Source organism: Xyrauchen texanus, chromosome 16, assembly GCF_025860055.1.
Source record: "Xyrauchen texanus isolate HMW12.3.18 chromosome 16, RBS_HiC_50CHRs, whole genome shotgun sequence".
Lineage (NCBI taxonomy): Eukaryota > Metazoa > Chordata > Actinopteri > Cypriniformes > Catostomidae > Xyrauchen > Xyrauchen texanus.
The window spans coordinates 4226903-4371081 of record NC_068291.1 but is presented as its reverse complement, the minus strand read 5'-3'; the positions used below and the strand labels follow the sequence as shown (position 1 = coordinate 4371081).

The 144179-nt window shown below is 39.1% G+C and overlaps 3 protein-coding genes across 9 annotated transcripts; 1 reads left to right on the top strand and 2 right to left on the bottom strand.

The window, feature by feature from the left end:
- Window positions 1-27671: 27671 nt before the first annotated feature.
- paplna (papilin a, proteoglycan-like sulfated glycoprotein) lies at window positions 27672-101364 on the bottom strand. Of its 3 annotated transcripts, none has more exons than XM_052145124.1 (29): window positions 101049-101364; window positions 87726-87763; window positions 87532-87618; window positions 85413-85516; window positions 82328-82388; window positions 82044-82146; window positions 81671-81801; window positions 71227-71350; window positions 71032-71112; window positions 70333-70505; window positions 70114-70237; window positions 66522-66648; window positions 66185-66256; window positions 63612-63816; window positions 58324-58500; window positions 56803-56953; window positions 56399-56482; window positions 55727-55871; window positions 55472-55559; window positions 51887-52007; window positions 51205-51529; window positions 46439-46597; window positions 43154-43281; window positions 42789-42867; window positions 42549-42689; window positions 32543-32670; window positions 32335-32443; window positions 32066-32241; window positions 27672-29352 (listed from the first exon to the last, which is right to left on the bottom strand). In XM_052145124.1, exons 3-29 carry the CDS (start codon window positions 87580-87582, stop codon window positions 29195-29197), a joined length of 3525 nt encoding a protein of 1174 aa, XP_052001084.1. In that variant the 5' UTR covers window positions 87583-87618; window positions 87726-87763; window positions 101049-101364; the 3' UTR covers window positions 27672-29194. The 3 variants fall into 3 exon arrangements, with proteins under 3 accessions (XP_052001084.1, XP_052001085.1, XP_052001086.1); XM_052145125.1 differs by having other exon boundaries at window positions 81671-81798; XM_052145126.1 differs by lacking the exon at window positions 66185-66256.
- A 2665-nt stretch (window positions 101365-104029) lies between these two features.
- On the bottom strand, window positions 104030-129670 carry psen1 (presenilin 1). 5 transcript variants are annotated; one of them, XR_007972202.1, is made up of 12 exons: window positions 129605-129670; window positions 128880-128965; window positions 124486-124757; window positions 122325-122466; window positions 122164-122231; window positions 119354-119574; window positions 119106-119204; window positions 118893-118979; window positions 117237-117410; window positions 109447-109565; window positions 108144-109340; window positions 104030-105313 (listed from the first exon to the last, which is right to left on the bottom strand). XR_007972202.1 is itself a non-coding variant. In XM_052145076.1 (11 exons), the coding sequence occupies exons 2-11, from the start codon at window positions 128913-128915 to the stop codon at window positions 109185-109187; spliced, it is 1374 nt and encodes a 457-aa protein (XP_052001036.1). In that variant the 5' UTR covers window positions 128916-128965; window positions 129605-129670; the 3' UTR covers window positions 106004-109184. The 5 variants fall into 5 exon arrangements, 2 of the variants coding, with proteins under 2 accessions (XP_052001036.1, XP_052001037.1); XR_007972200.1 differs by lacking the exon at window positions 104030-105313 and adding an exon at window positions 106004-106845; XR_007972201.1 differs by lacking the exon at window positions 104030-105313 and adding an exon at window positions 106004-106833.
- A 3773-nt stretch (window positions 129671-133443) lies between these two features.
- Window positions 133444-140139, top strand: adi1 (acireductone dioxygenase 1). Its single transcript, XM_052145081.1, has 5 exons — window positions 133444-133597; window positions 133794-133913; window positions 134027-134206; window positions 134999-135091; window positions 140026-140139. Exons 1-5 carry the CDS (start codon window positions 133472-133474, stop codon window positions 140122-140124), a joined length of 618 nt encoding a protein of 205 aa, XP_052001041.1. The 5' UTR covers window positions 133444-133471; the 3' UTR covers window positions 140125-140139.
- Window positions 140140-144179: the final 4040 nt, after the last annotated feature.

Genomic DNA, 144179 nt, shown 5'->3' with positions numbered 1-144179 from the left:
TTGACCAGGTAACATAATCAATTCATCAATTCCAATTAGACATTGATAAGTCAAAGTTAGACATTTTATCAAAACATAAGATATACGAATTGCAATCACCTGAAATAAACTACAAACAGTAAACTGTTTGGGATTGTCTGATTACAGAGAGCCCTGAGCAATGTGTCGCCTCTCCTTAAATACCCAGATAATTCAACATGCTTACCAAATGGTGGTGTCTGTCATTATAATTAGATTTTGGTCCCCTGTTGAGGGGGTTCCTGTAGATTAACATACAGGAGGTATGGAGGATCTGGGGGAGGGCACACCTTTAAGGGGCACACCAAATTTCACATATTTTATAACTTCTTTTAGCTTTTCATTATGGCTGGGAGGATGAGACCAGTTTACCAGGTGCACTGAGAGACTTTAAATGATACCAAACATGTTATAGTTACTTTTTGTACACACTTCACATTGCATAGGTTTTTAGTGAGCTTTAAGTGAGGAGGAGGAGTAAGATGAAGATACTTTAGAAGGGAGGTGTTAGCTGCACAGTATGTTGCATCTCGGATGTTGCTGTTACATCTGCGAGAGAGAGTTCAGATGTTAATTCTCATGAGAGCCTTTTGTTTTCTCGAGGAGTAGCCCAGACTCACTGGCACCCGCCTTACAAGGGCTACACACAACAACAACAAAAAATGATCTACCTACTGAAATTTGTCTGTTAAAAAGTCACCAGAATCCAGAGTATGCGTGTCAAAGCAAATTTTATATTGATTAGCAGAAGTAAATCAAAAACACCAATGAACTATTACAGAAACTCAACAAAATGGCAAAAAGAGTTACCAAAACACCTGGGGCCTGTACCATGATGGTAGCTGAACAAACTCGGGGTTACAGGATTGGTTTTGAGTCGACAAAACCAAACCGATGCAATCAGGCTTTATTGGTACCATGACGCAGCTCATCAACTTTCTCTGTCAACTCAGGCTTTGATCCTTAAGCTATGATTACTCCACACGCGCTTGCACATAAAAGAGTGACGTCGACACTGAACAACCAATCGCGTTCGATATGGATAGAGCGGGAGCTATATATTTTTCCGCGCAGGAGCAAGAGATTATTATTCAGAAATATGAAGAATATAGGAGTGTTTTTCAAGCACGCAGTAACACTGTATCTGCTGCCAAAGCAAGAGAACAATCTTGGAGGAAGATTGCTGATTGCGTTAATGCGTAGGCTAAGTTAAACAATTAATGTAAATTTATGTAGGATAATCATATTAAAAATTTATTAAATGCTAAAATTAAAATGTGTATTCGTGCTGATATATACATGCATACATAAGTGTGTGTGTGTGTGTGTGTGTAGATGTATGTAAAGTGTGAATGTATAGGCTATTACATCCTAAGAAAGATTGATATTCATTGATTTTTAGATGCAACCCCAACTCCAAACGTTCTTGGCAGCAGATCAAAACAAAATATAAAAATATAATTCAAAGTGGTGAGTATTTACCAAAACCTTTTATTACTTTTGTGAACATTTAATCACAAACACTTGTTTGCAGCAAACAGAAAAAGTGTGACATAAGGAAAACTGGGGGAGGGCCACCTCCTCCAGAATACACTGTGGCGGAGGAGTTGGCACTGAGTAACAACAAGGGGCGGCCGATTATGGATGGGATTGCAAGTGCTGTACAGTCTGACCCTGGTGCTGGCTCCTCTAAGCAAGTGACACTGGGTATGTGTGTGCAATGCATTACTAATGTTTTAAAAAAAGTTAAATATGGCTGACTCTATGTTCTGCACAGTAGAGGGAAATACAGTGTCCCTGTTGAAGCCAGCACACATGCACACAGTCTCCTGCACAGAGGTCAGTACACCAGACAGAACACAATGAACATAACCTGCTTTATAACAATTTTGATTTAAATTGGCCTTCAATTTATAGGGTGAACCAAATGATGAAGACACTCTGTCTGTGTCTTCAGAGACAGTTGCTGAGGTGAATGCACTGGGCTTTTTATTATAGCACACATTTGAATGTCATAATTCACTGGCTCTTACACATCTCTTTTATTGTAGGATTTTTCACAACCTGCCCCAGAAACTGAAGCCTCTACCTCAATGGGCTTCAGAAGGAATGTGAACAAGGTAATGCTTTAAACCCTTAATTACAGTCAGTCCTATGTTTGTAGAAAGTCATGCCACTTTTTGTGATTTGATCAACCTCCAGAAAACGTGTAAAGATTGTTTGTGGTGGAATTGTTTCAGGTGGAAACAGACTCAGTCAGGGCCCTTTACAAAAGAACTAGACTAGAACTAGACTGTTCACTAAAGGAGCTGGACTGTGAGCTGAGGAGGCTCCAAATTAAAAAAATTAAATTGGAGATCAAACAGATCTCAGTATGTGAACTTTTTTTTTTTTTTTAACCAAGTTACCCTGTATGAACACTATGAATGTTTATTAATGTCATTTTTCTTTCTCTCTTTCCTCCCTAGCCACATGACCAATAAAACAGTTTGAGACCTATCAGCAGTGTCAGTGTGCTTTTATTAAGTAAATTATTGTGTTGTGATTGCATCTCTGACAGCTGCGCCAGCTGGGTGGTCAATTGTGATGGGGTCAATTTCATCAGGGAGAAGCTGGTTTTGTGGTGGTACTCGCTCCTTTCTGATAGTGGCTATATTGTGCAGAATGGCACATGCAGCCACTATCTGTGATGCCCGCTCTGGTGACACTCTTAAACGCCTAAGGCAGTTGAAACGTGCCTTTAGGATGCCAAAGGTCATCTCGATCTTGACCCTGGTTTTACTGAGGGCCACATCGAAGCGGTTTTGTGGCCCTGTCTGAGGGTCAGGATAGGGGGTTAGCAAAAACCTCTGGCATGCATAACCTCGACCTCCTACCAACAGGCCATCAAAAAGCCCTGTCATAGAACAGAAAAGGGAAAAATTGTGTAAGCTTTTCAAATTAAAACTTTAAAGTGTACTGTACCAATTTTAACTTGCCTTCCTCAAAGCGCTGACACAAAATAGACTCACGGAAAATTCGTGAGTCATGCACTGAGCCAGGCCATTTGGCATCCAAACTTGTGATCATGCATTCATGATCACAAGTCATCTGCAGATGAAATGTACAGTAAATAATTGTCCTATCTGTTAGTTACTTATTTAAAGATTGATCTCAATGCAAATAAAAATAACTTCACATTTTTCAAATACCTGAACATTAAGGCTGTGAAAGGACTTTCTGTTCACATAATCTGCCTCATGTTCTCCTAGAGCTGTGGAGATTGCAACATGTGTGCAGTCTATTGCTCCTATGACTCTAGGGAATCCTATCATAGGAATTAAAAATATATATTTAAAATCATTCTTAACAGCTACTGTAGACTATTGCATTATATATTTCTAAGTATGAAATGTGCTTTTTGCAGAAGAAAAAAACGAACATGAAAGCTTAAATTTGTTCATATGATGTCACCCAATCAAGATATCTTACCGGCAATTTTATAAAATCCCTCTTTTATGGACATGGTCGATAAATGTCCAGGGAACACAATGAAGCTATTTATGTACCCCTGCAGAGCGAGGACCACCTTGCGTAATGGTCCGACAGACCGTGTTTTTCCCTAGATTCTCTGCATCACCGACCGCGATACAAGTATGTACCACTTGCCAAAAACGCATAGCGCAATACATACCGCTTATGGTACAGTAAGGGCATGGCTTCGACGAGTCACATTTGTTATGTGCGGCTCAAGAAGTTCACAAAGATAAGACATTCCTTCCGCGGAAAATCTGTATCTTTCATACAAGTAAGTATCGGGAAAGTCAAATGGATTTTGTCTGTCCCTAAAAACTCTTTCTCTACGAAGTGCTCGTCTAACAATTTGCGCGGAGATGTCCACAGGATTTGGGAGAAAAGGTGAAGCCATTGCAGCAGAGAACAGACGCTGGGAATTAGTTGCGTCACCTATATGTTTCTTTGCTCACAGCTGATTGGTCAAAGTTCAGTCTGAGATCTTGAATCCAGAACATAACCTGCCCCGGAGCAGGTTAGCCGTGCAGCGTAAGATACCATGGCAACGAACACCGATTAAAGCCGAGCTACTTTCATAGTACCTAAAACCCAGGGTTGGCGGAAGCTAAACCGGCTTCATGGTACAGGCCCCTGAAATGTGGTATCATAAGATAATAAAAAGAACAAATTAAAGCATACAAGAATCAGAATCAGAATTAGAATCAGCTTTATTGCCAAGTATGCTTACACATACAAGGAATTTGTCTAGGTGACAGGAGCTTCCAGTCAACAACAATACAAACAATACCAAAAACAGCAGCAAGACATAGGTAATTAAAAACAAAAAAGAACACAAAATAAATAATTATACATATACGTACATACACTCACCTTCATACATACACACAGGTAGTGCAAATCTAATACAATCTGTTATATAAAGACTCATAAAAAGCTAATTGGAAACCCATTCTCAGAAAGACACAATATATTGCAGTTTTCAAGTGTAACTAATAAATGTTAAAGATACACAATTCCACATGAAAATCTAAACTTTCATTAAAGCATGACTTATCTGACAAAGTCCAGTGATGAATGAATGAGATAGGCCCAGTCTGATGGAGTGAAAAGTTGTGATCCAAGAAAACCCACAATGACAACTACAATCCCAAATGGTGAGTGAGAAAATTTCAAAATCCCCCTTCATCCATATCAGTCTCTTTGTTTCAAAGAACTCCCTTTCTTATTCCTTTGTGCATTTTCTACAAACTCCAAACAGAGAGCATATTAATACTCGTTCAACAATATGTCAGAACATCAAATCAAGAATCTGAAAATAAATTCACTTAACTTACATACAGTTGAGCAGTGGTAGCAAAAGACAAATTAAATAAAATTTTAACTAATTTAACCAACTCTCTCTCCTTCCTGGCAACCATGTGCACTACAAACACACCTCTCCTCTCTTCTTCTTCTTCTGTTGTTTATATGCCGGTTGGCAACCAACTAGAAGGTGCATTTCCGCCACGTACTGGACTGGAGTATGGAGCACAACTTGGTTGAGGAAAAAATAAATAAATAATCAAATAAATAAAACCTTCAGTTAAGTCATATTTACCAATCCTGTAACATTCAAAAAATCTAAATAATTCCCTATGAATTCTATAATCTGTTTCTTCTCCTAACATATCTTTGAGAGAATAATTACTACCCTTTCTTTTAGTGCTTGGAATAATTGCAATATTTCTCTATTGTATGCTGTACATTCTAGCAATACATGTTTCACTGTTTCTGGGTGTCCACACTTTTCACATTCACCCATTTCGTGTTTCCCTATTGTATATAAACTTTCATTAAGTGTTGTATGACCAATTTGTAATCTAGTTATTGTCACATCCTTTTTCCTGTTATAAATGTTTCTTCTTTCCACCCCTACTGTCACGATTCCCTTGTTGTCTGCCCTGGGTTTCACTTGTCTAAAACTACACTTCCCATGATCCCCGGCCCTCATCACTGCCAGCCCTGTGTCATTGTGCTCACCTGATTGTCATTTGTCATCATCATGTCTCCAGTGTATATAGACCCTGTTTGTTCTCCATTCCCTTGTCGATCGTTGATGTTTGTGCATGTTATGGTAGTCTCTGTGTTTAAATCCTGCCCGTATTCTCCGTTGATGGTTTTTCATGTTGTGTTTTCCTCTCGTGGTTGTTTTGTTTGTTCCTGGTGTTTTATTTTAGTTATCCTGTTCACCCTTTTGTTCATCTCATTAAAGAACTGCACATAGATCCTCACTCCTCGTCTGCCGCCTCCTGCCAAATCGTTACAGAATGATCGACCGCAATGGATCTAGCGGTTCTTCAGGCAAGGAAGCCGCCCTGTGGAGGATCGAGACTTCCTGGACCTGGCGAGTGCCACCGACTTCCCTGACTCCTCCCTGGTGGTGTTCTTCCGGGCCGGCCTGGCCGGTTCGCTCAAGGAGCGGTTGCCACCGGCGACGCGCGCCTGAACGCTCCGCGATTTTGTGGAGGAGACGCTGCTGGCATGTGGCTAGCCATTCACTGTGGGTGTAGTGGAGGAGGATCCTGCCTCTCCTCCCACAGTGGTGACCCTCCAGTCGTCCATGGCTCGTCCTGTTTCGCCTGCTCCACCTGCCAGCAAGCCAACCTCCACGCCTGCCTTGGGCAACGAGCCAGTGCTGCCAACTTCGTCCACCCGGAGGAGGAGGAGGAGAAGAAAGGCCTCTGCTCTCCAGCCTCCGCCTACCACGGCCAACCAGCCAATGCCTGCAGCCTCGAACGTCAGTGAGCCAGCGACTGCAGTCTTGAACATCAGTGAGCCAGCGCCTGTAGCCTCGACCGTCCCAGAGCCAGCGCCAGTGGCCTCGACCGTCCCAGAGCCAGCGCCAGTGGCCTCGACCGTCCCAGAGCCAGCACCTGTAGCCACGACCGTCCAAGAGCCAGCGCCTCCCGAGCCTCCCAGGGCTCCACCTCTCAAGTCTCTCGAGTCTTCCAGGGCTCCTCCTCCCGAGCCTCCCAGGGCTCCACCTCTCAAGTCTCCCGAGCCTCCCAGGGCTCCGCCTCCCGAGCCTCCCAGGGCTCCGCCTCCCGAGCCTCCCAGGGCTCCGCCTCCCGAGCCTCCCAGGGCTCCGCCTCTCAAGTCTCCCGAGTCTTCCAGTGCTCCTCCTCCCTCGGCTCCGCCTCCAGAGCCTTCCAGGTTTTCGCCTCTAGAGCCTCCTACGGCGCCACCTCCCTCGGCTCTGCCTCCAGAGCCTTCCAGGTCTTTGCCTCTAGAGCCTCCTATGGCGCCACCTCCCTCGGCCCCACCTCCAGAGCCTTCCAGGTCTTCGCCTCTAGAGCCTCCTACGGCGCTACCTCCCTCGGCTCCGCCTCCAGAACCTTCCAGGTCCCCGCCTCCAGAGCCACCCGACCCTTCCTCGGCTCCGCCTACCTCGGCTCCGCCCTCGGAGTTCCCCATGGCTGTGGTCCTGAGGCCGCCTCCCAGGCCTCCTGAACCTGTCTTTGCTCTGTGGCCAGCTCCCAGGCCACCTGATCCAGTCCTCTTGTGGCCACCTTGGACTGCCTGTCTGCCCCCTGTGCCTCCTTGGACTGCCTGTCTGCTCCCTGTGCCCCCTTGGTCCGCCTTCTTGCCCCCTGTGCCCCCTTGGACTGCCTGTCTGCCCCTGTGCCTCCTTGGACTGCCTGTCTGCTCTCTGTGCCCCCTTGGACTGCCTGTCTTGTGCCCCTTTGGACTGTCTGTTTGCCCCTTGTGCTCCCTTGGTCTGTCTGTTTGCCCCTTGTCCCCTCTTTGGCCTGCCTGCCCCCCCCACCCTCACTCCTTGGACGATTTTCTTTTTCACCTCCAGAGCCTCCTACGACTCCGCCTCCAGAACCTTCCAGGTCCCCGCCTCCAGAGCCACCCGACCCTTCCTCGGCTCCGCCTACCTCGTCTCCGCCCTCGGAGTTCCCCATGGCTGTGGTCCTGAGGCCGCCTCCCAGGCCTCCTGAACCTGTCTTTGCTCTGTGGCCAGCTCCCACAGAGCAAAGGGTATTCCCTTTTTGTTTTTGAGGAGCGTCTGGAAGAGGGGGGGTTATGTTACTATTCGCTTGTTGTCTGCCCTGGGTTTCACTTGTCTTTGTCTAAAACTACACTTCTCATGATCCCCGGCCCTCATCACTGCCAGCCCTGTGTCATTGTGCTCACCTGATTGTCGTTTGTCATCATGTCTCCAGTGTATATAAACCCTGTTTGTTCTCCATTCCCTTGTCGATTGTTGATGTTTGTGCATGTTATGGTAGTCTCTGTGTTTAAATCCTGCCCGTATTCTCCGTTGATGGTTTTATGTTGTGTTTTCCCCTCGTGGTTGTTTTGTTTGTTCCTGGTGTTGTTTTATTTTAGTTATCCTGTTCACCCTTTTGTTCATCTCATTAAAGAACTGCACATAGATCCTCGTCTGCCTCCTTCTGCCAAACCGTTACACCTACATTTCCTTGAATACTATACATATGCCTTCCTCTTACTTCATTATCCCATATTTAGGGCCCAAGCCTTGAAAAGGCAAGGCGCTATTGTTTTCGTTAGGATTATTAGGGCCCAAGCCTTGAAAAGGCAAGGCCCTATTGTTTTCGTTAGGATGACTATGATTATTATTTTTTTTACGACTATTGGGGCACTTTTGGGGCTCTTAACGTGCTCGAAAACTCTTGAAACTTTGCACACGGGTCAGAACCCGCGGCCATTAGGGCCGGGCTGAAGCTGGTACCGGGGCGTGGCAGGGGGGCTCGACGGCGCCCCCTGGAACGGGGTCCGAAAACTTGGTCCATAAATCAAACACGCTTGCATGTAATAATATGAAACTCGGTACACATATAGATCTCATCGTTTCATATATCCTTCATACTTTTACTTTTTACCTCAGCCCAACAGGAAATCGTCTATTTAGGGTTGTTTGGAAAAGGCATGCAATGGAATTTGAAATACTCCTCCTAGAGAATTCCACCAATCGCCACTGAAACTCGGTCAGCATGAAGTCAAGACATTGAGGATGAAAACTTGCCGGCGGATTTTTGATATCTCGAACGGTTTGGCCGTGGCGAGGAAACGAAATGATGGCGTAAAAGAGAAACAGGAAGTGTGTTATAACTTCTGCATACATTAATTGATCTCGATGAAACTTCAGCAGTTTGTTCGCTGTAAGAGCCCGATCGCATGGATGTGACTATTGTGAGTCAAAGTTATAGCGCCACCAACTGGCAGAAGGAAGTGTGTCACTTTCAAAATGCTTTGAAATCACCCTCTTATTTTTACCCGATTTACTTAAAACTTTTGGTGTGTAATGTAAACACACGGCAGATGTAGACATGTGAAAGGATTATTGATATCTTGGATACTGTTGCAGCGGCAATGCTTCAAACTCGAATATTCTTTTTTGATGCTTTTTAGACTCTTAGCATACTTGAAATTGCATGAAACTCGACAGACACATCACATTTATTAGCCAGTAGACATGTGCAAAGTTTCAGAAACGGGCGTGGTGCAGGGGCTCAGTAGCGCCACCTTTTGACAAAAGTGAGGGGGTTGGTTTTATACTTTAACCCACAGTCACAAAACTCAGTAATTATATTGTTCTCATCGAGCCGGACAACTTTCTAATTTACAGTCATTAGCTCAGACCAACAGAAAGTCAGATATTTTGGTTTGAATGTGGATTTTTGGAGAATTTTCTCTGCCTCTCTCACTGACCCTACGTCTCTCTGTGTCTGGGGGAGGGGCTGATTTTGCTGATGAGTGAAATGCTTTTATTTTTGTTTTTCAAGGTTTTGGGGCCCTTAACGTGCTCAAAAACTCTTGAAACTTTGCACACGGGTCGGAACCCGCGGCCATCAGGGCCGGGCCGAAGATGGTACCCGAGCGTGGCAGGGGGCTCGACAGCGCCCCTGGAATGGGATTCAAACACTTGTCCGTGATATCAAACATGCTTGCATGTAATAATATGAAACTCGGTACACTTGTAGATCACATCGGGCCGAACAACTTTCGTGCTCTAAGTTTTACGCCAGCCCAACAGGAAGTCGGCTATTATGGGTTGTTTGGAAACACATGCTCTGGAATTATATATATTTCTCCTAGAGAATGAATCCAATCGCCACCAAACTCGGTCGGCATGAAGTCAAGACATTGAGGATGCTACATTCTGGACGGATTTTTGATATCTCGAACGGTTTGGCCGTGGCGAGGAAATTGATTTAGGACTAAAAAAGGACACATGAAGTGTGTTATAACTTAGTTAGTTCTATCTACAGTTAGAAAACTCAGCGTGTATATTGTTCTCGTCGAGCTGAACAACTTTCTAATTTACAGTCATTAGCTCCGACCAACAGAATGTCAGATATTGTGGTTTGAATGTGGATTTCTCTGAATTTTTCGCTCTCTGACAGACAGACCTGCGATTCTGTGTGTGTGTGTGTGTGTGTGTGTGTGTGTGTGTGGGGAGGGAGGGAGGGAGGGAGGGAGGGAGAGGGTTTTCTGTTGGGTGAGATTTGCATTAAGATATTGTTTTTCAAGGTTTCCGGGACTTTTGGGGCCCTTAACGTGCTCAAAAACTCTTGAAACTTTGCACACGGGTCAGAACCCGCGGCCATCGGGGCCGGGCTGAAGCTGGTACCGGGCGTGGCAGGGGTTCGACAGCGCCCTTGAACGGGGTCTGAAAACTTGGTCCATATATCAAACATGCTTGCATGTAATAATATGAAACTTGGAACACTTCTAGATCTCATCGGGCCGAACAACTTTCGTGCTCTAAGTTTTACGCCAGCCCAACAGGAAGTCGGCTATTATAGGTTGTTTGGAAACACATGCTCTGGAATTATATATATTCCTCCTAGAGAATTAATCCAATCGCCACCAAACTCGGTCAGCATGAAGTCAAGACATTGAGGATGCTACATTGCGGATGGATTTTTGATATCTCCAACGTTTTGGCCGTGGCGAGGAAATTAATTTATGAATAAAAAGGACAGCATAATAATGGGAGCATAAAAGCAATCCATACGACTCCATTGGTATAATTCATAATTCCCACAGTGTACTTGCTTGTTATATTAGCTACTACAAAATATATAAATACATTTACTATCTTAACTTTAATGATCTACTTAACATAATGATAAATAATCGTAAAATATGATATCGTATGCTATGTATTGTGAATACACCCATGTTAAACATAAAAATGTACTTCCATTGCATATCATAGGAACACATAAGCGTAAATTATAATTACATTAATAAACCTGTACAAAGACCTCCAGATAAATACTGGCCTTCTGGATTAACACATTTAAGTGCTGCAAAAGATATTGGCCTATGACATCCTATGACATTAAAAATTATTCTACATTTGAATTACCTCATAGATGTGACTATTGTGGTTCACGGTCATAGGCCCTGTCCCAAATGGCACACTTCATATGAATTTTCAGTCTTGTGTACTTATTTCATGTGTCCATTAACTCCATGAGACCGTAGGGTGTCTCATTTTTCATTTTAGGTATCAGAAGGGTGCTCACGCATACTTTGTGGTTGATATGTGCCCTCCATGCGCACTTTTGCAGAGCCCACACTGATGCAAGGTCTACAGCACACATCTTCTCGACAGTCAAAGCGAGGTTACGTTATTGCCCATCGTGCACAGCAACCCTAAAGGCACGGGGGTGGCGGTGCCACCGGCTTGGGCCCGCCATCGCTGCTTGCAGCTATATTTATTATTATTATTATTATTATTATTATTATTTTTTTTATTTTTTTTACGACTATTGGGGCACTTTTGGGGCTCTTAACGTGCTCAAAAACTCTTGAAACTTTGCACACGGGTCAGAACCCACGGCCATTAGGGCCGGGCTGAAGCTGGTACCCGGGTGTGGCAGGGGGGCTCGACAGCGCCCCCTGGAACAGGGTCCGAAAACTTGGTCCATAAATCAAACATGCTTGCATGTAATAATATGAAACTTGGTACACATATAGATCTCATCATTTCATATATCCTTCATACTTTTACTTTTTACCTCAGGCCAACTGGAAATCGTCTATTTAGGGTTTTTTGGAAAACGCATACAATGGAATGTGAAATACTCCTGCTAGAGAATTCCACCAATCACCACGAAACTCGGTCAGCATGAAGTCAAGACATTGAGGATGAAAAATTGGTCAGCGGATTTTTGATATCTCGAACGGTTTGGCCATGGCGAGGAAACCAAATGATGGCACGAAAAGAGAAACAGGAAGTGTGTTATAACTTCTGCATACATTAATTGATCTCGATGAAACTTCAGCAGTGTGTTTGCTGTAAGAGGCCGATCGCATGGATGTGACTATTGTGAGTCAAAGTTATAGCGCCACCAACTGGCAGAAGGAAGTGTGTCACTTTCAAAATGCTTTGAAATCACCCTCTTATTTTTACCCGATTTACTTAAAACTTTATGTGTATAATGTAAACACACGGCAGATGTAGACGTGTGAAAGGATTATTGATATCTTAAAAACTGTTGTCGTGGCAACGCTTCAAACTTGAATATTCTTTTTTGATGCTTTTGAGACTCTTAGCATACTTGAAATTGCATGAAACTCAACAGACACATCACATTTATTAGCCAGTAGACATGTGCAAAGTTTCAGAAACGGGCGTGGTGCAGGGGCTCAGTAGCGCCACCTTTTGACAAAAGTGGGGGATTGCTTTACACTTTGACCCACAGTCACAAAACTCAGTAATTATATTGTTCTCATCGAGCCGGACAACTTTCTAATTTACAGTCATTAGCTCAGACCAACAGAAAGTCAGCTATTTTGGTTTGAATGTGGATGTTTTGGAGAATTTTCTCTCCCTCTCTCACTGACCCTACGTCTCTCTGTGTCTGTGGGGAGGGTGCTGATTTTGCTGAAGAGTGAAAATGCTTTTATTTTTGTTTTTCAAGGTTTTGGGGCCCTTAACGTGCTCGAAAACTCTTGAAACTTTGCACACGGGTCGGAACTCGTGGCCATCAGGGTTGGACCGAAGATGGTACCCGGGCGTGGCAGGGGGGCTCGACAGCGCCCCCTGGAATGGGATTCGAACACTTGTCCATATATCAAACATGCTTGCATGTAATGATATGAAACTCGGTACACTTGTAGATCTCATCGGGCCGAACAACTTTCGTGCTCTAAGTTTTACGCCAGCCCAACAGGAAGTCGGCTATTATGGGTTGTTTGGAAACACATGCTCTGGAATTATATATATTCCTCCTAGAGAATGAATCCAATCGCCACCAAACTCGGTCGGCATGAAATCAAGACATTAAGGATGCTACATTCCGGACGGATTTTTGATATCTCGAACGGTTTGGCCGTAGCGAGGAAATTGATTTAGGACTAAAAATGGACACATGAAGTGTGTTATAACTTAGTTAGTTCTATCTGCAGTTACAAAACTCGGCGTGTATATTGTTCTCATCAAACCGAACAACTTTCTAATTTACAGTCATTAGCTCCGACCAACAGAAAGTCAGATATTGTGGTTTGAATGTGGATTTCTTTACATTTTTCTCTCTCTGAGTGACCCCTCCCGTTCAGTGTTTTTTCTCTCTGTGTCTCTCTGACAGACAGAATGGCCCTGCCAAATTTTTTGTGTGTGTGTGTGGGGGAGGGAGGGAGGGGGGTTCTCTGTTGGGTGAGATTTGCTTTTTGATTGTTTGATTGTTTTTCAAGGTTTCTGGGACTTTTGGGGCCCTTAACGTGCTCGAAAACTCTTGAAACTTTGCACAAGGGTCAGAACCCGCGGCCATCAGGGCCGGGCTGAAGCTGGTACCCGGGTGTGGCAGGGGGGCTCGACAGCGACACCTGGAATGGGATTCGAACACTTGTCCATATATCAAACATGCTTGCATGTAATAATATGAAACTTGGAACACTTCTAGATCTCATCGAGCCGAACAACTTTCGTGCTCTAAGTTTTACGCCAGCCCAACAGGAAGTCGGCTATTATGGGTTGTTTGGAAACACATGCTCTGAATTTATATATATTCCTCATAGAGAATTAATCCAATCGCCACCAAACTCGGTCAGCATGAAGTCAAGACATTGAGGATGCTACATTGCGGACGGATGTTTGATATCTCGAATGTTTTGGCCGTGGCGAGGAAAAGAATTTATGACTAAAAAAGGACACAAAGTGTGTTATAACTTAGTTAGTTCAATCTATAGTTACAAAACTCGGCGTGTATATTGTTCTCGTCGAGCCGAACAACTTTCTAATTTACAGTCATTAGCTCCGACCAACAGACAGTCAGATATTGTGGTTTGAATGTGGAACACATAGCAAATGAACTTTGAAGCTCCAAAAAGCACATAAAGGTAGCATTAAAGCAAGGAAGTGTGTTATAACTTCTGCATACATTAACTGATCTCGATGAAACTTCAGCAGTGTGTCACATGGATGTGACTATTGTGAGTCAAAGTTATAGCGCCACTAACTGGCAGAAGGAAGTGTGTCACTTTCAAAAAGCTTTGAAATCACCTTCTTATGTCTCAAGTGAACAAACAGACCAACAGAAAGTCAGATATTTTGGTTTGAATGTGGAACACATTGCAAATGAACTTTGAAGCTCCAAAAGCACATAAAGGCAGCATAAAAGCAAGGAAGTGTGTTATAACTTCTGCATACATTAACTGATCTCGATGAAACTTCAGCAGTGCGTAAATTATAATTACATTAATAAACCTGTTCAGAGACCTCCAGATAAATACTGGCCTTCTGGATTAACACGTTTAAGTGCTGCAAAAGATATTGACCTATGACATCAAAAATTATTCTACATTTGAATTACCTCATAGATGTGACTATTGTGGTTCACGGTCATAGGCCCTGTCCCAAATGGCACACTTCATATGAATTTTCAGTGTTGTGTACTTATTTCGTGTGTCCATTAACTCCATGAGACCGGGTGTCTCATTTTTCATTTTAGGTATCGGAAGGGTGCTCACGCATACTTTGTGGTTGATATGTGCCCTCGATGCGCACTTTTGCAGAACCCACGCTGATGCGAGCTCTACAGCACACGTCTTCTCGACGGTCAAAGCGAGGTTACGTTATTGCCCATCGTGCACAGCGACCCTAAAGGCACGGGGGTAGCGGTGCCAGCAGCGACCCTAAAGGCACGGGGGTGGCGGTGCCACCGGCTTGGGCCCGCCATCGCTGCTTGCAGCTATATTCTTTTTTACTTCTGTTAAAATCAGTCCCTTAGTTTCCGCTTTACTCATCTTTACCCTGATATTAATATCAGGATCCTTCAATGCCTCCTTGGCCAGTTTATCTGCTTCCTCGTTCCCATTTACTTCAACATGCGCTGGAACCCACAAAAAACTAACCCTAACTCCCAATTGCTTAATATTATATAAACTCTGTAGAATTTCATATAAAATATCTGGTCTTACTGAGGATACTCCACTCGCTAATCTTACTAGTGCCGATTGTGAATCTGTACAGATCACATAACTTACAGGCTATTTATCTTCCACCCACTGTAATGCCAGGGACAAAGCTATAAATTCTGTCGTAAATACAGATATATGATCAGTCACTCTTTCAGCCATTTTAACTTTGTGCTGAGGAATATATACTGCTGCTGCTGTTCTTTTGATCCATCTGTATATATTTGAGTCATGTTGTTATATGCTTGATTAATGTATTGATGAACAATAATTTTCAATGGCATATTTTGTTCCTTATTATGTACCTCTTTATGTAAATATAGGTCTGTTTCTGGCATTGGGTATAACCATGGGGCTACAGTTGGAATTATCACAGAAGGAGCTACTACTATCTAATTCAGCCCCATTTCCTGTGACCTTATTGACTATCCAAAAAAAAACATATTCTTCCATATTCATATTCCCAACAGTTTTCCAGTACCGTTTTAACTAGATGACTTTCTTCTTGCCCTTTTAAATTGATCCAGTATCTCATTCTTTACTTTCTCCTACAAATTTCTAGAGGTATTTCCCCATCTCCACTTGAACTGATGACACTGGAGATGCTCTAAATGCTCCGCAACTTATTCTTAGAGCTTAAGTCTGAACTACTTCTATATTTTTAAGCCTTGTTGCAGATGCAGAACAATATATCAAACTCCCATAATCTATTGCAGATCTAATCAGTGCATTGTAAATTCTTCTTAGAGATTGTCTATTAGTGCCCCGCTCAGCACCAGCCAAGCACCTCATTACATTTATTCCTTTTTTGCATTGGTCTACTAATATTTGAATATGTACACCAAATGTCAATTTTGAGTCCATCCACATACCTAAAAATCTTATTACTGCTACTTGTTCCAGCTCCATACTCACTCACTTTGTGAAACAAATGACTTGCGTTTTCATTACTGAGAACCGAAAACCACACATATTTATATGTATTTATACTCTCAACCTTGTTTACTGCCCTCTGCTGGCTCTTCACTACATGTCTCATTTCTTCCCCTCTTCTAATGCACCATCATCTGCGTACAATGGTCTACCTACTCCCACGTCTATTTGTGAATAAATATCCTTAATCATTATATTAAACAATATTGGACTGCATACGCTACCTTGGGGAGTTCTATTTTCTATAGAATATACTTGTGAATATGAAGTCCAAACTCTTTATATATGGTCCTATAAAATAAAAAAATCTTTCATCCAATCATACATCTTTCCTGAAATTCCCATTTTATCAAGTTTCATTAACAAACCTTCCTTCCACAACATATCGTATGCCTTATACAAAAATATACTCCAACTATTACCTCTTTATTCATTTGAGCCTTTCTTATTGCCGTCTCCAAACTAATAACCAAATCCATTGCATTTCTCCCCTTCCTGAAAGCACTCTGGTATAGGCAAGGCAAGTTTATTTATATAGCACATTTCATACACAATGGTAATTCAAAGTGCTTTACATAGAAGAGATTAAAATAAGAATAATAAAAAAATAAAAAAAATAAGAATTTTTATAGGGAAAATAACCCTTTTTCCTCAATAAAATACATCATTCAATTAGCCGCTTGTCCCTCCCCTAGCTTGCTCAAAGACCGTGTTAATTTACAAACTGAACTAGACCTAATTACGACTACTGAGGCAGAGCAACTTCTATTACGTTCACGTTACACATATTTTGAGCATGGTGACAAAGCAAGCCGGCTCCTTGCCCACCAGCTGCGACGCCAGGCTGCCTCACGTATGATTCTTCAAATTAAAGATTCCTCGGGCACACTGCATACTGACCCAAATATCATTAATTCAGTATTTAGCTCTTTTTATTCATCGTTGTATAAGTCAGAATCCTCATCTGATGTCTCTGAAATGGGTGCTTTTTTAGAAAGCCTCGACTTTCCTACTGTAAGCCCTCATGCTACCAGTGATCTTGATCTGCCGTTAACAATGATTGAAATTAGTGTTGCCATAAAAAATATGCAAAATTACAAGGCTCCGGGCCCAGATGGATTCCCAGTGGAATTTTTTAAAAAGTTTCAATCCAGATTGGCCCCGATACTGCTTTCTGTATACGAGGAATCTCTACAGGTCGGCTCTCTCCCTCTTACTTTAAGGCAAGCCTCCATAAGTCTGCTGTTAAAGAAAGACAAGGATCCCGACGTTTGTGGCTCTTACAAACCCCTGTCTTTACTAAACGTTGATGCTAAAATCCTTGCTAAGGCGCTGGCTAGTCGTTTGGAAAAACTTCTCCCGGCTTTGATTTCAGAAGAGCAAACTGGCTTTATAAAGGGCCGTCAGTTATTTTACAATGTCCGCACCCTTTTAAATATAATATACGCAAAAAATTCCACTATAACCCCTGAGGTAGTTATCTCACTTGATGCCGAAAAGGCATTCGACAGAGTCGAATGGGATTTCTTACTCGCCATACTAAAAAAATTTGGATTGGGTGATACATTTATTTCATGGATACGCCTTCTCTATACATCCCCACTAGCTAGCATCTCCACCAACGGTATTCAATCTGTTTTTTTTCCTTTATCCCGAGGCACCAGACAGGGTTGTCCTCTATCCCCTTTACTCTTTGCACTTGTCATAGAGCCTCTGTCTATATATCTGAGATCCTGTTCCAGTTTTTCTGGTATATCACGTTTTGGAATGGAATTTAAACTTTCCCTTTACGCGGACGATTTGTTGTTATATGTTTCCGACCCCAGCCGCTCTATACCAGTAATTTTATCCTTTATTCAGAAATTTGGCTCATATTCAGGTTACAAGATTAATGTATCCAAAAGCGAATGCTATCCTGTCAATGCTCTAGCGTGTCAACTGAGTCAGTCCGATATCCCCTTCAAACTGAGCCCCTTAGGTTTTAAGTATTTAGGAGTAAACGTAACCAGAAAGCTTACCTCTCTTTTTTCTACCAATATCTCCCCTTTAATGTCTAAAATTAAGTCTGATAATTTTGAAAATTGAATTCAAAGATGGAGGGGCTTGCCCTTGTCGCTTATAGGTAGGATCAACACAGTAAAAATGAACATCTTACCCAAGTTTTTGTTTTTATTTCAATGTCTCCCCCTATTCTTACCCAAGCACTTTTTTAAAACACTTGATCAGGATATATCTAGCTTTTTATGGTGTGAGAAGACATCCAGAGTAAGTAAAGCAATTCTTCAGAGAAGTAAACTGAACGCCGGACTCTCTCTCCCTAATATCCAACTATACTACTGGGCGGCACATGTTCATAAAATATCGTTTTGGTCAAAATCTGTACATCCTCCATGGTGCCAGTTAGAGCTACAATCATGCGGTTCACCCTCTCTGTCTGCTTTGCTCACCTCTTCTATCCCTACCAACATCGCTGGCTTTACAGATAACCCAGTAGTAAATTCCACTCTTAAAATATGGTTCCAACTTAAAAGGTTTCTTAAATGCACTTCTCCATCTATCTCAGCCCCTTTACTAAAAAAACATTTATTTCAGCCTGCACTGTCTGATCCCGCATTTTCCATATGGTATGAAAAAGGCCTGAAAACTTTTAAAGATTTCTATAAAGATGGTATTTTCCGTAGTTTTGCAGATTTATCAAGTGTGTTTCAACTCCCCCCGTCTCACCTCTTCCGTTATTTCCAAATCAGACACTGTGCCAAATCCTTGTTCCCAACCTTTCCCTCATTACCCTCACCTCAATTGTGGGAAGAGTTTCTCTCTCCGGACCCCCCTCAGAAATCTTTCATTTCAGATATTTATAACAAACTCCTGAATCATGACACCGCATTCACCACTAAAATTAGGGCTGCATGGGAGGGTGAACTTGGGTTGGAATTGCGCGACTCTTGGTGGGATGTTGCACTCAACAAAATTCACTCCAGCTCAACCTGTGCCCGTTTAACTTTGATACAGTTCAAAGTCTTATATAGGATTCATTTCTCCAAGGCACGCCTGTCACACATTTTTCCCGCTGTCACCGACAGTTGTGACAAATGCCATATCTCTCCCTGCAATCTGACTCATATGTTTTTTTCTTGTCCGTTAGTTTTCTCCTTCTGGCAAAGATACATTGACACTATTTCTGAGGTATTTAGGATGAATGTAACTATCTCTCCCCATATTGCCATATTCGGTTGCCCAGAGGATTACAATAGATTCACGTTGAAACAATTAGACATCCTTGCTTTCACATCTCTATTGGCGAGACGACAGCTTCTTCTCCGCTGGAAATTTACAAACGGCCCTTCCAGCGCCCAATGGCTAAGTGATGTTATGTTCTTTTTGAAAATAGAAAAGATTAAATATTCTTTGAGAGGTGCTTCCAGCGAGTTTTATAGTAAATGGCAGCCCTTTTTGTCCTTTTTTAAGTCTCTCTCTTCACTACCTTCTGATTGATGGATCACTATAAATTAATTAATTAATTTATTTTTCTTTATTTATTATTTTTTTTTTATTATTATTGGTTTTATTTATTTATTTTCTACTTGTGTACATTTGTAATAATTTGAATGTTTCAATGTATAACTTGTTTGTCTTGCACACCTGTTGGTTTTTCAACTGTATGTTAAAAAGATAAGAAAAACAGCTAAATATGGCTTTATTTCCTATGTCATTTCTACCTTGCAGTTATGTATTTTTTCATTGTGCCATGGCTTGCAGTAAAAATATAAAAAAAAAAAAATAAATAAAATACATCATTTGCATTTACATTTATGCATTTGGCAGACGCTTTTATCCAAAGCGACTTACAGTGCACTTATTACAGGGACAATCCCCCCAGAGCAACCTGTTTCTCATGTTTCCACACAGACGGTAATTTCCCTTTTCCCCATATTTTATTAAACAAACCCAGTATTGTCTTTACTGATGTAACTGCTAATTTATCCTTATTTATTAATACTTGTATACTGCTATATCCCTGAATCCCACTCATCTTCCTAATCATCCCCCATATTTCATTAATTCAATGTCTTCTCCAATGCTTTTACAAAATTCCCTCCAATATTTCCTCTTTGCTATTCTTATTACACACCTTACTATTGCTTGTGCCCCCTTATAGTCAACATAGTTAAAGATTCTTCTTACTTTCCTAAGAACTTTATTTATTTTTGACTCTACCTCACTACATTCTTCATTCCACCAAGGAACCACTTTTTTCCTTTTTCCTACTTTTTGCCAATTACTACTTCTGCTGCTCTCCATATCACTTCACTTACTTTTGTATTAAATTCATCTACATCCTCCATTTTATCCAAAAACCCTTCCATGTTATTTTTACAAATCTCCTTATATTTATCCAAATTAGCCTTTTTAAACTTCCATCTCTCCATTCTCTCTACCTTCCTATATATTTAAACTATCACTACCTCTTGTTCCTTATTTACTTCTATGATTCTGTATCCAATACCTTGTTTTTTGAAAGTTGCTACGCCACCACCATTTCCACCTTGCCTATCTCTACGTACTGCGATATATCCATGTAATGTATCATTTAAGCATGATTTAATCCATGATTCTTGAACACATGTGATATCTGGTCATCTTTCTTGTTTTAATATAAATCTCTTAAATACCTGTCCATTAGCGATCAAGCTTCTTGCATTCCTTTGCAATATTGTTAAAACCATTAAGAACCACCACATGTTGCCTGAGTGTTTCATACCTGTACCTTTAATTTTTCATTTATCATCTCCACATTAATTCCCTCTACATCCAAATACTTTTCCGCTGATTTAATTATGAATTTAATTCTCTACGTCTGACTTCCTGTTTGTGCAGAGCAATTCACCACCTTCGCCATAAATGCAATGAATGACACTTTATCAACCTCCAGTGAATTCTTCTTCTGAGGTGATACTCTTCCATTTTTTTTATTCGTTGTAACATCTGGACCAATCAGACACAACAGATATCTCAAGACTGTAGCAAGCAGAGGCCCACGCAGGCTCCATTTATGTCTGACCCCCCTCTGATCTTTATCAGCAAAGGAATACAGAAAGCGTGATTCACTCCTTTCCCCCATAGGAAATGGACACAAAGCCCTGAACAACAGACCTTTCTTCATTAAATTATAGACAAACTGTCTATAATTTCACGTGTATATCCCCAGGACATTGTGTATAGGATCATTACTGTCTTTTAAAGTGTTTATGTACTGTATACTGTTTAATGCATGACTTATGAAAGGACTACCAGCTAATGTAAAATTATTTAGTATCATGGTTACCATCAATATACCCCGCATTCAAATTCTTATATTGTTTATAAAAATTATATCAAATTTAGGAAATTATAAAGCACTATTGTATATTTATATTATACCATCATGTTTTATATTACATTATATTACTTTTTTAAATGTATTTTTTATATCACTGCAGGGCATATTCCTTTTTTTTTTCCCCACTGCTGTCCTGTATTTCTCCACATTAATTCATCTGCGTTTCTAACTTATTTATCTTTATCTACATCTAATATACAAATATATAAGTCTCTGTATCTCATTTTCCACCTGTTTTTCGATTGCTGTAATTGTTAATAGCATTATTGTTGTCATCATCATATTTTATATTTTATTATTATTATAACTTTTTCTCTAATTACCCTCCTTTGTTTTATTTATTTAGTTTATTTGTATTTATTTATTTTTTCCCTTCTTACTTTTGGAAGAGAGAGAAAAAAAAAATCACAAGACCACATTGTCAACAGATCTGTCGACCAATAACAGGCTGGCTGAGATAAGATACCTGGCTGAAACACATAAATCACCATTGGTGGATCCCCCAGAATAATATCCAAGCACCTAAGGCAGAGATGCGACCAGGTCATACACCAGTGTTCTGAAATGGCCTGCCATGGTGCCAGGATTCAAAGACAAAGACATAGACAAATAATAAAATATTATCTGCATAAAGCAAAAGCTTATGCGCCACACCTTCCTCCGCCACCCCTGTAAAATCATCCTCCTTTCTTATATAGCTGCTAATGATTCCAGGGCAAGACAGAACAATAATGGGGAAAGAGAGCAATCCTGCCGGGTGCCCCCATCCAGAGTGAAATAATCTGAAATGAATCCATTAATTTGTACCTCTGCTACCGGGTGTCTATAAAGTAACTTAATCCAACCAATAAAAGTATTCCTGAACCAGTACATTTCCAAAATCTTAAAAAGATAATCCCATTCCACCATATCAAACACCTTTTCGGCATCAAGTAAGATGGCAGCGAGCTGAGTCCGATTATTCACTACTGACCACATGATACTGATGAAACGCCTAATGTTATCAGAAGAGCTATAATCCTGAATAAACCCCACCTGATCTTTATGTTTAAGAGATGTCATAACTTTACTTAATTGGTTAGCCAAATTTATTTATTTTAATGTCTAGCTGGATCGGGGAAATTGGATGGTAACTCTTACACTCGCTTAGGTCTTTGTCCTTTGTCAGACTGATCAGTGGTTGCATCATGGTTGGCGGAAGCTTTCAATTCTTTAATGATTCCTTATAAACTTCCAGCAAATTGGAGCCAATTCTGTAGAATAATCTAAAAATCTCTGCCGCAAAGCCATCTGGCCCTGGAGACTTAATTATCTCGCCAAGCTCCTCCAAGGTTATCTCAGAATCAAGAGATTTATTTTGCTCAGCCATCAGTCAAGGAGGTTCTAATGGTTTCACCAAGTTTGTAATATCCTTATCAGTAGATTCTTTAAAAGCATTATTAATAACAATGGCTGAGGTAAATATTTCACCACCAGCAGATTTCACTGAGGGAATTGTAGAAAAAGACTCTCTCTGTTTTATATATCTAGCCAGAAGTTTTCCTGCCTAGTCCCCCGACTCAAAGTATGACTGTCTTGCCCTGAATAGCCAAAACTCCACCTTTCATGACAAAATAGTATTATAGCTGTATTTTAATTGCGTCAATTCTCTGATGCCATCAGACAACATTCAGCACTTCAGCTCTACCTCAGTATGTTTAATATTCCCTTCCAACTCCACGAGTTCTTGTGCTTTGTATTTTTTTGTGAATGAGGCATACTCTATGATCCGGCCCCTAAGAACCACTTTAAGTGCCTCCCAAGCCACGCCCACAGTGGTTACTGAGGACCAGTTGGTCTCCATATATTCATTGATTTCAGCCTTTAACTTTTGTTGCAATCAGGATTTTGCCAAAGGGATACATTACCAACTATATGATTTCCTTTTCTCCGTATGTGGCAACACCTCTAAACACACCAGGGCATGATCTGAGACTAAAATGAGCAATCAACAACTGATGAAATGAGGGACTAAGATATAAAAAAATATATAGTCCCTACCAGATGGGTTCAAATGTCTGCAAATATCTGTACAAACAAGATTTTTACACATTACCTACCTCTCTTGGCTCTCAACGAAGGCAGTCACATTTTCTCTCCCTGCTTTGCTCCTCTCGTCACGTCTAGTCTACTTGTCTTGTACTCTGAGAGACTTTCTCAGCACTGCTCTCCAAACTAAGACATCATGGATTTGAAGAACTGGTCTCTCAATGCAATTGACACCATCTTCTCGACGAGAAGCTTGGGTTCAGGGGAACCTGACTGCCCTGCTGGAACGTTCGCAGCTGGCTACACGATGGATGCGTGGGAGAGGTGGCGGGTCGTGTGTCTGGCGGCTCTTTCCGTGGAGGACGTTGAAGATATCTACCTATTTGGTACCATGATAACAGGTCTTCTGCTGATTGGATTAGGCATTGCCCTGGTTTATCGAGGAATTAAGAAGACGGAGACAGCTGTCCAAAGCCTCACAAGGCTGCCCGTCATGATTGAAGCAGTGGGCAGAGCTGTCTGCACTCAGACTGGGTCTATGAACCAAAATACGGATAACATCATGGAGAAGCTCACAGCTTTGCAAAGGCAAATGGATCGTTTCAGAGACCAAAATGGACCAGGAGAATAGCCGTGTAAATTAGAATGCGGCTACTCACCTCAAGACCAAACAATCCCAATCTTATCTGTTTCGGCTGCCCTCAACAAGCACTGGCCTTGGCCAAGGCCGCTGTTGGAACAAAAACTCCCCCGGAAGAGCACTGCAGTGAGCCACTCTTGCGTTCCTTCCCCGACTCTCCAGACACCTGGTGATTGTTGACTATGTCTGGGACCTGATCAAGGTTGTCTCCATGGAAACTTGCTGTGTATCGCTATGACAATCCTGCGGACTGAGGCACCTAGATTAAGATGCTGGCATAGCGACTCTCCAGGCCTACACACACGAACTCTTACATATATATACAGATATACAATCATCCGCCCAGTACCCTATCCCTCGCCTTTGCCGCTTTGTACCCCCAGTCTGACAGGCGGGTTTGTGACCAGCACCGAGAATGGCCGCAGGACCGGATGGCTGCTTGTCTGTGCTGGGCTACCTCCACCCCCTAATCCCCACCCCTGTTGCAAGTCTTGTTCATGTTGTAGAGTGTACTGATTATGTGCTAATGTTGCTGAGGTGTTTTTTTCCTGTTCCCACACTGTACTCCTTAAGGAGCATAGTCTGGGTGCTGCCTTTTTCTCCTCACCTCTCCTCATGTCATGCTGTATTTCTTTTAATTCCCTGTCTTCCTGTCCTGTCTACCCCCTTGTCATATGTATGTTTGTATGGACAGGTCGATGGCCAAATTCACTGGTACTTGTGACTATGTGACAATAAAGGACTACTACTACTACTACTACTACATCATGTGAAGCGTAAATGTTGCTCTAGGGGGCTTGCACACTCCTGCTTCACTTTGATCAAGGGCTGAGTCCATCAAAAGATTAAAGTCTCCTCCCAATATTATATCATGAGGGGTGCCTGCAACTTGCAACATCCCTTTAAGATTTATAAAAGCCTTGATCATCAACGTTAGGTGCATGAATATTAGCTAAAATAAGACTTCCCCCTGAATTTCTGCTAAAACAATAATGACTCTTCCTAATTTATCTTTAATCTGTTTGAGACATTTTAAGTGTAGATGCTTACTTATCAGTGTAATGACTCCCCTGCTCTTGAGCCAACACTAAAGAAAACATGTCCACCCCATATCTTCCCACATTGTTCAGCTTCCTGCAGGGAAAGATGTGTTTCTTGAAGGAACACTATATAAAATGTCTTGTGCTTAAGAAGAGAAATAACCTTCCTTCTTTTTATGGGTGCCCCAACCAATTAAAATTCCACATGTAGTGAGACATTTCACTTACATTAACGTTTGACATGTTGACAAATTAGAAAAAAATAGATTGTGTCAAAAACTAAATTATAAAGACCACATTCCAACATTAGTGCAACAATCAAACCCCAAATGTCCTCCAGAACCAAACAATCAGACAAAAGAAAAACATGCGCATTAACCCTGCGCACAACATTGCCAACTGGCATCCATCCCTCTAAACTCAAACAGTCCATGTACGCCTACTAGAGCCCCTGTGACAAATTTGCTGTCGGATTGCTTAAGTCCGGTTTTCTATACAAATTTTGTGAGACAGAATTACACAACAAAAGATAATCTATAAAACAAACTCCAGCCAGTAGGTGTAATAAACACAAAGAATGTGTAGATCCATCCACATAACTGTCCCAAAGGTGCGTTACTCCACAAAACAAAACTCCAGCCACTAGGTGGAACCAGCAGAAAAAAGGCGCTCAGTTTCCTTGGACATTCAAAGAAATGTTCAGTGAATCGGCCCATTCGGCTGCTATATAAGTGCAACAAATGACCTAATCACTCCAATGTCTTGCAAGAAATACTCCACAAAACAAACTCCTGCCAATAGGAGGCATAAGGACAAAGGACATGCAGATTCAACCACAAAACTGTCCCGAAGGAGTGTTACTTCACAAAACAAACTCCAGCCGCTAGGTGGAACCAGCACAAATTGAAACAAAAAAGGTGCTCAGTTTCCTCAAACAATGAAGTGAATGTTCAGTGTCCGCTCTGCTGCAATGTGAGTACCACAAAATAACTTAAATCAGTCCATTGTCTTTATGAAGGACATCGCTTGCTGGGGACATGCATGATGAATGTTTTACGGCCATCCTTAGCATCTATACTCAAATTGGCTGGGAACATCATTGCAAAATCGACCTTCCTTTGATGCAAGTTTCTTGCATTCCTTGAATCGATCACGTTTATCTCTTGTCGAATTCGCAAAGTCTGGGAACAATAAAATGCTGTGGTTCTTCCAAAAAAGCTTTCCTTTACTTCTCACCTCACACACACACACACACACACACACACACACACACACACATCTTTATTGGATGACCTCAGAAATTTGGCCAGAATTGATCGAGGCCTGTCTCCCTCAGCTTATCGTGGAGCCGGATTAGCAGATAATTCCCTCTCTGATGACTCCATATAATCAATCTGTTTCTCGACATACCCCACTCTTGCAATCACCTCAGTGAATTTTGTGATCGATTGAATTATAACAGCAAGATCCTCAGTCAGCAATGACCTTCATCAGCATTGCTGACATGTTCAAAATTCAACACAATATTAATCTGCCGGTAGACTGTGACTATCCACTTTTCTACAGCAATCGTTAAGCTGCATTCATGAATCACTTCAGAGTGTCAACATCATCGTCCAGCACAGTTTTGAACTCCACAGGAAAAGCGGAGTGGTAGTTAAGACTTGGATTCAGTGATAAATAAAATGTACCTTACTTAGGCTGAAAATATTCATTTCTAGAGTCCCAACTGGGCTTGATTTTTTACAATAAATAATAGCGTTAAGAGGTCCTATCTCCATAATTTTATCACTGACAGGGAAGTACTGTTGTAAAGTGTACGCCAGTGTGATGACTCCGGGCGGACACATTACTGCCCTCCTAAGTGTTTATACTTATTTATGCTGTATAAAAGGTAAATGCGTTAATCATGACTAAGAAAAATTAAAGTGTTAAACTTTTTAAAGTAATCACGTAAAATCACTGCATTAATTCTGACACCTCCGATTATAATATATATAATACATTATAATATACCGTATATAATACTAATATATAAAAATCAGACAATTATAATATTCATTGCGCTTCTTTAGCTCAGTTCACACAGCTAATGCAACATTAAGGCTCTGTGTTATTGCCCAAAAAGGTCAGGGGTTCAAGTCCAAACACTGCCAAGATGCCACTTTTGGGGCCTTGACCCTATCTGCTACAGGGGCACCGTATCATGGCTGACCCTGCACTCTGACCCCAGCTAAGCTGGGATATGTGTAATAATGATGTAATAATAAAGGCTTTCTTCTTCTATTTGAAAGGTAATAGGCTTTTTTACCTGTAAAAAAGCATATCCCGCGAATATGACATGCGTCATATATTGTCTCCCATTCATTCTGTGCTCCGTCTTGGGTTAAATAGTCTCTGATAATATGCAGTATGTGAACTTTTCACCTAGAGACGTAAATTTCAAATGGCCTAAAACATGAAAAAGTTTCCTCTAAAAGTTGCATGTTATTAGTAGTCCTGTCAGTTGATAAAAAATGTTAATCATGATTAATCAAATTACTTTTTGTAGTTAATTGCTATTAAATGCAGATTCTTAAAATGTTGACATTTTATACCATATTTACTTCTTATCCTGTCAAAATGCATTTATTTCCATATTATGAAGGAAAACAAAACTGAATATAACATTTAATGCTTTATTAACATTTTCCAAACAAAGCCTTCCACAGTATAAAGATAGAAATGCACTAAAATAGCTCCAATTCAAGAAACATAAAACGTCTAAGTTGGAGTTTGACTAATTGAAAGAACTTGTCTCCCCACAGGTTGTGTATTCATTGCAATGGGAAATAACTTAAATTTTCATCCCCCACAATATTAATCTTCTGGTAGACTGTGGCTATCTGCTTTCCTATGCATTCATTATTTGCATAAGATCATCAATGCCAGCATCAAACGCCACTTTGAACTCCATGCTTGAAGTCGAAAATGTCTAATTCTGTGCTTCGGTAATAGTTAAGACTTGGTATGCTTCTGTGGTCATTAAAATGCACCTTACATAGGTCCTATCTGGGCTTGTTTTGTACATCAAATAGCATTAAGAGATCATTTCTCAATCATTGAATCACTGACTGGGAAGCACTGTTTGTTCCAAAGTTTCCGCCCTCCAAAAAAAGTGTGTATACTGGTTTATGTGCTGAATCAATGGAAATGTGTTAATCGCGATTAAGAAAAATTAAGTTAAACTTTAATTAATCACGTGTTAACATGTTAATTCTGACAGCTCTAATTGTTAGTTTGGTTTAAACGTACTTATAAGGGGCTGCAGTTGTATCCCCTAATAACTTCAGAGCAATGGAGAGAGACTGATAAAGGAATAACTAACATTTTGGTTTTACAGTGTCAGACCGGTTGTCATATATATAAACAGTGATTTATTCTTATTCAACATTAACACCATTTATATACTTGACTCATATTGTGTAACAAATCTATATCACTCTCACAATAATCAATAAAACCATCTACACTAGAAATGCCTGATGTGCCTTCAGTTGACGGACACCTCATTTCTATTTTTACTATGCTGCTCAGCTACTTCATTTATTATTTTCAAAAAAATTATAGGATTTACATAAATTATATTTGTGAATTTATTTGCTGTGGACTCATTAAATAAGTTCTGACTGTTACAACAAAGAAAGCTAGTGATGTTTCTGGCCTTCTAATGTAAATCATGTTTTGTTTTTAACCATATGCAGTTGTAGATGTTCTAATGCACCATACATTTTTATTTCAATTGATTTCCAATGAAAATAACGAAGCAGCTTAAACACTTCCAGTGCAGACAACTTCTGTTGCAACGCAACACATCATCAGTCGCTTCCAGTGTAGACACTAAACACTACAATTTACATAGAGATACAGTATAATACATTACGATAAATAAACTAGGATAAGAATGAGCCTATAGTACTAAAAAACAATGAAATATCACTTTGTATACATTGGCTCTTAGCTGTCTGAATTAAGTTCTATCTGGTTAAGGTCAGTTTCATCTGGTCTTCATGGTTGTGAAGTGATGGAGTAGATGCAGCTGGTGATGTTGATTTCCAATCTGTTGTGAATCCTGAGACAAAACTCTGTAAACAGGTGGATAAACGGGAGTCTGAATCAACCACTGAAGCTGCTGGATTCACTGCATGGGACCTATCTGATTTGTCATGGCCTGTCTTTATCCATGGCATATCTAGCACAGCTGGCACAGCAGAAACTGGAGTAATACTGGTTGGAGCACAGGCGGGCATACACAATCAGCTTACAGTTTGCCAGTTCAGGCTGATCCACACAACCAGTTGATATCTGACTCCCACTGAAATCTAGAGAAAGAGTTTCACACAAAATTATTGAACTTTGAAGTTTACTGAAATTTAAAGGAATATTACAGGTTAAATAAAATGTAAGCTCCTGTGTTGATTACCAAAGAAAATAATTCATGCCCCAAGTGTAGAAACAAACAAAAATGTGTTTTCAGTAATGCGCTTCAAATATAGCACGCAAGTAGGCATCAAATAAAAGTTTAAAATATGCAATCGTTTCGAAAGTATAACCATAACACTTGGACAATACGTGTCTATTTCAGCTCTGTAGGTCCTTACAATACAAGTGAACGGGTGCCAACATTTTTATGTTCCAAAAAGCACACAAAAGTAGCATAAAAGTAAGCCATTTAACTCCAGTGGTTAAATCCATATCTTCAGAAGTGATGATAGGCTTGAGTAAGAAACAGATCAATATTTAAAGTTGAAGTCAGAAGTTTACATACACATTAGCCAAATATATTTAAATCAGTTTTTCACAATTCCTGATATTTAGAAAACATTTCCGGTCTTTGGTCAGTTACAATCACTATTTCTATTCGGCGAGAAATGTTTATCAAATTATTTTAAGAATGTGAAATGTCAGAATAATAGTAGAGAGAGTGATTTATTTCAGCTTTTATTTCTTTCATCACATTCCATGTGGGTCAGAAGTTTACATACACTTTGTTAGTATTTAGTAGCATTGCCTTAAAATTGTTTAACTTGGGTCAAACATTTTGGGTATCTACATAATTTTCCTTCCTCATGATTCCATCTATTTTTGAAGTGCATCATTCCCTCCTGCAGCAAAGCACCCCCACAACATGATGCTGCCACTCCCATGATTTACAGTTGGGATTGTGTTCTTTGGCTTGCAAGCCTCGCCCATTTTCCTCCAAACATAGCAATGGTCATTATGGGCATTTTGTTTCATCAGACCAGTGGACATTTCTCATAAAAGTAAGATCTTTGTCCCCATGTGCATTTGCAAACTGTAGTCTTTTTTATGGCAATTTTGGAGCAGTGGCTTCTTCCTTGCTCAGCAGCATTTCAGGTTATGTCGATATGGGACTTGTTTTACTGTGGATATAGATACTTGTCTACCTGTTTCCTCCAATATCTTCACAAGGTCCTTTGCTGTTGTTCTGGGATTAATTTGCACTTTTCTCACCAAACTACATTCATCATATGTTCATACAGAATGCATCTCCTTCCCAAGCGGTATAGTGGCTGCGTGGTCCAATATACTTAGGTATACTTGTTTGTACAGATAAACATAGGACCTACAGGCATTTGGAAATTGCTCCCAAAGATGAACCAGACATGTGGAGGTCCACATTTGTTTTTGAGGTCTTGGCTGATTTCTTTTATTTACCCATGATGTCAAGGATAGAGGCACTGAGTTTGAAGGTAGGCCTTAAAATACATCCACAGGTAGACCTCCAATCCAGTACACCTCCTATCAGAAGCTAATTGGCAAATTGTCTAAAGGCTTGACATCATTTTCTGGAATTTTCCAAGCTGCTTAAAGACACAGTTAACTTTGTGTATGTAAACTTCTGACCCACGGAAATTGTGATAGTCAATTAAAAGTGAAACAATCTGTCTGTAAACAATTGTTGGAAAAATTACTCATGTCATGCACAAAAAACGACTTGCCAAAACTATAGTTTGCTAATGTGAAATATGTGAAGTGGTTAAAAAAATTTGATTTAATGACTTCAACCTAAGTGCATGTAAACTTTTGACTTCAACTGTAAGTACATTTCTGCTAGAAATTCTTCTCCCAGCCCAGTAATGGGCGTTTGCATGAAGAATGTGAATCACCAAAAACACAAGAAGAAAAATATGAAAGTGTAAGTTAAAGTGGAGATTGACTGAGCAGGGAGTTAGGTTTAAAAATGTATTATAGTAAAATATTGATCAGTTTCTCACCCACAACCATCGGTCTTCAATGTCTTCTGAAGACATTGAATTAACCACTGGAGTCATATGGATTACTTTTATGCTGACCTATGTGATTCTTGGAACTTCAAAATGTTGGCACCAATTCACTAGCATTGAATGGACCAAAAGAGCTGAGAAATTCTTAAAAAATGTGTGTTCTGCTGAAGAAATACACATCTGGTAAGGCAAAAGTATAAGTAAATGGTGATGGATTGTGGTTAGTAAATGGTTTTTGGGTGAACTATTCCTTTAAAAAGTGTTAAAATTGAACGAGGCAGTCCATTAAAATAAACGTTTAAATACAGAGTTGTAATATTGGATATGACTTTACATAGATATGGTTAGTAAGAAAAATGTAACAGTAAAGTCAGTAAAAACAGTAAAGCAATATTAACACAAGGGGTTAGTCAAGCCCATTAGATGAGTCATATTCGAATTGGACTTGTCGTGACATCATCGACGTCATCCACAGCAACAATATTTAAAATCACTAACTAGCGCCAACCAGTACCCTTTTAAATGATTATGCATAGCATTAGTATTTGTATTATTTTCGAAGGCCACTTAATATTAACCTCCAAATATTGGAGGTTAATGTAGCATTTGTGTCATCTGTATCAAAGTACATTTGAGCAACTTTGCTCTTTCAGTGCTCAGATGACTGCTAAGTTAGTTTGAGGAAAAAAAGAAAAATGGAGAAATTATTATGGTTTCTCTAAAAATGTGGCAAACTTGCACAACAGCAGCTTGTTTTTAACATCTTATTCTGCTTGCTCTCACAAACCTTGTTGAGGGGACTTGGCCAGTCGTACTTCAGCCGCTGCACTGACAGAGTATGTGCCAGTGTAAGCATTGCATGTGTAGGTCCCTTCATCCATCAGCTGGACATTATTTAGTATGAGCGTACCATCTGCCGACACATGCACATGAAGTCTGTCTGGTCTCACTGGCACACCGTTCCTGTCCAGAGAGGTGTAGCAAGACTAGATGATCTATAGATGCTTCTCAACTTTCACTCTTGTACAAACTATAAACAGTGTTCATTGAACTGACCTTGACCAGCCAATATTAACATTGTCTCCAGACACTACACAAGGCAGCTGAGCAGTGCCTCCCAGAGGCACATGGACATCTGTGGGGGCTTTACTGATCCTTAGGTCCCCTAGAGGATCAGGGAAAGATTACACACACAGACCTGAAAAAGTGAGTATATTGTATATATATTATGCAAAAACTCAAAAAGATAGATAGCTAAACACACCAAACACTCTGAGCTGGATTTGACGTTCTTCAAGCTGCTGGCTGTCGGTGACTGTGCAGGTATAAATGCCTGAATCATCTGACGTCAGATGGTTGATCATCAACGTGCCATCTGAGTGTTGAGAATGCCTACAAATGAGACAATTCGGGTGGGTGGTAAATCTTACATCATGATGATATGAGATATTTTACATCACGGTGATTGGACAATATGTGATCTGCACATATTGTGGTATAGAATTTTCTGGAAATTCAAATCCAAAAATATTTTTTATACCATGGTCTGTTCGAATATTCAATTCTAATTGGCTGTAATGCATGTGTTAAAACTGTTTAAAGGGGTCATGACATGTGGAATCAAATTTTCCTTGATCTTTTGGAATATAAGAGGTCATTGTACTATAAAAACCATACTGTAAGTTTCAGAACAGAAAAGTTCCTCCTTAAATAATAACATTTATTTAAAAGCAAGCTACAAAAACAGCTTGTTTGTTTTGAGTAACATGTGATTTACATTTACATTTAAGGGTGTGATTTACACCCTGAGCCTCTACCACTGAGCCACCACTGCCCCAAATGTCCATGCAATGCCCCCATGTGATGTCACAAATGCCCCCATGTGATGTCACAAGGACCAAATACATCTGCATATAACTTGCCTTTTCAGTTTATGTTTTTGTACATAAACCTGCACTGCTTTGAACTTTATCATACATCTTGCGATGTCAAGTTATTTTGTAAACACGCACAACATGGATGTCTTTGATCGTTTTGATGCGTTTCCGGTGAAGTGCGCTGCATTCTGCTGCTGCCAGTGACTAGGAGAAACACATGCCATTCTGTGTGTAAACAAACCAGGAAAAATTTGAGATGTCGCTCTGGGGGCCTATTACAGAAAACTTACTATCAAAGTCTTAAGATCTAACTTCATTTAGGATTCATATCTTATCTTACAAAATCATATCTTATCTCTAGTTAGGAAATCCTAAACCGCCCCATCGAGTTCGGTAATCAACTCTTATGTCTGTTACCAAGCAACCAATGATGTGCAAAAGGCTACGTGTCGTTGAAGTAAACATTAGATAGAAGTAAACGGAGAAACAAAATCGAAGCGTTTTTAATTTCAATGCTGCAGAAATAAAAGTTTAATAACTGCATTGTCATATTTTGTGAGTCTGTAATTATTTATAAGTGTTTTGTTGTCAAAGCGCACGCAGCACATCATCTGAGTCTTCCAAAAGTGTTTCCACCAACATACATCACCGCTCTTCATTTTGTAACACAAATCTAACACCATTCTTGGACAGTGTTAGCTGTAGCTGTGATACACAATATTGTAATGTTACCATTGGTTTTCAAATAAGTTTTCAGTTAGGATGCCAGTGGGGTTGTCCAACAGGATACTTTTTAAAGATTTTTTGCAAGTTAGGATGCTTCTGTAATACTCTTTTCCTGTCTGTAGTTAAGATAAGATAATGCACTTAGGAAATTTTATTCTGAAATAGCTTTTGTCCTTAATGAGATCCTAACTGAAATTTCCATGGTTACCAAGTAGATAAGATCCTAAGTAGGATCTATCTGTAATATGCCCCCTGGTGAACATCAGCATTCTGCTTTGGCATTCAGTTGAAGCACCCAAAATCACTGTTACAATATGATGCAAAGGATCTGTTATTGAAAGATGGGACAGTTCAAATTGGACAACTGGAAAAAATCATAAGTAACCAGTTCTATTCAGGAATGTTTTTTAAATGTCATGACTGTTTGATAGTTTATGCTTGATACATTCAGATGAAATGTGTACATTATGTGTTAACACTGAAATATGTTGGGTGGAGTTTGTTCATTTTCTTTGGACTGAGTTTCAAACATGGATGTATTGGAAGGGCAGCATGATGTTAATCAATCACAACAGTGGGCTTTTACAATAAAGTCTTAAAGGGCCAGACAGCTTAAAACCATTTTAGGTGTTTAAGACAAAGAGCCAGAGACAAGGTGGAAAATTATTATATATGACTGTTTTGGTGCAAAATACTTTACTAACATTATAAGTGGACCTCAGGTAAGATAATAAATTGTATAAAAAAAGAGATATGTCATGACACCTTTAATGCACATGTAGTTCCAGTCAGTTTAATCACCGTTCTATATTAATGCGCCTAGCCACCTAATCTTCGAGCATTTAATGGCTCTGTTCCAATTACCTCAGAACACAAGTCTGATGAGTCTCAGAGTCAGGATTAACAGTCACATCACAAAACATCATCAAGTCATGCACTGCCATCATTTAATCATCTGTCCAACCTGGAGAAAATTAGAAATGCAACTGCACTTTCCCCTCAAACACACCCATAGGGCTTGAAAGGAAAGTATGGTTAGACACTTAGCTATGTTTTGTACAGAGGAGGAAAGAAAGAAACCAGGACCTATCAAATCCATCTTTCACTGTCCAGCAAGACGCGGCAAATCCATTTGAACTGTAATATTATAAATATCATCTAATATTGCTGCCATGTGCCGCTTACAACCGCTATGCTGACAGAAGTGCTGAATGAAGACAGCCTTTTGCGGTTTAGTAATGTTCTTAGCAGTGCCAACCCTTCTAAATGATGTGGCTATTATTATTTCTGGATTGTGCATTAAAATTCTCTCTAAAAAAAAAACTCATGTCCATTTTTCCAATAATTTGTACAAATTTATTTAATTCACATAAATGTGAAATCGCACTATTTTATTTCTGTGTGTGTTTTAGAATGGGCATAACTCCAGATCTGATGACCTGAGATAAAGTTAGCCATTATTTATACATACACTAGCGGCCAAAAATTTGGAATAAATGTACAGATTTTTATTCACCAAAAAGGCATTCAACTGATCACAAAATATAGTCAGGAAATTACTGATGTAAAAAACAGCACCATCACTGTTTGAAAAAGTAATGTTTGATCAAATCAAGACAGGCCCCATTTCCTGCAGCCATCACTCCAACACCTTATCCTCGAATAATCACGCTAAATTGCTCATGTGGTACTAGAAAATCACTTACCATTATATCAAACACAGTTGAAAGATATTTGGTTCATTAAATGAAGCTTAACATTGTCTTTGTGTTTGTTTTTGAGTTGCAACAGTATGCAATAGACTGGCATCTCTTAAGGTCAATATTAGGTCAAAAATGGCAAAAAAGAAACAGCTTTCTCTAGAAACTCATCAGTCAATCATTGTTTTGAGGAATGAAGGCTATACAGCTTGAAATTGCCAAAAAACTGAAGATTTCATACAAAGGTGTACACTACAGTCTTCAAAGACAAAGTACAGAAAGAGATGTGGAAGACCAGATGTACACCTAAACAAGAGGATAAGTACATCAGAGTCTCTAGTTTGAGAAATAGACGCCTCACATGTCCTCCGCTGACAGCTTCATTGAATTCTACCCGCTCAACACCAGTTTCATGTACAACAGTAAAGAGAAGACTCAGGGGTGCAGGCCTTATGGGAAGAATTGCAAAGAAAAAGCCACTTTTGAAACAGAAAACCAAAAAGAAAATGTTACAGTGGGCAAAGAAACACAGACATTGGACAACAGATAATTGGAAAAGAATGTTATGAGCTTTTGTGGGATCAGCTAGACCGTAAGGTGTGTGAGAAGTGCCAGACAAGACAGTCACATCTATGGCAAGTGCTACAGGAAGTGTGGTGTGAAATGTCACCTGAGTATTTGAACAAACTGACAGCTAGAATGCCAAGGATCTGCAAAGCTGTCATTGCTGCACATGGAGGATTTTTTGATGAGAACACTTTGAAGTAGTTTAAATTTTTTTGAAATTGTAATAATATTTTTTCACATTATTAATCTCCTGACTATAATCAGACTATAATGTAGTTAATGTAATCAGTTGAATGCCATATTGGTGAATAAAAGTACCAATTTCTTTCCATAAGAGCAAAATCTGTACATTATTCTAAACATTTGGCCTCCAGTGTATATATATATATATATATAAAAATGCGGGATAATCCATGGCACTTCACCTCCACGTTGTGCATTAAAATCGGTTAAATCATGCCTATTTTATGATATTCAGTGAATTAAATACTACTAACTCATTTAATTATTTTCTTTATTTATTAAAACTTGATGAAAACCAATAGATAAGATTATTCATATATGTCTGGCATTAGCACAAATAGAGCTTCACATTATGCAAGACATCTGTTTTTACTTTTTTTTTTTATAGCTGTAGTATTTAACAGGTATGTAAACTCATGAGTGGTGTCCCCGATGTATAATTTCTGTAGATTTTATTTTTTTTTAAGCTTTTTGTTGTATTTAAAGCTTAAAGTAACCCTTTCACAAGTAATGAGGAACATTTAAGCAAACAATTTTGGCAAATTAGCATCAGAAAAGATGACTTATGCTGAAAGTTGAGTATTTGCATCCCAGATTTAAAACATTTTGATTGGATAATGTTGAACGTGGCGGCTAGTGGTGCATCTGCATGCTTCAAAGTTAAATTACTTTAACATAATCAACAAAGCTGACTAAACTAGAAGCATCCATCTGCAACCGTAGTCTCTTCTTGGTGTCAGATTTTCCCGCCACCAAAAGGAGCCCACACCTGAGTATTAGCCATGGAATATTCCTTCTACACTCATTTCCTGTGTGCCACTGTATTTAAACCATGTCTATTTCACTGTCACATTGTGAATTATTGCCAGTTTACCCTGCCTTACTGAGCATTTTTCCATTGCCATTGTTTATTGATTCATGCTATGACCACTGCCTGTTTTTTCTGGATTTACTGCTTTTTGGATTACCCTTTGTTTTGTTTGCCTGGTTTGACTGTCTGTTAGTTTATTGGATTTATCTGCCTGCTGATTTGGATTGTTTGCTTGTGTTCTATTAATAAACTTCCTGCACATGGATCCTAAACACAGTCTCCACGACCTGTTCGTTACAGCAAGTGAATAGACACCAATTTTTGATGGTCCATATACCTCCATAAGATGTTATATACATCTTGGATGGCCTAAAGGGGAGTAAAATATCAGCAAAGTTTTATTTTTGGGTGCACTATTCCTTTAAATACATTTTATCTAAAAATAATCGCTTCCGTTAAGCAGCGGTATGCGCGTTCACGAGAGGGCTGAGGTCACGCGGCATCTTGTGTGACTTTGTTCCACGACACAACTGGAAGAGCAGCACTGTTTAGTAGGAGAAATGCTGCTTTACAGACCAAACGCTGTAAACAAACTGAAGCAAATTTAAACAAAGATGTCAGAAGATTTTCATTTAAGAGGAAATACAAGTTTTTGCATGTCATATTTATTTGAACCGGAGTACTCTGACCAGGAGGACAGGGAGATGGAGGAGGCTGGACCAACAAGCCTCATAGAGATAGAGAGCTCAGGAGACATGATGGTGCACATGTATGCAATACCAACAGAGGTAGAGAGCGTCTGCTGCAATGAATGGAATGTTGCCATGCCATTGCTAGAAAGACCTCATGACCTCAGCCCTCTCGTGAATGCGCATACTGCTGCTTACCGGATGCAATGATTTCTAAGAATGAATGAATGTTACATTTATATAGCGCTTTTCTGACACTACACTCAAAGCACTTTACACAGAGAGCAGGGGACTCTCCTCAACCACCACCAGTGTGGCGGTGATGGCAGCCATAGTGCACCTGTACGCTCACCACACACCAGCTATTGGTGGAGAGGAGAGAGTTGAGTGATAAAGCCAATTAATGGATGGGGATTATAAGGAAGCCATGATTGATAAGGCCAATGGGGGAATTTGGATTTTTAATAACCACAGTGAGTCAGGAACTCGGTTTAATGTCTCATCCGAAGGACGGTGCCTTTTTACAGTGTATGTATGTATTAGGGCTGCACGATTTGGGGAAAATGTCATATTGCGATTATTGAGGCTAATATTGCGATATGCGATTGCAATTTTGATATAATAAACAAATGGTAACATGAGTCAACTTGCTTGGTTATCAAGGAAAATGCACAAATAGATTACTGATAATGCTGAAATGTGTATTTCTCAACTCAAAACATACAAACTAGCAACAACAACAACTATAAATGCAGTTTAATTTATATTTTTACTAAATTAAATAATAATATCTTTGCATTACTGCAAACTTGTTATTTTCTCAATATTACACCTAAATAAAATTGAATAAATAAGAACATACAAATTTTCATGAAAATAAGATTGTCCAAACAAACAGGGACATTTAATCAGGATGTAACATGTACTTTCTATAAACTCTTTTGAAAAGGAAACTGGATATAAAAGCGTGGTTCACTCAAACCACTAAAACTGTTGTTGTAGAATTCAATGAAGCTGTCAGCGGAGGACATGTGAGGTGTCTATTTCTCAAACTAGGGTCTCTGATGTACTTATCCTCTTGTTTAGTTGTACATCTGGTCTTCCACATCTCTTTCTGTACTTGTTAGAGCCAGTTGTCCTTTTTTTTAAATGACCAACTGGTATTTCCAAATCCACTTTCTAAAAAGTTCTACTTCTCGCTGGTACCTCTTGTCCAATGTGTGGATCGTTTTCTGAAATCCCACTTTGCTAATGGTGCATCATGTCTCTTTATATCTCTGTGAAGACTTGTCATATGGCGTGATACTCGCAAACACACATATGTAATTTTGCTTTGTTTACTGGGCTTTTTAATGTAGTTTTAGTCAATGAAAACTGTTGACATTTTAGTCATATTTTAGTAACATTTATTCATATCGATTTTTTAGCCACTGAACACTGTAAACATTTCAGCCATAAGAGTATTATTGATAAGCATTTGCCAATCTTGTCTATCCAAAACCAATATATATATATATATATTTCATTGACTATATATACACACACACACACACACACACACACACACACATACATACACATACATATACACACACACACACACACACACACACACACACACACACACGCACACACGCACACACGCACACACGCACACACTTTATTGTTGTTGTCATTTTAGTGTTATTGTTCACATAAGATTGATCTTATCATGATGATCTCATCAATGATGCTACATGTTGCAAGCTGCAGACAGCGGGGGTGGGAGACGAGCTTATCCGTGTTAGAGTGCGCATCACCCGGCAGAACTTTGAATCTCTCCCGGTCTCGATTCCCGCTCAGATTATGTCTGTTTTCTGCGACTGGTTGAAGCGGCTCTGACCGCACTGAGAATGACAGTTTTGGAGTTTGTGTTTATTTACATGGTACGCTCCCGTATAATATTAACTTTAATTAAGGATGAAATAAAGATATATCGCCAAGCTATGATCTGTGTTATTTTTTCTGGCCACCAGTTCAGTGTCGGTCTGCTTGGCATCCATTTTCACCTGATTTCCACGCTGCACATGAACTCACACGTCATGACCACACGTGCCACTCCCTTAACTGAGACTGACTGGTCATCTTTATTAGCGGTGTAGAAAATGGGCAAACAGCTCTCAGAGAGAATGGGCTGTCACTTCCACACATGCACTTATTTATTTAAAATAATTACAGCATTTTGCCGTCATATAATCGCACAGGCTGACATCGCGATTGCGATATGATTTATCGTGCAGCACTAGTATGTATGAATCTGTATATATGTGTGTATATATATATATATACACATATACACACATACATACACACACACACACACACACCACAATTAGTTCCGGTCCTCGAATCTGATTGGACGGGAGACGTTCCATGAGCACTGATGGTGTGACATCATCAGCACTCTGACACTTCACTGTGTGTGTATCACTCCGCATTCATGCTGTTGTAAACTAAAGTGTACCTGTTAGGAGTTACTGTCTTTATTTTTGAAATTACATATGTTAGCCAGCAGGTGGTGGCAAAAGATCATTTTTGTGTGTAATATGAGCCAGTTGATGACGTAAAGTGAATCCGTTAGTCATTGTTTACATAGAACTGCAATCCATGATCGCTCGTATTACTAATACATTACCAAAACTAGGAAATAGCTTTAAACGGACAACTTCAGGATTAAGGCTCATACTGAGAGACACAACAGACTGATTTATTACAGAACTCAAGTGCTTACCTTTTATCAGAGTTTCCACATTGGATGCATACTGTTTAAAATAGCGGAGGACATCGCTGTTTCTATATTGAATGACTCTAGTGGACCGGCTACTGCGAAATAGAGAGGAATACCCCCTCTTGGACGTCTATTTTCCACTGTTAAAGCTGACAGCATCTCTGATGGGGTGTGGCAACAGGTGACTCTCACTCACACACACATCCTTGTTTATTACATAACTTGTTAGAAACAGCACAAGCCATGATACTATTTCTGAAGTGAACATTTTGAATTACTAACGAAGTCTTGGACACATCATTTGTTTTGAACCAGCAACGGCAGATTCTGATTCGTCGCATAAGTAATTCCATGCACAAATGTGTTTTCATGACCATACTCGGTTTTTCCTATTTTTTTTAAATGTACTTGTATATAAGCAATATCACACTTGCAATAGTACTATATGGCCCTAAATCAGCACTGCTTTAATTACCAACAGCGCTCGTGCCTGTGGCCGAATTACAGCAGTACTGATGTAGGGCCATATCACACTCTTGCTCGTATGATATTGCTTATTTATATATATATATATACTACTGACCAGGCTCAGCCCTGCTTAACTTCAGTAGGCAACCAGTCTTGAGCTACAGGGTGATATGGCTGCTAGAAATAATCAGTTAATTATATTTAAAAAGTGATCGTATCACATTAATTTAACCACTGGAGTCATATGGATGAAATTAATGCTGATTGTCTGTGCTTTTTGGAACATCAAAAATTGTGTTACCATCCACATCCTTTATAATAACCTACTGATCTGAGATTTATTTCTTTTTGTGTGTGTTCTGCTGATGAAAGAAGTCATATACAACTGGGATGGCATGAGGGTGAGTAAATGATGAGAGGATTTTTGTCATTTATGGGTGAACTATTACTTTAATCTGCTTTATACAAAACATAAACATAATATTACAACTTACATCTGCACAGACAATGAAGCAAATGAACAGATGAACAAACTAAATTACGAGCCAATCAGAATGCATAACTTGCATTGTAAATACGCTGTTTCTGTAAACGCATATTAAACAGACCTCCGAGTGAAGAAAGAAAGATTTTTAGCAAAACAGTCTGTTGGTGTGACACCTTGAAGTTGTATGGAGGCAAGTGAAATGTCGGCTTTAAAACATGGAAAAGTCTCTGAAGCGTGAAGAATTACCAACACTTATAGTAACGAATACTTCTGTATACTCGGTATGCAATTTTTTCAGGAGCTCAGATTTTCAGGGCAGTTATTTCATGTTTGAAACATGTTCAAATAATTAAATGTCCATACTTAATTTTTTTAATGTTTAAATTTCTTTTCAAGTTTAGACTATTACATCTTTGTTTTTACATTATTGTGTCATACCTACAGAAGTTAAGACACAGTCTTAGTATTTGGAATAGGTCACACAGACACAGAATATTATGACAGCAGCAAACAATAAAAAAAAATATTTCTGGCTCAATGGCCAGTCAGCAGTAGAAGTGGGATGTTGTTTAAGTGACTTTAATATAATTTGTTTATAATTTTTTTTTTGTCATATTGCACATTGTCAACTACAAGGTTATTTTTGTCAACTAAAATTATATGCCATTTTTGTCAGAGTATCATTTACTAAAATCAAATGAACATGACGCATATTGACTAAATTTAATCAAAAGTCAAACATTATGACTCAAATAAAACATTTAGTAAAAAATTAACTGCGCACTTCTGAATCATTGAGTGAGTCTCATTGTGACAAATGAGACACCCTACTGTCTTGTGGACTTAATAGATGCAAGAAAATCCATGAGACTGCAAGTTCAGATAATATGCATAATTTGGGACAGGGCCATAGTCACAAAAATGGACAAAAGTACCTGAGAGTGTTGAGTGGCTGTCCAGCTTTGCTCCAATGAATGGTGACTGCATGCATTGCTGAGGCTGGCAGCACTGTACACTGCAGTTTGGCAGTCTGACCAGCTCGAGCCTCAACCAATGATGAATAGTCAATGGTGAACCTGACACAAGCAACAGCAAAATTAAGTAATGTGAGTACAAGTGAGAATATATGCTGCATGTTTGTACCAACAGAGTGCATGTATAATTTTGTCTTATACCTTGTAGAAGAATGTGACGTGTATGATTGCGAAGAATCCGCCTCTACTATTCCTGCGCCATTCTCATGTGCTCTTTTATCTATAAGTGAAAATAAATGATTAATTAGGTTGCAGTGCAAAAATCACTACCATGATGCTTGGCATTGTGGGAAGTTGCCAGGACGATTTTTGCATTTTTGTAGTTGCGTTCCATGCAAGTTGCCACATGGGGCGCTTTAGTGGACATTACTGTAACAGTTTGAAGACAATTGCAAGTCAATACACTTTCAGCAACTTACCTGATATGAGCAATAATAATAGCAAGGACCACTAATAAAGTATAAATAGCAAGCAGGAAAAAACAGAGTGGATAGCACTTACAGTACCTGAGACAGACAGGTAGATATAGCGGTGGTCTCTCTCACGGTCTTTTGTAGCCACACACAGAAGCCACCCAGAGTCCTGAAGTGTGATGGGACCCACCAACAGAGAGCCATCCACCTGCTGCTGGTGCCTGAATTATAAATTCCTCATTACAAAATGAAAGGGATCATTCATTTAGGAATAGTTCACCCAAAAATTATTATTTAGGCTACTCTACCTCATGTCATTCCAAAGCTGTTTGATATTCGCTTATTTAAAACTACACACTGATAAGCCAAAACATTCAGACCACCTGCCTAATATGCTGTTGATCCTCCGCATGCCGCCAAAACAGCGCTGACCCACAGAGGCATGTACTCTACAAGGCCCCTGAGGGTGACATGTGGTATCTGTCAAAAGACATTAGCAGCAGATCTTTCAAGTCCTGCCAGTTGAGAGGTTGAGCCACCGTGCATCAGACTTGTTGGTTCAGCACATTATCCTGCTGAAAGATGGCCATCAGGCCATTGCCATAAAGGGGTGTGCCTGGTCTACAATGATGTTTAGGTAAGTGGCACGTGTCAAATTGATGTCCACATGAATGGCTGGACCCAGGGTTTCCCAGCAGAACATTGCCCAGAGCATCACACTCCCTCCAGCGGCTTGTTGTCTTCCCACAGTGCATCCTGGTGCCATCACTCATCAGGTAAATGGTGCACATGTACGCAGCCGTCCACATGATGTGAAAGAAAACGAGACTCATAGGACCAGGCGACCTTCTTCCACTGCTCCAAGGTCCAGTTCTGATGCTCGTGTTCCCATTGTAGCAGGGCTCAAAATTTTCTTTTTTTTACTTGGTAGCACTGGTGCACCAAGGTTCAACAAGAGCACCAGCAAAAATGTAGGATCACCCACCAAAAATGAAGGCGCACCACAACTACAATTTATATATATATATATATATATATATATATATATATATATATATATATATATATATATATATATATATTAACAGATTTCTTTTATATCCACATTCTGCCATCACGCCAATGATATTGGCACATGGCTTGTCATTTGCGTATATCATGTTGATCTCAACGGCATTCATTTTCATGAGCTGCAACATGGGTTTAAATTTAGTGAAGGTGAGCTCTTCTTTAGCAATGGTGTAGGTGGTGTTAAATTCCACATTCAGCTCTGCCAATTGAGTGGAACGTCTGGCAGCATCCTGACGATTAAAAGCTCCAACAATCGAACCTGAATTCTTTGCCACACACTTGTCCCGGCATTTCTTGTGCTTGGCACTCTCCCCATGTTTAATCAAGCTCTCGTGCTTAAAATGTGTGGATTCAGTGGCAAACGCAGTGTTACCTGCAACCTCTGTTCCACAGGCTTTACAGTGAATGCAGTGCATTGAGCCATTTTCATAGCGGAGCCACTCAAAGTGTTTCAGCCACTCTCTCCGAAAACAGTATGCCTTCTTTTCAGCTGGTGGATTCGCATTCATCACATGATCGCCATCACCAACTCCAGGAGTTATATTATCTGTAACTGTAGGCACAAAAGCTCCCAAATATATTTTGAGGTTGCACTGATTCAATTTCTGGAGCATATGAAACCAAAATGGTTGCAATTTCGAGCTTTGCGTTGTAGGCACTTTCGATGGTGGACCAGGGTAATCATGGGCACTTTGACCAGTCTGCGACTACGCAGCCCCATACACAGCAGGGTGCGATGCACTGTGTGTTGTATCACATTCCTCCTGTCACCATAATTTAAAATTTTCTGTGACTTAAGACACCGTAGACCTTCTACCGGTTTGTACCAGACAGGATATCCTTTGTTGCCCTCACGCATCGATAAGCCTTAGGTGCCCAACACCCTGTCGCCAGTTTGTGGTTTGTCTCTCCTCAAACCACTGTCGGTAGGTACTCACCACTGCTGATCAGGAGCACCCCACAAGCCTTGCTGTTTCAGAGATGCTTGGACCCAGTTGTCTGGCCATAACGATTTGGCCCTTGCAAAGTCACTTTGGTCTTTACTCCTGCCCATTTCTTCTGCATTCAACACGTCGACTACGAGAACTGATTGTTCATTTACCATCTAATCCAACCAGATCTTGACATGTGGCCTTGTTAGGAGATGATCAACATTTCTCACTTCACCTGCTCATCAGTGTATAAGAAATTTTTTGCCTAAAGCCTGAACTTCTCTTTTCCATTCACCAAAGTAAATAGGGACTGGGGCTGTCAAGCTCCAAAAAGGACAAAAAAGTAACATAAAAGCAGTCAAAATGACTTTCCATATAATATTCCAAGTCTCTTAAAGTCATACAAATGCTTAGTGTGAGAAAAAAAAATATATAAATTATTATTTGCTAAAAATCTTCCTGTCTTATATAGCTATTAAATGTGCTCAATGCTTCCAGCCATTCAAGCCTGGTACGTTTAAGACACATATGAGAGTCAATGAAGTTTCTACAATTTCATTAACTACTTCTTTTACTAGGGTGTCCAGTGTGTTTCACTTCTGGTTCTAAGCAAACAAAGAAGTTCTTTGAAAAGAAGAGTGTATTTTAAACATGCCAAATTTAAATGGCCAAAAGTCCTTGTTTCAGAAAACGTGGAATATAGTGCAACAGACTTCTTCCTTTTGAGCTTGAAAGCCCCAGATCCCATTCACTTTTGTTGTATGAAAAAGAACAGCCTGGACATTCTGCAAATGATCTTATTTTGTGTTCCAAATAAGAAAGAAAATCATAATGATTGGAATGACATGAGGGTGTATAGATTAGAAAATCATTTTCCTTTTTGGGCAAACTACTCCTCTAACATTTAACATATAAAATAATAAAAGAGAAAGGCAAATGGTAAGAATGTAAGTGGATTGCATTAATTTATCACTTTGTGATTTATTGTGATGTGAATATTATATTTTAAAGCTGAAGTATGTAACTTTTTCTGTGTTCAAATACTTTCTCCTATCCCAGCTTAAAATGCAGAGACAACTACAAGTAAGCCATCCGTACGTTAATTTTCTTGAAAAGTATAAACACTGTGACTGTATGGTGCTATAAAATTCCCTTATGACCAGTCTAAAGAGAGACAATAACACTGACAAATGGAGTGAGTTGGGGGCGGGACCATCTCTTGCTTTGACCAACGGCAGAAGGGGGATTCGGAAAGCTGTTTTGAAAAAGTTTATTTTTGCAATTCTCTTCGGTAGAGCAAAAATTACATTCTTCAGCTTTAATATGCATCAAGATTGTAGAAGAGTGTAGGATAGAAAATGCAACAGGCACTCACCTGGCAGGGTCAACAGGAACACCATCTCGTCTCCACTCCACAACCACAGTGGAGGAGGGTGGTGGGGTGACTCGACAAGGCAACACTACTCTCTGTCCAACCAGCCCCTCCACTGTGGAGGGGTTCGACTTGTCTATACTCACACCTAGAGCTGTCCAACTGAAGCAAGGGAGGATACATAGCAAGATGATAGAAATGTAGAGAAACAGTGAAAGAAGAAGAAATATGGCCAAGATGTAAAAAAATGGGGGTCAGGACAGACATACAAAAGAAAGAAAGAAATAAAGAAAGAGAATGAGGGAAAGAAAGAGAGAATGAAAGAAAGAAAGAGAATGAGGGAAAGAAAGAGAATGAGGGAGAGAAAGAAAGAAAAAGAGAATGAGGGAGAGAAAGAAAACAGAGATCACTTTATGCTATACTACTGGGAACAGCAAAGCATGTTCTGCAGTCACCACAGCAAGCATAAAGATCAGCCTTAACCTGGCTACAGCTGAAATATAGGAACCAAAAAGAACAACACCAGCCCAACATGCTGTCAATTAAATCTATAAAGACCAAAGAAAGAGGCTGCAGAATTCAATCAGTACACAATTCTGGAAGAGCCTAAGGAATATCATACAGACAGTTTCCTGGATAATCCTAAATCTTAACTAATTTTACAGTAACTGTTTCCGTCATGGTGAAAGAGTCTAACCATCACTGCCAAATCTGCTTGATGTTCTAACACTGTTTCCTGACTGTTTCCTAACCAGGTGCAACAAGTATCAAAAACACAATTATTTTTGTCCTCACTGAGAGAAATGCTGCACGAAGAGATAAAAATCAAAGCCAATTTGAATCTATTTTATATTTAATATACAGCTATGCCAAGCAGGATTTTGGACCTCTCTGAGATGATTTCTTAAGCAATGATTTATATATAGAAACTACTTAAATAATTAACTTTTTCACACCAAAACAATTTTTTCACTTAAGAAGACATGGATTTAACCAGCAGAGTCATATGTGTGATGTTTATGCTGACTGTCTGTTCTTTTTGAAGCTTAAAAAGGTCGGATCAACTTTCTGCACAAACACGCCTCCTTTGTCTCATTATAGTGTCAGATCACAGTGGTCTGCTGCATTCTTCACTATACAGCGATCAGAATCTGCTTGCAAGATTGAAATTGCGCATACATATTGAGTTCAGTAATGATTTTGTGGACGCATTTGCGACGTTGCCTGAATTCCTTTAACGAATCAGGTGCTAAACCAGCACAGGCAAATAATTGCCGCTTGTTTTACTGGGTGCACTATAGTTAATTCCCCCCTTTATAGTGATGGGGGTTTTTTTACGTTAGCGGTGAACCCATTTGGAAATCACCCTTACAAAAACCGAGAGTTCATGGCAAATTTGTCACTGATTTGTTTAACATGCAATTGAGCTTTGCAGCAAACTTGCAGCAAATTGTCCATGGTGTCCAAATGTTTGCTACTGGTAAAGAGCTGAAAACGTCTGGCCCACATTTATAGCAAATCACAAACTAATTTGCATGTGAAACGTGTAAACATTACTGTGCTTTTTAAGTAGCTTTTCTGCCTTCGGATGCTAGCGAAAGTTCTATTTGAAGTCGTTGAATACGATCTTGACAGTTCACGAGCAACTGCATAAACATTTGCCAAAAAAATTAAAACATCAATAGCATTATGGACCATGTGCAATAGGATACAAATAAGACACACCCTGCCATATTTTAAAACTAGAAGCCTACAATTCCGGCTAAGCCATTTAAAGGTATCCCAGAGTATAATGCCATTTTGCTGCTGATGTGTGAATGGTAGCAAAAGGGATAAAACACAGAAAGCCGTTGCATGAGTGAATAGCAGTTGTGGTACATTTACCACAAAAGGCATTCTGACCGTTTTACTCGCTATTGACAACAAAATTCCTGTTTGTAGTTTAGGTGTGAATTTCAAATGGATATTTTGCGCTCCGGAGGACCACTGCAGAAAGGGAATGCTACTTGTAGGGTCATTCCAAAAAAAGTAAGCAACTATATCACATCACAAAGGGTCCCTACACAAGGCTGTTAGCAAAGTGTACAGACGATGGTCACTTCTATGGGTTTTTTTATGATCATGTGATGCTTGGTGGTGTTTCCACAACAAAACATTTCTTAACTTTATTAAATAAATGAATAAAGACCATACAGGGGCTTTTAAAAACCTCATTTGCCAACGTCCTTTGTCATCATATTTTTGTCTGGAATGACCTTGGGTTAAAAATTGTGAATTATTACTAGACGCTTCATTGTGTCTACCTAGTTAGGTGACTGTTAGTATCATGACAGCGGCAAATTATAAAAATGCTTCTACTAGCTAAATGGCAGTAAAGAGTAAAACATTTATTTGTTTAAAACATAAAGGACATTATAAAGTGACGTGTTCTATAATATTCATATATTTTTAACGTATTTCTTTTGTGTGCTTGTATCATCCTACACCTACAGGTGAAACTCGAAAAATTAGAATATCGTGCAAAAGTTCATTAATTTCAGTAATTCAACTTAAAAGGTGAAACTAATATATTATATAGACTCATTACAAGCAAAGTAAGATATTTCAAGCCTTTATTTGATATAATTTTGGTGATTATGGCTTACAGCTTATGAAAACCCCAAATTCAGAATCTCAGAAAATTAGAATATTACATGACATCAATAAAAAAAAGGATTTTAAATACAGAAATGTCGGCCCTCTGAAAAGTATAATCATGCATATGTACTCAGTACTTGGTTTGGGCCCCTTTTGCCTCAATGCGGCGTGGCATGGATGCTATCAGCCTGTGGCACTGCTGAGGTGTTATGGAAGACCAAGATGCTTCAATAGCAGCCTTCAGCTCTTCTGCATTGTTTGGTCTCATGTCTCTCATCTTTCTCTTGGCAATGCCCCATAGATTCTCTATGGGGTTCAGGTCAGGCGAGTTTGCTGGCCAATCAAGCACAGTAATACCATGGTCATTGAACCAGGTTTTGGTACTTTTGGCAGTGTGGGCTGGTGCCAAGTCCTGCTGGAAAATGAAGTCAGCATCTCCATAAAGCTTGTCTGCTGAAGGAAGCATGAAGTGCTCTAAAATGTCCCGGTAGACGGCTGAGTTGACTCTGGACTTAATAAAGCACAGTGGACCAACACCAGCCGATGACATGGCTCCCCAAACCAACACAGACTGTGGAAACTTCACACTGGATTTCAAGCATCTTGGATTGTGTGCCTCTCCATTCTTCCTCCAGACTCTGGGACCTTGGTTTCCAAATGACATGCAAAATTTGCTCTCATCAGAAAAGAGGACTTTGGACCACTGAGTAACAGACCAGTTCTTTTTTTCTTTAGCCCAGGTAAGACGTTTGACATTTGAAGCCCATGTCCAGGACCCGTCTGTGTGTGGTGGCTCTTGATGCAGTAACTCCAGCCTCAGTCCACTCCTTGTGAAGCTCCCCACACATTTGAATGGCCTTTTCCTGACAATCCTCTCCAGGCTACGGTCATCCCTGCTGCTTGTGCACCTTTTTCTTCCACACTTTTCCCTTCCACTTAACTTTCTATTAATGTGCTTTGATACAGCACTTTGAGAACATCCAACTTCTATTGCAATTACCTTTTGAGGCTTTCCCTCCTTGTGGAGGGTGTCAATGATGGTTTTCTGCACAACTGTCAGGTCAGCAGTCTTCCCCATGATTGTGAATTCAACTGAACCAGACTGAGAGACCATTTAAAGGCTCAGGAACCCTTTGCAGGTGTTTAGCTGATTAGAGTGTGACACTTTGAGCCTACAATACTGAACCTTTTCACAATATTCTAATTTTCTGAGATTCTGAATTTGGGGTTTTCATAAGCTGTAAGCCATAATCATCAAAATTATATCAAATAAAGGCTTGAAATATCTTACTTTGCTTGTATTGAGTCTATATAATATATTAGTTTCACCTTTTAAGTTGAATTACTGAAATTAATGAACTTTTGCACGATATTCTAATTTTTCGAGTTTCACCTGTACTTTATAAGCGCAGGACAGGGGAGAGAAACACAGACAGTCAGAGATGATTAGGACATGACAGCAGATTTCTTTATTAGTCACACTGGAATAAAATCATGTTCCACACACAGACCTGAGAAAGGGAGGTGTAAACTAATTCACTAACTACAACACAAAGCAACAGGGAAGGATGTAAAAAAATATATGTGTCAGGGGAAGTAAACCAGTCCCAAAAGCACAGCAAAGTCCAAGAGGACCTCAATGAGGGGCGTTAACTTCTGCAGGAAGAGTGTGTGAGTGTATGCTGATGCACTAGATTAGTATGATTAAGAAGCATGAGGCAACACTGTAGTAGTACATTGAAGTTACAAGTTACATTAAACTGCATTGAAATTGTCAGACAAATGTATTTTTGAAAATGTTAGCACCTACTTGTCTAATATCTATTGTGTCTTTGTGTCTTACGAGTTTGTGTACATATGTTAAATTCTGTCAGTGAAGCATTACTCACTATCACTTTGTGCACATATAAAGCATATGCATTTAACACATGTTACTAAGCTGTCTCAGCATGCCAGGGTATGTGCACGTCCTGATGACTTAGTTGACCCGGTGTAAGTCTCTGTGCATAACCTGTAGGCTCCTCTCTTGGCTCCTCAGCAGGGCGTACAGCAGAAAATAGCTTGTAGTGGTTTGGGCCTAGGAGAGGAGAGGAGCGGAGCGGAGCGATCCAAGCCTGGGTGGAGACTCTTACCTGGCGGCAGGGCTGCTGTTCTGCACGGCGCTGGGGGCCGGACGATAAGCTGTGGCCCTGGAGTTGAGGTGAACGCGTCTGGGGGAATGACGTCCACCATGGTGCAAAGACAAGGCATGCGCCTGGTCTCGTTGCTGGCTCAACTCTGAGCTCAGGCACATCCGCTGGCACTCCTCCTCCGATGCGAAGTTGTTGCTGTTACCATGGCAGCCACCATGCCAGAAGTGTATGCAGCGGGAAGCAGAACGGTCAAAGTAGTAACGAGAGGTCCACTGATCACATGGCCCAACCGTAAAAGGTAGGTCACAGGACAGGGAACGCTGTGCTGAGGGGTTGAAGGTAAGAGATACAATATGCAATCCATTCTAGACAGATTTAGGAACTTTCCTCAAACATTATACTACAGTACTCAGTACTGACACAGTACAGTACTGAGCTCAAACCATCAATGGAACCCAATCCACTATTGAAATAATCAAAATTATGCTAATTATGACACATTGTGAAAACACTTCACAATGCTGTGCAGCAACACACTCCAAAAATCATACGTTGGGGACCCATTCAAAAAACTAAACTAAACAAAAACGCATAAAAACATTATTCTTCAGTGAGTTTAACAACTACATTAAAAATCTGAAACAAAATGGGAGATTATAGTTTTATCTATGTTGAGACTTACTATTGCTGGGGGGGTTGGAGCAGCTCTCCCCGTGAGTACCACCGGCAGCAGTCACACCATCAAAGCAGCAACCATAGGTGGATGATTGGCAGTCTGTGGGTGCAGATGGTATGGTATCTGACTTTGTAGAAAAAATAAGAGAAAAAATGAAAAAAGAGAGAGACAGTAGGACATATCTGTCATACTTAGCACAAACTCAGTCAGACCATAGAGGAGACTGAATTAACTTATTATTAATTATTAATTTGGGTATTATTTCGCAAAACACAGAACTAAATATCAGCACAAAGTCTCAAAAATGAGGTCTTGCGACCAGGGTCACAAAGGTACCTCTCTGTTTAAAAAATAAAATGGCTTCCAAACAAAGAAGCAAAAACCAGAAGACAATAACATGTCCTAATGGACAGTACCAGTGAACAGACCCCACCCCTACACAACATTTGACTCAAACTCTGGACTGTGTAATTCGGACCACTTGAAATTATACAAGAAGGGGTTGGGGGAGAACCCATGAGACACAATCTGTAGGCCACCAGATTAACTGATCTGATGATCTTGCCTTGAAGGGTCCAAAATAATGTCATTGTAACTTTGTCTAATCTTATTGGGTAGGTTCTTAGTTGGCAGCCAAAACACCAGGGCTAGACAGCGTCTCATGTTGACCTGCTTGCCATACTGTCGAGTTCACATAATGAGCATCTGGCAAGCTCTTTTGCAAAGATGCCTAAAAGACCGGATACACTTCAAGCAAATTTGAAGAACAAATGGGTGAAACATAATTTTGAATAAAATCTGGCCAAATAGAAGGTGTGTTAAGTTTTTTTGGTGGTTTGAAACCAAAGACAAGAAAATGATGTACCAGCTTCAAAACACCTTCATTTGACCTTACCTAAATTGAGAGTTCTGACAAACTTGTCACAAATTCGTCCCTTTTTTTTTTTTTTTTGGCAAATGTTTGCTGAAAGCTCAACACTACTGGTAAAGAGCTGTAAAAATTCTGGCAAACAATTGCGGTGAATCTGTGCTAAACTGCATGTGAAAATAATGAGTGGGAAATTTGCTGCAAGTTCGTCAGAAATCTAGATTTTATTTAAGGGCTGCCATTGTTCCACCTACTTTGAGGCCAACAGCTATTTCCATTTATGTTCTTCAGTCAACATGAACACACCAGCATGCAGAATTACCAAGCTGGTGCAAACTTACATAAATCTGTATGATCTTAGAGGCATTTTCCAAGACATTGTTGTGTGATTTTTTATTTTTTTTAACTAGTCTACAAAAGGAACCAAATCTATTCACATACTTTTAAGTGCATATTCACCCTGTTGTTTGATATGCCGCTTCATACAGGTTCTGTCTGCAGCCAAATGTCATTCAGAAAAATGTCTCTAATCATCATTCTTTTGTCTGTTATCTGCTCATTTACACCTGTCTGACACCCTGTTGTACACCCATCTTTGCAGTAGTAATACGGTCATAATAAAATACAATAACATAGGGTTGATTGGCTGCACACAGCATGTTGTGCATTAGCGTCATGAATGCAGAATATAAACATGGCAAATTATATATTGTATACCGAATATATATTACTTTAAATCATACTTTAAAACTTGAACATGAACATCTGTGCCTCTTGAACATTTTGCCAACCGAATGCTCCCCTTTGAGCTTTTTTCAACACCCCTCTTTGTATGGCACCCCTATGCATTGCGTGTGCTATACAGCACTTATCTGCATAACTGAGTTAGTGAATAAGGTGCATGTTTTTACACTGGAATACCACACACAAAAGTGGTGAAATTTCCTCCTGAGTATCTTTAAGGTTGACGGACGTGCCGATGTGTCCTACTGGATTTTTTCATCATTACAGTGGAATCAACTTAAAATACTCCATCATTTTGGGGCATACAGATAAGTGTAAGACAGCATTAGAGACTGTAAAGGGTCTACTTTTATTTGTGTACACTCACAATAACAACAAAATCTTGTGCTTTTGTAAAATAAAGAAAATAAAAAGGGTGCGCTTTCAGCTGTCTCTGTGTTCATAAGCATATTTCTGAAACACGTCACAAAAATGAACTGAAACTCCACGAATACTTATCACACAAACATGAAACATATGTCCAAAGAAAGCTTAAAATGTCTACTTTTAAATAAACCTATTCAAATTTAAAAATCAAATATTCTCCTGCAGTGTAATTGGTATGAAACAAAGTGATGTACAGTTTCTACTGGCTCAGCTAATTATCCATAATGTGATCACACCCACCAGCAGAGCGCGCCATTCATATGGTAATGTGCTGAGACGATCAATGCAAATGGTCCACGCCCCCGACAGAGTCTTAAAAACCACAAGTCCATCCGCTTTTCTGCGCATTTGGAAGATTGCAGGATACACAAGTGAGAAACCTTCTGGATAGTGACGAAAAGTTACAATTTTCCTCAGAAGAAGAGCAGGACTCCGGTGAACATTTGCATTTTGAAGAGAGACTTGATCCAGCAGGGGATACAATTTTGGACGAGTAAGTCATTTAGTTTTCATTAGTTGACATGCTATTTTATATAAACATCTACATATTTTACTAGTGGGACTGTTTCCAGACTTGCCAGCCAGGATTCAGAATATTGAAATTTGAAATAGGTCCTAATAGGCAAGTTTTAGTTACATTTAAATGTTGTTTCGGCTAAAGCAGGTATTTCAATTGTATACTGTATGATATAAATATGATATGTAATATGATATAAAAATAATATGAATGTTTAGATTATATTTTATCTAGTGTTTATAATGCCTCATTTTCTTCAACAAAGCTTGTGCTTGCAAATATGTGTTCACGTTAAATGAGTAAAATGCACTTTAAATATGCCCATATTAGAAAATCAGCATATTATAATGATTTCTGAAGGATCATGTGACACTGAAGACTGCATTAATGTTGCTGAAAATTCAGCTTTGATCACAAATTGCATTTTACAATATATGCAAATAGAAAACTGTTCTTTTAAATTTTTTTTGGGGGGTGTCTTTGTCTCCTCAGGTGTGAATTACAATCAATATTCATGATAGTTCCTTTCTAACAGTAAATGTGTCTTACAAAAGTAACATTTCTATATTGTTTTATATGAATGAGTGATCAGGATGGTTTTCACATCATTTTGTAGCAAAAACTCTAGGCTACCCGATCCAGTTCCAAAAGGTTTGTGGACAAATGTTTAGTGTGTTATATGGCCTTATTTCAATGACTTTTTTCAAAAACCATGCATAAATGTTATTTTCTCAAAAATACAAACATGTACACACATGTTGCTCACATATTATTGTAGCCCAGTTTGTGCTGAATACAGTGTTATCAGACTTTAGCCATTAATATGTTTTTAAGCAACTGAAAAAAGCACAAATGTCAAGGTATGTCAAAACTTCTCCAGGGCCCAAAATACCCTCAGACCCCAGAGGGTTAATTGCCACTGACCTGGCAAACGCGACTAGTTCTTCTGCACAATGCTTGTAAAAAAAAAAAATCCCTGTTGTGGATGTTTATATCCTCTGTAAAATGACAGGAAAAAGGCAAATAGGAAACTCACTTTTGGAGACCGGTGTAGCCAGGACTCTGGACAGCCCTCCTTGTTGGGGCCCTGGGCTATGGTCACATCATCGCTACAACAGCCATACCTGACAGAAGTGTTTGCATACATTACTTATTCATTTCAGTTAAAAACACTGCACAATATTTCTTTAATTACTGAGGTTTAGTACCTTTCTCCAAATATTGTTAAAGACTCGGATTACATTATAGGACATTTTTGTTTTACTAGATAGACGAATAGGACCATGTGTACCTGCTCCATGTGCAGGATGGTAGGCCTGGGTCTTGGGGACAGCCTTGGCCCTGTGGTCCACTGGCTTGGGTACTTCCATCAGGACAGCAGCCGTACCGAGTCTGGCTACAGTGAGTGGTAAGAGTTGTGCTCTGGCGATTGTTGTCTGCATTGTTTTGAGGAGTTGCAGTTGTGTTGGATAATACAAAATATACACCTTATTACATTTTTCTTGCAGATAGATACCGAAGCCTCTTTACACAACAGACTCTCTCATAAAATTATATACTAGTTTATTCGCACAACACACATGCAACTAGGTACCCATAAAAAAATTAAATTTTAATCCATTAGATTATTCTATAGACCCTTTCAATGAGACTCTTACTATTCTGAGAATGGTGACATGAAGGGTGTAGTGGTGGTGATAGAAGGTAAAATTGTGGACATCGCAATTAAGGGTGTTTTCACACTAGACTCGAGTCTACTTGATGTCAAAGGATAATTTCAGATAATTATGAAATTCCATGCTATTCCAGACTAGTTTATGCTGATTAGGTGCTGGTCTAGCTTGGTAGTCGATAAAGGTTGTCTTGGTGGTTAAACTAGTGAAGATTACAATTTGGGATCAGAACAAAAGTGTGTAAGGATGGATAGATGAACTGATGAAAGGTTAACTGTCTTGAAACAAACCTAGAGAGGGATCCTCAAGGATGTAAGGCTTGAAGCCCTGAATGGTGTTGTCATGTCCTGTTGGATCCTGCATGCTTGGCATCTCTGTTCATACCATTACAAAAGAGAGAGAAACTTTAATAAACTGCATCATATCCATCTGAACACTTCAGAGTTCTGTACATCTCTAAGTGTGTGGGACATCAAACGCTCAAGAAATAAGTACACGTTTTTTTTAGATGGAGGTTATGGCCCCGTTTGTGCCCCCTTTGTGTGGCGCACCTATGCAATACATTCATTGCATATTTGGTTTGCGCCTCTAATGATTGTTAGAAAATGTACAAAAGCTGAATCTGAAGAGAATATAATGGGCTAAAACTTAAGTGTGTTGAGGCATATGTGATATGTGGCAAGGTGTTGTGTACCCTGAGGCCTGTAACAAGGCTGGGTGTTGCAGCTTTCCACAGTAGGGGGTTTGGGGGAGGACTGGCACTCTTCAACCCTGTACAGGTTTCTCTTTCTGTCTGAACAGATCACCTGCCGTTCCCGTAGCCCCGAGCCACAACTCTTAGAGCACTTGAGAAAGAGGGTGGAAGGGTAAGTACATAACATATACACATACACACACATATACACTCACCTAAAGGATTATTAGGAACACCATACTAATACTGTGTTTGACCCCCTTTCGCCTTCAGAACTGCCTTAATTCTACGTGGCATTGATTCAACAAGGTGCTGAAAGCATTCTTTAGAAATGTTGGCCCATATTGATAGGATAGCATCTTGCAGTTGATGGAGATTTATGGGATGCACATCCAGGGCACGAAGCTCCCGTTCCACCACGTCCCAAAGATGCTCTATTGGGTTGAGATCTGGTGACTGTGGGGGCCATTTTACTACAGCGAACTCATTGTCATGTTCAAGAAACCAATTTGAAATGATTCGAGCTTTGTGACATGGTGCATTATCCTGCTGGAAGTAGCCATCAGAGGATGGGTACATGGTGGCCATAAAGGGATGGACATGGTCAGAAACAATGCTCAGGTAGGCCGTGGCATTTAAACGATGCCCAATTGGCACTAAGGGGCCTAAAGTGTGCCAAGAAAACAACCCCCACACCATTACACCACCACCACCAGCCTGCACAGTGGTAACAAGGCATGATGGATCCATGTTCTCATTCTGTTTATGCCAAATTCTGACTCTACCATCTGAATGTCTCAACAGAAATCGAGACTCATCAGACCAGGCAACATTTTTCCAGTCTTCAACTGTCCAATTTTGGTGAGCTCTTGCAAATTGTAGCCTCTTTTTCCTATTTGTAGTGGAGATGAGTGGTACCCGGTGGGGTCTTCTGCTGTTGTAGCCCATCCGCCTCAAGGTTGTGCGTGTTGTGGCTTCACAAATGCTTTGCTGCATACCTCGGTTGTAACGAGTGGTTATTTCAGGCAAAGTTGCTCTTCTATCAGCTTGAATCAGTCGGCCCATTCTCCTCTGACCTCTAGCATCAACAAGGCATTTTCGCCCACAGGACTGCCGCATACTGGATGTTTTTCCTTTTCACACCATTCTTTGTAAACCCTAGAAATGGTTGTGCGTGAAAATCCCAGTAACTGAGCAGATTGTGAAATACTCAGACCGGCCCGTCTGGCACCAACAACCATGCCACGCTCAAAATTGCTTAAATCACCTTTCTTTCCCATTCTGACATTCAGTTTGGAGTTCAGGAGATTCTCTTGACCAGGACCACACCCCTAAATGCATTGAAGCAATTGCCATGTGATTGGTTGATTAGATAATTGCATTAATGAGAAATTGAACAGGTGTTCCTAATAATCCTTTAGGTGAGTGTATGTATATATATATATATATATATATATATATAAACACTCAAGAGGCAGGGTTCATACATATGGTATAAATGGTGTGTGACTGAATCCTTACCAGGCCCCAGTCTCCTATATTCCAGCCAATGGGGCTTCTGCAGGCGGGCATCTCACAGGCCTGTGTTCTGGGGGGCCTAGGCTGGTTCCAACACATATAGTCCTCAAGAGGAGCTACATCTGAACCCACACACACCACATCTCGTGTCTGCTGCCCAGAGCCGCACGTCACAGAGCACTGCACGTGCCACAACATGCAAACATTAACATGTTTGGATTCTCGCAAGAACCCACTGCAATATGTAAGAAACTAGAATTCAGCATTTGGTGAAGAAAAGAGAGTGGTGCAAGCTCATGTAAAACTCGCCACCACAAAGCAAGGTTGTTGCCAGGGCATTGTTATACAATTGCTAAGGTGTTTTGAGTAGTTGTTTGCGTTCTGGGTTGTTGCAGGGTCATTGCTAGGTGTTTGCTGGAGTGCTCTGGGTGGTTGCTTACTGGCCAAAATCAAAAGAGCCTACTCATAGTCCATATCAGGTCCTTTCTTCAAAGCATGTATATGGGATTTTTTTTGTGTGTTTTGTGATTGCTTCGAAAAGTTATGAGTTTTCATTCAAGTCTGTAGCACAAATGGTGTTATGCCTCTACGTTTAATACTAAGCAAGCTCAGCTAATTATAAAGCATTACAGTGCAAGAGTGTTTTCAGCCATTTTGGTTACAGAAGAATTTCCCCATTCATTTCTTTCAATAGGGATTTCATAAACTCCTTAAAAAAATTATTCTAAGCATTGATCCAAACCAACCAGGTCCATGGTGAATCACATCTTTGAATAAACTTTGATTTAACCTGTTCAACCTGTCTCATGTGAAGTGCGCTCACATGAGACGCACTTCATATTGCCGAAGCACTTGCAGATGCACACGCAGACACATACTTTATTTTTTAAGTTTATTCTTTATCTCAATATGGCTCCAAAAAAGCAAAACATGCAGCAAAAGAGAGTTTTTATTGGTGCTAAGGCTGTTTTAGAGCAACTGGATTATTATTATATAATATATACAGTGAGGAAAATAAGTATTTGAACACCCTGCTATTTTGCAAGTTCTCCCACTTGGAAATCATGGAGGGGTCTGAAATTGTCATCGTAGGTGCATGTCCACTGTGAGAGACATAATCTAAAAAAAAAAATCCAGAAATCACAATGTATGATTTTTTAACTATTTATTTGTATGATACAGCTGCAAATAAGTATTTGAACACCTGTCTATCAGCTAGAATTCTGACCCTCAAAGACCTGTTAGTCTGCCTTTAAAATGTTCACCTCCACTCCATTTATTATCCTAAATTAGATGCACCTGTTTGAGGTCGTTAGCTGCATAAAGACACCTGTCCACCCCATACAATCAGTAAGAATCCAACTACTAACATGGCCAAGACCAAAGAGCTGTCCAAAGACACTAGAGACAAAATTGTACACCTCCACAAGGCTGGAAAGGGCTACGGGGAAATTGCCAAGCAGCTTGGTGAAAAAAGGTCCACTGTTGGAGCAATCATTAGAAAATGGAAGAAGCTAAACATGACTGTCAATCTCCCTCGGACTGGGGCTCCATGCAAGATCTCACCTCGTGGGGTCTCAATGATCCTAAGAAAGGTGAGAAATCAGCCCAGAACTACACGGGAGGAGCTGGTCAATGACCTGAAAAGAGCTGGGACCACCGTTTCCAAGGTTACTGTTGGTAATACACTAAGACGTCATGGTTTGAAATCATGCATGGCACGGAAGGTTCCCCTGCTTAAACCAGCACATGTCAAGGCCCGTCTTAAGTTTGCCAATGACCATTTGGATGATCCAGAGGAGTCATGGGAGAAAGTCATGTGGTCAGATGAGACCAAAATATAACTTTTTGGTCATAATTCCACTAACCGTGTTTGGAGGAAGAAGAATGATGAGTACCATCCCAAGAACACCATCCCTACTGTGAAGCATGGGGGTGGTAGCATCATGCTTTGGGGGTGTTTTTCTGCACATGGGACAGGGCTGACTGCACTGTATTAAGGAGAGGATGACCGGGGCCATGTATTGCGAGATTTTGGGGAACAACCTCCTTCCCTCAGTAAGAGCATTGAAGATGGGTCGAGGCTGGGTCTTCCAACATGACAATGACCCGAAGCACACAGCCAGGATAACCGAGGAGTGGCTCTGTAAGAAGCATATCAAGGTTCTGGCGTGGCCTAGCCAGTCTCCAGACCTAAACCCAATAGAGAATCTTTGGAGGGAGCTCAAACTCCGTGTTTCTCAGCGACAGCCCAGAAACCTGACTGATCTAGAGAAGATCTGTGTGGAGGAGTGGGCCAAAATCCCTCCTGCAGTGTGTGCAAACCTGGTGAAAAACTACAGGAAACGTTTGACCTCTGTAATTGCAAACAAAGGCTACTGTACCAAATATTAACATTGATTTTCTCAGGTGTTCAAATACTTATTTGCAGCTGTATCATACAAACAAATAGTTAAAAAATCATACATTGTGATTTCTGGATTTTTTTTTTTTAGATTATGTCTCTCACAGTGGACATGCACCTACGATGACAATTTCAGACCCCTCCATGATTTCTAAGTGGGAGAACTTGCAAAATAGCAGGGTGTTCAAATACTTATTTTCCTCACTGTACATTGCAAACACTTATTATAGTTTGTGTTTGCAATTTATATTTCTGTTTATTGTCTTTTACATTCAATATTTGCTTGTTCTAAAGAAAAGTTTACATGTTTGCACATGTATTTTGTATTAATGTTACAATATATTACTGTTTTAAATTTTATTTTAGTTTATACATGTGTTATGATATTATCAATAACAAAAATACATCTGGAGTATTTTCATGTCTCAGGTCTCATTTTCATCTATCCCATTACTAATATTTTGTGTGTCTTTGAAAAGAAGATAAGAATACCTGTTTGGGAATACTTGTAAGTGCTGTTGTCATGTATATCAAATAGTAAAAGTTAGATGTTTGGTGTAATATTCTTTGTAATAACTTGTTATTGCATTTTGGATAACCCGGGACCTTGGAGACACTAAATGGCCTCCCTTTGGTTTCATAGTAAGACCTTTTGAATGGCAAATGATAGAGAACATTTTAAATTATTTTAGTGTTTGCTGTCATCTAGTGGAATCAAACAAAACTTGCCATACATAGAAAGAGCATACAGGGCTTGTGTTATGCACTTTCAAAAATATAAATCAAAGAAAAAAAACTAAAAGGCTATTTTTGTGTTTATAATAGTTTATTAAAAAATAATTAAGTTTCCTTTAAAATGAGACCAAATTTGTACATTTACTTCACTGTATGTGGGTAAGAGGAGCCTTCAGATTTGGGTATGTTAGTTTCAGGCAGAATTCCCCCCAAAAAACCCTAAGAGTTGAACAGGTTAAAGCATAAAATTATATTAAAATCTGACAAAAAGACAAGGGTACAAGACTGTGTACACTAAATGTCTTTAATGAGGGAATAAACTACAATCCCATGAAGCATTGGGAATAATGCAATCATATTAAAAACCATACATAAATAAAACTATTGATTATAAGTTTAGAAACAATGGATTTTGATTCAATTGCAAAATGCAGAGATATTTGCAACAAAACACGTAGTTTCAGAGTGTAAGGAGACCAGTTCAACTGCGTCATTCACATTGTGCGTCATGTGAGAGGGCGGTCACTGCTCTTTTGGTGGGCTTTGTTAGAATTCTCTGATTAATTTCCCTTCAAGATCATGGGTAGTGTAGTTCTTCACCAGAAATTCCGCTACTTCTTAACAAGATTTTTTTTAACTTTTTTTTTTAATAGAGCTGAAATAACATGGACTGATTGCTTCAACAAAAGCATATACCATTGGCCATCTGAGCTCACAGTATGTATGCCTTTAAAAGTGTATATGTTATCATTAAAAATCAATTACCCTATGAAGAATAAATGAGATTTTTTTACTTCCGGAACCAGAATGTTGAACTCTATTTGAAAAGCTAGGAACATCCTGTAAGTGATATTTTCTATTTTGTGATTTCACAAAAAAGTTGCGCTACTTTTGTGCATGGTATTTCAGTTCAAAAACCTGCATTTTATTCACTAACCACCTTCTAACTTAAGTGCTGAAATTTTGCAGCATCTTCAGTATTAAAATGAAAATTTATGTAATTTCTGCGGCACTAGCGCCACCAAACAGAATTGTTAAAAAAACATTGTCTGTCGTTGATCGAACAAACAGATAGCCCCACCCCAAACTCACGGCATTGGTCGAGTAAATGTTATTGTTGCTCTTGAAATGGGTCACTCAAAACAAACTCAAATTTTCACAGCACCACAGAGAGAGGCATACTGTTTACAGTTTTCAAGAAAATGAACCTGTGAATGGATTACTTATACACAATTTTCAAGGACATTTCCAGGACATTTTGTGCCAAACGGTTGTTATATTTCCACCGGTTTTGACCGTTGAAGCAAAAACACACCAGAGGTTATGATGTATATTGTGGTTATTAGATGTTCCATATTGGAGATATTTTTGTCAAATGAAGTGCTACACAAAAGAACATAAACATTATTAGAGATTGCTTTATTACATAATTATTATTAAATTATCGTAAACATTACAGTTTGTGTAATGAGAAACCTGTTATCGCTGTCTCTGCATATTAAGATGGGACAGGAGAAAGTATTAACACTGAAAAAGTAACATACTTCAGCTTTAAGTCATTGTCATTACTTTCCATGCAAACACACCTCCTTTGTATGTTAATTAGCCTTATAATAGATTACGCTGCTTTCACGAAAATTGCCTGGCGCAATTGATATTGTGTTATCCTTTTTATTTTATAGAGATGTTATTGTACTTTCTATTGATCATATCAGCAGTAATTCATCAAATAATGATCAAATGATTGAGAAGAGCTTTATAACCTGGCACATATACATGGCACAATGTAGTCAAGCGCACTTTCGGCATGTTAAAGAGATGATCACGTGTTTGGATCACTGTGTGTCAGATCATGGTGGTCTGCTGCATCCTTCGCTATACAGCGCTCTGAATCTGCCCGCAAGATCGAAATCGTGCATGCATATGGCATTCAGAAGCAATTTTGTGGGTGTGTTTGAGTCATTGCCTGATCTGCATAATTCCTTAAGTGAATCAGATGCTAAACTAGCACATTCAAATAACTGACACTTTTCCTGGGCGCAAGTCATTCTTCGTGAATTCCCCCCTTTGTATTTACATATAACATAATCTGACATATCTGTATTACATACACATCTGAATTACATAATTATATTACATATAGTTTATTTACCTGTTTCCAGCTGGAAATTCTGTATTGAGCACATTTCTGCATGTTACACGTCTGCTGGCTGAGAGGTCTGGGAGCGTAAGCGGCACACTGCGAGTCCTCAACCACTCGAGATCCCACTGAGTCGTGGGACATACACTCCACTCTCCTCACCTGAGAGCCCCCACCGCAAGTCACTGGACACGGGTTCCACTTGTCAGTCACCCAACTGATACCACCAGAGAGCAAGAACAACAAGAGTGAGTTACAGATTTAGTGGTTTTATTTAGCTAAACTCCATCCCTTGCCATTCAATAAAGTGCTCGGTCCCACAGTGCCCAACAAACCCAAAGAAACAGCTTTGGGTCATTCATGGATTAAAGGAATATAGTGGGTTATAAAACAATTAAAGGTCTATCAACCGCATCTGTGGTATGATGTCAATTACTACAGACAATATTTTTGACACGTTCATCAGTTTATTAAAGAACAAACAAAAGAACATTTATAGTAAGTGGATTTAAAAGCAGAAATTTTAAGATTGTATTTTTGTTAACCCTCCGATGGTATTTCAAAAACGGTTTAGATGTGTAACACTTAAAAAAAAAAAAAAGGAGTGTGTGTGTGTGTGTGTGTATTCTGCATTGTGAGTGTGTTATCATCTCAACCCTTCATTTCTAAGTGTGTATGTTTAGCATTGTGGCTGATTTATTGGTTTTATTTGAAAATGTCAAAAACAACAACTTTGTGTTAAAGTCTCACCAGTTCATTCTTGCATGTGTGTAAGTGTGTGTGTGTGTGTATATATATTTTGCACTGAAGATGTTTTTTGTATTGTGGCTGATTTATTGATTGTATTTGACAGACTAAAAATTGAACATTAATTTTCAATGGTTGGTCAATTTTGACCACAAATACCAAATACCAAATGTTCAGATGGCAAATGGAGGAAAAGGCACCAAGTCTTGTACTGCTCAGATAAAAGAAACCATTATTATAATATTTTATTCAAATGTATTTCGGTCAAAAATGAATGAAAACCATAGGAGGGTTGAACACATGAATTCTTAGGCAAAATGTGTAATTTTGAGCGGTTAAGTTGTCTTAATCCTTTTAGCAATAGGGCTGCTTTTCTAGGCAGATGAACTTATCGTTATGCATTAACAATGGACAGATGTTTAAGTTCAATTTAACCCAAAATATTCCTTTTAAGTGAAAAGTCAAAAGCCGTTTTATTAGTTAACAAATACATACATGTACACGACTGTACATGATTTAGCATAGAAAGATTTCAGAATTTTGGAAAATGAGAAGGACAAAATAAGTGCTTAATAAAAACACTTAGCTTGTCAAAGCCAAGCAAGTTTTGTCAAATCCAGAAGCCTCAAGAGTCATAAAGATATGTCACGAGGGCACAAAAGAATTCGGTCTCTCCCACTACAAAAAGGAAAACCACATGTTCTCTGCCAGGTTGATCTGCTCAGGGATCATGAGAACTTCAGGCGTCTGTACATAAACATCTGAAGGAAATGCCCAGGGTGATTCCATCATGACAAGTTAATGGCTTTTGATTTTAATCACCCAAATCCTGGTTTCTGTTTCACACACAAATGTATACGAGACCACCTGAATCCAGTTAACAAAGCATACACCCAGACTGTGGATCTATCTACAACACATGTGTAATACACACAATATGTCAAAAATCTATAGATAAAAACATATAGATCTATAGTGCTCACAAAACAGACACTTAAACAGCCAATTTCCTACTTACAACTCCGACAACAGCTCAGCTTAGAGACACAGGATGAATGTCTTGCTAAAAGGAGGATACGTGGTATATTTATTGAGGTGAAACTATTGCCGTGTCTATAAAACACAGAGATCCTACTCAGATTTACAAGGGAGACAAGGCTCTCACAAGACTCTAACAAAGAAAGCGTCACACTAAACATGTAGAGCAGACTGAACTCAAAAAATTGACTTTCTAGTTCTCATTTCAAAAAGTGTAGCTGACTTATAACACAAATATATTTGTGCTGTGTTGTACAGGACAAGTTTTAATATAGTTTGGGGTAATGCTCACAAGGAAAGGGATGGTAACAGTTGAGGCCAAAGTATACTTCGGTTGTCTGCATTGCTGATCGCTTCACGCACAGTATGCATGACACAAATTTCATCATAAGCACAGCCAGTGCGGATTGTCCTCGTGCGGCACATATTTTTAGAGACGTGGTAAGTGTCTCGTCTGTGCACATTGTGGCTGCATGCTGTTGACTGTACTAAAACAGTATCAAAAAACAGTTGTAGTGTGCATGCATCCAATATGTTTGTATACGCCCATGGTCAAAGTTTAGACTTTGAAAGGCAATGTGGTCAACTGGGCACGATCCAATCCGGCCTGCAGAAAAATGAAGTACACCCAGGCCATTACACCAACACAAAAAAAAATATTTTAAAAATCTCATAATCTGGTCCAGAGTTTCTGACCCGAGCATATGAAACACTGTAGATTCTTGAGAGATTGCAGAGACTGGACATGTGTGAGTTTGAGGTCATGCGTTGCAGTACATCAGCCTCTCGGGGGCTGTTACCTGTATACTTGCACATTGACTCGTGGTGGTTCCATTGGCCTCCACAACATCGGCTCGTACACATACGCCATCCTTACAGAACAGGAACAGTACAGCCAAAGCTGTGAGACCCAATGGATCTCCACAAGTCAGAAAGCAACCGCAAACTTTTGACACATTCGGAACAATATGAACAGGTCAAATAGCTACTGAAATTCAATACAAAATTTAGAGCGAAATCTCACCTGGTAAAGCATCAATGGAACAAATTTAACCAAGCCATTAGTTTCGGCTATTAACTGAATATCAAGTGTTGATATGTTTGTTTATGCTGTGTTGAAATTGTGAAATATCCTACCTGCGGGTTTGTGGGCATTGATGTTCATTGCATGTGCGGTTACTGAGGGGTCGAGGAAGAGAGGCACACAGGTAATCAGGGTAGGCTTCGTTATCAATGGTACAGAAGACCAGACGGGACTGGTAACCTAAAATATGTGGAATACAATTTCTGAACCCACACTACACATGTTTTGTCAGGAATATTTTTCAGGTAAACTTTGCTTCATATGATAATATCTAAATGAACTGGCCTTACTCAAGTGAAAAATATTGTTTAATAGGACTGAAACCTGATAAAATTAGGTTACATAAGCAAAAGTAATTAGATCAAGAAAAAAAATCCTTAAGGTAACAATTGCATGTAGCCTTTTTACAGTGAACAGAAATGGTTATTCAATGTCATATCAACCGAATTGCAAAAACATCCCTGGCAAAAAAAAAGTAAATATTTTTATGTAAATAAATAAAAGGAACATTTCTATTTTCAACATTATTTGTAATTCAGACATTTGTTCAGGATTACATGGCACATACCATGTAACCCACATTTGGTTTAAATTAAAAGTTTACAACTTATGCATGGAGCCTGTGGAGCGGAGGGGGGCGGGGCCGGTCGGAATATCGCGCGCCCGGTCCCCAATCAGCCTGATGAGGCGCGCGAGGGATAAAGGCGGCCGGTGACGATGGTTCGAGAGAGAGAGAATTACGGACATGTCCGTCATGTGTGTTTGTTTATGTGTTTTTGAGTTTAAGTTTCTCATTAAAATATAATTTATGTTGACAAGCCGGTTCTCGCCTCCTCCTTGCCCATCCTTCAACTGTGTTACATAGCCACACTGAGAGCCCCATATCTCTGGAATTTAACCACATAGGGTTCAAATGAAATATTAAATATGAAAACACCAAAAGATAAGTTTGTTTTGAACCAGAATCTAAAAGGATATTAAAATATCTTTGATTCACCTGTATGTATAAGGTGTGATATATTTAACACACCTTTGATCCCATTTTTTAACCACTGGCAAATAAAGCAACAAAGAGGGCTGAAGTCAACTGCTTTAATAATAAATATATCGATCACTCTGTAAAAATAAAATAAATGAGGCTGCCCCCTTTCTAAGATGATTGTTTTGACCTGTATTTTTTCAATTAAATCATTGGGGAAAATTGTCATTTTGACCCACCTCTACAAAATAATGGATTATTCAGTAAATATTGTTCCATGGCATTTCATATTTTGCCTACCTCTCTAGGGCTGGGGAGGGGGACGAGAGGAGGGAAAACCGAAGCAAAAAAAAAAAAGAGGTGAAGGAAAGGGCAAGGCAGAGCGACAGTGACCGTACTGATTCCCAGACATGCCGTAGCCTGGTCCTCGATCACTCCTCCACCCTCTGGTGGACGACAGCCGCTCCTCCCCGGGGAGACCGGAGCCAGTCCTCCGACCCCTGGTGGATGGAATGTCCCTCTGCGTTTTGGTGGCCAGTAGGGAACTCCTCCGCCCCTGGCAGCGGGCGGCTCTACCGCTCCAGGTGGCCGGCAGCGACCCCCTCTTCCACTCGCGGACAACGGACGTTCCTCCGCATCCAGGCGGCTAGCAGCAACACCTCCGTCCTCCGGCGGATGGCCGCGGCTGCTCTTCGGATGGATGGCAGTGGTGAGAACTCCATGACAGCATATCCCTCCGCCTTCCCGGGTTTCGGAACCAATGTCACAAGGTTACAATTGGAAAGGAGAGGTGGGAACCAGCTGAACGGTCAAAATAATATTTAATCAAAAAGACACAAAAATAAATACACACACTGCAGCTGCGTGTGGCTCTCTCTCTCCGAACTGCTAGATTCCCCTCTCCTTGGCTGATTAGCCCGATTGAGGGCCGGGCATGCATAGTCATGGCCTGGCCCTGCCCTCCTCCTCGACACAGAATATAAATACACACACTGTGAAGCTCTCTCTCTCTCTCCCCCAAACAGCCGCATTCTGCTGCACTCATCCCTCTCCTCGGCTGATTAACCCGATTGGGGGCCAGGCATGCGTAATCATGGCCCGGCCCTGCTCTTCTCACATCCCTCCTCATTCCTGGGTTTCGGCACCAATGTAACATGGTTAAAATGGGACAGGAGGAGGCAGGAACCGGCTGAACAATCAAAGTATTATTTTAATAGGAACTTAAACAAAACACAGAATAAAAACTCACACACTGCAACTGCATGTGACGCTCTCTCTCTCTCGAACTGCCGCATTCTGCTGCACTTATCCCACTCTGCAATTCCCCAATCTAATTTTCAGATTTATGATGTGTGCAAGACGTTATAATCCTGCTCACATCACATCCTCACTGGGGTGGGAAGTGGAAGCCCATGAAGACAGCTTTCATGTTGGCTGTTTCTTCCAAGAGTCGCTGAGAATCATGACTTGACCTTTATTAAGGGCTTTGAGGTGATACATAAATACAACTGCACAGTTCAGATGATCTGATCAGTTCTTTATTATGGTGGTGCCCATCAAGATGAAGGTCATCCCTCTAGCATTCAAGAAGACTCAGCAACCTTTACCTTGACAAGTCACATGCAATCCCATCAGAGTTCTTTCTTCTTAATGAACTGTCTTGACTGCACATATGTTCTGTGAACACCTGGACGAAGTGGCCACTTTGTACCTTTGAAAATTTAGCAATGCCTCACCTTAAGCTGTGAGCTCTATGGCTTAGATAAGTTCTGTTTCATAAATTCATGATTTTGTTAGTTTTGATCATCTGCATTAAATATGGAATTTGGTGGTCAGTAAGAATGAAGCAGAATGCTGGTGATGTAACCATGGCTTGTTGAATTCCGGTTGACCATTAGAATTCACTGTTGATTTTTGTAATGTTGGAATAAGACATTCCAAAGCTGGCTGCAGAGTAACAGTGGCTTAGGGTTTTTTTTTTTTTTTTGAATTTCAATTTTAAATGATACTTTTTTTCTGTCTCCAGATGGTTACACCACTGTGGCAGCGGGGGCGTGGTCAAGCGCCCGTCCGGAAGAGAAAAGCGGTAAGGGCGCCTACACCTGAGCTAAATTATTTCTAACATCTGTGTCTAATTTCAGTGAGTACGGGGAGAGCGGCATAAAAGGCAGCCAGAGGGCCTCCAGAGGGAGGAAGAGAAAGTCTGGCGCTAGAAGCGTGCTGTGTGCTTCAGTGGCATATCTGTTTATAGTGTCAATCAAAATATATATTAAAAAGCCTCACCTTGAGCCTGGCCTCACGTGTCATCCTTGGGCCAAATACTGTCACAACCACAAATTGAAGTTCATCATAGTAGAGGTGTATTCAAGTAATTGTTTCATGTGAATTGTATTTTATAATATTAACTTTATATATTTTTAAATAACCAGAACAAGCATCATGTTGTTGCCCACTTAAATTTCCCTCAGCCCAGTCTATGTGTTAATGTAACTGTTGGTATATGCTACTCACTTACATGGCTGGTGCTGCAATCATCCCCTAGCGTTAAACAGTCTTTGGCAATCATTGGGTATTCATAAAGCCAAGGTCACATAAGTAACCATTCGACTTTGTCTAAGCCTGACACGTTTAGTAAAGGCAAAGTGCCTTAGGGCATAGTCACTGACCTGATCCACAAGCTTTACTGCATGCAGACCAGGAACCATAGCTCCAGTAGTAGCCTTCTGTAGAGGGTCCATTAGACAGGTAATACTCATACTCCACCCCCTCGTTGGGCTCTTGAGTGATTAGCTAAAGAGAAACAGAAACAGTGATGGCAGCCTGTCAGGAATACTAAGTATATTCAAATCAAATAAGGACAACACACGTATGAAATTTGCTCTTACTTCTATCACTAGGGGCTCGGTGGTAGGGCCACGTCCAGTGATTACTTCTGGGGTCTTTTCCCCCTCTGTTCCCCTCTGGTAATATAGCATAGTGCCGGCAATAGGTGTAGCACGAGAGAAATCAATCACCCAGTGTCCATTAAGGTAGTATTCACCACGCAGGTTTTTGATTGCTGTTAGAAGCAATATGCAATAATAAAAAAGTTAACAATTAGGTGACAATGGTTTAAAAATCACAGTCATAGAAATCGACATAAAACAGAGAAAAGAAAATACACAATGCCAAACCTGTGAATGAGATTGAGATTATACACTCAAGCTTTAGGTGAAGACCCAGTCCATCTCAGAGATTGGCTTGTTTACTTAAGTCTGGATTACATTACATGAATTTACTTTATTACATGCATTATTTTGCATCTGGGAACACAGAGTAGCAGCAATAACAAAAACAGCCAGTTCCTGTATCCATGTTTGTTTACATCTGTCGTGCGGCTCTTACAACTGGAGGCTGTGTGCTTCTGCATGAGTTTGTGACTGTATCAAATTGACTTGAAAGTCAGGTAGTGTGTGACTTATTTCAGTTTATGTCTGTAACAATTTTCAAGTCAATAAGTGTATGATGCCAAATAATTTGAAATCCAGCCTTAAATTTGAAAGCGGTTTTCTAAACTGGGGTGTACTTTGCTTCCATACACTCACCAAGGTAATTGCGTGTGGCTAGTGTCTCCCTGACACTGATTGTTGTAGCCCCAACAGGGATAATGAACATTTGATTGTAACCTGTAAGTAGGGGACAAAACATCTTTGTTGACACAAGGAAGACCCAAGCAGGCATGTTTACTCACAGGGACCATAAATCTAACATTCAGGGCTGTTGGAGCTGTGGAGTGTTACCTTTGGGCAGGTTGTGCATCGAGAAATTGTTTTTGACTAAATTGCACGTCTGTCCATTTCCTCCACACTGTAGGCAAGGGTCCTCCTCTTGGGGTGACTCTAGAATATTATCACACCCAAGACGCTGTAAGCAGACAAATGACAGAGACAGCGGTATATTTCTCAGAACACACCTCTCACAGTGAAGGTCCAAAAAAAGTTGACACGGTTTTGTTGCTGCACTATTTAACAAAGATAACATTGTTAGAATTCCACACCCATTAGCAGAGCTGGACTGGTAATCTGGCATACCGGGCATTTTCCCGGTGGGCCAACGCACTTTGAGGCCAATCAGGAATGGAGTAGTCATTGGGAGAACCGAGCGGGCCGGTGGGTTGGCCACGAAAAGAGCCAAAAGGGCTGCGATAATCTAAAATGAGCCGCCGCATTATGCAGAAAATGACTCAGAAACAAACCTTTTGGGCCAGTTGCTATGTAAAATCCCGGGCCAATATCTCTTCCCAGTCCAGCCCTGCCCATTAGATTCTTTAGATCCATAGAGAAATCTCCTGCAGGGAAGATCCAACCCCCCCACCCCAATCCATGTTTTACAGTTTAATCGATTTTATCATCAAAATATTGTTTAATCAAATTAATCTAAAACTAAAACATTAATCAAATAGCAATAGTAAAATGTATTTTCAACATACCATTGTTTTTTATTTAATTTATTTTTAAAAAAATTAATAAAAGAGCTGCACAACAGAGCTTCATGTTATAAATGAAAATATTGATGTAAACTTCTATTTAGAACAACACTTTTGCTTAAATATAATAAAAATGATTATTGTTATTACAGTAAATACTACATTTTACTATACAGCAGTGAATTTCTTTTATTCTCAGCAAAAAAGAAACTTTTTCAGGACACTGAATTTTAAAGATCATTTTGGAATAATTATATAAAAATAATCTTTATTGTAAAGGGTTTAAACAATGTTTTCCATGCTTGTTCAATGAACCATAAACAATTAATGAACATGCACCTGTGGATGGTCGTTAAAACACTAACAGCTTACAGACGGTAGGCAATTAAAGTCACAGTTATTAAAACTTAAGACACTAAAGAGACCTTTCTACTGACTATGAAAAACACCAAAAGAAAGATTCTCAGGATCTCTGCTCATCTGCGTGAACGTGCCTTATGCATGCTGCATGGAGGCATGAGGACTGCAGAAGTGGCCGGGGCAATAAATTACAATGTCCATACTGTGAGATGCCTAAGACAGCGCTACAGTGAGACAAGAATGATAGCTGACTGTCCTCGCAGTGGCAGACCACGTGTAACAATGCCTGCACAGGTTCGGTACATCCGAATACGATCACCTGCGGGACAGGTAAAGGATGGCACAATCCCTACATCAGTGCTCAGACTGTCCGCTATAGGCTGAGAGAGGCTGGACTGAGGGCTTGTAGGCCTGTTATAAGGCAGGTCCTTACCAGACATCACTTGAAACAATGTCGCCTATGGGCACAAACCCACCTTAGCTGGACCAGACAGGACTCGCAAAAAGTGCTCTTCACTGACAAGCCACGGTTTTGACTCACCAGTGGTGATAGTCAGACTTGCGTTTATCGTAGAAAGAATGACTGTTACACCGAGGCCTGTACTCTGGAGCGGGACCGATTTGGAGGGAAGGGTCCATTATGGTCTGGGGTGGTGTGTCACAGCATCATCGGACTGAGCTTGTTGTCATTGTAGGCAATCTCAATGCTGTGCATTACAGGGAAGACATCCTCCTCCCTCATGTGGTACCCTTCCTGTAGTCTCATCCTGACATGATCCTCCCAGCCATACTGCTCGTTCTGTGCATGATTGAATGTCAGTGTTCTGCCATGGTCAGCGAAGAGCCCTGGACTGTTACGTTTGACCCCTGCTTTGTTCAGGGACACATTATTCCATTTTTGTTAGTCACATGTCTGTGAAACTTGTGCAGTTTATGTCTTAGTTGTTGAATCTTTTAATGTTTATACAAATATTTATACGTTAAATTTTGCAATTTTTTGTTTTGATCAGTCTGTATTTTCAGCTTAAGCAGCTTCACATACTTCATGTGTGTGCTGAAAAACACAGCACAGGCAGACTGTACTTATTTAATTCAATAATGAATTATTCAGTAAATATTGTTCCATGGCATTTAAAATTTTGCCTACCTCTTTAGGGCTGGGGAGGGGGACGAGAGGAGGGCAAAAAAAAAAAAAGAGGAAAGGGCAAGACAAAGCGACAGTGACAGTACTGATTCCCAGACATGTCGTCGCCTGGTTTAATGTTTAATGATAACAACTGGACATATAATTTATTTTGTTTAATTGTCAATTTCAGTGTTACATGAGAACCGGCACCCCCTCATAAGCATATGAGCATTTGAAAGCAGTCAGACAGCAATACAGTCTTGTGTCAGTCAGACAGCATGCAGGGAACAAATTGAGTCTGTACTCTGTACTACCGATACTGCTGAAACACTGGCATTGTTACATATTTTTTATTTTAGTATTGACTTGGTAAAGAAGTACCGGTTGTTTTGACATCACTTCCTGTAGCACTTGCCATAGATGTGTCTGTCTTGTCAGGCACTTCTCACACACCTTACAAACTGATCCCACAAAAGCTCAATGGGGTTAAGATCCATAACACTCTTTTCCAATGATCTGTTGTCCAATGTCTGTGTTTCTTTGCCCACTCAAACCTTTTCATTTAATTTTTCTGTATCAAAAGTGGCCTTTTCTTTGCAATTCTTCCCATAAGAGTCTTCTCTTTACTGTTGTACATGAAACTGGTGTTGAGCAGGTAGAATTCAATGAAGCTGTCAGCGGAGGACATGTGAGGCGTCTATTTCTCAAACTAGAGTCTCTGATGCATTTATCCTCTTGTTTAGTTGTACATCTGGCCTTCCACATCTCTTTCTGTACTTGTTAGAGCCAGTTGTCCTTTGTCTTTGAAGACTGTACTGTACAACTTTGTATGAAATCTTCATTTTTTTGGTGATTTCAAGCATTGAAATCATAGCCTTCAATCCTCAAAACAATGATTAACTGATGAGTTTCTAGAGAAAGCAGTTTCGTTTTTACCTAATATTGACCTTAAGACATGCCAGTCTACTACATACTTTTACAACTCAAACACAAAGACAATGTTAAGCTTCATTTAACAAACCAAAAATCTTTCAACTTTGTTTGATATAATGGAAAGTGACTTTCTAGTACTAAATTAGCAATTTAGCATGATTACTCAAGGATAAGGTTTTGGAGTGATGGATGCTGGATCCATTTACATTGTGATCAGTTGAATGCCACTTTGGTGAATTAAAGTACCAATTTCCATCTAAAACAGCAAAATCTGTACATTCCAAACTTTTGGCCATCAGTGTATATATCCATTCATACAGTTGAAGTCAGAAGTTTACATACACCTTAGCCAAATACATTTAAACTAAAATTTTCACAAGTCCTGACAGTTAATCATAAAACATTCCCTATCTTAGGTCAGTTAGGATCACTACTTTACTTTAAGAATGTGAAATGTCAGGATAATAGTAGAGAGAATGATTTATTTCAGCTTTTATCTCTTTCATCACGTTCCCAGTGGGTCAGAAGTTTACATACATTTTGTCAGTATTTGTTAGAATTACCTTTAAATTGTTTAACTTGGGTCAAACATTTTGGGTAGACTTCCACAAGCTTCTCACAATAAGTTGCTGGAATTTTGGCCCAATCTTCCAGACAGAAATGGTGTAACTGAGTCAGGTTTGTAGGCCTCCTTGCTTGCACACACTTTTTCAGTTCACCTTTGCTTGTTTGTCAATCTATCCCATTTCATTTAAGCTCCTAAACAGGATTTGTTTGACATGTCACACATTCTGGCTCCATTTCACGAGCATACTTGCTCAGAAACCTTTCAAGTTCATTATGCTGCTTCATTCTAGTCAGTTCCGTGTGCTGGTAGAGGCAGCTTTTCAAGAGTGGCGTGAGACCGTGCACCCCTACATACAGACGCACGTTCAATTTCTACATGGTTCGATCTTTAATTCATAGAAATCACAAAATAGTCTACTGTATGGAAATCACATGCTCATCCATTTCTGAGATCAATATGCAGTAGCAATTTTGTCAAAGCTGTATACCCTTAAGAATGTACTTAAACATACATTTACTTTTAGTAATATTAAAAATATATACTATTTTTAGGATAGTTTAGAATGTTTAAATACAAGATGTCGCCTTACCTTGGGAAAGAAGAAGATAAACTTGCCCCAGCGGTCATCTGATTTTTATAAGATGTATAAAATATATTATAAAAAAAAAAAATGTGATTTGTCATTTAAATGTAAAATACTAAATCAAATAACTATTTTCACAATTAAGTTAAATAATGAACAGACAAATTATATAACCGAATCCCAGTCAAAGAGATTCATCTGAGAGAATACCACAATGAAATACCATACAGGCCAATGAATATATGCATATTTAGACACTCATACTTTTAATTGAATGGATGTTATAACAGCAAATCACACAATTTTAAGGTTTGCCACCTACGGAGTTTACCAACTCCTGCATTCAAGACAAAATGTTTTATTAAATTGCATCTTGTCACATTTAAGTGTTTTGTTCATGTTTTGTTCATGTCTTTTATTTTGAAAGTTTATTCCCGTTTCATTGTCATGCCATGTTATCGGTTCCCTCATGTGATCCTCTCTTGTTTCATGTGTTTTGTCCATGTTGGTTTTGTGTTCATGAGTCTTGTTATCTTGTTAGCAGTTATGTTATGTCATTGGTTCATGTTTCATTGTCTTATTATTAGTTCAGTCTTGTGATTAGTTGTCTTGTTTGCTTGTTACCCATGTCTGTGTATTTAGCCCTGATGTTTGTCATTGTTCTTGGTCAGGTATTGTTTGGTGTAAAGTCTTATGTTTGTTTTGTATTCATATTTATGGATTTCACTCTTCATGTAAACAAACACTGCACTTGGGTTCTTCACATCATCATCGTTTGCCTGTTATTACCAGCATACGTTACAGAATACCTGACCGACTATGAACCCAGCAGTTCAGCTCCACAGCCTATGTCAGGGGAATAATCCCCTGGAGGAATATGTAGAGGACTTCTGGGCTCTGGCCTGCAGGGTGGACTTTAATGATATTGCCCTCAATGAATTTTTCCATTTTGGGCTGAATGAGCCAGTCTCTTCCTTGATGCCTGACGGTCGAATTACCCTCAATCTCGCTCAGTTAATTGATTTAGCCCTACAATTGAGCAGATCTTTCACTGCAGGAGTGGCTAAGGAGGAACTATGCACTCCTACAGTGACTACAATATCAGAGCCATTCGCTATCATGGCCGACGGTCCCACGTCATGGTCGCCGAGCCAGAGTGCCACATTATGTCGCAGAGCTTGCGCCACCTTCTGCCCTGGATTTTGAGTCTACTACCTCGGCCTGCTCCATGCCATGTCACGGCCACGCCTCGGCCTGCTCCATGCCATGTCACAGCCACGCCTCGGCCTGTTCCTTGCCATGTCACAGGCCCTCTTCTGCTCCACAGTCCATGCCCATGCCTGCCTCTGCTGCACAAACCAGTGCCTACACCTGCAATGGCCAACGAGCCAGTGCCCACACCTGCCACGGCTAACGAGCCAGCACCCAAGCCTGCCACGGCCAACAAGATAGCACCCACGCCTGCCATGGCCAACGAGCCAGCGTTGCAAGTCTCGTCCGTCCCAGAGCCAGCGTTGCAAGCCCAAGTGGCCTTGTTATGCCATGCTGCCATTCCTACCTCATCATGCCATGTTACCACGTCTACCACGTCAAGTGGTCTGCCATGTCAATGGACCCTGCCTTGGTACTCCAAGCATCTGGCTCCACCCTGCGTCTTTGGCTACTATCTGGGTTCCCAGTTCTCCAGTTTCACCCCTTGAGCCTCTCATAGTTCCACCTTCCATGGCTCCGCCCCTCAAGCTTCTCATGGCTCCAACTTCCACTGGTTCACACCCTGTTCACCAGGCCACACCCCACACCCTGTCTTGCCAGGCCACACCACAAGGAAACCTTCACCCCTACACACTGAACGTGGGTTCTTCACATCATCAAAGTCACTGCCAGCATACATTACACATCTACTACCAACTGTAAATATTCACACTCCACACAAACCCCCCAAAAAAAAATGTTATTGTTATTTACACATCTCAGTAGGCTACTTATATTAATAATTATTTTAGTAACTCAATATTAGGCTACAGCAAGCAAATATGTACTATTTATATGTATTATGAACAGTGTATGAGCAGTTAGGAAAAGTAAATTTTCAATCATAAAAATAATCAGATTCTTAGATTCTAAAGAGTTAGAATTTTTGTCCAGTACATTGTGCTGTTCTGAAACAGCTCAAGTAGTCTGGGCATTATGGTTATCACGCAGGAAAGCATTCAAGAGTTATAAGCCAAAATATAAAATTTTCTATCACCTGACCAGTAGGGGGCAGTGTGCCAAAATGCAGCAGGTTACCTCAGGGCCTAAAGGTGATGACACATTCAAAGTTTCATCCCAAGTCTTCAAAGCTTAGCGGAGATACCGCCTCAAGATACATTTTGCGGGTTCTTTGTTGAATACGTTGAAGCACCATTAGAAAACGGTATGTTTTATCAAAATTCTGTGAATAACTTTTTATAGTGTGTGTCTCTAGATGATACAGCCCAATTTTCATGCAAATCGGACAAACGGAATAGGACAAGTTCGAAAAAGTTCTTTTTTCAGAAAATTGTAAATAGCGGAAAAATTTTCATGACCGAAATTACGTCATAGGGTGCAATCGAATCATCTTGAGTCAAGAAATCTGAGAAAAAAAGAATTTCTAGGATTCACAGTTCAAAAGTTATTTACATAAGCGCAGTGGTGGACAGTAATGAAGTAAATGTAATTCGTTACTGTACTTAAGTAGCTTTTTTGCATATCTGTACTTTACTGAAGTATTTAAATTTGGGGAGACTTTAACTCCACTACATTTCAAAGTCAAAATATCTTACTTTTTACTCTACTACATTTTCAAAATCAGTCATCCTTTTTATTTATGAGTGGATAAAAACGTAACTGGTTAAACGAGCCACCAATCACAGTACAGCGCGCGCTTGTTTTGAACTTGCCTTGGCGGCATCTACTAAGCGCGAACCAGGGGTGCGTTTCCCAAAAGCATCGTTAGCCAACTATGGTCGCAAGTTCCGTCGTTATCATCATAGTTCAACGAGTCTGTGTTTTCCGAAACCATCGTTCCAACGAACATTCGCAAACAGCATCGCAGAGTTGTGTGGTTGGAACGACAGCTCTCGACCTGTGGTTAGAAGCAGAGTTTATTGTTATTATAACATGTGGGCTTAATAAATTATTATCTTGAGCCAAATAGGCAAGATGCCATTCAGTACAATCAGTATCTTTTATTTAGAAGACATACAAATGTCCTTTATGTCTTTTAGTTTGTCAATAGATTTAAAGCACCGTTTTTGAAGAGTGCGCATTTGTGAACATGCTCTAGTGCGTAAGAACGAGCCTATGATTGAATCTGGAAATAAAGCAAATAACTGAGCAAAATATGAGATAGTCCTCAGATGACATGTCCGTAATTTATAGCAAAACATCTAGCATTAATTCGATCGCAAACAGATTCATTAAAAGTAGTTTTTACTCCACCACATGTGTGACATCATTAACCAACGTGGTTGAACAACCAATTTGCGACAATACGGTTTCGGGAAACAGTCGTGACTAGCAAGTTGATTTCTTCAACAGTGCATCGTACTACGGTAGTGGAGCAGCAAATTACGTCGTTGTACGGGAAACGCACCCCAGAGCCGTTAAATATGAGAGTTGCGAACATAGACGGTTGCGACAGTGATCTCGCCGCCGCGCGGTCACGTGATTCGTGTAGCTCTCAATAGTTCCAAACAAATTGCGTTGCCAATGAGTTTAAGCGGGGCAGAGAGCAGCAGCTATTATTGCAGCAATTATCGGTAAATATTGACGCATAAATGTACATTGCTTATTATGTTGACGCTAAAATGACTTGCATATAATAGCATTTTTTTTCTGGGGAGTAGCAGAAACACTGCATTAATACGTTTCCATAACATATATATATATATATATATATATATATATAAAATGGCGTTGTGCAGGTTTATGTGAATGTATAATAACATTAGGATGTTAATAATCATGACCATAGACACTTGAGAAAAATACAGTAAATACTGTAAATGTATTATACCTTATGGGAACAGTCCCCTTCCCTCCAAAATTAAACACACAAAAAATGTATTCAATTCAAAAAAAAAAAATATTATATTATATTATATATATATATATATATACACACACACATACACACACACATCTGACTAATTAATGTCATTTTATTAATAGATTGGTGTGCCAAGAGTGACATTAGTCTTCATGTAGACTGAGTTAAGCAAGAGTCTTGTGACAAATTATAATAGGACATTATGGCCATAAAAAATCATAGTACTTGGATACTTAAGTACATTTGAAGGCAAATACTTTTGTACTTTTTACTCAAGTGAATGTTTAAAGGCAGCACTTCTACTTTTACTTGAGTAATATACTCAAGGTAAAATCTTTACTTTAACTCAAGTACATGGTATGTGTACTTCGTCCACCACTGCATAAGCGTGTGTGGAAGTTTGGGCAGTTGGTGGCACTAGAGGGTTTGAGGTAGAGATACCAAATTTGCTGTGGTTTTTATAACTTTCCCACAAGCGGTTCTATGGGCTGCCATAGAATGAAGAGCAGAATAATAATAATAATAAGATAACAAAAACAATAGGGGTCTTTCACACCTTTGGGGCTTGACCCCTAATTATAGGTAGTAAGCACTCTTTGCTAACACAACAAAATAATAATAAAAAAACAGAACCGCTTGGACCAACATGTGCTGTTAAAAATGGTCCTGCACCAATATAATCCAGTTGAATTAAAGTTTTGGAGATTACGATAAAATCCAGTGAAGAGAGTCTTCTTCAAAATCTCAAGGAATGATAATGATTTTATTTTCAGTCATCTCTATGCTGAATCGTTTAGAGTTAGATTGGATGCTTATTGATTTAAATGTGAATGGATGCAATTAAAAAAGGAATGTTACAAATGCGAAAATTTCAAAAAGTGGAAAAACCTTGGTAACTTTTGTGTACTGTCTGCAAACTGAACTGCATCGACGTGCCCAGTGTTTGACACCTGTGCCATTGCCAACGTCCAGTGTGCGACCGCCTTAAGCTTTGTACAGCCTTACATACGCTCCTCCTATGATTGCCTTCATTGCCCTCATGCATTGATGAGCCTTGGGCACCCTGTTGCCGGTTTGTCCCTCCTCGGACCACTGTGGTTAGGTACTCACCACTGCTGCCCGGGAACACCCCACAAGCCTTGCCGTTTCAGAGATGCACTGACCCAGTCATCTGGCCATAACAATTTGGCCCTTGTCAAAGTCGCTCAGGTCTTTACTCCTGCATTCAATATGTTCAAAGAGAGAGGGCTCGCGAGGACCCGGATGAGCACCATTGAATCGATTATTCCAGGCTGCCGTGTTATAAGAGAACTGATTGTTTGCTTACATCTTATCTACCCAGACTTTGACATGTGGCCTTGTTAGATGATCAACATGATCTGCTTTACCAGTGAGTGGTCATGAAGCGCGCGCACACACGCGCACACGCACGCCACACGCACACGTTGCGTTTCCATGTTTTATGGGGACTTTCCATAGACATAATGGTTTTTATACTGTACAAACTTTATATTCTATCCCCTAAACCTAACCCTCACAGAAAACTTTCTGCATTTTTACATTTTCAAAAAACATATTTTAGTATGATTTATAAGCTGTTTTCCTCATGGGGACCGACAAAATGTCCCCACAAGGTAAAAAATTTCGGGTTTTACTATCCTTATGGGGACATTTGGTCCCCACAAAGTGATAAATACACGCACACACGCGCACACACGCACACGGAGAGAAAGCCATCGTGCTGCATATGTTGCATACCCTGTTTTAGAATCACAGAGTTCCGCTGCCCATTTTCTTCACTTTGAACACTGGTAGAAAAAATATTTTAATGCAACTTATATATGCTCCTGAGTAGACCCACCCAAAATAAGCATAACAATTAGGATGATGGATTGAACACACTTCTAGCACATCATTTACTGAGCCAAGCCAGGCAAGAAATCACTTTTTGTAAAATCCTAAGAGCGCATGGTATTTTGGCACGATGATGATGACAATACCAATTACATTTTTAACTATATCACATTTATAAAATAATTATGAGATTTATTCTGCACTCACACAATGTACAAAATAAATAAATGATAACGAAGAATCAGAGAGCATTGCTAACCTTACAGTGCCCCTCTACACAGATGTCCTTTCTTCCAGGGTGGCAAGGTGTGCCGTCCACCACAGCAGATTGATGGCGATAGTAGAAATTCTCTCCCCTGGGAATACAGTTGAGCTCACAGGGGTTCTCTGCTGTGGAAAAGAGAGACTAAACCTAATATCACCATAATATCATACCCCGAAAAATGTGCAGCAACATTTACTCACTTTAAAAACACAAAGTATTTAAGGGCATATTTGAAGCATATTGTACATAAATAAACTTCATCTTTAGATATTTGAAATAAGATATTAGAGTTCATATCACATTTATAGTAGTTGTGTACCTCACTATCAAATCTAATCAGAATATTAACATTCCTGTTTGTACACACCACTATAGTATGGCAGCCATTTGTAGCGTTTCCCCTGAAAATCAGTGCCATCAAACTGAGAGCACTGCTCTTCTCTGAAGTCTCTGGAACCCTCAGGACAGTCCTGAAATGTTGAAATGGATATTAATACATCATAATGTATGGTTATTCTTAATTAAATATCTAAATGAAAACTGTGAGGAAAATAAGGATGGCACTAATTGATATTCAGCAGGCAGGAAAACTTCAATTTTATTGCTACCAGACACATGGGTCATTGAGTAGAAATGTAATTCAGTGTTTACCTGAATATTACACAAGCGATAGGAGTTATCTGGACCCACACAGCTGTGACCTCCATCAGTCCTATAGAGAGAAGAGATCTGACATGAAGACAGGGTACCCCCCACAATAATCAAAACAAGCAAGTACCCCCCCACCAATATTTATACCATGATCAATGAAAACATGGGTAAATGCTTCACGTTGCAACTCTTCAGAGACACATCACAAAACTCAAGAGACGTTCCAACAAGTTCAGTACTTCTTTAAATGTCAACTTGTCTGCTTCAACAGGGCGTCATCCTGTTTGACTCCATACATCAATTAAACTATAAATGAATAGATGCAGCTGCTCAGAGTTGCGAGCATTTCTAAACATCAAGTCAGCATATGACAGACATGCAGTGATTTTACAAGAACACAGTCGGGTGTGGTATCTGATTCGTTCACCTGGCCAGATAAAAAGCCACAACATTACACAGGTACAAACACACCTGTGCAGTAGCTGGAAGACAAATGTCTGGACAACATTAGTCTCAGGAACAGCATCTAGTCATGAGCTCAAATTTTTTTAATGTTTGTGAGTCATATCGCTTTCAAAATGACAATTTGTGGGAAACTCAGACATGCATGCACACATTTTCATTCCACAAAGCATACAGAGTCCATACTAGGTTTGCCAGCCATCCAAGATTTTCTAGAATCATCTAGAACTAATGTATGAAATTAAAATAAAATTGATATATAAATATAAATGAAAATTCTCTCATAATTTCTCAACCTCATGCCATTCCAGATGACTTTCTTCTGCTGAACACAAACAAAGATTTTTAGAAGAATATCTCAGCTCTGTAGGTCCATTCTATGCAAGTGAATGGTGACCAGACATTTGAAGTGCTTTTGAAGTGATAAAGTCAGCATAAAAGTAATCCACAAGACTCCAGTGGTTTAATTAAGGTCTTCTGAAGCAATCCTGTTACTTGAGTGTGAACAGACCAAAATGTATCTCCTTTTTCCACAGTAGATCTTGACCACAGTCTCCTTGGCAATCATCATTTCAAGCTCGATTGCACCTCCTATAGTGCCATCTAATGCTCTGCGCATGCATCAAGCACTAGGAAGTGTAATTGAGCTTGAAATCATTGTGTCAAGAGACAGCAATGGCATGATGTACAGTGTAAAAGGAGATATATTTTAGTCTGTTCTCAACTAAAATCAACTGGATCGCACAAAAAGTGATCCATTCAATTAAGACATTAATGTCATTGCTGGAGACAGGATGGATTACTTTTATGCTGACTATCTGCTTTTTGGACCTACAAATATCTAAATCACCATCCTCTTCCATTCTAAGGGCCTGTTGAGCCTAGATCTTTTCCTACAAATCTTCAAAAGTGTTTTGCAGAATAAAAAAAGTCATATACATCTCTCCGACTGCTCCGATGCAGCCCACGAAGACTTTAAAAATACAATAGAATTAGGCACGCTATGGAGAAATTATCTGAAATTCATATTCTGGGCACTGGATGTCACTATCACATGCAGTCGCTATTCACAGCGCATCATCTCCTCTATGCGTTCTGTGTCGTTTCACACACTCAAATTATTGTGCTGATAAAATAATTTATACCAAATAAAAAAATGTTACTAGTCCTCTCAGACTTTTGGACCCTCACTGTATGACAGATTAGGTACTGGTAAGAACAATGTTTGAATTGTCCTATTTGTTAGCAGTTTCTGTAATGGCAAGGATTGTATTAGACCAAGACAGTGCAATTCCACAAAATTTAGGCAAGGGAGCCAATTAAAAGAGTAGTGTTAGGACAGTCGAGTTGACAGACAGTGTCTCATTTTGAAAGTGCTGTTCTCGGAGTAAAATGCAAGATGAAACATGCAGGCAAATTCCAACGCCCAGATTTATAGCTAAAGCTTTCAATGTCCTGGTGCTTCTTTTCCCAAGCCAAGTCCCTATCACTCAAATATACACTTACAAAATGTACCACGTTCCACTGAAAGTGCATACTTGACCTTGCATACTTGAGTCAGCTTGTGTGTCAAAGGAAATGATGCATATTACTTCTATAAGAGGAACAGATGATAAAGTATTGTCGAGGGATTACTTTGTTAAAAACCTGCTGTACAGACATGGTTAACATGAAGCTTTGTCAAAAAAGCTAGTAGAGAGTTGTGGGCTTTTCCTCATACTGCATAATCATACAGCTGCCTTGATTTACCTTCTCTAGGTTCACTGCTCAATTTATCATCTTTTCAACTGGCTTTTCTCAATTTACTTACAGCAGAATAAACCCATGCTTTCCCGAGACATTTAAACAGAGTCAGGTGTGTTTGCTGCTCGCAGCACTATTCTTGTAAATCAAAGCCATGTACATCAACTCTGCTTGTCTTAAGTCTTATGAGTATAATGTCTCTCCATTTAACGCGTTTGCTTTTTTACATATTTAACCGTTTCTCTCAGACAATGAAACAAAACACAGTGTGTGGAAAGTTTCTGTATGCAGACGCACAAGGTGCATACTGTAAATATTTAATGAGGTAAGCACTGAGGCAGCTTATGATTCATTGTCTGTTTCTAAACAACTTGCACTGTTCTATCATAGAATGCCTGCACATTCTTACATCAATTATGCTTAATAAGATTACAATGTGTGTGGTCATATGAATGCACTGAACTGCTTTTCTTTATCAGTGTAAGGTCATAAACAAAGCAAGAATAAACCAATCGACATGGGTAGATTTTTGCCCATTACGCCACTGTTGCATTACATGTAATCTTACTGGCTTGTCCAATGTGTAGTGCGCATGCCTGTTTATGGTTTAACATCAAAAGCTAAGAATAACATGATTATTTCAAATGTTTTCAAAATCTGTAAATACAGATTTCATTGTCTGGTTTTTAAAATAAGCTGATTTTTGGGAGTAATCAGTGTAATGGTGTGCATGCAAATTGCACACATTACAATGTATACCTTTAGAACGGCAAATCAGGGTTAGCACTGATTAGTATAAAAACAATTTTTGAAATTTAAAAGAGGGGTAAGCATCGTGTGAAAGCCAGGATAGGCAACCAAGCCAGTGTTTATCACTTACCGTTGGGTTACACATCGCCTCGTCCTCATGGTAACCCCACCGCCACAGGTGCGACTGCACTCTCCATACGGACTCCATTCGTCCCAGTAATCACCACTGGGTTGCTATAAAAGCAATTAGTAAGTTAGCAAATTCTCTGCTTTAGTCAAAAATCAGATGTAATTGCTGTTTTAGTAGTCTATTGATATACATTTGAAGACAAAATTATTACCTATGAAATTTCAATTCTTTTTCAAATACTTCCCAAGTGATATTTAACAGAGCAAGGGGATTTTAGCACAGAATTTCTTATTATATTTTTCCTCTGGAGAAAGCTTTATTTATTTTAATTTTCCTGGAATAAAATAATTATTTAATAAAAATGTAAAAACTGCTAAAGTCAATATTATTAGCCCCCTTAAGAAATGATCTGTTTGATTGGCTACGAACCAACCACTGTTATCCAATGACTTGCCTAATTAACCGAATTAATCCCCCCAAGCCTTTAAATTGCACTTCAAACTGAGGATTAGTAACTTGCAAAACAACTAGTGAAGTAATATAAAACTGTCATCATGGCAAAGACAAAATAAATTTGTTTAGACTTGAGAAAAAGAATAGTTAATACTCAAAGTAGGAGAAGGATATACACGTTTATCAAAGCATTTTCAGGTGTCAAGATGTGCCGTGAGAAGTATTATCAAGAAGTTTGATCAAGAAGTTTGAAGAGACCCACACAGTGGAGAATAAGACTGGCAGGAAGCAAAAGATTTCAAAAACCTTGGAAAGAAAACTAGTGAGAGAGATTTCTAAAGACCCAAGAACAACTGCTAAGACACTAGTGAATGATTTGGCAAAGTCTGGGATTGATGTCTCAACGAAGAGCCCTGCACAGGACTGCGAGGTTGCAGACCAAGAAAAACTCCACTTCTAAAGAAGAGACACCTTCAAGCTAGACTGAAGTTTTCCAAGGACAACCTAGAGAAAAATTATGAATACTGGAAACGTGTCCTTTGGTCAGTTGAGACAAAACTAGAGCTCTTTGGTCATAGAGATGATGCCTGTGGGGATGTTTCAGTGCGTCTTAAACAGGGAATCTCATCAGGGTCGAAGGAATCATGAAAAAGGAAGTCTTTGAGAAGATTTTGAAAGACAACCTCAGGCAATCTGCAACAAAACTTGGTTTGGGTCGATATTTCGTCCTCCAGCATGATAACGACCCAAAGCATACCTCACTTGTGGTGAAGATCTACCTCCAAATGAGCAAAGTGAAAGTCCTTGACTGTCCTGCACAAAGCCCAGACTTGAATCCCATAGAAAATCTGTGGGCCACACTGAAGACTAGAGTCCATGCCAGGAGACCAACAAATCTGGAGGAGCTTGAGAGATTTGCTAAGGAGGAATGGGCTGCGACTCCTCAGGAGAAATGCCTAAAACTTGTTGAGACCTACAACAAATGACTAAAGGCTGTTCTCAAGCAAAAGTCATTTTGACCTGTAGTTTTTTTATTCTACATGCTTAATCTCAGTAACCACCCTCTTATTGGACACTTCCACTCATAGATAAAAAGAATCATGGCTGAGTGTGAATAGTGTATTTCAACAATGGCATTGATAACTTCAAAGTTTTGTGTTTGAACGATGCTGCATCCATATCCCTGTGTTTCAGTGTAAGTTCAAGACAACATGCATAAAAATGTGCACCTTTGAAGACTTCACATTGATTCTTAATTTGTGATATGCACATTATTTAAAGATAACTTAATTCAGTTTGATGGAAAATGTCATACAATTGAATGTCTGAATTTAAAAATAGAATGCATTTTTAAGTGTATAAGTAGATGTCATATAATATAATTTATTATGTCTGCTTTTGTTCCTCTGCAAAAATGTTTATAGGTATTGCCAAACAATGTTCCTGAGACAATGCAGCATCCCAAACTGAGCCTTTAGAAATAAATACGGAAGAAGACAAGAATTATTCTCTCTCATCTTGTGCCAGGACATTATTATGACCCACAGACATATGTCTCTATCTGTGTTTTCAGGCTTGTAGCTCTATACTACCTCAAAAGTTGGTGAAAGTGCACTATGTTGGCTGGCGGTTCATCTGTTATGTTGTATTGCGGTATTTCACTCACCATAAAAACAGAGGCCAAAAACACTTGCAGACAGACCACAACCAACAGCATCCTGATTTTCAAAGAGAATTTGACCTGGATACAGCACTGTATGTACAACACATAACAGACATACTTAATATTGAACACAGGTGCTGTACAATGTACATCTGGAATCTTATGTGTCCACAAGACATGTGGAAAATATACGGTACCTGTTTTGTTAAGATTTCACCCTGTCACACCCAACGTCCTGGAAAAGACAAACATGTATGTTATTTTTTTCCCCTGAAGCCCTGCATGCTTAAACACACATCAGCTCAACTCAAAAATATTCATTATGGAAAACTATGGGAGTGCCTGTCAGAATTCTCATTTAAAGTTAATTATCTAATTGAGATTGAACATTTGCACTCATCATTATGTCAAGCTATGAAGGCCTGTTTGTTTTCAGTGATGCTGTTATCAAGCCAAGAGTGGGGAACGGTCCCCTAGAATGGCCAATCCCCTTCCTTGACAAACTATCAAACATCTCATGTGAACAAGCAGGAAGTCAGACGTGTGCCAAGGGAATGTAGTGAGCAGCAGGCACCAAACTGCTGGTTTGAGTGCCATTCAGAATTTAATTTAGAATATCTTTTTGATTCCAATCAATTCCTAAAATTTAAGTTTACTTGAAATGAGGTAGCAGGATGCAGACCTGCAATTCGAATTTAAAGTAGAATTAAAATAGAATTACATTTAAATAAAGTTATATAACTGCTGTAGTTTTTAAGAAAACATTTTAAGTACATTTATTTAATACATGCAATACCGGTATGTATTTTCAGACGCATTATATTATATTTAGGGGTCCAAAGGAGCTGTACCAGTGCTTGAAGTGATCCGTAAGTGCAAGTAACAATGACAAAATGACATCACAGTACCGGCAGCAACTCTTGCAGCTCTTCAATAATGATGGTACGGTCACCAAAATGTAGAAATGCTCATGGGCGCACCACCTTCGATGGATGGAGAAACCGTAAAGAGCTGACAGTTTAAAATGTTTAATGCTATAATTTTTCTTAAAAGTGACTAAAACGTACCAGTCTCCACATAAGATTCTGAACTTTTATTCAGCTCAATATGAGTGATGAACACTTGTTGGAAGAGCGGAACATTTGCACTGTGTCCGGATTCATTACACTGACACACACCATACACACAACTGCGATTCTGTGTCAATAGCCATGTTTCGATCAACGTTTTTTTTATGTGCATTTTGGGATATCGCATAAAAACTGCTGGATGGAAATCCTAATGTGTGAATAAATCTCCAAAATGCACATAAAGCTCACAAACATGAGACAAAGTTCTTTAGAGTGTTTTGTCTGCACCAGTATTTTATTATTAAAGCACTTACAGTGGCTACAATTTCTCCGGAAGTGACGATTCCACCCTTTGAACACCCATGGATGGAAACGCAGCTTTAGTCACACATTGTTTTTGCGATAATATGGTTTGGATGAAAACATAGCTAATGAACAAGTGATGGAGAAAGGACCTTATTTATTTGTACAAAACAAACCCAGATGGGAAGTATGATTGCATGTACAGTGTCAGCACTAAAATCAAAACAGATGTTATCTGCAAGTCATGTGGAGTTCAAAGTGTGGATTCACGATTGCTGTAGCAAAGTGAATAGTAACTATAAATATTGTGGAGGAATAGGGTTTAAGAGATTTGAATGCCCATTGCAATGAAAATGCAAACTACGGGGACTAGTTATTTCAAATTAGTTAACCTTCCACTTAAGCCCTAGTTACTTCCTTTTTGACACGAACACTCAGCATCTGTGTACAGTGAAACAAAACTAACCCAGATGGGACAAGTGATTAGCCGCAATTACACGACCTGAAAATTCCAGATAATTCCTGGCTTTCCAGACAATTTGGCTGAAGTACGATTACATGTGCAGTGCCAGCGCTTAAAGCAAATAGACGCTCTGCAAGTCATGTGGAGTTCCTGATGTTCCAGCAAAACAATACGATCTCTGCAAGCGCTATTCATATGGAGTTCAAAGTGGCAAATCAAGTAAATGCAGCTTCACGATTGCTGTAGCAAAGTGTTTAGCTACTATTAATATTGTGGAGGAATAGGGTTAAAGAGATTTAATGCCAATTGCAATGAAACGCAAACTAAGGGGATTAGTTATTTTAGTTAGTTAACCTTCTGCTTAAGCCCTAGGTATACTTTCATTTTGACATGCCTGTCAAAATGGTTCTCTCTCTCTCTCTCTCTCTCTCTCTAACTGCCGCATCTCACTGCAATTATCCCTATCCTCAGCTGATTAGCCTGATTCGCCCTCCTCCTAGTCACATACATTCAAATATTTATGAATATTTCTAAAGTTTGATTCAATAGATTTAAATGTTGATTAACTATTCAACTACTAATCTGTAAAGAATTACCAATATGATTTTAATGGAAAATGGAAGTAAAATTGTCATCAATATATTACATTTATTAGTGGTATAAGGAGATAAGTCAGGACTGATGTTGTTTGGTGCTGCCTGTAAGGTTAAAAAAAAAATTATAACTTGAAAAGGTACATCAGAGAAGGTGTCCTTTGTCATTGTGATGAGGAGGAGGGAATAGCCAGGCATCCATTTTTACGGCCCGGCCATGCTCTCCTCCTCATCATTCATGCATCAAGACTCTTTTGTTTATGATTGTTATTTTTAATGCCTGCTTGTGTACATGCATGTTCTAATGTGATACATTAACAGTTACACATAAAAAAACTGAGCACCGACTGTGCCGCTAAACAGTTTCACTTAAGGGCACGACTGCTCCTAAACAAAAACGTTAGCATGGATCCCTGTATGTATATACAGTGGCAAGAAAATGTATGTGAACCTGACATTAGCCAGTCTTCTGCATTAATTGGTCATAAAATGTGATCTCATCTTTATCAAATTCACAAGTATAGGCAAACACAATATGCTTAAGCTAACAACACAAACAATTATAACCTTTCATGTCTTTATTGAACACACCCCATTAAACATTTACAGCGCTGTGGAAAAAGAAAGTGAACCCTTGGATTTAATAACTGGTCAATCCTCCTTCGGCAGTAATGACCTCAACCAAGCGTTTCCAGTAGCTGCTGATTAGACCAGCACAACATTCAGAAGGAATTTTGGACCATTCTTTCTTACAGAACTGCTTCAGCTCAGCCATATTCTTAGAATGTCTGGTGTGAATGGCTCTCGAGGCTATTCAACAGCATCTCTATTAGATTAAGGTCTGGGCTCTGACTTTTTTTTTTTTAAGCCATTCTGTAGTGGATTTACTTTTATGTTTGGGGTCATTGTCCTGCTGTTTCAGCTGGTGCACAGCCACCCTGACATTATTCTGTAGGATATTTTGATAAACTTGTGAATTAATTTTTTTCCCTCAATGATGTTAAAATATTGGCCCCGAAAGCAGTAAATCAGCCCCAAATCATGATGCTCCTTCCACTGTTCTTCATTGTTGGGATTATGTTTTCATGTTGGTATGTGGTGCACTTTTTCCACCATACATAGTTTGGGAAGAACACCCCACACATTCAACCTTAGTTTCATCAGTCCACAAAACATTATCCCAGTAGCGTTGTGGAGTGTCAAGGTGGTCTTTGGCAAACTTCAGGCACGCAGCAATGTTTTTGCCATGGACAACATGCCGGTTTAATATTTTCCATATAGTAGACTCATGAACAGAGATGTTACCAGTTCCAATTATTCCTTCAAGTCTTTAGCTGTTACTCTAGGATTCTTTTTTGATCTGATTGCTCATTCTGCGATGTGCCCTTTGTCATCTTGGCTGGATGGCCACTTCTAGGGAGAGTACCCACAGTATTAAATCATCTCCATTTATAGACAATTTTTCTAACTGTTGAATATCTAAACTCTTTGGGATAATTTTGTAATCCTTTCCAGATTCATGCAAAGTAACATTTCTTGATTGTAGTTCTTCTGAGATCTAATTTTTGCGAGGCATGGTCCCATTAGCACATGCTTGTTGTGAATAGCAAACTCAAAGTTTTAGTGCTTTTTATAAGTCAGAGTAGCTCTAACCTACACCACCAATCTCATAAATTAATTGGATGCTAGGTTTACCAACTCCTGACTCTTATTAGCTTTTATTATCCTCATTAGCCTAAGGGTTCACACACTTTTTCCAACCTGCACGGTGAATGACTAAATGATATATTCAATATGTACTAGAAGACTACACTAATTTGTGTGTTATTAGTTAAAACAGATTGTGTTTGTTCATCCATCCATCCATCGTCAACCGCTTATCCTGTGTACAGGGTCGCGGGGGTGTTTGTTCATAATTGTAATTAAATTTACTTGAAGTTCAAACCAAATTAAGGTTTTTATGGATGTGTTAATTGTCAATATGAATAATGTAATAATAACTAGATAGGTACATTTCCTGAAGAAAATGTGAGTGGTGCTTGCCGTGGTAAAACTCGTCAAACAGCATGTTGTAACTTGTAAAGAAAAGAAATTATGGTCATAAATAAATCAGCCCAGAAGTCTGTACGATTTTCTGGTGCAGAAATATGTGATTTTTTACTCGGTTGCTAGGGTAAGCCCATGTGGTTGCTATGCAGTTACCAAGGTAATACAATACATGGCTCCTTTCCATCCTGAGTGAAATAAGTCAACCCGGAAGTCTGTAGTGTTTTCTGGTGCAGAGATATGTGATTTGTTACTCGGTTGCTAGGGTAACCCCATGTGGTTGCTAGGCAGTTACCATATTGATACTAATGAAGTGTCCTTGCCATCCTGGTTGAAATAAATCAACCTGGAAGTCTGTACTGTTTTCTGGTGCCGAGATATGTGTTTTGTTTCTCGGTTGCTAGGGTAACCCCATCTGGTTGCTAGGCAGTTACCATAGTGATACTAATGAGGTGTCCTTGCCATCCTGAGTGAAAAAAGTCAACCCGGAAGTCTCTAGTAATTTCTGTTGCAAAGATATGTGATTTGTTACTCGGTTGCTAGGGTAACCCCATCTGGTTGCTAGGCAGTTACCATAGTGATACTAATCAAGTGTCCTTGCCATCCTGAGTGAAATAAGTCAACCCGGAAGTCTCTACTATTTTCTGGTCCAGAGATATGTGATTTGATACTCGGTTGCTAGGGTAACCCAATGTGGTTGCTAGGCAGTTACCATAGTGATACTTATCAAGTCTCCTTGACATCCTGATTGAAATAAATCAACCCAGAAGTCTCTATGATTTTCTGGTGCATAGATATGTGATTTGTTACTCGGTTGCTAGGGTAACCCCATCTGGTTGCTAGGCAGTTACCATAGTGATACTAATGAAGTGTCCTTGCCATCCTGATTGAAATAAGTCAATCCGGAAGTCTGTAAGTTTTTCTGATGCAGAGATATGTGATTTGTTACTCGGTTGCTAGGGTAACCCCATCTGGTTGCTAGGCAGTTACCATAGTGATACTAAAGAAGTGTCCTTGCCATCCTGATTGAAATAAGTCAATCCGGAAGTCTCTACGTTTTTCTGATGCAGAGATATGTGATTTGTTACTCGGTTGCTAAGGTAACCCCATGTGGTTGCTAGGCAGTTACCATAGTGATACTTATCAAGTCTTCTTGACATCCTGATTGAAATAAACCAACCCAGAAGTCTCTACGATTTTGTGGTCCAGAGATATGTGATTTGTTACTCGGTTGCTAGGGTAACCCAATGTGGTTGCTAGGCAGTTACCATAGTGATATTTATCAAGTCTCCTTGACATCCTGATTGAAATAAATCAACCCAGAAGTCTCTAGGATTATCTGGTGCAGAGATATGTGATTTGTTACTTGGTTGCTAGGGTAACCACATCTGGTTGCTAGGCAGTTACCATAGTGATACTAATGAAGTCTCTTTGCCATCCTGATTGAAATAAGTCAATCCGGAAGTCTGTACGTTTTTCTGATGCAGAGATATGTGATTTGTTACTCGGTTGCTAAGGTAACCCCATGTGGTTGCTAGGCAGTTACCATAGTGATACTTATCAAGTCTCCTTGCCATCCTGATTGAAATAAATGAACCCAGAAGTCTCTCTGATTTTCTGGTGCAGAGATATAGTTATTGCTAAACGGTTGCTAGGGTACTCTGTTTAGTTGTTAGGGAGTGGCTTGACAGCTGCCAATCATGAAACTCCAAAGGCTGCTTGTCATTATGAATGATATAAACCAACTCCCATGCCTCTGTGACATTCAGAATGGAAGATATCCCTCTATGGATTTTGGTTGTTAAGGTGCTCGACAATGGTTGCTAGGGAGGGGCTAGGAAGTGTTGAAGTGATGCATGATTGGCTGTTTGCTGTCCCGAGTCAAACGAGACCACCCTTGTGTTTCTATGACACTTCTATCCGGAGATGTCCCTTTGATCTTTTTCAATAGAAGTCTATGGGACTTGTTGCTAAGGTGCTCTTAATGGTTGCTAGGGCGTGGCTTGATAGCTTCACAATGATCCAGAGAGACTGATTGGTTGTCTGAGTAAAATGAGCCCACCCCCTCGTCTCTATGACACTGTGATCCAGAGCTATGTTCAATACAAATCCCTATGCCTTTTCATTTCATGGGCCGTCCTACACCATTATAAGTCAATTGGGGCATTTTTGGGCAGCTCCTGCCCCCAGGGGTGCAACTTTTACCCCATATTGAGGTATGCTCTTACAGAGCCTGCCAGCCTCTTCAAATGTGGCAAATCACACGTTTCTACGAAATCCTCGCTTGGAGCTGTGACGCGTCAAAGTTTGTCTCAATGTTAAGTCTATGGGATTTTTCGTCCGCTTTTTTGCCCCTGGGGCAAATACCGTACTCCGATCGCTTATAAAAGTCATAGCACATGTGTCCTCAATAGGCCGTTCGATTTGACACCTCATTCGTGGGTCTACGCCAAACGGTGCGGGACGAGTTAGGTGCCGAAGTTTTGTTAAGAGATATAAAAATAAAAATAAAATTAAAAACTAGATAGGTACATTTCCTGAAGAAAATGTGAGTGGTGCTTGCCGTGGCAAAACTCGTCAAATAGCCTGCTTGAAAAGAACAGAAATTGTGGTCATAAATAAATCAACCCAGAAGTCTGTATAATTTTCTGGTGCAGAAATATGTGATTTGTTACTAGGTTGCTAGGGTAAGCCCATGTGGTTGCTATGCAGTTAGCAAGGTAATACAATACATGGCTCCTTTCCATCCTGAGTGAAATAATTCAACCCAAAAATCTGTACTGTTTTCTGGTGCAGAGATATGTGATTTGTTACTCGGTTGCTAGGGTAACCCCATGTGGTTGCTAGGCAGTTACCATAGTGATACTTATCAAGTCTCCTTGCTATCCAGAGTAAAATCAGTCAACCAGGAAGTCTCTACGATGTTGTGATCCAGAGATATGTGATTTGTTATTTGGTTGCTAGGGTAACCCCTCCTTGTTGCTAGGCAGTTACCATAGTGATACTTATCAAGTCTCCTTGCCATCCTGAGTGAAATAAACCAACCCAGAAGTCTCTACGTTTTTCTGATGCAGAGATATGTGATTTGTTACTCGGTTGCTAGGGTAAGCCCATCTGGTTGCTAGGCAGTTACCATAGTGATACTAATCAAGTGTCCTTGCCATCCTGATTGAAATAAGTCAACCCGGAAGTCTCTACGTTTTCTGATGCAGAGATATGTGATTTGTTACTCGGTTGCTAGGGTAACCCCATCTGGTTGCTAGGCAGTTACCACAGTGATACTAATCAAGTGTCCTTGCCATCCTGATTGAAATAAGTCAACCCGGAAGTCTCTATGTTTTTCTGATGCAGAGATATGTGATTTGTTACTCGGTTGCTAGGGTAACCCCATCTGGTTGCTAGGCAGTTACCATAGTGATACTAATCAAGTCTCCTTGCCATCCTGATTGAAATAAGTCAACCCGGAAGTCTCTACGTTTTTCTGATGCAGAGATATGTGATTTGTTACTCGGTTGCTAGGGTAACCCCATCTGGTTGCTAGGCAGTTACCATAGTGATACTAATCAAGTCTCCTTGCCATCCTGATTGAAATAAGTCAACCCGGAAGTCTCTACGTTTTTCTGATGCAGAGATATGTGATTTGTTACTCGGTTGCTAGGGTAACCCCATCTGGTTGCTAGGCAGTTACCATAGTGATACTAATCAAGTCTCCTTGCCATCCTGATTGAAATAAATCAACCCGGAAGTCTGTACTCTTTTCTGGTGCCGAGATATGTGATTTGTTTCTCGGTTGCTAGGGTAACCCCATCTGGTTGCTAGGCAGTTACCATAGTGATAGTAATCAAGTGTCCTTGCCATCCTGATTGAAATAAATCAACCCGGAAGTCTGTACTCTTTTCTGGTGCCGAGATATGTGATTTGTTTCTCGGTTGCTAGGGTAACCCCATCTGGTTGCTAGGCAGTTAACATAGTGATACTTATCAAGTCTCCTTGCCATCCTGATTGAAATAAGTCAACCCGGAAGTCTCTATGTTTTTGTGATGCAGAGATATGTGATTTGTTACTCGGTTGCTAGGGTAAGCCCATCTGGTTGCTAGGCAGATACCATAGTGATACTAATCAAGTGTCCTTGCCATCCTGATTGAAATAAGTCAACCCGGAAGTCTCTACGTTTTTCTGATGCAGAGATATGTGATTTGTTACTCGGTTGCTAGGGTAAGCTCATCTGGTTGCTAGGCAGTTACCATAGTGATACTAATGAAGTGTCCTTGCCATCCTGATTGAAATAAGTCAACCCGGAAGTCTCTATGTTTTTGTGATGCAGAGATATGTGATTTGTTACTCGGTTGCTAGGGTAAGCCCATCTGGTTGCTAGGCAGTTACCATAGTGATACTAATGAAGTGTCCTTTCCATCCTGATTGAAATAAGTCAACCCGGAAGTCTCTACGCTTTTCTGATGCAGAGATATGTGATTTGTTACTCGGTTGCTAGGGTAACCCCATCTGGTTGCTAGGCAGTTACCATAGTGATACTAATCAAGTCTCCTTGCCATCCTGATTGAAATAAATCAACCCAGAAGTCTCTCTGATTTTGTGGTGCAGAGATATAGTTACTGCTAAACGGTTGCTAGGGTACTCTGTTTAGTTGCTAGGGAGTGGCTTGGCAGCTGCCAATCATGAATCTCCAAAGGCTGCTTGTCAGTATGAATGATATAAACCAACTCCCATGCCTCTGTGACATTCAGAATGGAAGATATCCCTCTATGGATTTTGGTTGTTAAGGTGCTCGACAATGGTTGCTAGGGAGGGGCTAGGAAGTGTTGATTTGATGCATGATTGGCTGTTTGCTGTCCCGAGTCAAACGAGACCACCCTTGTGTTTCTATGACACTTCTATCCGGAGATATCCCTTTGATCTGTTTCAATAGAAGTCTATGGGACTTGTTGCTAAGGTGCTCTTAATGGTTGCTAGGGCGTGGCTTGATAGCTTCACAATGATCCTGAGAGACTGATTGGTCGTCTGAGTAAAATGAGCCCACCCCTGGTCTCTATGACACTGTGATCCAGAGCTATGTTCAATACAAATCCCTATGCCTTTTCATTTCATGGGCCGTCCTACACCATTATAAGTCAATTGGGGCATTTTTGGGCAGCTCCTGCCCCCAGGGTGCAACTTTTACCCCATATTGAGGTATGCTCTTACAGAGCCTGCCAGCCTCTTCAAATGTGGCAAATCACACGTTTCTGTGAAATCCTCGCTCGGAGCTGTGACGCCTCAAAGTTTGTCACAATGTTAAGTCTATGGGATTTTTCGGCCGCTTTTTGCCCCTGGGGCAAATACCGTACTCCGATCGCTTATAAAAGTCATAGCACACGTGTCCTCAATAGGCCGTTCGATTTGACACCTCATTTGTGGGTCTACGCCAAACGGTGCGGGACGAGTTAGGTGCCGAAGTTTTGTACGGAGATAGAATAATAATAAAAAGAAAAATAAAAATAAAAATAAGTATGTGAGATTACAATAGTGATGCTTTGCAAGCACCACTAACTAGATGGGTACATTTCCTGAAGAAAATGTGAGTGGTGCTTGCCGTGGCAAAACTCGTCAAACAGCATGTTGTAACTTGAAAAGTAAAAAAATTATGGTCATAAATAAATCAGCCCAGAAGTCTGTACGATTTTCTGGTGCAGAAATATGTGATTTTTTACTCGGTTGCTAGGGTAAGCCCATGTGGTTGCTATGCAGTTACCAAGGTAATACAATACATGGCTAGTTTCCATCCTGAGTGAAATAAGTCAACCCGGAAGTCTGTAGTGTTTTCTGGTGCAGAGATATGTGATTTGTTACTCGTTTGCTAGGGTAACCCCATCTGGTTGCTAGGCAGTTACCATATTGATAGTAATGAAGTGTCCTTGCCATCCTGGTTGAAATAAATCAACCCGGAAGTCTGTACTGTTTTCTGGTGCCGAGATATGTGATTTGTTACTCGGTTGCTAGGGTAACCCCATGTGGTTGCTAGGCAGTAATCATAGTGATAGTAATCAAGTGTCCTTGCCATCCTGATTGAAATAAGTGAACCCGGAAGTCTCTACGTTTTTCTGATGCAGAGATATGTGATTTGTTACTCGGTTGCTAGGGTAACCCCATCTGGTTGCTAGGCAGTTACCATAGTGATAGTAATGAAGTGTCCTTGCCATCCTGAGTGAAATAAATCAACCCGGAAGTCAGTACTATTTTCTGGTGCAGAGATATGTGATTTGTTACTCGGTTGCTAGGGTAACCCCATCTGGTTGCTAGGCAGTAATCATAGTGATAGTAATCAAGTGTCCTTGCCATCCTGATTGAAATAAGTCAACCCGGAAGTCTCTACGCTTTTCTGATGCAGAGATATGTGATTTGTTACTCGGTTGCTAGGGTAACCCCATCTGGTTGCTAGGCAGTTACCTTAGTGATACTAATGAAGTGTCCTTGCCATCCTGATTGAAATAAATCAACCCAGAAGTTTCTCTGATTTTCTGGTGCAGAGATATAGTTACTGCTAAAGGGTTGCTAGGGTACTCTGTTTAGTTGCTAGGGAGTGGCTTGGCAGCTGCCAATCATTAATCTCCAACGGCTGCTTGTCAGTATGAATGATATAAACCAACTCCCATGCCTCTGTGACATTCAGAATGGAAGATATCCTCTATGGATTTTGGTTGCTAAGGTGCTCGACAATGGTTGCTAGGGAGGGGCTAGGAAGTGTTGAGGTGATTCATGATTGGCTGTTTGCTGCCCCGAGTGAAACGAGACCACCCTTGTGTTTCTATGAAACTTCTATCCGGAGATATCCCTTTGATGTCTTTCATTAGAAGTGTATGGGACTTGTTGCTAAGGTGCTCTAAATTGTTGCTAGGGCGTGGCTTGATAGATTCAAAATGATCCTGAGATACTGATTGGTCGTCTGAGTAAAATGAGCCCGCCCCATTGTCTCTATGACACTGTGATCCAGAGCTATGTTGAATACAAATCCCAATGCCATTTCATTTCATGGGCCGTCCTACACCATTGTAAGTCAATTGGGGCATTTTTGGGCAGCTCCTGCCCCCAGGGGTGCAACTTTTACCCCATTTTGAGGTATGCTCTTACAGAGCCTGCCAGCCTCTTCAAATGTGGCAAATCACACGTTTCTGCGAAATCCTCGCTCGGAGCTGTGACGCGTCAAAGTTTGTCGCAATGTTAAGTCTATGGGATTTTTCGGCCGCTTTTTTGCCCCTGGGGCAATTACCGTACTCCGATCGCTTATAAAAGTCATAGCACACGTGTCCTCAATAGGTCGCTCGATTTGACACCTCATTCGTGGGTCTACGCCAAACGGTGCGGGACGAGTTAGGTGCCGAAGTTTTGTACGGAGATAGAATAATAAAAAGTATAAAAATAAAAATAAGTATGTGAGATTACAATAGTGATGCTTTGCAAGCACCACTAATAATAAGTATGTGAGATTACAATAGTGATGCTTTGCAAGCACCACTAATAATATACATTACATTTCTTTAATTTGCAATTTAGTTCATTCTTTCCCGTCATTCCAATTCAACATACAATGGGGTGTGGCCAATTCAATTACAACTTCAACTCATATATTTAAAGGGAATGAATACTTTATGTTGTCCAACCTTTGTGGACTGATTTGACCATTCATTAATGCATCATCTTAAAGGGATAGTGCACCCAAAAATGTAAATTCTCTTATTATTTACACACCGTCATGCCATCCCAGATGTGTGACTTTCTTCTGCTCAACACAAAGATTTTTTTAAGAAATCTTTATATATAGATCTGTTTCTCACCTATCGCTTCTGAAGACATGGATTAATCCACTTGATCCAAATGGATTACTTTTATGCTGCCTTTATGTACATTTTTGAGCTTCAAAGTTTTGAACCCTGTTGACTTCCATTGAACAGACCTACAGAGCTGAGTTATTCTTCTTAAATGTTTGTTAGTGTTCAGCAAAAGAAAGAAAGTGATACCCTCATGCCATCCCAGATGTGTAAGTAAATGATGAGAATTTTCATTTTTGGGTGAACCATCCCTTTAAGGCTTATTTTCAGTGTCTGCATATATACTTTTGTTTTGAGGAAAAGAACAGTGACAATGCTTCAGTATTGGGTGCCTGGTTCATCAGGCAACACTCCCAGAATATATGTACAAACCCCCAAACAGCCCGAAATAGCTATTAAAGTTATTTTTTTTTTTTTAAAGGTAATGGGGCTGCCAGTCTGAGCATGCTGCCACCTGCCGAGGCAGTCCACTGCTTTAGCTGTGCTTTTCTGAAGCCTAGGTGTAGGTTCAGATTTTGTTAAGCCAACATATCTAAAATACTGTACTTTTCATATAGTTCATAGGTTGTCAGAGGCATGAGATGAGACTTTACATGTCGATGGCATACAGCTAAAATATTAAACCAAAAGGAATTTTAACTCTGACAACCAAAGACTTGCTAAAACGTCTCACCAGTATCAACATCTATATGGAGGCAGTTGTACGAGTTCATATTAAGAGACTAAATGGATTTAAAAATCAAGCTGATAGCCACATGACTGTTAAAATGAACTAGTAAAGGAAAATAGGTGATTACAATTCTGAAGGGGGAAAAAAATAAAAAATGTTATTGACAAATGTAACTTATGTTATTGGTATCAACTACCCAAACACAGACATTTTACCAAATTGATGAATGAAATCAGTAGAATCATTTCACTTATCAAAGTCATGAAAACAGCTTGTTTAATTCAATTCAGTAGTTTCTGTGAGGCAGTTTCAGTTCAATGTTACAGCGGTAAGGCTTAAATATATAAACAACTATGTTAAGATAACACAACACCGACTCAAGGCATAAATTCGGCTGAAGAAACATTGACAACGACTCTTTTTAACATCGTTCAACAACAGAGATTCGTCATCATTCGAAATCAAAGAAAGCGGTTATACAAACCGTTGCTCACCGAGTCCACTGAACATGTGAGAAAGAATAGAAGTTTAATAACAATAATTGACACTTACTTAATCCGGTTGGCGAAAGAACCCTGAGTTGATGTCCGTGTTTTACACTGATGAAGTGTTTCTGGAGTTTCTTTTTGTAACCGTGAGGCGCGTTTGAGGAGAAGCTGCGTCACACACACGCACACAGTTAGCACTTTCAGCTGTAACTATAATCACGCAAAGAACCAACACTATGGTATCTTAAGTATTTGGGTAGGATTTATTTTGAAAGTCTCGACAACAAGAGGGGAAATTATATCCCAAGAAAAAAGATACAGCTCTTTGAACACACGTTCCAGTATCGGGACATGTTGCCACACGCATGGGGTAGCCTAAATTGTCACAACGGGAACCTGCATTATTGCCAGATTTGAGAAGAATACCTTAATAACCCTCTACTGGCTTAGGAAACTGCGCCCTCCTCTTGTCATTTAGACCCGTATTGAAAAACAAAAAAGCATACATGAGTGGAGAACGGTACTAAAGACCCCACTTAACGAAAATCTGTGTTATTGTGGTCCCAAAGTGTATTGGGGAAGACATTATGTATTAAATCTTAATTAAAATAATTTTTAAAGAATTAAAAAAAAAAAAAAAAAAAAACACGGGGCAAACATTGGCTCAAACTCAATTCATTTCAATCACTTTTGCCATTTTATGTAAACTATTTTACAACCATTCCTGATTCATTCTGCTTGTTGAAAGTAATGCATTACAATGGAAGTCAATGGGGCCAATGTTTCGAGGGTTTAAAGGCAGAAATGTGAAGCTTATAATTTTATGAAAGCACTTACATTAATTATGATTGTGCTCTAAAGTCGTTTAAATTGTCATTTTTACAGCCATTTCAGGATTTTCTGATGTTTCTTCGTCATGGCAATGAAGTTGAGAAATTGGTTGTAAATCAAAACAGAAAAGGTAAGTAGGCCTACGTAATTTTATGACACTAAAATAATTTAAACATGTATATTGTTTGGGTTATGGCTATACTTTAGAAACAGGAGTATTTTAACATGCAAAAATGGACCACAATGACTTCCATTGTAAGTGTCTCACTGTAACTCTTTTCTCCCCAATTTGTTACGCCCAATTCCCAATGCGCTCCAAGTCCTCGTGGTGGCGTAGTGACTCGCCTCAATCCGGGTGGCGGAGGACGAAACTCAGTTGCTTCCACGTCTGAGACCATCAATCCACGCAGTTGAGCGCGTTACCGCAGAGACCTAGCGCGTGTGGAGACTTCATGCTATTCTCCATGGCATCCACGCACAACTCCCCACGCGCCCCACCAAGAGCGAGAACCACATTATAGCGACCACAAGGAGGTTAACCCAACGTGACTCTACCCACCCTTGCTTAAGAAACCTGACTGGAGTCACTCAGCACCCTGGATTCGAACTAACGACTCCAGGTGTGGTAGTCAGTGTCAATACTCGCTAATAAATGACCCTAAGGCAATATTAGGGTTAAACCTGATTACTTCTGAAATTTCTTTTTTTTTTTTTTAAAGGCATTTTGCACAACATATGGAACACAAACCAAAATCATGAAACAGCAAAAATGGAAAAGGTTATATACAGAAATATTACACCACTGCTTTGTAATGAATGAGTTTTATGAAATTACAACAAGTAAGTCAAAACATTATAATCACTCACAGGTGAAAAGAATAACATTGATCATCTCCTATCAAGGCAACATGTCAAGGTCTGGTTGGATTAGATGGTAAGTAAACAATCAGTTCTCATTGTCAACGTGTTGAATGCAGGAGAAATGAGCAGAAGTAAAGACCTGTGTAACTTTGACAAGGGGCAAATATTTATGGCCAGATGACTGGGTCAGAGGATCTCTGAAATGGCAAGGCTTGTGGGGTGCCACCGGTCAACAGTGGTACCTATAGACAGTGGTCCGAGGAGGGACAAACCACAAACCGGCGACAGGGTGTTGAGCGCCCAAGGTCCAAACAGACAGAAAGTCTACTATGGCAGAAGTCACAGAAAATGTTAATGATGGTTATGGGAGAAATGTGTCATAACACACAGTGCTTGTGTATGGTCTAGAATAGAGCATTTAAAAATATTTGAATTTTTTATCAAAACCTTAAAAATTTTGTTTATTTTTAGTATATTTCCATGTACTGTATAATCCTCATTTTAACAGTACTGATAATGTAATTAATATTGAGAAGTATTCTTTGAAATCATGAATTCAAGAAAAATACATTAAATTGTTTGGTGTGTTTACACCACCAAGCATCAGTAGCTAATGTCGACAGAAATCACCCACTCCTCCCTTCAAGATGCCATTCAATCCACTTGCATGAAAGAAGCTTGTTCACCATGGCGCACATTTCTTAGCGCTAAAACATCTCAAGTTCTCATGTGAACACTCAATCACAAACAGACGTCAAGATTTTTGGTTTGTTTTACACCTAAACAAATTGCACTATGACGCACAAGACTAATGGACTACTTTGAAGATACTTTTGGGTCCTTTCTAAAGCTACAAAGGCATGACTCACTGCCATTGTATTGAAATGATGGGCTGTAATATTAATTGAAACAGTTCCTTTTGTGTTCTGCATAAGAACGAAAGAAAGAGATTTGGGTTTGGACCAGGGGGTTAGTAATTGGCTGATTACCAGATTCCCATTAGCACCTGCTGGCAGATGCCGAAACTACAACTTATGATGGCAAAAAGCATGTTTTGCAATTGACAGCCATTCAAATGTAGCTGTGTTTCCAGACGGAATACATTTTTACTCAAGAAACTGTTAAAATTGCAATTATTTCATTACATTATAGTACATATTTGTCCAGTGACTGATTGTTTTTGACTTATATTTGATCATGTATGCTGCCAGAGAGTGCAACCGTGCGCACCCACTTTTTTAATGCATGGGTATTTGATAAAACTAATTATTATCTCTCTTAATTGGAGATTAATACAAATAAACATGACCAAAGAAAAACACAAGTCATACATTTTAATCAGAATTTTGTTTATGACATTATTTTACAAACTGCACAAATGAGTCAAATTAGAAGGCATTTTAAATGTGAAACAGCTGAGCCAATGGTGGATACTATGTTAAACTACCACTGAGTTTTCCCAAAGTGGATTTTCTTCCATGACATTACAAAAAATTGGGTTGTAGGGAACAGAGTTTGGAAAGAGTTCTTATTAACTGGTTAAGATGGACTAACAACATATGAGGATCTGCTTAACAAAACAGGGCCATTTTTAATCCTTTGTATACCAACCACATATTTCATTCAATGGGGTAAATCACCCACAATGTGAAATGTCCTTTCCTTTTTGCCTAATACATATAGCAAATGACAGTTCACTTAAAGTTCTTCGTCACGGTCTGTGTCCCTTCTACCATAATCCAACACTTTTCCTTCTGTTGGTAAACGTCTTCTGTTTTAGTTCTCCATTTACATTCAAAGTAAAGATTTACAGGGTAAGCTAAAGCACATAATTTAAATCAACATTATTAATACTGAATTTTACACTTGTTGCCTCCTGGCCTTAATCACACAGACAATCACTACAAATTCTTTCCCATATCCACATACTTTCTTTGATTCTTTTCAAACAGGTCTCTGTAATGAAGAAAACTCCCAATAGCACACAGTCACATAAACACCCACAAGGAACTGCTAAACGTTGAGTAGTCACTCTCCAATAAGCTTTCAGAGTTGTCGACTGAGCTTCTGGGCTTGCCTCTCCTTTGCGTCAAAAGCGTACTTGGTGTCTTGCAACTGCTCAATGATTTCCTTCGCCTCCTTCATGTCCTGAGCTAGCTGGTTGTATTTCTCAGCTAGCTCCTGGTTCTCCCGACGAAGCTCCACCACAAGTTGACTCAGCTCCTCGCTCTGCCGGCCGCAGTGCAACTTCAGTTGCTCCATCTCGACGAGGGTCACCTCCATTCGCTTCACCAGGCCTTCCAGTTTCTCCTTTGACATGGTTGCTAACAGAGTGTAGGTCTGACTTGTATAGTGTAACAGCGGCGAATTAGAATCCTTTGAGTGCGGATCGGTCCTTGGTGCCTGCAGATCTGACTAAGATATGCATCCAGACTAATTACTTATGGTCTAATCCTTGAGTGCCAGTTTGTCTTACATGTCGTAGGACACTCCCTCACACTTCTGGTAATCCCCTTACAGGAGCTATCCTTAGCCACTTCTCCTGTAGTCACAGTGCTCAATTGACCTCCAGAGATTAACGTGTCTTGCATGGCCCGATGTAAGCCAGCCTAATACCTTACCGGAAACTGAATGGACCTGAGGGAAAAGGCAAGTTGACACAGGGAGGAGTTATCAAAATTAGCACTGGCACAAAAAGACACAAGGATTTTTTAGTTACAACTGTACCCAACTAAAAGTTCAACATAAGCTCTACATACCGTGAGCTACAAACTTGTAATTTACATTTACTTAAGAAAATTTGTGTGATGCATGCACAGCACAATGCCAGGGCATTGATATGTGGTTGTGTGTGTTGTTCTGGGTGGTTGGTTACTGGCCTAAAGTCTTGGTCATATTTACCTTTGACAAATTTGGCAGGTGAAGAAGGTGTGGGCAGATGTAAAGTGTGTGTGTCAATTGTGTGTCTTTATTACATTGCACTTTATACCCTGGGAAAGTACATTTATAAAAGAGACTCACCACTTAAATTACCAGATTGTGTGGATTCCTACTGATATTTGGATATTTTGTTGTGCAAAGGTAAATGTGACCGTGCCACAAAAGCCACCTTTTCACAGCGTACAACATTCATATATGGCGTTCACATTTCGCCTCCAAGTGCCATTTCAGAGGCCGACACAATGAACCTTCAATTTGCTTGCAATGTATTTATTGTATTGTTGAATGGGAGAAGGCTTCAACAAATTGCAATGTCAGCATCCAGTCTATTCAGACGTATAGAAAGATCAAAAAATGTAAACAAAGCTTTGAAGAAAGTTAGTGAGGTTGTTTATTCTTCTTCTGAGGTTTGCAAAGTAAATTACAATTTCAAACATCTACTTGGTGTTCTACATGCACTTGGTGAGCAAAACAGTAGCTCTAACAGCACTCTAAACATTATCTTCCAATCTGCCGAAGTAGCAGACATTTAGAATAAAAAGTTTAGGACAAAAACAGTTAATATTTTTCACTTCACACTTATTTCAAATGGAAAACGATGTCCAGTCAGGCGGTCGTGAAGGCCCAGCTTGACGCCAATCACCCAGGTCTAATCACAAAGGAGAGTCACCATCCCAGCAAGCAATGCCAAGCAGTCCCCATGGAAACAGCCACTACCTTCAAAGTTTCAGGCAATTTGCCAATTCCACGCAGTCAGGAACATGGAAAAGGTCAACAAATGGAATGTCACAGCAGTCGTTGTGGTGCAGCATTGTGGAATTTCTAAAATTTTCCCACCACTTACAGGGGCCTTCACTAACAATGGGATCCCACAGTGATCCGCAATGAAATACAGGGAGTGAGATTTTGTTTGACCTGAGGTGTAATGCCCTCCAAGTCGAGATGAGTCTTATAAGAAGGCAACAGAATTAGTACAAGTGAACACAGGTAATGTTGAAGGTCGAATGAGGTAGTGTCCTGACAGCAGGACATTTGTAAATTGCTTTTTCGAGGGTCCAACACATGAATGGGATGCTAAGATAGGAAAAACCTCCTCTGAAAGCAGTGTGATAAGCAGTACATGCACACAAATGCCAATGCGCTGTCCGGATGAACATGTTTTTTTTTTTAATGTAAAGACAGAAATAACAACTATGTAAATGTCCGACTTTTTCCATCTGTAATGTGATCTTCCAACAAACAAAAATCCAGAGGGAAAAAAAAAACAAATAGATCATTTTTAGGAACATTTTAATAATAAAAAATACAAACACCCTGATTGCATGAGTCTGCACACCCTGCCCAACTAATACTTTGTGGAAGCACCTTTTGCATTTATTAGAGCAACAAGTCTTTGTGAAGAAGTCTCTTATTAACTTTGCACAATTTAGACTTTGGAATTTCATCTCACTCTTTGCAAAACAAGGGGATCTCTGGTGTACAGCTCTCTTTAGGACATTCAACAGCTTTTCAATGGAATGGAGGCCTGGGCCATTCCAAGACTTTGATTTTCCTTTTCTGAAGCCATGCCTTGGTCGACTTGGATGGGTCGTTGTCATGTTGGAATGTGAAATTTCTCTTTATCTTCAGCTTTCTGACAGAGACCAGCAGGTTTTGTGCCAAAATATCTTGATATTTGGAACTATTCATTATCAATCTATCTTGACAAGAGCCTCTGACCCAGCTGAAGAGAAGCAGCCCCAAAGCATGATGCTACCACCACCATGCTTCAAAGTCGGTATGGCATTCCTTGGATGATGAGCTTTATTGGCTTTGTGCCAAACATATTTTTACAATTTATGCCGAAAAGTTAAACCTTTGTCTCGTCAAACCATAGCACATTTCCCCATGTTTTGGGGTGACTGAATGACTATTTTGGCACAATTTAAACAGGATTGGATGCTTCTTGCCATTCTACCACATAGCCCAGACATGTGCAGAATATGAGAGATGGTAGTCACATGCAAGGAGTGACCGGTACCTTCCAAAACTTCCTTTAGCTCCTTCAGTGTTGGTATTGACCTCGTTGTAGCCTCCCTGATAAGTTTTCTCCTCGTCCTCTCATCAACTTTGGAGGGTTGTCCTGATCTTTGGAAGGTCTCTGTAGTGCCATATTTTCTCCACTTATTGATGATGGTTTTGACAGTGCTCCATGGTACATCCAGGGCCTTTGATATCCTTTTATATCCCTCTCTTCATTGGTACTATTCAACAATTAGCTCTCACAGTTTCTTTGGCAACTCTTTGCGGACCATGGCACTCCCAGTAGGATGCCACCCCAAACATTCCAGCAAATCCGTCAGCAACAGCTGACTTTGATCTGGGTTAAATCAATCACTTTCATTGATGGCATGATTTAGAATGTGATTGGTTAACAGTGAAAATGGCTTGAGACCCCAATATGAAAAGGAGTGCAGACTTGTGCAATTAGGGTGTTTGTATTTGTTTTATTTAAAATGTTAAAATCAGCAAATGTCCATTTAAATACCTTTTGTGTTCTGCAGAAGAAAGGCAGTCATATGGGTTTTAAACGACAAGTTTAGAATTTCCATTTTTCGGTGCTATACTCCTTTAAAGAAAACAAAGGTAAAAAACGTAAAGAAATTGTTACACATTTAAATCATTTGTCCATAGAAACTGACATGACACTGGACACTGAAATTTGCTCAAATGAGCCACCCTTTTATTTGTGACTCTTTCTATTTAGATACAAAATTGTTTGTATTTTCTTAAAATAACAAAACGTGGGTACTACAAAAAAAGTAAGCTAAAATTCATTTATCAACCGTTTGCTGGTAAAATGGCAACAAAAATATGAACAAACCGTTTCTGACATTTTGTGCAGAGATGAACATTTATGGACATATTTAGGACTTGGAGTTTATGGTACATTCCAAAATCATGCTCCCGCACTTGGTGAGCAAAACAGTAGCTCTAACAGCACTTTATTTAATGTTAGCATAAACTAAAACAATCAAACATGTGACATCTTCCCAAATAAACATGGTTGGACTTAAAACTCAAACCATGCTCACAGGCACCCTAAAAAGACCAAAATTAAATAGTACCTACCTCTGTTTATGAAGCCATATCAGTCACAGAGCTTTGGGTTAATGCTTGCTATATCGGAATTAACAATGTCAAGAAAGTGAATCCAAGATTTGGTGAGTAATGCAAGCTCTGGTCCCATTCCACAAAATAGAGTTCAACAAACTCATAATTAAAATTTTAATTCATAATCACTACCATTCACTTACCGTAATGCATTCATACATGTTAGATGACTGTAGATAGCCTTTGCTTTATCTCTGAGCAAAGAAACATTCGGCCTACCGACCAAAGATGTGATGAAAGCGAATATCAGGTTTTGTTCAGTCACTGGAGAGGCACTGCAATTGTGAAGCAATTATTCAATGCCAGGAATGGCGAGTTCAGTCACGTGTCCAGAGGAAGAGGAAAGGTGCTTCCCTTCAAGAGGGTTCTGGGAATGAGCATTAGAGTGGAGTGCATGAGAAGTGACCTCTCCATGCTAAATGTAGAACTGATGGACAGCCAGCTGATCCATGAACGGACGAACCAAGTTATCAGTGGCGAAGTAGAAGACCAGGCCGAAGGTGATGGAGATGGGGAGAGCTGGAAGAGCCTTCTTGAAGATTGCCAGGAGGAGTAGAGTTAGACACAATCCCTGAGGAAAAAATTAGCCGACTGTTAATGCAAACAAGCGAACAATAAAGATTAATACTTGAGAAAGATATTCAGTGAGACTTGTAGGATTTCTTTGGGTTGCTTACGATGAGAATGGCGACAAAGCAGGCTAGCGTTGTGTTCCAGTCACCACTGGCTGTGGCTGATGCTTTACCAACAAGCATACTGTAAAAGATGAAATCTCCCAAACCCAGTTTCACACCCCCTGGAAAACACACACACACACACACACACACACACACACACACACACACACACACACACACACACACACACAGCACACAATCCTGTTTAACCTCACTGCACAATAAGGATGCTGTCAAGTTTTTATGGCTGTGTAAACCTACTTTTTTTACCCCACTGTTCACACAGATGTCCCTATTTTTTTTTTCTCTGAAGTTTTGGTAAAATGGGGAGAGAGTATTGAGACATTTCACTGAAATTAGCCAGCGTACTGTCATTTTAATTTCACAAATAAATCCAATCAGAACACTAGAAATTGCAATCAAAAGGGAGCAGTTGCCCTTCTGATAGGACTGTAATATTGGTCCTGATGTTGTGCCTATTGCAGGTTACCACCGGTTACAACCCGAAAGCGAATCGTCATGGCCCTGTTCAAGTTGGCAACCTGCACCAAGTAGTGGGGAAACTTTCAGTCTTAGTATAAGGACCATCAATTGATGTGTATATGCTGTGTGCACAGATATTAAAGAAAAATCGAAGCAGTGTAATATCAGGGTTTACATATGATACATTCCTGATATTCATTAGGCTATTTTGAACAATCTAATCTAAAGCATCACCATCACAACTGCATTATATCCCACATATTTATGTAGTAACTTTTAATGACTAACTGACCTTGATTATCATCTAAAATACATTTTAGCATCATAATGCAATTTACATTTCCTGAAGAAGCTCAGCAAATGCGATCCGAGCTAAAGAGGGTTAGATTTAAAATAAAAGTTTTAAAATGTTCAAAAGCTAAGTTTCTGAAAGTGAACTCGGCATTGGACCAATAGTTCTGATAGTTTATAGTCTTGAAAAAAGAGAAGAACTTTCTGAGAATGTCATTCAGGCAACTTTTTTGTCTATAGAACAGGCTAACATAAGTTTGTGTACAGGCAATTATAAAGGCAATTTTTTTTTTTTTTCGTTTGGTGATTTTTTTCCTTCAATTTAATACTTTATTCATTTGGTAATTTATTTTATTTAAAATAATTTCAATAATTGTGCCGGCATTTTTTCAAAAGTAAGCTAAACAAAAATGTTATAGAATTGGGCTATGTTAGTGTTCCAAAAAGCACAGTGAAGCTTTTCACCTAGTATTGTGTATTTATTTTTAAATTTAAAACATCTTTGTGCATAGAATTTATATATTTTTTGCAATTTGGGGTTTAATTCCATGACTGCCGTCTATTATTTTGAACATTAATAAATAAACGGATGGCTACTGCGATTAAATTAATCGCAAAGAGTGGCCATTCATTTGTTCTCTGTGCACTTGTCTTTGACAGGTGCATGATACAAGATATTTGTGTTGGCACTTCTGGAAGTGTCAAGATGCAGACGACTTTGCAGCATCGGATCTGTGCAGGTATGCCGTTAAGACCAATCCATATCAGTGAGAGTAACCATGCGTTCAGACCACAGGCGGCAAGAGCGTCAAAATTCGCTCTGGCTGCCCTGCCAACAACGCTATTGAAAATTCGTGGACGCTCTGACGTATTTGAAATAGGCGGCAACTTTCATTGAGAATGCTTGGTTTTGTGAACTATATTTAAAGGGGCCACAAAACATCCAGACATATCACAAGTAGCGTATATCCTCATGAAATATTTTAATATTATTATATAATATTATATAAACCATAATATCCACTTCATCAACTCACCTGGCACACCTTTGTCCAATCATCGGTTTTGAATTTTATTTATATCCCTGTAAGCAAACAGAGACAGATAAAATATTACGGGAAAACCCGCCACGGCAATAATCAGTTTCTGCTCCATTTAGACTTCGGAACTAATGTTTGGTGGGAACCAAAGTTTACACAGTTGTGTTCTCTAGACGTCGCTAGAGCGGAGCGCTTCTATATTTCAATAGGTTGCAGCTGAACCACGTCAAATCTCATTACCATAATGTTGGCTGCACTTGAACTTTCCTCTAACGCCCACACCGCCCAAGACTTGCCGCGCCGCTTCTCGCCGCCGAGAATGAACTGTAGCTCCCCAGAGCCGGCAGCACTCATGCAGCCCCAGACCATGACACTCCCACCACCATGTTTGACTGTAGGTAAGACACACTTGTCTTTGTACTCCTCACCTGGTTTCCACCACACATGCTTGACACCATCTGAACCAAATAAGTATATCTTGGTCTCATCGGACCACAGGACATGGTTCCAGTAATCCATGTCCTTAGTCTGCTTGTCATCAGCAAATTGTTTGCGAGCTTTCTTGTGCATCATATTTAGAAGAGGCTTCCTTCTGGGATGACAGCCAAGCAGACCAATTTGATGCAGTGTGCGGCGTATGGTCTGAGCACTGACAGGCGGACCCCCAACCCTTCAACCTCTGCAGCAATGCTGGCAACACTCATACGTCTATTTCCCAAAGACAACCTCTGGATATGACGCTGAGCACGTGCACTCAACTTCTTTTGTCGACCATGGCGAGGCCTGTTCTGAGTAGAACCTGTCCAGTTAAACCGCTGTATGGTCTTGGCCACCGTGCTGCAGCTCAGTGTTAGGATCTTGGCAATCGTCTTATAGCCTAGGCCATCTTTATGTAGAGCAACAATTGTTTTTTTCAGATCCTCAGAGAGTTCTTTGCCATGAGGTGCCATGTTGAAGTTCCAGTGACCAGATAGAGGGAGTGTGAGAGTGATGACACCAAATTTAACACACCTGCTCCCCATTCACACCTGAGACCTTGTAACACTAATGAGTTACATGAAACCGGGGAGGGTGTACTCACTTTTGGGTGTACTCACTTTTGTTGCCAGAGGTTTAGACATTAATGGCTGTGTGTTGAGTTATTTTGAGGGGACGGCAAATTTACACTGTTATACAAGCTGTACACTCACTACTTTACATTGTAGCAAAGTGTCATTTCTTCAGTGTTGTCACATGAAAAGATATAATCAGATATTTACAAAAATGTGATACTTTATATGTATATATATATATATATATATATATATATATATATATATATATATATATATATATATATATATATATATACAGTATCTCACAATAGTGAGTACACCCCTCACATTTTTTTGTGTGTGTGTCTATAATCTTATGTGACCACTGGGATGTTGTTGAGAGCCAGGGTGGGGTTGGGAGGGGTAATAGTGGGTACATACAATACACATCATTAAAAAAATTCACAATGTAGGTTGGAAAAAGTATGTAAACCCTTAGGCTATTGATGTCAACAAAAGCTAATTAGAGTCAGGAGTTGGCAAACCTGCAATCCAATTAATGAAATGAGATTGGAGGTATGGTTTGGAGCTACTTTGACTTATAAAAAATCACTCAAACACTTTGAGTTTGCTATTCACAAGAAGTATCTGCTGACATGGACCATGCCTTGCAAAAAATAGATCTCAGAAGGCCTACCATCACATTTGTTGCTTTTCATAAAGCTAGAAATGTTTACAAAGTTATCTCGAAGAGCTTAAATATTCATATTTCATTCCACAGTTAGACAAAATGTCTATAAATGGAGGATACTGTGGATACTCTCCCTAGAAGTGGCCGTCTAGTCAAGATGACTCAAAGGGCACATTACAGGATACTCTGAGACAAAAAAGAACCCTAGACTTGAAGGAATCATTGGAACTGGTTAACATCTCTGTTCATGAGTGTACTATACGGAAAACCTTAAAAAGTCTATTAATAGACCTTTCTGTATTAACATTAGACTATATTAATCAAACAACAAGGAATTTAGATTTTATTGTTCTGAAATATCTTAGTATCTTTAAAAATATTAATGTATTATAATCATGGAGCTGAAAACCTGCAATCTATTAGGTTTTATGGCAAATTATATATATATATATATATATATATATATATATATATATATATATATATATATATATATATAGGCCTATATATATATATATATATATATATATATTTTTTTTTATTTTTTTTTATTTTTAATTTCTGAGGTATACTTGAATACTTATTGATACTGCTGTTCGAAAAAGTAAGCACTGTTTTCTTAATTTTTTTTTTCTTTATTCTTATTTTATGACATGTCATTACCTTGTCCTGAATAATTACTGTTACCTGATTTAAAAATTTGTTTTGAAATTTTGGTATTGTGACAAAACTGCCTACAATACATGGTAGATCTTACTATAATGGCAGTATGAAAAAGTAGATCTCATGCCATAGAAGTGTGAGCACCCCGGCAATAGAGACGCTGTGGGATGAGCTCAAGAGAGCCATTCACACCAGACATCCTAGGAATATGTCTGAGCTGAAGCAGTTCTGTAAGGAAGAATGGTCCAAAATTCCTTCTGAATGTTGTGCTGGTCTAATCCGCAGCTACTGGAAACGCTTGGTTGAGGTTATTACTGCCGAAGGAGGATTGACCAGTTATTAAATCCAAGGGTTCACTTTCTTTTTCCACAGCACTGTAAATGTTTAATGGGGTGTGGTCAATAAAGACATTAAATATTATAACTGGTTGTGTGTTGTTAGCTTTAGCACATTGTGTTTGTCTATACTTGTGACTTTGATAAAGATGAGATCACATTTTATGACAAATTAATGCAGAACACCGGCTAATTTCAAAGGGTTTACATAATTTTTCTTGCCGCTGTATATAGGAATATACAGATGCGTATACAAATCATATGACTTTGACTCAACAAGCCATGTGAAAACATAATGCGCTCAAACAAGATCATTAATATCATCGCATAGCATCTCAAATGTTGCTAAACTGCAAGCAATTCATTACAATCAATAAAAGAGCCACAATGGCTTCAACTTCCAATTTTAACATCTATTTTTTGCCAATTTCCCCAGAAATGACCATTTTATTCTCTTAAACACATGGGATGTAAACGGTGCAGTACTTGCAAATTGTTTTTCCAATATTCCAATTTTTCACATACCGGTAAATTACATTCGCAACATGGATGTTCTGTTCAAAATAGGAGTTCTTCAGTTTTAAGTTTTAGCCTGAGCTTTTCTCAGAACTTAAATTCTTTGAGATATTTTTGCAGTGACTTTTAAACAACTGTGATTTTTAGTGGACGTACAGTGGGTACGGAAATTATTCAGACCCCCTTAAATTTTTCACTCTTTGTTATATTGCAGCCATTTGCTAAAATCATTTAAGTTCATTTTTTTTCCTCATTATTGTACACACAGCACCCCATATTGACAGAAAAACACAGAATTGTTGACATTTTTGCACATTTATTAAAAAAGAAAAACTGAAATATCACATGGTCCTAAGTATTCAGACCCTTTGCTGTGACACTCATATATTTAACTATGGTGCTGTCTATTTCTTCTGATCATCCTTGAGATGGTTCTACACCTTCAATTGAGTCCCACTGTGTTTGATTATACTGATTGAACTTGATTACGAAAGCCACACACCTGTCTATATAAGACCTTACAGCTCACAGTGCATGTCAGAGCAAATGAGAATCATGAGGTCAAAGGAACTGCCTGAAGAGCTCAGAGACAGAATTGTGGCAAGGCACAGATCTGGCCAAGGTTACAAAAAAGTTTCTGCTGCCCTTAAGGTTCATAAGAGCACAGTGGCCTCCATAATCCTTAAATGGAAGACGTTTGGGACGACCAGAACCCTTCCTAGAGCTGGCCGTCCGGCCAAACTGAGCTATCGGGCGAGAAGAGCCTTGGTGAGAGAGGTGAAGAAGAACCCAAAGATCACTGTGGCTGAGCTCCAGAGATGCAGTCGGGAGATGGGAGAAAGTTGTAGTAAGTCAACCATCACCGCAGCCATCCACCAGTCGGGGCTTTATGGCAGAGTGGCCCGACGGAAGCCTCTCCTCAGTGCAAGACACATGAAAGCCCGCATGGAGTTTGCAAAAAAACACCTGAAGGACTCCAAGATGGTGATAAATAAGATTTTCTGGTCTGATGAGACCAAGATAGAACTTTTTGGCCTTAATTCTAAGCGGTATGTGTGGAGAAAACCAGGCACTGCTCATCACCTGTCCAATACAGTCTCAACAGTGAAGCATGGTGGTGGCAGCATCATGCTGTGGGGGTGTTTTTCAGCTGCAGGGACAGGACGACTGGTTGCAATCGGGGGGAAGATGAATGCGGCCAAGTACAGGGATATCCTGGATGAAAACCTTCTCCAGAGTGCTCTGGACCTCAGACTGGGCCAAGGTTCACCTTCCAACAAGACAATGACCCTATGCACACCGCTAAAATAACGAAGGAGTGGCTTCACAACAACTCCGTGACTGTTCTTGAATGGCCCAGCCAGAGCCCTGACTTAAACCCAATTGAGCATCTCTGGAGAGACCTGAAAATGGCTGTCCACCAACGTTTACCATCCAACCTTACAGAACTGGAGAGGATCTGCAAGGAGGAATGGCAGAGGATACCCAAATCCAGATGTGAAAAACTTGTTGCATCTTTCCCAAAAAGACTCATGGCTGTATTAGATCAAAAGGGTGCTTCTACTAAATACTGAACAAGGGTCTGAATACTTAGGACCATGTGATATTTCAGTTTTTCTTTTTTAATAAATGTGCAAAAATGTCAACAATTCTGTGTTTTTCTGTCAATATGGGGTGGTGTGTGTACAATAATGAGGAAAAAAATGAACTTAAATGATTTTAGCAAATGGCTGCAATATAACAAAGAGTGAAAAATTTAAGGGGGTCTGAATACTTTCCGTACACACTGTATTAAGTCAGTTCCCCTCAAGTTAACTCAGGTGTCCTAACAGAGTAACCACAGGTGGAGTTCATCAGAAAGTGTCTGACAATACTTCTTGTCTTCATTCTGAACACTTAAAACACTAAAAACACTCCCATTAATTACCTAGACTGTGGCGGCCCACCACAGTTTCATAATTAACTGAAAATATTTGTACACTTCACATAATAACATAAAAGATCTTAGATCACAAGATAACATTGTGTTTTGTGCTGTTGCTTTGGCAAAACATCTCTCCCACCCAGTCAGTCAGTTAAACTCCATCTTGTTTAACATGCTTTGTAGGTGTGGATTTTTTGCAGTGTCATCACCATTCAAATATATATACAACCCAGGGCTAAACGCTTGTCCAAGACAAGTGGATTTTTGAAGGGGGAAGTGAAAGTGAATTTTACTTGCCCGACCGGACAAGCAGACTGATTAAAACTTCAATAACGAAAAAATAACCAGCTATATTCGCGATAGCCTAGGCCTGTGTCACTTTTAGAAAGTTAATATTCTTATCAAGAGCATGTAATTGTATAATTTTCTAGTGATGTAGTAAAAGCTGTGCCGTTTGATTGACAGGCGGCGTATGCGTGTGTGCTGAACATGCGCGTGTTTCTTTTTACTCAGGCAAGTGAATGACCAATTTACCTGTCTGGACGACAAGCACATGACAGTGCTTAATTTCAAGCCCTGCAACCAATATGTTTATGATTAAATTACTACTAGAGCACAAAACTGTTTACAAGAGCACAATGTTCTTCATAGATCTAGCCTGTTAATTTGCTCTCAAAGTGCACCAGATTGATGCATTTCACTTTAAAATGTACAACATTTTCTTACGGGAGATGATGGCCCCAGACCCCCCTAGACGGTCCGAGGTCAACCCACCACAGTCTCACAAAACCCTCTGGGAAACACTGTACTCACTCTCTTCATCATCATCATCATCCACAGGTGGTGGCCGTTCAGAGGGCATCTGCTGGATCTCTCGTCTGCTCTCATCTGTGGACTGCATCGGACCCAGCTGATGCTGCTGATGATCCACCCATGCTGGCGTGAAACCGCCGTCATCCTCCGGCTGAGCTGTGGGTGCCAGGGCCACTATAGGAGACAGATATTCACTCACTGAGAACTTTATTAGGAAAACCTACTTATCCAATTCGATTATCCAATCAGCCAATCGTGTGGCAGCAGTGTAGTGCATAAAATGAAGCAGATAAGGGTCAGGAGCTTCAGTTAATGTTCACATCAACCATCAGAATGTGGAAAAAATTTGATCTCAGTGATTTGGACCGTGGCATGATTGTTGGTGCCAGATGGCCTGGTATGAGTATTTCTATAATTGTTGATCTCCTGAGATTTTCATGCATAACAGTCTGTAGAATTTACTCAGAATAGTGCCAAAAACAAAAAAACATTCACTGATCGGTAGTTCTGCGGATGGAAATGCGTTGTTGATGAGAGAGGTCAAACGAGAATGGCCAGTCTGGTAGACTGCTGACAGAAAGGCTACAGTAACTCAGATATCTGCTCTGTATTGAGAAGAATATCATCTCAGAATGCACAACATGTCGATCCTTGAGGCATATGGGCAACAACAGCAGAAGACCACATCGGGCACTTTATAAGGACCATAGTGTACCAAATAAAGTGCTCAGTGCGTGTATTTCTGAAGTTACATTGGAGCAGTGACCGATCTTAGCATAGCCAATATAGGCAGTCACCTAGGATGCCCCAACGAGCCGTGCTGCGCCTCCACATCATCAGTGTTGGAAGTAACTAACTAAAGGCATTTACTAATTTAATTACTTTATTCAGTAGCTTGACAGAAGTTCAACTATTTTCAGAATAGTGTAGCTTCTTTTTCCAACCATCAATGGTGTAACATGACAAAACATAATTGTGCACACAGCAAACCAATAACCGTAGTAAACAAACGTGCTTACCTACACTGTCCTTTCTCTCTCTCACAGGAAGTCCAAAACATTAAATCGGTTCGTTGGGATAAGTCATATAATGAAACGAAAACAAATCACCACTTCACTTACAGGTAGTGTTAGAATTCATTTTAGGGAATTGGTTACTTTGGATGGTTTAACCACTTGTTCACACAAACGATTCACTGATTCACCTGACCATGCATAAAAACACTACATCATCTTTCTTTTGAAAATATACATAATTGCAGTAGTTTATCACTGTTATAAAGTTATACATAATAGTGTTATCTAGTTTTATTTAGTATGAATTTATTTGTTCAATTTCATATAGCCACCCTAACTGAGATGCTCTCTTAAATGTCTCTTATTGTAAATGAGTTTCAAAAATGTTTTTAACGACCTAAACAAATAAAAAAAAATCCCCAGTGTGAACAGATCCATAGAAATGCATTGTTTCTATTTTCACATGGTGGAAAAAGGCCTTTAGAACCACAAAAATACCCACATCACATATGAACATTTCTTTGTGTCTTTAAAGGAATGCAATTTTGTTCAAAGTATTACTATGTAAAGTTTTACTAAATTAGATTTTATTACATTATATACATTAAGATCACTGGGTTGATTCCTTCCATAGACTCACCTTCGTTGTCCTGTTGAGGGACTGAATGGGCTGAATTATTCGTGGTCTCACTATTATCAGCCATATTAAACAGCCACACCATGGTTGCTGACAAAACAAATGGGTTCAGATATAAATATGAATATGATAGTAACTGAACCAACAACTAATTGAAACACTGAATTCAATGTCACAAAACTTGAGAAGAAATGAATGTTAAAAGAATCATCTTACAAGAGTAGATGAGGGCTGGGAATATAGGTTCGTTCCTCTCTTGAGCAGTTTCAACAAGAATACGCAGAGGTCCTTTTGGGCACAACACCGCCAACAGATCTACAAGGATACAAGAGTTGTGCAAGTGCACAAAACATGTGACAGTGGTATTCTTTGACACACCAAAGACAAAAAAGACTACTAATAGTAGTTCATAAAAAGCTTGAATCTCTCTTTGCAATTGTAATAATGAATGCATGAATGCTGACCATAGACAGATATAGCAGCCAAAATGAGCCAGGCAGTCCACTCGGGAAGGTACTTGATGAAGACCAGAGCCATGAGAGCGCTGATCATGATGAGATACGCCTGCTGAAGCCGCAGTGGACCCTTCCAGTGGATACAGATCATTCCCACCACGCCAAAGTTCCAGATGATCAATGCTAACGTCAAGTAGTCCATGGCCACATTGTACGTCTTGAACACTTCCCTAATATGAACAGGTGTAGTGGTCATCAGAACTAAAGCTTTCAAAACAGCACTAAGGATGATTGTGCAAAAGAAAACTCACTATGCAATGCAAGCACTGCGAAGTTTTATTTTTTGTAAGATGAGAACCCATTTATTATTATAGGAGGGAATTAATCAGTTTCAGTATTAAAAATCTTTTACAATGTACATCTACATTATATTTATAATCATTGAGACCAATGACCTTAGTACATAGAACTTAAGGCTTCCACACACAGAAAAGCATGTTAACAGCATACAATGCAAGACATTCTGCAGTGAAAGTGAGCTTTTGTTATGAGATCAAGATCAAACACAATAACCCAGGTACCATGTTGTAAATAGAAAGAAAACACAAAAAAAAAAAAAAAAAAACACTTTCATACAACTGTATAATCACATTGTAATCAATTATGTTCTTAAATAGAAGAATGCAGATAGCATTAATAAAACAGTATCATAAAATGTATAGTTTTGGCACTTGAATATGATTGAATGAGCTACATTAAGCCATTGTAATGTGAAAATCCCAGGAGATTAGCAGTTACAGAAATACTTAAACCAGCCCGTCTAGCACCAAGAATCATTCCATGCTCCAAATCTTTTTTTAAGAAGATTTTTTCCCCATTCTGATGGATGATGTGAATATTAACTGAAGCTCCTGACCCATATCTTCTTGATTTTATGCACTGCAGCCACAAGATTGGCTGATTAGATAATAACATGGATGATTGTTGGGGCCAGATGGGCTGGTTTGAGTATTTCTGTAACTGCTGATCTCCTGGGATTTTCACACACAACAGTCTCTAGAATTTACTCAGAATGGTGCCAAAACCAAATAATTTCCATTGAGCATCAGTTCTGTGGACAGAACTGCCTTGTTAATGAAAGAGGTCTACAGGGAATGGCCAGATTGGTTTGATCCAATAAAGTCTACGGTAACTCAGATAACTGCTCTGTACAACTGTGGTGAGAAGAATAGCATCTCAGGTTGGCGCTGTTTTGGCGGCACGAGGGGGACCTACACAATATTAGACAGGTGGTTTTAATGCTGTGGCTGATCAGTGTATTTATGTACAGTTGAAGTCAGAAGTTTACATACACTTAAAGATTTAATATTAGAAAACTATCATTTTGGCAAGTCGTTTAGGACATCTACTTTGTGCATGGCATGAGTAAATTTTTCAAACAATTGTTTACAGACAGATTGTTTCACTTTTACTTGACTATATCACAATTCCAGTGGGTCAGAAGTTTACATACACAAAGTTAACTCTGCCTTTAAGTAGCTTGGAAATTTCCTTTAACAATTAGAAATTTCCTTTAACAAACCTTCAGACAATTAGCTTCTTATAGGAGGTGTACTAAATTGGAGGTGTACCTGTGGATGAATTTTAAGGCCTACCTTCAAACTCTGTGCCTCTTTGTTTGATATCATGAGAAACTCAAAAGAAATCACCCAAGATTTCATAAAAAAAAATTGTGGACCTCCACAAGTCTGGTTCATCATTGTGAGCAATTTCCAAATGCCTGAAGGTATCACGTTCATCTGTACAAACAATGGTACGAAACCATCATGGGAGCACGCAGCCATCACACCGCTCAGGAAGGATACGCATTCGGTCTCCTAGAGATGAACGTAGTTTGGTGCGAAAAGTGCAAATCAATCCCAGACCAACAGCAAAAGACCTTGTAAAGATGCTGGAGGAAACAGGTAGACAAGTATCTATATCCACAGTAAAAACGAGTCCCATATCGACATAACCTGAAAGGCTGCTCAGCAAGGAAGAAGCCACTGCTCCAAAACTGCCATAAAAAAAACCAGACTACAGTTTGCAAGTGCACATGGGGACAAAGATCTTACTTTTGTGAAATGTCTTATGACATTTCTTATGTGAAATGTCCTCTGGTCTGATGAAACAAAATGCTTATAATGACCATTGCTATGTTTGGAGGAAAAAGGGCGAGGCTTGCAAGCCAAATAACACTATCCCAACTGTGAAGCATGGGGGTGGAGGCATAATGCTATGGGGGTGCTTTGCTGCAGGAGGGACTGGTACACTTCACAAAATAGATGGCATCATGAGGAAGGAAAATGATGTGGACATATTGGAGCAACATCCTAAGTCATCAGCCAGGAAGTTAAAGCTTGGTCGCAAATGGGTCTTCCTAATAGACAATGACCCCAAGTATACCTACAAATCTGTGGCAAAAATCGCTTACGGAAAACAAAGTCAAAGTATTGGAGTGGCCATCACAAAGCCCTGAACTCAATCCGATAAAAAATTTGAGGGCAGAAATGGAAAAAGTGTGTACGAGCAAGGAGGCCTACAAGCCTGACTGGAGGAATGGACCACAATTTCAGCAACTTATTGTGAGAAGCTTGTGGAAGGCTACCCAATTAAAACAATTTAAAGGCAATGCTACTAAATACTAACAAAGTGTATTTAAACTTCTCACCCACTGGTAATGTGATGAAAGAAATAAAAGCTGAAATAAATAATTCTCTCTACTATTTCTCATTCTTCAAATTAAGTACTGATCCTAACTGACCGAAGATAGAACTCACCCCAAATAAATAAAGGAGAAAAAGAAGAGGAGGAGAAGGTTGGAGAAGAACAGCCAGCCTTGAATCACCTGCAAAAATAACATAATAAACTTGCAATCTTCGTCTTTGAATGATTAAACTGAACCAATAGTGAGAATCCAACAAACTCTGAATGTACAGACCTTGTAGCATCTGTACTTGTAGAGCATCACCAAAACGAGTGTCATGACCATGATCACACTGATCATGATGGTGGCGTTGAGCATGGAGTTCAGAGCGCGCTGACCCACCGTCTCTGTGTCTTCACGGAAGGGTGTGTAGATCCTGCACACAAGAGCCACATGTTTTTCCAGTTCTATTCCCAAACACTTTCCATTTAGGACAAATTTAAATGAAGAAGACAATTAGAGATACACCAACATAACGGACAGGCCGACAGGTTTGCCTTGGTTTCTTCTGGTTCATATCATCAGCTCCCAGAATACTCGGGCAGAGTAAAAGACGATTAGAGAGCTTTCTAATAGCAGGTAAGAAGTTCATAAAGTAACGAGGTGGACTAGCAGTCAGTGGTGCATCAGCGCTGTGTAGATGACAGTCACAGCAACTACATCAGAAATCTATTCCCAGGTAGGGCCTACGTATGGAAGTTTTGTCTGGAAAATTTTCAAAATGGTATTCGAAATTAGGGCTGGGTATGGGTACAGATTTCCCAATTCGATTTCGATTCGTATGTGTATAGTTCCGTAATAATGTCCATTTAACCTCTTTAAAATGGCGGCAGTTCAGCAAGCGTCACAGAAGTGTTTCTGTTGAGCGCATATTAACAAGAGCCTTTTTTTTGCCACATCTATGCAGGGTGTGATTACAATTTAATCTTTTTTCCAACAACTGATTGTAAAGAACAGAAGGGGTGTTAAAAGAGATAATCAATGACAAATGGATTGTGTGGATCTTGTCTTTAGACACACATTACACAGAACGATTCAAAAATTTTGGTGCAGATTTTCTTCACAATATACTAGTTAATCACGTCGGGTGGTTCTTCGCCTCCACGTCATGCATAGAACGCATAACTTAATGCATACCTAGTCGTGGATCATCCCTTAAATATTTTAAAGCATAGATAGCAAGAAAAAAATAATGAATACACTCAAAAATACCACAAAACCCATGATATGGCTAACACATGTTCAATAAAAGACCCTTATTTTTTTACATTATATTTTTGGTCCTCAGACAAAGCAAGTAAATATTTTACTGTAATCTTAAAACATAGATATATTAATAATTAGACCTGTTGTGCTTATTAGAGTGACCTAACGTGAATTTGAGATGACTGCAATTATTGAGCACTTTAAATTCAAAAGAACAGTATGTTTCTGTATCAAATTTTTTGGTGCAACAGTGAACATGTTTACATGCACTTATGAAAGTGGGTTATTTTAGGGTTTTTGCAGAAAGCGGCAGAAATAATGTATACGAGAGCGCCGATTTCCTTACGCCATTTAATGGATTAAGAGAAAGCAGTTTAACACACCTAGCAACAACTATGGAATATCTGGAAATAAAGCAATGCAACAGAGAATAAAATGGCGACGTATTCCTCGGATATCATGTTTGTCATTTACATAAGCGTCACTGGGAAATTACATTGCTGTAGAGAAAGCTGCTTACTGACCAAAACACCTGTATACGGGAGTAATGAGTACGCCACTTATACACTGCTTTCTTGCAATAACCCGCTATCTGGTGACCATGTAAATGTAGTCAGTTCATTACAAAAGCATCTGCCAAATGCATAAATGTAAATGTAAATGCATTATGTGAGCACTCCAAATGAACTCTGACCATCATTGACCTGCACTGCTCACCGCACTCAGAGCCGTGTGAAAATATAATATACATGTGCAGTCTATAGTCCCGTGAAAGTTTAGACAAGAATTTTGATAATGATCGCAATAGGATTCCCTTTGAGTGTCTAGGCTCTACAATATGTGACAATAAGGCATCCCCTATGGGACGTCGTCATTTCTGCCAATTGCGGGACGTTTTCCGCTAATACGGGAAAATGTTGGCAGCCCTATGTGCAGATGATAGAATGGCAGCTGTGCAGTTGGAGATGTCTCGACTGTATCAAACTTTTAAAAAAAAGTCAAACATGGAGCGAAGTGATCCAATTACCTCAGATTTATGGTTTATGCAGACAAATTGAGGAAATTAAGCAGAATTTTGAAAATGTTTATGTTCTACAGAGGAAAGAAAGTCATTCGTCTTTGGAACAACTTTGGAGTGTGTATATGTAGTATAAAAGTATGATACCAGTCTAATAGTGATGATACTCACAGTTGTTGTCCATCCTTCTGTGTGTAGAAACTGACTGATTTGATTGTTGCCACGACCACCACCATACACAATGTGACAGGAATAAACAGCATAATAACATGTTTAGCTCCATATTTGAGAGTCAGCTCCTCATCCTCGTCTTCCTCGCTGTCAGTGACCACCTGAGGGGGTCGTGCAGTCGGTGGCTGTCCGTTAAGCTCAACTTCATTCTGGCCGGGACCCCCTGCACCGCCCACCTCAGTGTGCCGGTTGGGCTTAGCTCCTTCATTTGACTGCACAGAGAAAAACATAACAAGAGGGAATGTTTTGAGTGAATGGCAGCATGCAAGGATCCATTTATTTTTAGTATTAAGATCCTAATATATTAAGAATGGCGGCCGTTGTATTATTGGCCGATAACTGGGAATATCATAATATTATTATTGCGCTAACAGTTGAATTATGCCTATATATTTAGCATGTCACATTGCTCTATGAGGATTATTTCATCATCTATTCACCACTTCACATTGTTTTTGAGTTCAAGCCGTTCAAGGAACAAAACAAAAGAAAGTACCTTTAAACTGTTCCAGAGTGAAAACGATATTTTTAAATGCTGATAACTGGTTTATTTTTTTCAGATATTTTTTTTTTTAATTCAAGGGTTTATTACAGTTTTCCAAATTTCGGAATTGCCGTATTTTGCGGAAATAAAGGTGCACCTGAATTTAAGTCGTAGTTGGTCAAAATTGTGTGGTTGAGAGAACCCTATTCCCACAGATAAGTCAGACAGACATCTGTTAATAAGTCACACTGCCAGAGGTTGTGTGAGATCTTTGGTATGTGCCGCAATATCAGGAGAAGTCCGGTTGACAAATAAGTGACAAATCTGTTTATAACATATGTAGCTCTAAATTGTCTAAAAAAGAAAATAGCCTTTAATCTGTTAGCTTGTTGTATTCCATTCATTGATTAGCTTAAACAACTGTTGATCAGGGTTATTTCTCAAATTTGCAACCGTACAAATCGTTTGGTTGACTGACTGAATGTTTTTCCTACGAGTTTTATGAAACATCATTTTGTGGGGATATGAAGATTTGCGTTTGACAGCGGTCTAGAATTTGTTAGCACAATAACGTTACAATAGACAGAATATTTAAACTGTTCTGCCATTAAAAAGAATTTTATGCAGCCACTCTAAATTGGCTACTTTTAAATGCATCTTCCATTTTCAGTGTGATTGATCGTCCATCATTAATTGGGTATATATTATGTAAATAAATTGCTTAGGACATTTTGGAGGAAAAATGGTTATTAAAACAGTATAAAGTTAATTTAGGACACTATTTGCTTCAGAAGAACATGGTCTATGGTTGTGCTCTCTGTGGGTACACCAAGGTTAAATAAATAAATAATTCAACCCGATTAAGGTGACGTTTAGTCCAAAAACATTTGGCCGTTCAGTTTGCATGAGAGAGAGAGAGAGAGAGAGAGAGAGTTTGGCTAATCATTTATTTTAGTTTGGCCAGTAACTTTTTTTGGAGATATGTTTAATATGAAGAAAACATTTTCTGAAAAGAAATTGTTTTATAAAGGCTACAGTATTCTAAGCTTATTATGATTTCTATGCTGATCAATCCCCTACAAAATGGTAAAAAAACCTTTGGATTGCTTATTTTTGGTAAGCAAGTCACTTATTTTGATCTTGTTTTTCCAAACCAGGTTGAGTGTTTCAATTGCAAGATTTGTTAACACTGCATATATCATTGTTATACACTGGTATATCACCCACCCTTAGAACAGAGTACTGTAATTTAAAAGAACATTACTAACCATTATTTTATTTTATTCCGACTGATTGTCATTTCGAAATTAGGCTGCGGAACTCCGGAACCAGAACGAAAAAAAAATAATACAGTTTCTGCTCGCATCGAAAAATCTAAAACTTTTAGTTTTTAGTCCCTGGTCCAAACAGTGCAACGAAAATAATAAAATAATCCTCACAGAGGGATGTAAGATGTTAATGTGGATTAAAACAGTGTTGTATTTTACAATGTTTTGACACATAACTATCCGATCTGTTATATGTTTTTCACTTATTCCCATTATTATTTATTTGATCATTTATAAAACAGAAATGTCAAATAAGTGATTTGACAAGCACACACACACACACACACACACACACACACACACACACACACACACACACACACACACACACACACAACACATACAAACTAGAGTCTGGTGTGTCTTGTTGTTTAATGTTTGTTAAAAAATGTTAATTTATCGTCTCATTTTGGTTTAATTATTACATCTGTTTAAAGTTGGTTATTCTCTCTCTCTCTCTGTATAATTTAGTGTGGATGACAAACCCTGCAAAAATAATAAATAAATACATAAATAAATATCTGCAAATTTGTGCGAGGGGATATACAAATAATTAAATAAATACATAACTGTAAAAAAATGCACAGATCAATGCAAAAATAACAATATTATACATAAATAATTGATTGGGGAAACCCAAAAACATTAAAGGATACAAAATGGAACATTTAATTATTTCTGTATACTGGAGAGCTGCAAATTTATTTTTCGGATTTATTTTTTATTATTAAAATAGTTTTTCATTTAGTGATTAAAATGCAAAGTATATTTATGGGAGCAACATGTTTTTTTGTTTTGTTTTAAATGATCATACACTGACAAACTGATGTAGTGAGTGATGTATGTATGTACCGTAATTTCCGGACTATTGAGCGCACCTGAATATAAGCCGCACCCACTGAATTTTAAAAAAATTCTTATTTTGAACATAAATAAGCCGCACGTGTCTATAAGTCGCAGGTGCCTACCGGTACATTGAAACAAATGAACCTTACACAGGCTTTAACGAAACACAGCTTGTAACAAAAAAAAATAAATTTGCAGTAAACAGTAGCCTACCAAGAAAGCTTTAGTTGTCTTTTTGCACTGAGTCAATTCCTCATGCTACTGTCTTATCATCGACTTATTAAGACCAAGCTCCTGTGCAGCAGCTCTATTTCCCTTTCCAAATCGCCTTCAACTTGAAAGCTGCATCAAATGCATTTCTCCGTGTCTTTGCCATGGTGAGGGTGACAAAATGACTACCGTAATCAGAATGATGGGAAGTTTGAGCGCGCTCGATTTAATCTAAACAGTAAACAAAATAGTTGTTTGACCTTAACCCGTTCGGCAATTTCATTGGTCTATTGAGCCTAAAAACTGAGCACGTCACAGAATGTTTTTTTTTTTTAAGGGGATTTAAAAAATAAATAATTATAATCTCAGATCACACTGGAAAAAACTGCTAAAGCATCATGATCATATCACTGCATGTAGAGATAACCGGCATGGCTTGTTGTTGTTTTTTTTGCAGTGGATTAATCACGTCCTTGCAATGAAAAAATAACACCAGGTAAACTCCCATTAATGTTATCTGTATAACGGAAAGATAACATTCGTTGTCATGGAAAAGTATGCAAAACATTGTCTTACTCCATTAAAGATATAGATGAAATAAGTGTCCTGAGATATCTCACCGGATAGGTCACTCTGTGACAGCTGTAGACTCTGTAAACAGCAAACAAAAATGTGTCCACGGACATTGATGCTTTTCATTTATCACTGTCCTCCGGCAAACTGCTTAACAAACTGATATTGCACGCAGTATGCAAATAATTAATTTGACTAATTTTAGTTGCAATATAAACTTAATCAAATTCACTCACTTGATTAATATTTAAAAGCAAAGTCTTTTGTGTCCAACTTCATTGGTAAACCCGATACTAAAAAAATTATAAAATTGAAAAGTGTAAATATCAGTTAAAAATATATGTCAAACTGATTGTCTCTACTAGTAAGCTTAAGGATAGGAGAAGTATTTGAACATCATCCCAAAAGTTACACACGCCGCCATTGAGTCTAAATCCACAAGAGCACATTGGCTGTGTGCAGGAAATGAAAACATTGAAAAAGCCCTTTTCCAATCTACACTACTGCCAGAGTTTTACAGCTGTGATTATGGGACGCTTTATGAAGTTAGATATGTGCAAGCGGGACAGCCTCCAGCTACAAACAGTGATAAATACCTGATGCCTCATGCCTTTATCAGATTCATCAGACCTGATGGTGCCAAATTGGATCTCATTTCACATGGGTGTGGTCAGATCTCATCCCATGGCCTGAACTCTTATACAGCCTCAGTGAACACATCTTTCCGTTATATTCTCTAAACCGTTTCTCTCATAGATTTCAATATATGACACAAAAATATCTCGTATATATATAAAAAAGTTCATTTCTACAAATCCTAAAATAAATAACACCACAGTACATAATCACAATAAGTAATACAATTTACAAGGAGACAGAAATTGCATACTTACCACATTATTGACAGCATTTTGTACATTATCAGCCATTGATGCTGTGAAGTGACTCAGAGATCACAGAAAAACCAGGATCTCTGAATCTGTCGGGTTTGAGAGAACATTGTTACACAATTATTCAAACATAGTAGTACTGATGTGAAGCTTGTGAGTGTAGTGAATACACAATACTGACTGTTATACTTAAAAGTTAGAAAAAGTTTCTCTCTAATTGATCAAATCCCCTCAAAATACTGTGGCTGTACCATGTTAAAGTTATATCAGATGGGAATATATGTGTGTGGGGGGTGTAATCTTGTTTGTTAATCTACGTGGGGATTCTACACCCCTGAATTATTACCTTCTTAAATTTGACAAAACAAAAGTGTCCACCAGTCTAACTGTGCATTTGTTCCCACAAAACCGAAAACAATTTCCTTTTTTTTTTTTTCAACTAACAAAATCTAATCGTTTCGGTTCCTGGTAAATTATTTTTTTAACTACATAAACGACCAGTCAAATATCTAATATCAATGTAGCTTCATGCTAGATAGCTCATCTCACAACCCCTTCAGCGTTTCGTTTATAGATGAATTACACGTATCAGGTTTAAGTAAAAACGGCCAGACTGCTCATAAAAACACCTAGGTGTGTGTGTGTGTGTGTGTATGTGTGTATAAATCTCGCTTTATCTGAAATAAAGCAATGATTTGTTGTTTTTAAAAGGTGAATGTTTGACAAACCTTAGGACTGAATTCAAACTGACACAAGCCCGACACCGTGAAGCTACACACGGTTAGACACAGGAGTCTTTGTTGAGAAAGGTCAAACACGGTTTATTATTCAGAATAAAAGTCTCCTACACAGTGCAATTTACAACTAAACTCCGTTGTAATTTTCATTAACAAAACAAAAGTTTATGGTGTCATTTTTTTTTCATATTAACATACAAATGGAAAGAGACTTACAAATAAAAAGTTGGATGAATAAACTGAATAAATAAATTGAATAACATCCACAAATATACACTGGCAGCTAAAAGTTCAGAATAAATGTACAGATTTGGCTCTTTTGGAAAGAAATGACCTTTTATTCACCAAAGTTGCATTCAACTGATCACCGTATTTAGTCTGGATATTAATAACGTGAAAAATTGCTATTACAATGTGATTTTTTTTTTTTCAGAACTTCTTAAACTACTTCAAAAAATTCTCATCAAAAAAAATCCTCCATGTGCAGCAATGACAGCTTTGCAGATCCTTGACATTCTAGCTGTCAGTTTGTCCAGATACTCAGGTGACCTTTCACCCCACACTTCCTGTAGCACTTGCTATGGATGTGACTGTCTTGTCGAGCACTTCTCACACACCTTACGGCCTAGCTCAGGGGTGTCAAACTCAGTTCCTGGAGGGCCACAGTCCTGCAGAGTTTAATTCCAGCCCTGCTCCAAAATGCCTTCTTGCAATCTTTAAGCACTCCTGAAGACCTTGATTAGCTGCTTCAGGTGTATTTAATTAGGGTTGGAGCTAAACTCTAGCTGATCCCACAAAAGCTAAATGGGGTTAAGATCCATAACACTATTTTCCAATTATCTGTTGCCCACTCGAACCTTTTCTTTTTGTTTTTCTGTTTCAAAAGTGGCTTTTCTTTGCAATTCTTCCCATAAGAGTCTTCTCTTTACTGTTGTACATGAAACTGGTGTTGAGCAGGTAGAATTCAATGAAGCTGTCAGCGGAGGACATGTGAGGCATCTATTTCTCAAACTAGAGTCTCTGATGTACTTATCCTCTTGGTTAGTTGTACATCTGGTCTTCCACATCTCTTTCTGTTCTTGTTAGAGCCAGTTGTCCTTTGTCTTTGAAGACTGTAGTGTACACCTTTGTATGAAGTCTTCAGTTTGTTGGTAATTTCAAGCATTCCACAGTCTTCATTCCTCAAAACAAAACCTGACGGACGAGTTTCTAGAGAAAGCTGTTTCTTTTTTTGTTGCCATTTTTGGATCTAATATTGACCTTAAGACATGCCAGTCTATTGCATAATGTGGCAACTCAAAAACAAATACAAAGACAATGTTAAGCTTAATTTAACAAACCAAATACTTTGCAGCAGTGTTTGATATATTGGAGTGATTTTCTAGTATCAAATGATCAATGTAGCATGATTACTCAAGGATAAGGTGTTGGAGTGATGGCTGCTGGAAATGTGGCCGGTGTAGATTTGATGAAAAATTACTTTTTCAAATAGTGATGGTGCTGTTTTTACATTAGTAATGTGCTGACTATACTTTGTGATCAGTTGAATGCCACTTTAGTGAATTAAAATACCGATTTCCTTCCGAAACAGCAAAATCTGTACATTATTCCAAACATTTGGCCGCCAGTGTATGTTTCGTGTATTCATTTCACAAAAATAAAAAGTTAATTCACAAATAAATAAATTAGATTAAAAAAATAAAAAAAATGTTTTATTGTGAATCGTGCACATTTATTTGTGGATTGCTTTCTGTGCATTAGTGGATCGCAACACACATTTGTGGATTCTGAAACATTTCAGCATGGCAATTTATAATCTTTGTAACCATAATAAATCTCTTTAGCCTACCTATTTGCTTTGTGTATTTTCTGTTTTCAAAATAGTTATGCTCTCTAAAAATTATTTACCTAAAATGACTTGATAAATGTGAATAAAACAATATACTGAATAAATATGCCATCTAAATGTCAAATTGCCATTTACACTTCTTCCTGTTGTTCCAAACCTGTGACTTTCTTCCATGGAACAGAATAGGTGATGTCAGGAATAATGTTAGTGACTGACCTCACTTTCATTGGATGGGAAAAAGCAGCAGCATCAACGTTTCAATGTATCCTCGTATTCCATTAAATCACTAAATCATGTGGGTTTGAACAACACGAGGGCGATTCATTGATAGATTTTTTTTTTTATTGAGGAGAGAGCTTATGTAAGTAGCCAAAAGAAGAGTGTTCATAATTTAGTCGTTTTTATTCGACTTCCATTTAAAGACGTAACAATATAAAAAAATAAAAAAAGATGTCTGACATAGCAGAACATCTCATTACACATTTTAAACTGATTCTATATTTTGGATCTGTAACCCCTGAGCTTGTGAGCAGGTGAGTGATGTGCATTACACAGAAGAAACATCTGAAAAAGACAACATCAATTAATCAAATATCATTGGCTGAACATTAAATATTATTCCATTAAGAGAATACATTGACCTAGTCTAGCAGATATTGCACAAACTCTTAATACTGGGTTTTCATTTATGTCATGTGCTTCTCAGCTCATAATCGAATGTGATTTAAGTATATGAATCATTTATAAAGGCACTAGCTGTGCTGCGGTTTTTCTGCAGTGTTTAAATCTAGCATGTAACATTAAGAAAATGTTGACGACACAAGCATATATTTCCGATCATGTAGCCAGAGGTTTCAGTCTAGAAACTTAGTTAAGATTCAAATAGCAGACTCAGATAACTGATGCCTGGAACCCCAAACAACACACATAGTTATAAATATAACATTTAACAAGTTTAGAAATTATGTAAACCTTAAGTCGCTGTGTTATGTATTCCACTGATTGCTTCTGCTTCTATTAAAGTTTTGAAGTTCTTAATTTATCTAGAGACCATGTTGAAAAGAGAGCTTAATCCCGCCCTGACTCTAAAAGAAAACGCTTGAAGCTACAACGTGCCAGGATTGGTCAGCGTAATGCGGCCGTTAACTGATTGGCTTAAATAGACAGTGGGTGGATTCCAACTATTTGTCGATTTGTGTGAACATCTTGCCGCTAGAAATGTTTCAGAATCCACAATACAAGCATTCAATTTCTACTCAATAATTTTTTATTGAACATTCACTTTACAAAACATGGAACATTACACATGGTTAACACAAATACCTAGAGATGAACACAAAAGTAGCAAACAAAAAAGAAGCAAGATTAATGCTGCCGTCACGTGCTATCGGAGTTTCCCACTCAGATGTTGCACATGAACTACCCCTCAAGTTGTAATTACTACTAGGATACTCTGATATAATTTTGATACCCAAGTTTCCAATATGGGAGTAGTCGTAAACTTTCAACATGTTGGATGAGAGTATGGTTTCTGTAGTGTATGACAGATTTTATTAATTTTTCTAGCTTATATTTGACCAAAATTACATTATCGTCCACCATTTGTATGGTGTCAAAATAAAAGTCCATATATATATATATATATATATATATATATATATATATATATATATATATATATATATATATATATATATATGATTGAGCGTTTATTCTGACAACAAAGCACTTGAACATTTACCACCATTTAAAAATGCATTGTTATTTTTAATGACAATTTGTCAAAATGCATTGTTGCTTTTAATGACAATTTGTGATATGTCTGTTTTTACACAATCTATAAAAACAGTCACAAGTCACAATTTGAGGTTTCATTTATGTTTTTAATAATTTGTCACAATTATTCGCAATATTTTTGTTTGCGTTTTATACATGACTAATATTTTGAAACTAGCATATTCTCTTGAAGTTTCTGTCTTCACGCGTGTGAAATCAGATGAACATTAAAGATGTGCGGGATTGAAGCATGGTACATTAATGAATCAAATGAGGATCAAAGACTCTCTCACAGATTAATCCCGAATCAACCCGTGTCTCTCAAACAGCTGGAGCAGATTGGGATTTATTACTGGAAGGTTCGATCAGAAATCGCACAGAGATTCACATTCCACACAAATCACGTGACATGATCACTGAACATTGTCTAAAATATATAAAACAAGTATTACTAAACAGAAGTAATGTAGTACTTTATGTAGTGTGTGATGTATAAATAATAATTTATTAAGTGATTATAACAGTAAATGTATGCAAAGGTTCTTTCCCCCCCAGTTAAATGCTGATATTTATGAAAATGACCCAGAACTGCAGAAGATCCGTGAGGAAAGGGGTTATTCCTATATGGATATTATAACTATTCACCCGGATAAACTTCCAGATTATGAGAGCAAAGTAAATTACAAGTTTATTTATTTTAAATATTAACATGTAATGCATAAATGTAAATGTTAAAATTAAATTCACTTCAAGTATTTATGTATGTATCTATAATTACTCCCTTCCAGGTGAGAATGTTTTTTGAGGAACATCTACATCTTGACGATGAGATCCGCTACATCCTGGACGGAACGGCTTACTTTGATGTGAGGGATAAAGATGACCGCTGGATACGGATAGCTATGTCCAAAGGCGACCTCATCACACTTCCAGCAGGAATTTACCACAGATTCACAGTTGACGAAACTGTAGGTCTCCATACCGCATATTGGCACACCATAGTTCACTACTGAAGCAAGTGTTAATCTATAGCATGTCAGATAACAGGTTAAAGGAATAGGTCATCCACAAATGAAAAGTATCTCATCATTTGCTCACCCTCATGCAATCCCAGATGTGTGACTTACTTTCTTCTGCTGAACACAAACTAAGATTTTTAGGCAAATATCTCAACTCTGTAGGTCCATACAATGCAAGTCAAAAGGGTCCAAAACTTTGAAGCTCAAAAAAAGCACATAAAGGCAGCAGAAACGTAATTTATACAACTCCGGTGGTTAAATCCATACCTTCAAATGCAATATGATAGGCGTGTGAGAAACAGACCAATATTTAAGTCCCTCTTTACAATAAATTCTCCTCCCTGCCCAGTAGGTGGCGATATGTACGAAGAATGCGAATTGCCAGTAACAAAATAAGAAGAATGTGAAAGTGGAGATTGATAGTAAAAAAAAAAAACTTAAATATGAATCTGTTTCTCACCCAAACCGATCATATAGCTTCTGAAGACATGGATTTAACCACTGGAGTCTTATGGATACTTTTATGCTGTCTTTATGTGCTTTTTTCAGCTTCAAAGTTTTGGACCTGGTTGACTTGCATTGTGTGGACCTACAGAGCTGAAATATTTGTCTAAAAATCTTTGTGTTCAGCAGAAGTTTGGGTGGGCTATTCCTTTAATAATACTCTTAAAAGAGAGGTGTTTTTCCTTCATCTGTTGATAATGAGCTGAAACACTGTTTTTGTCTTTGCATTGTCTTTAGAACTACGCTAAAGCCATGCGTCTGTTCATCGGTGAACCCGTATGGAAAGCGTACAACCGTCCAGCTGATGACTTCGACATCCGCAAGGAGTATGTGAACTCCCTTAAGTGTTCATAAATAGCAGATGGGATTGGTTTCAGTGTAAATAAACCACTGAATCGCTTCAGTGTGTATTCAACACTAACTGACAGGATTGCTGATGTTCTCTTCATCAGTGATCTTGACCTGAACTGACCTCTGTAATGCCTATAATTAACACTCTTGAGGTTTGCAAATCACAAGTAATAGTGTGTGATTTACAATTTCCAGTAATGTGTCTGCTAGATAAAGTAATTTTTGAACCGCCACAATTTTCTTATATAGAATACTTGAGTAGCCTTGTGAGAAATGGCAGTGTAATACATTCGGATCCGATCAAATTTTGTTGCATTAATTCACTAATATCGATTAAACAGTCTCAGGAAACGATTCCAAACTGGTTTGTATTCATTTTTACAGTATAATACAGTGGACTGTCCTCTTCCCCTGATTTTCAATGTCACCTAAATGTCATAAAGACCATTAAAGTGATAGTTCACCCAAAAATCTAAATTCTCTCATTGTTTATTCATCCTCATGCCATCCCAGAGGTGTGACTTTCTTTCTTCAGCTAAAGTCAAACAAAGATTTTTAGAAGAATATTTCAGCTCTGTAGGTTCATACAATTCAAGTGAATGGTGGCCAGAACTTTGAAGCTCCAAAAAGCATATAAAGTCAGCATAAAAGTAATCCATACGACTCCAGTGGTTAAATCCACGTCTTCTGAAGCAATACAATCCATTTTGCGTGAGAACTAGGGGTGGGAATCTTTAGGCACCTCACAATTTGATCTGATTCTGTGCAAATTAGTGCAAAAACAGGCACAAGCCTGTCTTTCATGTTGTTTGTTGACATGTAATCACAAATAAACTCTCCCGTTGCTGTGTGTGTGAGTTTGAGAATTAATTTAGGGATTGGAGGCGAATGGTGTGTGGTTAATACATCCAGTCTGCGATCAGTTTTGTAGTGTGTGCTTGGCTTTAGTAAATGCACGTTTATAACATCTGTCTCTGGTACATTCATAAGTGCCACTGTGCTGCTTTAAACAGTGTTTTAAACAGAAGACATATATTAAACCACTGGAGTCTTATGGATTACTTTTAAGTGCTTTTTGGTGTTTTTAGACCCCATTCACTTGCATTGTATGAACCTATAGAGCTGAGAATTCTAAAAACTTCATTTGTGTTCTGCTAATGAAAGAAAGTCATACACATCTGGGATGGCATGAGGGTGAGTAAATCATATGAGAATTTTCATTTTTGGGTGAACTAATCCTTTAACTACATGAAATTATTATGGGTTTGCTGGAATAACAGTGGTTTAATTATTAAACATGTGATAATGGCTACTTAAAGGTATTTAATCTAGAGTCCAGGGGCGTTCAAATTATATATTGATTGCCAAGATTAGTTTAAATATATATATGGGTATCTCAGCAAGTAAAGACGCCAACTACCACCCCTGGAGTCATGAGTTCCAATCCAGGGTGTGTGGGGTAATTCCAGCCATGCCTCCTAAGCAACCAAATTTGCCCGGTTGCTAGGGAGGGTAGAGTCACATGTGGTAACCTCCACGTGGTCGCTAAAATGTGGTTCGTGCGTGGTATTATTCGGTGGGGCCCGTCGTGAGTTGTACATGGTTGCCGCAGAGAACAGCATGAAGCCTCCATGTGCCCTAAGTCTCCGCGGTAATGCGCTCAACAAGCAACGTGATAATATGCATGGATTGACGGTCTCAGATGCGGAGGCAACTGAGATTCATCCTCCGACACCCAGATTGAGGCGAGTCGCTACGCCACCTTACACCCACTTAGAGCACATTGGGAATTGGTCATTCCAAATTAGGGAGAAAAAGGGGAGGTTAAAAAAAAAGAACGTTAAATGTCTGGATAATAGAAGAGAGAATTATTTATTTCAGCTTTTATTTCTTTCATCACAATACCCAGTGGGTCAGAAGTTTACATACAGTTTGTTAGTATTTGGTAGCATTGCCTTTAAATTGTTTAACTTCCACAAGCTTCTCACATCAAGTTGCTGTAAGTTTGGCCCATTCTTCTAGACAGAACTGGTGTAACTGAGTCTCACACGCTTTTTCAGTTCTGCCCACAAATCAGATTGCGGTCAGGGCTTTGTGATGGCCACTCCAATACCTTGACTTTGTTGTTCTTAAGCCATTTTGCCACAGATTTGTAGGTATGGGATTATGTTCTTCAGCTTGCAAGCCTCACCCTTTTCCCTCCAAACATAACAAAGGTTATTATGGGCAAACAGTTCAAATTTTGTTTCATCAGGCCAGAGGAAATTTATCCAAAAAGTAAGATCTTTGTTCCCATGTGCACTTGCAAACTGTAGTCTGGTTTTTATGGTGGTATTGGAGCAGTGGCCTGTGTCAATATAGGACTAATATTACTGTGGATATAGATACTTGTCTACCTGTTTCCTCCAGCATCTTCACAAGGTCCTTTGCTGTTGTTCTGGGATTGATTTGCACTTTTCGCACCAAACTACGTTCATCTCTAAGAGACAGAATGAGTCTCCTTCCTGAGCGGTGTGATGGCTGCGTGTTCCCATGGTGTTTATACTTGCGAACTATTGTTTGTACAGATGAACATGGTGCCTTCAGCCATTTGGAAATTGCTCTCAAGGACAGACCAAACTTGTGGAGGTCCACACATTTTCTTTCTGAGCTCTTGGCTGATTTCTCTTGAGTTTCTCATGATGTCAAGCAAAGAGGCACTGAGTTTGAAGGTAGGCTTTAAAATACATCCACAGGTACACCTCCAATTTAGTACACCTCCTATCAGAAGCTAATTGTCTAAAGGCTTGACATAATTTCTAGGAATTTTCCAAGCTGCATAATGGCAGAGTTAACTTTGTGTATGTAAACTTCTGATCCACTGGAATTGTGATAGTCAATTAAAAGTGAAACAATCTGTCTGTAAACAATTGTTGGAAAAATTACTTAAACTGTATGTATATATGTATATATATATGTATATATGTATATGTATATATATATGTATATATATATGTATATATATATATATATATATATATATATATATATATATATATATATATATATATATTCTGTTTATACTGGTGGCTAAATGTTTGGAATAATGTACAGATTTTACTGTTTCGAAGGAAGTTGGTACTTTAATTCACCAATATTACCTTCAACTGATCATTAAGTATAGTCAGGACATTACTAACACATCACTCTTTGGAAAAAAGTCATTTTTGATCAAATCTAGACAGCAGCATCACTCAAACAACTTATCCTTGAGTAATCATGCTAAATTGCTAATTTGCTACTAGAAAATCACTTTCCATTATATCAAACACAGATGAAAGCAATTTGGTTTGTTAAATGAAGCTTAATATTGTCTTTGTGTTTGTTTTTGAGTTGCCACAGTATGCAATAGACTGACATCTCTTAAGGTCAATATTAGGTCAAAAATGGCAAAAAAGAAACTGCTTTCTCTAGAAACTCGCCCGTCAGTCATTGTTTTGAGGAATGAAGGTTAAACAATGCTTGAAACAGCCAAAAAACTGAAGATTTCATACAAAGTTGTACACTACAGTCTTCAAAGACAAAGAACAACTGGCTCTAACAAGGACAGAAAGAGATGTGGAAGACCAGATGTACATCTAAACAAGAGGATAAGTACATCAGAGTCTATAGTTTGAGAAATAGACGCCTCACATGTTCTCAGCTGACAGCTTCATTGAATTCTACCCGCTCAACACCAGTTTCATGTACAACAGTAAAGAGAAGACTCGGGGGTGCAGATATTATGGGAAGAATTGCAAAGAAAAAAACACTTTTGATACAGAAAATTGCTGCACGTGGAGGTTGTAAATAAACACATAAACAGGTCACTGGAAACTCAGTCTTTAAAAGTTTTTAAAAGGCTCCTGCGACTATTTACAACATTGCTAAACTAAACTAAACTTTGCATTGTGCCCAACAAGTTCTTCATTGTCTAAATGTTTTTAGACAAAATTAACACACAATTAATTATGCCCCCGGACCGCAATATTTTTCAACCATCTGAGCAATTTACGCTTGAAGTACCAACTTCACGTTTTTGCGAGTCTCAGTTAGCAGGGGGCAGTCAGTGCAACTTCAGCAGTACAGTCAACGACAGCAGACAGCATAAGATAAGGACATGTTCTTGCATTCAAACACAGCTGAATGAAGCACAACGCTACAAACGGGGGTCTCAAGATGTGTTTTTCTAAGTTTCTAACTAAATTTAACTTGACACAGCAAACACTATGTTTATAACACAACGCAACCAAAGTGAGACGCTCAAAGCGTCTCTCTGATGCATGTGTACATAGACGAGTATTTAAATACATTTTTTTTATAATAATATATTTAAATATTTGGGGCCTTTTTTCAATAATATATAGCACTCAACTATACGCCAGACATATGGACAAAATTAAGTATACCCTAGCCTTTACTCCATGTTCGTTTGTCACTCCTGTGTGTGAGTAAAGCAGCTAATAATACCTACCGTGGTATAAATGTCATAGCAAATGGAACAGGTTCATACATTTATTAACAAGATTTCCTTTTTTCATGTGCAGAAATACACAGTACAGTTGTAATTAGCGTACACTCTTTGAAAACAATCATTTATTGCATTTAAAAAGCATTTATCTTGATTCTTGAAGAATTGGTGAGGTGCTTTACCCTTTTTCTGTCAAATATCATTGAGTTAACAAGTTACCTTTGGTCCTGCAGGTACATTGTAGGAATAACATACATCTTCTAAAAGCTTCAAATGCAAAAGATAAACAGCATTTTTCACTACAGCCACAACATGTTCATTCATGCCTGACTTGTATTCATCAGGTAATGTCCTACTTGTTGGATTGTGGGTGTCTCAAACTAGCTTGAGACACTGAATGTTGAAGCTGTCTCCCTCTCGGCAGCCCACGGCCTCGAGCAGAGCCTGTTTCTTCTGCGTGCTGCGGGACGACTCCAGCTCGTACATAGTGGTGAGGTTGAACAGCACGCTCTCGTGCAAGTAGAGCGCTGGGTCCTTGTGCACCAGGCTCTCCAGCTGACCCAGGGACTCCTTCAGCCTTCCCAAATAGAGTAGACACACGGCAGCATTGTTGTTTGCCTGAAGAGTTGAAACAAGAAAAAGGTAAACAACTAGTCTACACCACCCCAAAATGTCTTATTTGTCTGGATTTTAGTAATGATAAACCACTGAATCTCTACACTAATAATCTATAATCTTAATCATCTTCTGGGTCATTGGATAGTAAGGTTGTCTGAGATGATAAAGAAAAGATCAATAATCTTGTTGAAAACACGTGTGTTATGTTTGTGTCCATGACGGATTCATAAATTGTTGAAAAGCATTTGAAGCATTTTCCTAAAAAATTATGAAATGATAATAATAATTGAATGACTTAAAATCGCAAGTGGTGTAACGTAAGGTATTAGCATAGTCTCTGTATACATACTGTAAGTCAGGCATATGAGGTGTCATTTGAAAGCTTAGAATCTGAACTTTTCAGAGATAACAATCACTTTTGCATTTATGTTACTTAAAATAACAAAATACCCTAACCCTCAAAACTGGAAATTAGCACCCCCCAGAGGTAATGGGGTAGAAATATTTAAATAATAATAATAAAAGTCCTTCACATAGCACCTAAATGGACATTATATCAAATGAAAGCTCTCACTCTCAGGAATGTGAATGTGTAATGCCATAGTTAGAAAGATTTTCAAAAGAATCACAAAGTGAAATATGATTTCTGTCATCAAATACAAACGTTTCTTTTATGCTCGGATAACTGCTGCTGTGTGCCCCAAATAGATAAAAACTTTATATCTGCTTTTACATTAGCAAGTTCTCTTACTTGACTGTGAGATTGCTTGGCTGAATAGTCCAATGTTATATCTTAGATGTCTAGAACAAAATATGCAATCCAGCAGGAAAAGCATGCTAAACAAATCATCAGAAAATATGTTGTCCACTATTGATGATCAAATGTTTTATATAATCGCGAAGGGGAGGATCTCAGCTTTCTAATGACATCTAGTTTGAGCTTCTAGTCCACTCAGAGGACGAGATATTCAATGAAATAATGAGGGTGGTGCTTGAACTGAAAATTAGACTGAATGTCTATGGACGAGCACATCTGTGAGGGCTAAAATGTGTTAGAGCGCCACCTACATTTCAGATCTGTATATTGTGATGGAATGTGTTAGAGAAAAAACAAATTCTACTGCTTTCTGCCACCTAGTCGAATAAAATAAGACTTTTCAAAGTGAGGTTGAGTGAACAGAACCAGAATTATATGTTTATAAAGTTATGACAATAAAAAAGTTTAAGAGTTTTTTTTTTGCAATTTGTCTACATTATGTGTGAATGATGAGCTTTTAAATTTGAGTGTGAAAAATTGCATATTTTTTACAAATATCATGAATTTTTAAGTCACAAGTATACGTGTTCTTAGGGTTACTCCATTTGGCCCGAACAAAATGTGCCTTCACATAAAACTCTCAAAATATCTGATATTTGTAAAAATTTCACACAGTTAAAGGGGTGCTCTGCTGTTGTTTTTTCTTTCTTTCTTATGAGCCAGGTGGTGTTCTTCATCAGGGGGCAGTTAAACAATAAAACACGACCCTGTTTCCACCTGTTATTAAGATGCGTTTCTGGTGATCCGATCACATGTGGTCAGCCCAAAATACAGGTCTAAACGGGGTCTCAAAATTTTGTGATCAGATCACAAAGGCCACATACGAATGCTGTCAAAAAACGCATGTGACCAGATCGCATTTGAGGTGTCACCGCTTATCCATCCTATATGCATACTAGCAGCAATGAAGCACCACCCCTCACCTGTCAATCAACCACTGCACTAAAACAAGAGCTTAAACTTTGCCAGTTACAAGCAGCTTTAAACGAATATAACCATCCTGTTGTAAAATGTAAAAAAGTCGATACACGCACAATCACAAGAGCTTCATGGATCTTCTTTAGTGTGTCTGATATCAACACAGATGACAAAAACGAACACCTGAAGCTACTTTAATACAGGTTAAACACTAAAATAATGGATAATGTAAAGTTGCGTTTGTGCTTAGATAAAATTTCAGCTGCATATGGGAGAAACAGCTCACCATTTTATGCGCTTTCTTTGTCTTTTCTGACTTTGTTGCGCTTGTAATATCGTGCAGAAACACACTGACATAGTGATTGATGAGACCCTCCCCTCCAAATCCGAAAACAGGTGGTCACAGGAGACGCATTTAAATGACCAGGTGTAAACACTGATGTGTCTCAACTGACCACATGTGATCATATCACCCGAGATGCTTCGTAATACCAGGTGGAAAGGGGGTCCCTTCTACAACAAACATTTAAGTTACATCTTAAAAAAAAAAACTTTAAAAAATGTCTGGACAAGAATGTAAGGAAAGAGGGTAAGTACTTACCACAGGGTTCTTGGGATCAATTTTTAAGACGCTGGAAAAACATGTGTGTGCATCCGCGTAATTATTCTGACTAAGATAAACAAAGGCCCTGTTGATGAAAAAACATTTTCAGGTTAGGGTTCTCTACACTAAGCAGAAGCATGTTAAAGGTGCACTTTTGTATGTCATCTTGGACTTACACTGACACCTAGCATTGTTTAACATTATCAGTTTTCAGTTACAGATACCATTTGTAGAATTCCCTACCCATAATCAGTCATGATTCATTTAATATAGGAGTGCACGTATCCAATAACAGGACGGTTACTGAGATTAAATTGAGAGTAGTATTCGGCTGGTCATGTGATCTCAACATGGCAGCCCCCATGAAGAGACCCTCTCCATGTAGAATAAGGTTACTGATATGACTGGAGTCTTCATCTCATGTCATGATCGGTCATGATTGTATACATATGTATCAATAGTACAATAATTTTGTTTTGGTTTAAAAAAAAATTATTAAGGAAAAAAAGTGCACCTTTAAAAACAGAGTTGACTGAACAGTTCAGCAGTGTTACTAGCAAAGAACATGATCCTAGTTACTCTCACTCAGCACTCAAAGCACATTCTACCTGTTCATCAGAACTGAAGTGTCTTCATCAGGTGTTATTCCCTTCGATTGACAGGAATCTTCCACATCCTGGAAATACTTCTCAGCGGTTCTAATGTCCCCGATCTAGTAATATGAACAACCAGCAGGATAATAAGTTAGTCTTTGTGGAGACTGTGGAGATATAATGTGAAAAGCTAAAGAATGGGTGGTTTGACTATCTTCAGAAATAAGTACAGTGAAATCGTTAGTTTGAAATGCTTTAATAATCCTGCAGAGCTAGAAAATCGTATGTTTCACATCCAATAATGACTTGGGTAAATATATCATATCCCAACTAAAACTGTATCCCATACTCTATTTGACCTGGTCTGAATGAAACTAACTGCAGTTTAAATTAATGTTTCTTCTCCAAATTAAACCACTTCTTTTTCAGTTCAATTTCACTTTCAGTTAAACCACTTTATTGTAAAATTACAGAAGTGGCCTAAAATGAAGGTTTCTGTATTGGACTAAAGCAATAAGGTACGAGAGACCATGGCTATATTCACATATATATATATATATATATATATATATATATATCACAGCCTCGAGTGACTTATTGCTTTTATAGAACAGCTAGTAGATAATAAAAATGTTAAACACATATTTGTTATTTAAAATATAATTTTATGAAGTAAATTCATTATGTGGAGTAACTGCAAAAAACTTGGTGTAGTTTTTCAGAGACCCCCCAAAAAAAGACTCAGTTAATATTGTGTCTAATAAAGTGTAATTGCATTCCACTAGATGGCAGCAGCATTCCATCACAATATACAGATCTGAAATATAGCTGGTGCTCGAATGCATTTTATCCCTCACAGATGTGCTCATCCATTGACATTCAGTCTAATTTTCAGTTCAAGCACCACCCTCATTATTTAATTGAATATCTCGTCCTCTCAGTGGACTAGAAGCTCAAACTAGATGTCCATAGGAAGCTGAGATCCTCCTCTTTACGATGATGTATATCATTGGATCATTAATAGTCGA

Bases quoted from the DNA above. Each gene is read 5' to 3' on its own strand.
- adi1 (XM_052145081.1), top strand. From the start codon at position 133,472: ATGTGCGGGATTGAAGCATGGTACATTAATGAATCAAATGAGGATCAA. The intron at 134,207-134,998 runs GTAGGTCTCCAT...CATTGTCTTTAG, and splicing joins GATTCACAGTTGACGAAACT to AACTACGCTAAAGCCATGCG. The intron at 135,092-140,025 runs GTGAACTCCCTT...CCCTCTCGGCAG, and splicing joins TCGACATCCGCAAGGAGTAT to CCCACGGCCTCGAGCAGAGC.
- paplna (XM_052145124.1), bottom strand. From the start codon at position 87,582: ATGCTGTTGGTTGTGGTCTGTCTGCAAGTGTTTTTGGCCTCTGTTTTT. The intron at 55,560-55,726 runs GTACACATGGTC...CACTTCTGTCAG, and splicing joins CCATCCTGCACATGGAGCAG to GTATGGCTGTTGTAGCGATG. The intron at 43,282-46,438 runs GTGAGTGCCTGT...TTTATAATTCAG, and splicing joins GTTCCTGTTGACCCTGCCAG to GCACCAGCAGCAGGTGGATG.
- psen1 (XM_052145076.1), bottom strand. From the start codon at position 128,915: ATGGCTGATAATGTACAAAATGCTGTCAATAATGTG. The intron at 118,980-119,105 runs GTAAGATGATTC...TTGTTTTGTCAG, and splicing joins CCCAGCCCTCATCTACTCTT to CAACCATGGTGTGGCTGTTT. The intron at 117,411-118,892 runs GTGAGTCTATGG...TGTCTCCTATAG, and splicing joins CCCTCAACAGGACAACGAAG to TGGCCCTGGCACCCACAGCT.